Below are 144179 nucleotides of genomic sequence, written 5' to 3' on the forward strand. Positions count from 1 at the left end.
TTGTGTATATGATTGTAGCGGACGGACAGATACAGTGAACTAATGTGATTTTTTTCGCATTTTTTTTTTGAAGAAATGATGAAAGAAATAAGGAGCTAAAATAACAATGTTATTTTTTTACTGATTTTCAATCTAATTGTATTATTAGTAAAGACATAAAGATCTTTGTAATTTATATGGTGAGGATATTGAATGGAATTAAAATAAAAATGAAGTATGTATTATTGGACCATACCTATACCTACAATGTGCATTCAGTATAACAAAAGATGCTCATTTAATTGGAAATTGTATATTATTGTTGTTGATTATTGACATTTTAGTAATGAAAGCTTTCAGTTTTTAAATTAAAAATATCCAGTGAACTATGTATGAGATACCTGTAGAATTAATAATTTTATAACTTTCGAACACATACGTTATACATACATGTGTCCACAATGCTTTGTGAATACTCAAATGAATATAACAATATAATAATATTATTACGTTTTGATAGTATTATAAATGAAAATGTTATGATAGTATAATGATAGTATTATAAATGAAATGCATAACGGTGTATTGTGATAACTGATAAATACGAGCACAAAGAATTTTTATGTCATCATTTATTTTCTAAATGACATCAGTCGATCTTTGTTTTTGCAATTATTCTTTATAATTTTTTTTTTGTTCAAATGTTGCACAAAAGATTAAGAAAAAAATAATTTTTACAAATAAAATCTAAAGAATATTGTGTATTGGAATTATTTTTAATTTTCTATTGACTTTTATCATTTTTATTGACAAGGTGGTTGCTGTAGTTTTGCACATTTACAAAAATTTATTTTAGATTAGCATATGTTTAGTTATTGAAAGCTATATTATATTATATTGATTAGATCTTAATATTTTATTCATAAAATTAATTTTATAGAGACATAATATCGTAAAATTTCATGTGGTTCATTTAAAAATATTAAAATATATTACGAAAACGTTGTTCAAATGAATACAAGTGTCTAAATTTGACAGATAATATTCTCAATCGGTCTCAAACCACCAAGGCATGGACGACCATATACAACCATATAGAAATGCTGTTCAAATGCATATTGTTATCTTAAGAAACGATAGAACAAATTTTTACGACTCTTAATAGTAGTCTCTACCAGTAATATTATTTTCATTTTTAGTTTCACTTTTGAAGACCATCCAATTGAACGATCAATAATGACACAATCGCTCAACTAAGACACAATATGTCGAAAAATCAATTTCTTTCGCAAAATAGGCCAAATTTTTTTTAGCATTCTCAATGTCGTTTAACTAGGTATTGTTTTCTATGTTACAACACGTGCTACTGTAACTTTTCTTACCTTTAAATATTCGTTTTTTAATATAAGTTAATTTTTTAATATAAATTTGGTAAAATTTTTTCAAAAAAAATTTTGAAAAAACAAGTGCTTATTAGTTTCACTCTGTCCGTGTGCCCATCATGTTGACAATACTTCTAAATCCTTGAAGATAAAAAAACCGAAACTTCTGCTCGTTTTAAAAGAGATAGCCCCCCAAACCCCCAAAAGTTCCATTTTGAAATTATTTATTAGTGGCTGCATTCTTCTATTGTGGCATACCATTTTTTTAATTTAAAAAAACAATATGGAAGTTAAAATTTACTGTTATCTAAAATCATTTTTTTTTTTTTCAAATTTTTATGTCGTTTTTATTGTAGACCACAGGTTGTGTGAGCCTGAAATTTTAGGAGCCAACTTTATTTTTTATTTTAATCATTTTTATCTTTAAATCTACATTTTAGAAATTATAAGCAATTCATTTTATTTGAATACTATTAAAAATTAAATCGAAATTCATTAAATTGAAAAATATATAAAAAAAACAAAAAAGCCTTCGTTTGAAAAATTTAAATCGTTGGCGGTTTACGTTTATGTACGCTGCGCTGAAAGTTCTACATTAGAACTAAAATTTCTGAGTCGCAGCGTTAAACAGTATGCAAAAACTTTAGCTAAGTTTTTTTTTGTTCATGCAGTCTACAAATTCTGAAACTTCTAAATAATCAGTCGTTCGAAAATAATAAAATGACATTGTTTATGAAATACTTTTCGCCTTCCAATTCAATGTAAAATTAGGAAATTTTAACAAGAAGACTTAGATAAAAAGTACTTTAATAACCTTTCAATATCTGAGTCTGCCATTTTGAATTTTGCCATTAAATTAAAAAAAAAAATTTCATGAGGCAACCAGTAATTTCCGAACGATGTATATTTCCAGTGTATGTAACATGAATTTTTGAACGTAAAACAAGCTAGGACTATTCTAGAATTGAATAAACGAAAACCCCCTATATATTTGTTTTTTTGCTTTAATTATTATTCGAATCCATTATTTCTTCATCTATCGGCGCAATCAGAGCAAATAGGTGACCGTGCAAATTGCAAATGGCGGAAAATCACAATTCGTTCGTTAATTTTCGAGTATTTTCGCCACTTATCACTATAACGAAAATAATAATTCTGTTGTAGTCTACCAAACTCCAATGTCAGTATTCCAGGTTAATAAATTAAAGAAAAAACCTTTAAATTAATATATACGTGGACATTTCGTGCCCGATAAAAAAAAAAGTTCAATAATAGTCCTACATATGCCTAATTTGATCAGACCTAAACTTAATTAATTTAAGCTATAATAAAAATATATCGATAAAAGTTATTTTAAAAAAAAAAAACCCCCAAAACTACCAGTATTATGAAAGGTTAATATTGTAAATTTATAAATTCAACAAACCTGGGAAATTTCCTATCGGACTTTTATTTTGCCATTCAAAGTAATTTTATCCTGTAATTTGCAAAGTAAGTGAATGAAAAACAAAACATTTTTTTTTTTAAAAAATACATTTTTTAATTTTATTGGATTTTTTTTTTAAATTTTTTTTTAAATTTTTTTTTCTTTTTTTTAATTTCATTTTCAGTTTTATATTTCGTTCATTTTGTGTATGTAGTTTTTTTACTATCCTGTTTTTGTTGCTGATTTTTTATATATATATATATATATATATATAATTTTTTTTTGGTTTTTTTTTTCTAATACAATGGTTTCTCTTTATTATTTTTAAATTGTTTGTTTATTTTTTAATTTGGTTTTTGTTTTTTTGTTTTTACAGAATCTAATTTAAACTTTTGGTTTATTTTAAAATTTAAATTTTTTTTTAATATATAATATATTATATATATAGCTCTATATACTTATAATATATTATTTATATATATATATTTTTTTGTATTTTATTTTTTACTCAGTTTCGTCTTACATTTTTCGCCTGTTTTAAGATATTCGATAGTTTTTTTTTTGGTTTTTAATTAAATAACTTTTATGCAAACTTTTTCTATGTTTTTTATAATCATAAAATACTCTTTAAACATTATTTATTTATTTATTTTTTTTATTAAATTTTGAATTATTTTCAATATAATATATTTTTATGTATTTTTATAAATGTATATGTGTATATATTTATTTTACATTTTTTTTTGTTTACTTGGGTTTTTCATCTTTAAATAAACTATAAGTTAATTAAATTTTTCATTTATTATTTTTATTCCATATTCTATATTTTAATTATAAATTATATAATAGCTCTTAAACAATAATAAATTTTACCACATATTTTCTTTTTTGTTTTAATAAAGGTCTAACTATATTAAATTTATAATTTTAGTTTTTTTTTTTGTGTTTTTTTTTTGTTTTTTAATAAGTTTACATAAATTTTATTATTATAATCCTTTTTTTTTGTTTATTTGTTTTTTCTGTGTTTTTGTTGTGATTTTTATTTTTTCAGGAATTATTATAGAAATTTTCTCTTTTATTTTTAAATATGATTTTTTTTTAATTTCGTTTTTCGGTATTTCATTTTTTTTTATGAATTTTTGAATTTGAAAATTAATTTATATACATAATTATATAAAAATATAATATTGATATTCGAAATACAAAGGAATGTAATGTAATTGAAAATAAAAGTGGTAAATTTGTGGCGAATTTGTAAAAATGATGTTTAGATCTGCTCTATGTGAAAAAAAAAATTAGTTTTAAACTTAAAACATTATTCGTATTGAAGAAAAATAATATTATGCACAGACAGTCATGATATAAAGGATTTTTGAAAAATGAAAAAATAATTCAATATTTAAGCATATAGTGGAATTTATTCCGAGTATCTAATGGCTTGATGATAATCGTATTTATTGTAATCCAAAATTTTATAAATTTCAAATATTTTATAATAGACACAAATCATTTGTATGAACTGGTTCGCGTTCCCAATGGTAATATCGAACTTTTTCCAGTAAATACGAATATCAAATTTTTTTACGATGAAAATATAATTATAATTTTTTAAATGATTCAGTACTCATGGATAAGTCTCAATAATTTTTATTTATATAAACGCGATGAAACGCGATGTTCTCGCGATGAACAACTTATTTTGGGGTTTCTCATTACTAAAAAAGTAATTGTTAATAACTTTGAGTACTATTTTAATAAATCAAAAAAAAAATTTTAAATTTTAAAGTTTTATGCGAAGTTGTATAAGAAGTATTGGATGATAAGAAATTCTTTCTAATTGATATAAAAAAAAATATTTTTATAAAGATTATCGCTTTACACGTCGAATAAATACTTGGGTTTTCAATCTCAATTTTTTTTCCTATTTAAAAAAAAAACGGCAATTCAAATCCAACTTCATAATTGCAGACATTTACTGAATTGTATTCACAATTCAGTAATTGCCACTTATAACTGAATTAAATAATTAGTAATAGTACTAAAGAGCAGGTCTAGATGAACTAACTTTAACGAACTGCCACATTTAAAAATGTTTATGTATTCCCATTTATAATAATATCGAAAATTATTTTAATTTTTAATTTTTTATCGTAATTTTATAAAAAAGCCATGGGAAATATAAAAAACCTTAAAATTATTATAATTAGAAAAATTATTCCAAATTCAAAAAAAATTAGTATTAATTAATTTATTAATAACATTGATTGTTTTGAGAATAAATTAAAAACTCGCAAATATTAGACCAGTTTTTTAATAAAATTTTTAAAAATAATTTTTGGTATCTTGGAAAAAATAAAAAATAAAATTGTAATAAAATTCATTCCACCAAATTTACGAATAATTTAAATATTATCGTTAATATTTTTAAGAAAACAATAAAACCAAAAAAAAAAAATCAAAATGTTAATTAATGAAAAAAACTAAAAATCATTTTTTATTGTGTGCTTATTTATTATTTTTAGTATGAATAATAATTAATTTTTAGTAGAATTTAGCAAATGTTCCAGTATATTAATTATTCTATGATATTTTTTGTTCTTTTTTTGGTATTTCGAAAAAAAAATTTAAGTTTTTTTTCATGTTCTTTTTTTTTAATTGTTTTATCCTTATGTTTGTATTTTTGAAGGATTCTTTTTAATAATAATTCTGACAGACTATGGTTTTGGATGTTAATTAATGCTGAACAGGTGTATGTATGTATTATATGATTAATATTAAATGATGATTTTTTTCAAACCCCTTAAACTTAAATGAATGGCTTATTATTAAATGTATTTATTTAGATCTGGGTCATTTGGCAGTTTTTATTATTTTATAAAATTTAATTTATTTTTTTTTATTATTGTTGGTAATGTGCTTTTCATATGGTGTGTTTTATATGGAAAAAAATATGATAATTTAATTAATTTCTTTTTTTTAATTAATCAACTATTAAAAAATTTTATATATTCTTTGAATAGAATTGAGAATTATTTTTAAAGAATTAATATGAAAACGAAATTTTAAGAATATTGCAATGTTATTCATATCTTAGAATCGATATTTAATTTGGGCTAATTTTTGAATGAATACGCGTAATAAACGTTTACCCATTAACTTTTTTCAGAAGTTATGATTTTAAATGTTCTGGTACAAACTATGTATACAAAAATTATATGAGATTATAAAAAGTTTCAAATAAAATAATATTACAGAAATTCGATTACATTCATACATTTGCTCGCCGGATTTGTATTATTCTTCAAACAACGACGGAATATATATAACCGTCTAGTTAATCCATTGACTATCGAAACTAGCATTAAAAGCAATTACTAATGATTACTTAAATAATGATGTCATATATACAAAAGCTCTATACTCCATAAAAGTTCATTATTATCCATAATTCTGGCATCAACTACTGGTATTACCCGTTATTAAGGACATTAATTGAAAAAAAATTGTGAAAATGATATTGCTGTAGCTTCAACAATTTCGTGTGAATATGTTCAATCGTTCAGACTACTCCTGGAATCATCTACCAAAAGCTTTGACACTAATCGCAATCTACTCTCTATAAATTATAGTAGTACTATATCATAGTACTCAAATACAAATCGTATGTTTTCTGCACGTTTACAAGACATTTTAAAAATTGATAAACAAAATTACTGCGGTAGGACAAAATATGTAGATTAGAATTGGATTGGAAAATTTAATAATCAATTTATCAAAATTTGGGAGTAAAAGGCAGACGTTTAAAAATAAAGTAATCAGAAGTTAAAGTTAAATTTGTTTGCGATTTGTAACAAGATCGCATAGCAAAAAATTTAAACTGTCAGAATTTTCTAAAATTTTTTTGTTTTTGATATTTCTGACTGTTTTTTCAAAATAAACATTTGAACTATTTTAGAATATCTTTAAATATACATTTATACAATATGTATACTAAAGAGGTTCCTATTGTTAATTTTTTGAAAAATATTTTTGGATTGCAAAACATTTTAAGCAGATAGATTTTAATTTAAATATTGGAAAGGAGCAACGTCAGGAAAAGGGAAGCGAATTAAATTACAAAAATTCAGTTAAATGCAATAAATTTGAGATGCATTTGAAATGTTGAAATTTTATATGAAAAAATCGTGTAGCAAAAATAGCGCTACAGATTAAGCCACAAGGTCTACAATAATTTTAATGCAAAATTCATAAAATCCCAAATGAATTGAAAATGCTATATATTTTGTAAAAAGTTAGTAAATGCGGTCTTATTTGAAAATTAATTAAAAAAAATTAATTAATTCGTCCCAGAAATTTACAATTTCAAAATAAATTTGATCCTGTTGATCCTGTTTTTCATTTTTTGTAGTTGAAATTAAAAATATTAAAGTCCTTCTTAAAAATACAAACATTTAAGGTTGAAATGAAATTTTTAATTTTTTTTTTGCATTTTTTTGCTGTTTTTTCTTACAGTTTATAAATAAATTTTTTTTTGTTTTTGTTTTTGTATTCTCTCTTTGTATTATTCAATAATAAATTTTTGTGTTAAATTTTTTGTTCCATTCTTAGAAATAACTATTTGATAGAGCTTCTGTTTTTTTTTATTTTTTTTTTTTTATTTTTTTTTTTTAAATAGAATATAAACAAGGTTTTTTGAAATATTTAACAATTAATAGTTCCATTTTTTTTAATTTATTAATTTTTGTTTTTTTTTTTTTTGTTCTGTAGTATTAAGAATTTTTATAGCTTAGCTATTTTTTATTATTTTTATTCTAGTTAAATATAATTGAATAATAACCTTCTTTTTGTTGTTTTTTTTTTCTCTATAATTTATTTATTTATTTATTTTTTGATAAAAAACGATTTTTTTCTTTATTAATTTTATTTACAATTTTTAATGAATTTTTTTTTAATTTTTGTTTTTTCATTATATTAATATGGTACTAAATTTTTATACTATGGTTAAGTTACAATATGATGGAAAAAAAAATTGAATAATGAATAATTTTATTTTACAAGATGCAACACCTACTCGTATACATTGCAACTCATGTTATCATAAATACAAAATGGAATTGTGATAGTTTTCATCTTGTGTTAGATTTAATAATCAATAACAAAAAATAAGGATCTCATGTAGATTAAAGCATAAAGCAATGTGAAGAACAATTTGTCGGTAATTTCTTCATACGTCTAAAGCTCAGTTGGTAGAGCGTCCGTCTAAAAAATGGTAGGTCACTGGTTCGAGTCCAGTTCGAGGAAAAACATTTGTTAATTTTTTTGTCTTTAACTCGTTCCTTTCTTTATGTCATTCATCCGTTCTGCAGTTGTATGAAGAAATTTCCATTATTTATTCTAATAAGGATCATCTCTTTAGAACTTGTATTCAAAGTTATTAAAATTGTTTGTATTTTTTTTAATTATGTAAAAACTTAATCGTTTTGTATGTGCTAAATTTATTAAAAAATTTTGAAATCAGACAAGTTAATTATTAACGACCTCCTTTTAACTCCAAATACAAGTTAAGGTTAAAAAAAAAACAAAATGAAAATTAAAAAAAAAATTATTTATAAAAAATTTTTCAAAACCCGTTCTCCTATGAAATGTTATTTATATGACTTACAATATATACGAATAGGTGACACGAAGTAAGGTTTCTAATTCGTTCGACAAATTGATTTCTTTTATTGTTTTTAGTATTTTTTTTTATTATTTGTAACATTGTTATCCTTTTTTTTGTTGGGTTTCGTAAAATGCAAATGTATTTGAAATGTTGATAAATTGTACGAATATAATTTTAAATTTTATGTAACTGTAATTTATAATTATTTTTCTTTTATTATATAAATTATTAAATATTACATTATGTTTAAGGTTTTTTCAAACGTATATATAATTTTTTTATGTATATATAAAAATTTCAACATTTACAATTTTGGTTGTTGTTATTTACAAGAAGTGGCAAAAGAAATTTTGTTTCCCATTTAATTTTTTCCCATTTCCCACAGTATTTTAGCGTACTGAATCCACTATGAGTCCAGAAATGAGCTGGCATATTTTGAATTTCGTGGTATGCTGAGTTCTGCAACGCAGCGTGCAGTTTTTAAATCTCAAATTTAATTCCAAGTTTGACGTTAACATGAAGTTTTCTTAAATTGAATTTTGAAACTGTATTACTATGCATTATAGAACTCAAGATATTTCGAGATTTTTCTTTTTTGTTTTTACATTAATTAATTTTTAGATTGCTGGAATGATTTTTTTTAATCGTTTGCATGAATAAACGTCGTTTTATTTTGATAAAAAATTTATCAAAATCTTCATTTTATTTTCATCTTTTGGTGTTTTTTCAAATAAGGTATGAAAAATTAAATGTGAGTTTTTGTCTGATTTTCCTGAAATTACGATTAGAGTATTTGAAATTACGAAATGCAAAATGACATATTATAGACTCAGTTTTCTAAGAAGTATAATAATAAATTTTGGAATTCCACTGGAGAAATGGAGGTTTTCTGAAACAATTCCTACTCAACATTTTAGATGATTTAAAAAACTTTTATAATTAGAAGAAAAAACCTCAATTAACTCACAATTTTTTGTCAAAACTAATAGAGTATGTTCAATAATTTTAGAATTTTGCCGAATATATAAAATATATAAAAATGTTTATTAAAGGCTTCGCCCCATTAGGTGGTATCCTATTTTTAAATGATATTCTTAACTATTTTTCATGGCATACGACAGCAAAGTTTAATACGTCCTTCTTCATAAACGCTTAAAATTCAAAATTTATTCAAATCAAAGAAGATTTTATATATCAACAATTTTTTTTTTTGCTAAATAAATTTCAAATTTTTCATATGGACAAGAAAACAATAAAGTTTATTTTTTGCCAATCTCTTTAAAAACTTCTTTGAATTCTTTCTAACACAAAACTAATTTGAAAATATAAAGTGGTTCCACTTCAAGCAATATTATATTGAATATTGTTAGAATGAAATTAAAATTATTCAATTTATAGAAAATCTTCTGAATACAAAAAAAAAACATATTTGATTTAGTGAGTGCACTGAAAAATGCTTTTAGTTATGGCAAAATTTTAAAATTCTAAATTGGATTCTAAAATATCATTTTGATTATTTGAAAGATATTTTTAGTTTATTTAAGAATTTATTAATTCTTTTGTTTCATTTTTCTTTTGAATAGGCAAAATTCTTTCATTCAATTGGAAAATTAAATCAAGACAAGGCCTTTAGGCGCAAGGCTATCAAGGTATAATTTAGCTTTTTAAATTTATTTTATAAAAACGGAAAAATATTTTAATTCTTGTATTCGAATTGAGGAATAATTCATAATAACTTTCTTTTTTTTTTTAAATAAAAATTTCTTAAAGCATTTCTTGTAGATAGAATTAAAATCCAAAACATCAAAAACATTATCAAAACCTATTGGAATATTTATAATCGTAGCTATAAATACTTAATTAAATTTACAAAAAAATTGCATAATTATGGGGGTGGGAAATTTTTTTGTTGAATTTTTTAATTGGAAAAGATTTTGAATTAGAAAAATAACTTTAAAAATTTACCAAAATAAAGTGAAAAAGTTTTTGTTCTAATTTTTATCTAAATTTTCTAAAATATCTTAGTGCATTACTTCGAAATAAGGATGCTCTGAGAACCTATATGAGTTAGAAATCAGTATAGTATTGCAGCTCAACTCTTTGTATGATAATTAATGCTTAGCCTAAGCAATTGTTCTAATATAAGTATAATAATTTATAACAAACACTGAAAAAAGTAAGAAAAACTCAAATGTTGAGTTTAAAAATTTTAATTATGAACTGAATAACAACAAAACAAACGGTTTAATGAAAATTTAATTACAAATGTGGTAATCTTGGAATAACCTTGATTATTAATTTAGAAGTAGTAGTCATTTATTTGAAAAATTTCCAATCAAAACGCTAGGTATTAAAATTTATTATATAAAATTAGTCAACAATCATATTTAAGCAAAGAAAATCTGCTGCCAATTAAAGATTTCAACAAAACTGTACGGGATTAATTCTAATTAAAAAGTGCATTCTTATTTTTTAAAAAACCACATGAAAATTATGCTTTGTCATAAGTAGTAATCAGAACTAAAAAACCTTAATAGGATTGATAAGATTATGGACAAGCGTTTTCAAACGCTTTCAATGCACCTAAAATTGCTTCAAATGCAAATTAATGTTTAATTTCAGTTAACGTTCCATATTATGGGTACCTGCCCCTGACATTTTTGATATTACTGATTTGCCTACACATATTCTGTTCCAATTCACAAATACCACTTTTATTTAAAGTCTTATTTTAAATTTTCAGATAACGACAGGCTGATCGAAATTTCTTGTCACTATCACTATAATAATTATGAAGACGAAAACTTAATCTCAATTTATGCTGGTCCATAATAAGAGAAATTTTTCAAAAATGTTATTTTCTACAGGATGCTTCTATATCAGCAGGATGTAGAACCATCCTGTTTTACATGGAGGTTCGACTATATTGTAAACAATTTTTTTGTTCAAATTTGCAATATCATTCTAATGGAAATGAAAAAAAATAATTAGAAAAAAAAAGATAAAAAAAATATTTAAATTTAATTTTATTGACAGCATCCTTGAATTTTAAGTATTAAAAAAAAAATTGTGGAGCAGTAAAAAAACACCAATAACGGAAAAATTTTTGTTTTTTTTTGTATATTAATTTAATTTTCATATTTCGCACATTTTTTTGATTTATTTTAAATTTATAATATCCTGTTTTCCGTGAATTTTCATTAAAAAATAAAAATAAAATTAATAAGGCACAAATAAAATCTATGAATATTGCGGTTACAATAAATTTAAAATGAGTAAATCAATTTTTCAACTAACAAAATTTTTCGGAAATCTATCAAAAAATTTATTTTCTGAAATGTGAAATTATTTTTTATGAATTTTTATTTTGTAATATTTTTTGTTCAATCATTTGTTTAATTTATTAGTTTGGTTGGTATGTGTGTCGATTAATCATACTCGTAAAATATTTTTTTTCTCTTTTTTTCCCAATTTTTTATTTCTTTTTAATATTAATTTAGGTTTTTTTTTTATAATATTATTTTGTATATTTTATTTTATTATTTACAGTTTTAAATCAGAGTATCGAAAACTTTTCTAATTTTTCTTAAATTATGTTCTTAGTCCTTTTAGATTTAACATTGAAATTTTTTAGTAGGTATGCATAATATGGTAAGACTTTTCAATTCTGAATTGAATATGAGAAATTCAAAATAATTACATATCATTTAACAGAGTCCTGTTTAAATTCTTAAAAGAGGATAACCAGTTTGAATAAAAAATTTTAACATACATAGCAATAAAGTAACAAAATTTAGTAAAACCCTTCCTTAAAATTTTGCAAATGTTAAAGAGTTCTATTTATTAATATAAGACAAATATTATACTTTAGACGCAGACATAACATTGAAACAAGGGAATTTGAAGTAATTTAGAAATATTATTGAAGTTAAATTTATATAATGGTAGCTCGGGGACCACTAATATGAATTTTTCAGTTTTACTGCATTTGATCAATTCAGGAGTTAAATTTCGAATTAATTTTTAATGTGACTTTTTTCATATAACTTGAAATTATTTTGTACTAATTATAATAAAATAAATTAATTATATTTTAATTTGGAAAATAAGACTAAAGAAATAATTCGAATTTTTAATTATGCAATTACTGTTTTTATGTCCTTGCAACAGCATTTTAAGTTCTGAAACAAAATTGTTTAAATGAATTTTGAGACAAAATTGGCTCCCATTATTACTGTAATTTTCTTACTATAATAATAATCACATTTATGTTCCAAATGAAAATCTTTTCCCAAAAAACCAATATCAGTAGATTTTATTGTATTTCTTTAATAAGAATATCGACAACTAAAAAAGTGAATTCCATTCTAAGTGGATTTACAATAAAAGTTTTCTCTGCTTCTGTGAACGATCTATAACGATGTGCATGTTCCTATAAATTTTTGTAAACCTAGATTTAATAGGAATTCCACAAACATGAAAAAAAAAATTTGTTATAAATTGTTCAAATCAAACAGCAAAACCAAAGTAACTGGAATATTATTTTAAAGTCATTTACATTAATAAAAATAATATTGTAAAACTTGTAGTATTTGCTAATTTGCATTTATAATGCTCGAAAATTTATAAGTTTTAACTAAGGTTGCAGCAATAATCACAAAACAATAAAGTTTTTTTTAAAAAGAGTTACAGTATTTTCATAAAAAAATCTATTTCTTCTAAATCTTCCTGGTTTTGCTGTTTGTAAAGCAATTTCTTCTAAACATTGCTTTTGCAAAATGTTTTTACATTGTTTTTGTATTGTTAGTATAAGTTCACTAAAAATGTTATTTACTATAGGTTATATGAATATTTCCTATATTCTAATATTTTTGGTAATTAAAAGCGGAAATTCTAATTTTAAATAGTTTAATTAATTAAAGTTAAAAAAAACATTTTTAGCGGGACCTATTAAGAAAATTATTTCTAATATTTTAATAAAACAAAATGAGTTTTTCCTCTCTTCAAAACTTATGTTTTTGAGATACAATAGTTGTATCCGTAACCTTCGATATGATAAAAGATTATTTATAAAATTTAACAAAATGAAAAGCCAACATAAATTTCATAACATACAATACAACTGAAAGTTGGTCGATACGAATTAATAACATGTCACAGTTAACACAAAAGAAAATAATACAAAAGATGCCAAATCGGATGATATCAGCGTCCAATAAAAAGAAAGTCTAAAGCGTGAAATGATTTGCTTATCAAATGGCTTCTTACAAGTCACACTTTAAATTATTTATAGACAACAAAAAAATCAAATTTCCCATAGGCAAGCTTCAAGGCAAGTAAATTTATTAGTTATTCTTCAATAAAGTTATTAAAATTGGTTACGCTCGTTTTAAGATTGAGAAATTATTTTGAACAAAAAATTTGTTTTGTAATTATTAATTTTTGTTATTTTCCGAATAAAATTCAAATTTAGATTATAGATTCAGGCTTACCATTACTCAGCATATAATATGAATGTGTGTGAACAAATGTATTATACATACTTATCTAAAAATCTTTTTTAAATTCCATTTTTTACATGTTCTGATACTCTGCTTTAAATTATTATCATTAAATATTTTCATTAATTATTAATTTTTATACTCTATAAAATATGACTACAATTATAATTAAAAATTTATTTATTTTTTTCTTTTTTTTTCAATTTTTTTATTTAAATTCAAATATATTGCTAAATATTAAATCTATAATTTTTATATTTTTTAATTTAAATAAAAATTTAACATTCATAATTATGTTATATTTTTATTTTTATTTTTTTTTTTTGTTTTTTTGTGAAAATTTATTATACATTAACAAAATTTTTAATTATATCTAATAAAATATTTTATAATTTATTATTTATTTTTAATAATTTATATATTTTATGTGTATATTTTTATTTGTTCTTCATATACAATACATACATATATAAATTTGATTTGAATTTATCATAATTATTTTTATTTATTTTTTTTTTAGTTTTGTTTTAATTTAAATCTCTTAATTCTTCACTTGTTTTTTTAATATTTTTTAAATTTTTCTTATTTTTTTTTTATTTTGTACAAAAAATTATTATTTTTTTTTTTTTTTGGTTGCTTATTTTATATTGTTTGTTTATTTTTTCATTTTAATAAGTTTTGTTCTGAAAATATTTGAAATAAATTAATTTTAATTAATTTCATTTTTTAATATTCACTTTACATTGTTTTTGCTCTCATTATTTGGTTTTTTCATTCTCTTCCCTTTTTTAATTTTTTGTATTTAAACGAACACAACTTTTTTACGCTCAATTTAATCAGAAAAATTAAAAAAAAAACATAATTTAAAAAAATATTAATTTTTTTTTTTTAATTCCCTTATATGCACTCGAACATTCGTACATATTTTTATAATGCGTTTGTAAGTTTTACGTTATGCATGTTTGTAAAATATTGCACAGTTTGCTATTACAATTTTTTTTATTTTTTTTTTTTCGAAATATTTTCTCATATTTTTTTTGTAATATTTTATAGTGAATGGTTTTTTTTTCTTTCTTTATTTTTATTTAATTTTTAAATTAATTAATTTTCTAGTTTTATTTTTATAAGATTTTCATTTTATTTTTTTTTGTGTTTTTCTTTTTTTTTTGTTTTAATTTATTTAATTTATACATAAAATTTTATTAATAATAATTTATAATATGTAACTTAAATTTAACTAAATTTAATTCTAGGTTAGAATAAAATATCTGAAATGAGAAATAAAAAGGATAACACTATAAAATTGTTTTTTTTTTTAAATAATTCTGTGGCCCACAAGCAAAACGTTTTATTCCGATTTAAAACTCTTTTATTTTTCTTTCTGTCGATTCTTGTCCAGTTTTAAATTTTATTTCATACAGAAATTATACAGAATAAAAAAATGTTTAAAGTCTAAAATTGGAGACTATTGGAGACTTTTTAACTTGAGATGATTCGCTTTAAGGTCACAGATTTATAAATAAAATTTTAATTCATTGTACTAATACTATTGCTGCACATAATATTCAAAATGAGTTTAGAATAATATTATTTGCAACAACTATAAAGACAATTTGTAATACACAACATAAGGGGCTCAGAAGCGAAGCGGCCTAACCCTCACTCGCAAAATTTTACTTTTTTTTTTGTTAACAATGTAATATATAAAACTATATGTAAATAAAATATTAAATCTCATTTATCTCGGTAAAAAATTTATGTGGATTAGGCCATTTTACATCTGAGCCTCTCACAACAAATTCATAATTAAACACTTACCTTAACATTAAAGTATTTACTAAAACTGATGGAACCAGTAAATTTTTAAATATCGTTGAAATTCGATCGGCTGACGATGTTTTCCGCCTAGATATTGCAGCCATATTATCACCTATAACAGACACAAGAAAAAAAAAAAACAATAAATACGAAAACAATAAAAACAAAAGACAAAAAAGAAAATTTTTATTATCCTTTTAAGTAAAATTCTATTGAAAGAGATTAAAATGGAAAATCTGTCATTTGCACTCAAATACAATACAATTATATTGTTTTATGCACTTAACATATTGTTATACATCAGACCGCTCACACACACATACTGACATTAGAAATGCATATTATGTTTATTTATAGATGGGAATGTCTAATGACAAACCTATGTTTTATTTTAAATAAAAAAGAAAATGGTGTGACAATTTTTTCAAAGTAGTCATTCATATATGGATGCCAAGAATTTTTAGGTTAAGAAGAAAAACAACAGGCTAACGAATTTGAATAAGAAAAAAAAATTTATACATCCTTAATAGCTATTTTTTACCTGTCTTTTATTTACATATCTAAATTAAAATAAAATGAAACCATTAGAATATTTCTGACTCTTCGGCGAATTTTATTTGACAAACGGAAGAATTTTAACTTGTGTTCCAATACACATGTGTATTTTAATAGATGAAAAGATTATGAACGCAACTTACATTTCACGGGAATTAAATACACTTTCAAGAAATTATATGTAATAAATTTTTTGGTTCGTCATGTTAGTTTTGGAATATCTAAAAGTACTTAAAGTCAATTTAAAATCTAAATTTAAGAAACGTTAGGAAAAATAGCAAATTGTTCTTTAAATAAAACAAGAAATCGAAAACATAATGACAAACCTGTTGAAAGAATTAAATAACTGTGAAAAGCAAGTGTTGATTAAAAGAAGTTTCCTAAAAATATCCAATTTTTTTATTATTGCGATATGAACAAAACACAGAAGAAATGAGCTGTTTTTAAATCTTATAATCTTGATAGTTGATAATTTAAGGCTAAATTATTCCAGAATTTTCTCTTTCAATTTACTCTACAATATTAAAATGGTGTATGTATGTATTTGTTTTTTTTTCTTGAACCATAAAACAATGAAAACTTATTTTGAAAATCTGTGAAAGACTTTTTATTGTAAAACCTAAAACATAATGAATAATATTATATATATATATATATATATATGTAACATCAAAATAAAAGGAGAGAGTTCTATATTTAATTTGCTTTCTCTTTTTCACTTTTATATTGTGTTTTTCTTTTGTATAGTTTGTACTACTGAAGAATTTCATATTGTATTTTATATTTTGCTTTTGTTATATTGTAAAATTAAAAATATCCTTCCGGCATTTTAAATACATATTGCACATATAATTATATGTATACCGATTGAAGTAATTTTCGAGTCTAAGAACAGGCAAATTTTAAATTTCTATATAATATTTAAAATAATAATACTATAAAACATAAATATGGCATTAAAATAGAAAACAATGTCTGAACAATCAACATTGTTCTATACATTTTACATTGTAATTGTAAAAGTAGGTACCTACTGTATTATTTAATAAATAGGCGGTAGGTATATAATCAGAAAATAAGAGAAAACAAATGAAATTTAATGGTCCATTTTACTTCATTTTATGGTTATTCCATTTTCTACATAGTTTTTTTCTTTTTTTTTTTTTGTTTTACAATTGTAATTGAAAATTAATTATGGAATAAGCTTAGAAAACCAAAAAGCAGGATAATTATAAATTTCTGTAACATTGTTATTAATAATTTATATTAAGTAGAGTGATTTTAATTTTTTTTGTTCATTCTGAATTTCTATTTCTCTACATTGTATTAGTTTTGAATTTAGCTTTTGGCTTTTCTACTTTACTATTTGTGTATGAATGTATTGTATATGTGTATTTGTAATACAAAATTTTATCAGTTACCGTTCTGAAAGAAAAAAATAATAATTATATAGTCTGGAAAATTGAAATAATATGAGGGAATGGGAAATTTAGTAAATGAATATTATTTACATTCAATAATAATGGATTAATATTCAAATGATTTGAATGAAAGACTCAACTATACGGTTAAGGATATTTAAGAGACTAGTTTAATGTCTAAATAATAAAAATAATTTTACGAAATATTCTTATTTCAAGGAACTTACTTACATTCACTTATTATGAAATTAATAAGTAATGTCAAATTACAGATTACAAAAATAATCTCCCCACTTTGTTACGTAAAAGCTGTATAATACCAGCCAAAAATTAATACTAGCAGAAATTCACAACAATTCTTTGAAAACTTTAAAATCTCACAAAGGACAGCAAGTACGACAAGTGTAGGAAAAGCTTCCAGTCCCATTTTTAATTTATTCAAAGTTCAGACTTTAATTAGAAATCGAAAATTTTTGGACCCAACTACTTTTGAAATTTTACTATTGAAATTTTGTGATTGTTGGGGATTTAATTTATGGAGTAAAATATGTAGCATGTTAGAATATTCGTTAATGCAATTTTTTTTCAATAAATAACTTTTTAAAATTCTAATTAATTACATACAGCGTCTTTATTACATAATTTTCTATTGCGAAATAAATGTTTAATTTTTTAGAATTTTAAGTACTTTTCCTGGTCATAAAGAAATAATTTTTATTAAAACATTTTTAAATTTTTTATTTAGTCAAAAATTTTAATACCCATACATTAGGATTACAAATCACAAAATTTTACACATTGGATGTCAAAAATGAATATGTCAAGTTTCTTGAGACATTTTCTATGTTTTTCTTTTGTTTTATTCAATTTTTAATTTCTACATTACAGAAATTACAAGAAACATAATATTTTTTATTGAGATAAAGCATTTTCATGACTTTTGCATTATGCCTTTTATGTTTTTACTTATTACGAATTTTACTTTAAGTAAAGTGAAATACTTTTGTTTCCTCATTATAGGGTAAATTTATATTGTGTTATAATAAAAGGAAACAATAAACAAAACTTAAAGAAAACAAGAATAAATCCTAAAAGAAGAAAAATAAAAGAAAACAAAAAATAATGAAATAGAAAAGAATAAAAAAAAATAGAACGAATAGAAAAACCAAAAGGACTTGTGTGACAGCATTTCCCATATAGTAGTTCTTTTTACATTAAATTTAATGCAAGCACAGGCCATGAAATTTCCTACACGTATTCTAGTAATTTACTAAATCTATGGATGATATACTCATAGAACCATAATATTTTCATATATATATATATATATTTATGCATTTAAAATACAGAATAAGTAGATATACATAGACATACCTGCTGTATTTATGTACAACTACATTTAACAGAAACATAAAATGTTATTTTTGGAGTATATAGGATTACTTTTTCACTTACAGTGAACCATAATCATTATCAGGTCATCAAGAGTCCATAAAAACTATCGAGACGAGAACATATTATATTTAGATACACTATATATGAGTAGTAAGCTCGGTTTAAAAAGGATTCTATCAACTTACTTACAAATTACATGTTTTTATTGTGTTTTCTCTTTTACGTTTTATTTTTGAAAAAAAGAGTGTGTTTTTTAGTAGTGAATAAAATGACAGTACCTAACACAATCTGTAAAAATGTACTTTTTGATATTATTAAAATATTATAGAAAAAAATAAAAAGGATTTTTAAGTCCTCTCGTCATAATTTAAGAAAAATAACAAGAACTTTAAATTGCATTTACGCATGGTGAATAAATCTTATTGTAATTATTATTACAAAAAGAGAGTAAAAATCATTAAAATGAAGACTATAATAAAAAAAATACTCATAAATTAAAGATAATTGATTAGAATAATTGATTTTCTACAATCCAGTATGAAAAGAGCGGCTATTTTCATCACATTTCCAACTAAAATTCAAGAGCCTTTATCAAGCTACATAGAAACTAATAAATAATTAATTTCGTTAGGAGAAGGTTGTTCAGACCTTTCCCTCTTCTCGATTAAAAAGGTAGTCTAAGAAATAGAAATATTTCTTCAGTTTGCACCACTCATTTCGTTGAAACCATAAGCTTAGCTAACCCTTCGGCAAATTCCATAAAATTGTTATAGTTTCTTCTAGTAACATTCTCACCGCAATAGTATGAAGGAATTATAAAATTTTAATATGACAATTATTAATTATAATAATAAAAAAAAATAATTTGTAGCTATACGTTTTAAAAGAAGGTGCTTTTTTTATAAAACAAAACTTTTGTTCTGCCTTGATTTTAAACAATTGAAAATTGCTCTATTTGATCAATTTTTTTAAAAACCCTTTTTTGGTATAAAAGGAAGGTATTGCGTTTCCACTATATTTCACATTCATACATTGGAATATTTAACAGAAATTAATTTATCATTGTTGAAGAACTGACGAAAAAATTTAGTGGACACAATCTGTCTCATATCTGTCTCCATCCCCCCTCTTAAAATATTATAGCTTTATACTTAAAAATTTTCAATAAAAATATATATCTGAGTGGCTTTTGCAGACAAAAAGGAATTGTTTAAATGCGGGGATATTCGGTTTCAGCGATTTATCTCTTATCCGAACAGATTTTGTTTTATAATAATAGGAAACTCTTTTATCCGATTTATTCAATTAAAATAAAAAAAATTTAAGACATATGTGTGTAAGCAGTAGGTGTCTACACCTAATTATTATTAAATCTTCCGCATTGGGTTAAAATTAGTGGTGTAAATGAAATGTGGAAATTTACCTTTACACCGACCTTATGACAAAAATTTTTTTGATATGTTAAGTAGCTTCTTGCAATATTTTGTCCTTTTCACTCCCTTCAAGCCTAACTTACCTCCCTTTCTTCTTGTCCTTTTTACTTCCCAATTTATAAATGAAATGTGTTGTTGCAATCAGTAAAATGAAATTAATATCATTAGTATGAAAGATGACGTCAAGTTCAAGAGATTGAAAAATGCAACGTTGAACATCGGTTATAACCATATAGTGGGTTCGCATACACATCTATTGAATACGTTTTATGCACTTATATAGTGCATAAAAGTTAAACTGTTCATATAATGTAAGAAAATGTTCAAATAAGAGTAACTTTGGGCATAGAAAACATAACTTATATTTTCATTTATATCAAATTATATTTATATTTGTATGCAATGCAAGAGTCCAACATTCTATGTATACTATTATACCTAACTTAAATTTAAATGTGTAGCTTTACAATGAAGTGTGTGTATTCATTATGTATTTGTACTTGTATAGTACAGAATGCAACATTTAGAACATGTCGATGTCAGAATATAGAACACGCAATATATTTTTTATCATTATAGTGTACTGTGTTATTTATGGACAGTATTTTCGTTTTTGAACCAAAAAATAAAAATAAACTCGCCACAATACCTACATTTCATATGGGCTGATTCTTATGGTTAACATCGAGATTCAAGTAATATATATACATTAAAATATACTATATATAGATACACAATACCAAAGAAAAGAAAAATAGAAAATTTAAAACAATTTAAAGAGATAAAATGTAAGAGTATAAGAGAAAATGGATTTTTTTTCTTCACATCATGTCCTTTTTTTTATAATATAACGTCATGATGTTTTTATGCGCAATATAGTGGTGTTTGTAACATTATTGTTCTATTCGTACGTTAGAGTAATATTGTGTAAGGAAAAAATGAATGTAAAGATTTCACGCTATAATAAAGAACTTAGTAAGATTTCAGTTGTGTCAGAATATTATAAGAATCACTTTGGATGTACAATTTTGTACATTTAAAGTGTGAAAGTGCTAACAAAAACACACATATTTATATTCACATATGTACATGCATGCATTCATTTATATTAAATTTTCAAAAGATGATTGTAAAAGTAAAATTGAAAGATAAAATTTAAAAAAAAAAAGTAAAGCAAAAAGGATTAAGTAAAAAGCTTAAATAAATTATTTTCTTTTCAGTTGAAGTTTATTAAAAAAATGTTGTACATATTTATTTTCTAACAGTTATGTGGGTTAACAATATTACATGTAGAGTAAGAACTCGTTCAAGGCACATATGAATTTGAGAATATCCAATATGAACATTATTCTCGCCCCGTAAAATAAGTTCGTTGGTTGTAATAAGCGAATTTATTAAAAATTTTGATTAAATTTTTGCAATTTTTAAAAAAATTCATTTTTTATTGAACTAATGGCACATAACTGAAATTTTTTATTATTAGCAAATTTACTGTATAATTAGGCAGGTAAAGAAAATAAACTTGTATGAAATTAATGTTAATTTACTTTAAATTATAAATTGTGTATGTTCACATTTTACCATTAAAGAAAGCGAACAGTCTCGCTTTACAAACAATTTTGTAGTGGTAGAATCTTTATTTTTTAAAATTTTAATCTCATGATTTTGTTTTTCTGCGGACTTATTCTATGAAATTAGCTACATACAGCAAAAAACAAAAACACATTTTCTATTGTCATTGAATAAAAATTGTAGATTATCTTCAAATCCTTTCAAACGCTACCTCATACTACCATAAAGTGAATGTGATAACCATTTTTTTTAACAATTTTATTATTTTCCAATTTTGTTATAGAAATAAACTCAACAAAAACTATGGCAGTACGAAAATAACATAAAATTTGAATGGGAGGTAAAAACTAAAACAACATGACTGATTTATGCAAATTTTATGCAAAATAGCAAAAAATCAGTGAATAAGATTAAACTGATACATGAATAAAACACATGTACGTACATACGTGTACCATTAATTAATTCAAATAATTAATTGACAATAATTATTAAAATATCGCCCAATTTTGTGTAATATTTAATTTATTCATGTTCCATAATTTTTTTTACACAAGCAAAATTAAGGCTATTTATAAATAATTAGTAAAATAACATTGCTTATATGAACATATTTTACTACTAAATATTTGAGTTCATGAGGAAAGTTTATGAGGAAAAGAATGTGTGAATTAGATGTTAATAAAATGAAGATTAAAAAATTTAGATTTGGGAATAGTTTTGGGGGAACTGGAAAATTTATAGCTCCGATAAAGTATTCAAAGAGCTATAACTGTACATATGAAGATTAAAATATGAGAATACCATAGTTTTCATTGCAGGTTACTTTTTTAAAATGTTATTCTTTTGAAATGGTTTAGCAGGTTCGAATAACTGTCATTCACCCACGAAAGGTAAGACTAAACAAATTTAATATAAACATCAAATTGATGTTTTTTATAAAACCTAAGAAAGTATTAACAGCTTCCTTCTTTTGACATTAATAAAACTTTCCATGTTTTCGAATAGAATTATAGAAAAACAATATTATTACCAAGCTAGTTAATCCTTATGGAGACAATTTCACATTACCTCCCGGCGTTATTTCTAAAAAACTTTCCTCTGGTACCGGGGCAAATTAAAAATATATCGTTCTTATATAGCAAATAACGTTTTTTTTAAACCAAATTTGAAAAATGTGCTAAGCTATAATATACCACGGGAGACTATAGAATAGACAAAGAAAGATCATACAGGGCAAATGAAACCCCATGTGAGAGAGTGACCTTACGGGACAAATGAGAACTCAAGTGAGAGAGTTCTTGAGAAATTTGAGATCAGACGAAATTATTTAACTTTACAGATGAAAACAATTTGAAATTAACCGTTACCTCGCTCCTTATCTTATAAAGGCGTTTTCTCTTATTTTATAAAGATGTTTGAGTTCAAATTCAACAAAACGCACATATATGTGTACACGGGATTTTCTTGAAGTTCAATGAAAAGCACAAATGTGTGCACACGGGATTTTCTTGAAGTTCAATGAAAAGCACAAATGTGTGCACACGGGACGTAATGTGTTAAAAATTCATAATCAGTTACACTCCAAAAACCACGATATTACCGTGTGTTTACTGCTTATAATTAAATTAAACCTACATGTATTTGACCATACTTTAAATATTCACCGTCGTCACACAATTATTTTCTTTAAATGCTACTCTCAAAGTGAGATCCTTTTACTATTTGCACATGTGTTAACTTTTATTTATATATATATGTATATGTATATATTTTTTTCAATTTTCATATAAAATTTTTTATTTAATTTTAAATGAACCTTATTTTATTTATTTAACTAAAGTTATAATTTAAAATAGCTCTTAATACAAATAAATCTTCAAACAATCAGAAATTTTCGGAAAATTAAAGTTTTTCCTATAAAAGGTACAAATATTTTTCTATAAAAATATCCTTTTAAATTATAAAAATTTTTTGATTACATCATTTTATAATAGTTTATTAAATAATTATGATTTTACAACAAAATTATAAAAAACAAAAATAAAATAGAAAGAGAAAAAAATAATTTATGCTTTATAAAAGTTCAACTCATTAATTTCTGTAGAAAACTGAAAAATTAAAAAAAAAACACTGAAATAAAAAACTCATTAGCCTCAAAAAGGAAAACAAAAAAGGAAGACGAAAAAGAGTTAAAATTTCTAAAAAAAGAAAATTTTAAAATATTAAACACACTTTAGTATGGGAAAATTTTTATTAAAATTTATTTTTCCTCTGAATGTAGTTGGCCTACATTTAGGCTCTGTTTTCATTTTTCCTTCTTATCTCTCCTTCGCTCACAATACAAAAAATTCTACTATATCTCTCTTTGTTTTCTCTTTCTTTCAACTTAATTTTATTAAGTTATTTAATCAAGTAGTTTTTGTGTTTTTTCTTCCCTTCTAAAATAATTTTCTTTTTTTTTTTTTTTTTGCAAAAATTTGTGAACAAAAAATGAAAATATTATTCATTTTTTACATTGTATAATTCATTTTGTATATTACATATAAAGATACTCATACATATTGTATACAATAGTACTTACAAATGTATAAATAAGTACTTTTGGTGTGATATTGTAGTTGTCATAGGTATGCTTGTTTTTTGGTATACTATTAAGAATAATAAAAAAAAAACAGGAATTAAAGTGTAAATGAATATAAACACGTTTTTTAAGAAACGTTTTGTCCAATTTTAAAAATTAAAATTCCGAGGAAAAGAATCAGAAAGAAAGGAAAAGAACTTAGATGGAAAAGTAATCGAGAATTTGAACGGTTTTTGAATGAGTACATTTTCTATTAACACTCGGTACGGAATGAGTACATTTTATTCTGTTTTCTTACTCACTCGGTACGGAGTAAAAACCAATTAAGAGAGCATTCAGTGATTGTATTAGTATCAGTGAGATTTAATTAGTATTGAGTGAGAAGATCAGTGATTAATATTTTCTTACTGTGAAGCGTCAAATGTTTAAGAATAAAAAATTATAGGAAAGAATGGAAAAGACGCAGAAAAATACTTGACAATATAAACGAGAAAACTAGCTTCAAAGATTTTGATTTAAGGGAAAGTTCTGTCCTATTTAAGGGGTGACGAAGAAGAATAATGTTCTTTACTAATATTCTTTACCATTGTTCTCTTACAATTTTCAAAAATGAACTAAATCAACTTATAATATGAAGTAATAAATTGAATCAAATAAGTACATTTTTTCATCTTACTTGAAAATAAAGTTTATAGTGTAAAAAGATAGTAAAATAGAAAGAAAAGGATAAAGAGAAAAGAAGATAAAATTACTATTCAAGAGGAAAAAATATTACCTAAACTTTAAATTGAAATTAAATTATTTAAATTTAGTTTTTCTCTTTCTCTCTCCGTTTTGTTTTTTTTTGAGAATATTAGAAAATGAATAAATAAAAAGAATTTTATTTCGGTCAAAGAAATGTTAATTTATTTTCTCCGTTTTACATTCGTTTTAAAATTTAATGAAAATTGTTGTAATAAATTATTTTATAGTCCGTAGTAATTATAATTGTTTAGTATTAAAGAGGGGGAGTGATAAAAAAATCCTTTTTTTTTGTGAATTTTTTTTATTATAGAAACTTTATAAAATACCCTACGAAAAAGTCACATTACAATTCATACTACGATTTATAGGGATTAACTTGTAAAGAAACTATTATTAAGAAAAAGAGCGTTATTAATTTTTTGAAGAGCATTCACAATTAAAATCTTATTACAATCACTATTTTAAATACGATCAAATGAAAGTGTTACAAGTATATGAGTTTGAATTTTGGCGAATTCTTTACCGAAATGCAAAAAATGTCCCAAAATATTATATTAAAATAATTTTCAACCATAATTAGAAAAGTCTCTTTTATTCCATGGCCAACACGAACTAAGTAGGCTCAGAATTCGATGCGGATCAAAAATTTATTTCTATAATTTCAGATACCTATTTTTAGCGTTTTTTAAAAATGGACTGGTATATTTATAATATCCTTCTAAATGGATTAATAAATTTATGATATTTTGATTAGTATCAAAACCAAGAATCGGAAAAGTTGACAGAACGTTACTTTTTTTACCTCCTACTAAATACGTACAAGTATTAAACTTGTATAACTTTCATTTATATATTAATCTTATATAAATGTTCTAGAAAAAAAATTGGGACCACATTTGAAAGATGAATTATTAAAGAAAATTTACAATGCATCTACCTAAAACTTTCGGTTTTTGAAGCTGTACTACTTTTCCTTTGAGCTCTTCATTTTTTTTTACAGTTTTATGCAATTATTTCGAAATCAAGAATTTTTGGGTTGGACCACCTTCTTTTTATTCACCTCAAATATTCTTCAATAAGATTTGATCTATATTTAAAATGAGTAAAATTTGTATTTGAAATTATAATTAGGTTAATAATAATTGCTTCAAATTTTTCATATATGCACCATCACGAACGTTCTCAAAACACCCATATTTCTCTCCTTTCAATTTTACTTAATTACTTCAAAATATTGTGTAATCTATATGAATTTTGAATAGTTTATCTTCCATAAATAATCACTTTAAATAACTAGGTACGTATGTATATAGAAAATTAACAAATCATCAATATTCTCTTACATGTATGTATGTTTATTATAATGGTTAGTCAGAAGAGCAGCTAATTAAATAATCTATATACAAAGCATTCAATATTTTATTTGCGAAAAAAGAGAAATATTACTTTCTGAACTCGTAAATAAGTTTCATAAGGATTTAAAAGATTAAGAAGCTAATATTAATTATTTAACCTGTTTTTCTAACCTATAAATAAAGAAAAGAGAAGAAAATTAGTTTTTCAATTTTTCTCCTTTATTCAAGGAAAATTTTGTAAGGAATTTCTTTTGTGTTTTCGTTTTTCCATTACAATTTTCTATAATATTACAATATTACATATTATATAAACATTACTAAATGAAATTGTTCAAATGTATGTGTCTATATTTTAAGTTTTATAATATTATTGTAATTCACTTACCTTTGGATACAAATACATATATACTAGCTGGTTCTGTATTACTTGCTGAACAGGTATAATTACCTGAATCAGCTATTTGTGGTTCTCTAATAATCAGTCGACTTTGTGTACGTGGACCAGGTGTTGTTTCAATTGTTATATCTCTTCTTGAATCGTAATAATTAATTAGGCGATCATTTTTCTGCCAATACACATATTGAGGTGGGGTTGGACTCTGTAAATATTAATATGGAAGTAAGTTAGTATAATAAATATTTTTGTTCCCATCTATTCAAATAGTACAATATATAGAGATGAGTATAAAATAATGTGTGTAAGTGAACAATAATTTATTTGAAATGTAAAATGTATGAGAAGAATTGATTGTTATTATAGTTTTCTTTTTCTGTTATATACTTATATAAAATCAAATTGATCACATTAATTAATTCCTGAATCAATTCAATGTAATTATCACTTCTTTATATTATATCGGTTACATTGCAATAATGCTATTTATATACTTAAGTAGGGAGATAGGGTATACTGAGTAGAATTTCTATAATATATGTAGAATTTTTTGTAAAAGAGGGAGTTATTATGTTCCTCGAAGAATAATTTCCTTGCCTTGTTGTCTGGGTCAGATTAGAATTTTTGCACAATTTTCACCTTTAAGTGAATAAGTTTTTGTAAAATAATATATGTACATATAACATATGTATATACAATAACGTGTTTTTCAACAAAATGTAAATTTATGTATAACAGAAGGCTATCTACTAAGCAAAAATTAATTTTGAACGATAAATTTTAAACCCTTAAAATTTTTAAAGGCCATACGTAAAAAAACATCTTGCGCAAATAAAATTAATTACAGCATTATTTGCAAATCTTCAATATTTTTCATAAAAATTCAATTTTTCTATAGCCAGATGAACTATGAATTTTTTGTTACTAGATGGACTATGAGTAGCATATCAGTAGAAAAAATAGCCTTATTTAAAAATATTTTAAAAATATAAATGTTTTTCTCTATCTGAACTGAAAGTAGTAATCTATGAATCTCGTTGTATGCTTCTCGAGTAGCTCATTGTCCACCCTTTGCAGTGAATGTCTGAAATCACCGTTTTATCTAAAATCAAAGCTTTAATAGAATAAGTCAAAAAATGTTCTATTGTACACCTGTTAAAGTGGTTGCAATAACAGTCGAGCCAATTTGAAATAAATTTCTTTCTATACATGCTGTATGTACATCCTGTGTATACGGCTAATAAAGATATTCTTGTTTCTATAGTTTGGCATTTACAAAAATATTTTCATACTTGTGTTCTGAAATTTCAAATCTCATAATCAAATTGCGTGAACTTTCCTTGAATTTCATATTTGCACATACTAAATTGATCATATTTTTTAAATGTTCATCGATCAACAATAAATCAATATTAATAACGCTTTACTATTTCTTATGTCATTTTTTTATGCCCATTAAATATTTTAATTTCATGTTTCATTGCACATTTTTCATCATTCCACCACCTGATTTCGAAAAGTTAATCGCAATAATTTTACTTTAAATAACAATAATTCTTATTTCTAATATTTTGTTTTAAATATTCTCAATTATTTTCAATAGATTACATCTGAGTTTTTCTATGTATAATTTTTACTATAATAAAGAATTGTACTTTTAGAAAATTGTCAAGTGTGATTTTTATTAAAATGAAAAGTAAAATGAATCCTCTGTTTTTTTTTTCTGTTCTTTGAAATATCAAAACAATTGATTTTGACAACATTTAAATAATAACAATAATAATAATATCTGTATGTATATATGTATGTATAATATGTATGCATGGGAATGAAATGGAAAATTTTTCAGTATTATTCATTGTAAGTACAAGTGAACATGTGTGCGAAATAGGAGATGTATTGATATTTCGATACACATAATATATATACATATATACTATACATGTGTATGTATATTTACAAAAATTTTATTTATGTAGATTCCATGAAAAATTATTTATACATGTATTTTATAAATATTATTCTGGCAAGGACGTTTCCACTTTAATACACAACCTATTAATATTCTCACCAAGTTTTCGAATTTTCTTGAACCAAAAACATGAAAAATGAAATTCATAATATTCATGTACGAGACAATATACAAAATGATACCCATATTATTATGTAAGTATAAGTAAAGAAATGAGTATGAATACACTGCACATTATTTACTTAGGTCCATTATAACCAACTTATTAAAAATTCTGGAAAAAAAAATTTTAAGTGATAAAAATATTAACAAATATTTTTATCGGTATTACGTAAATCAGTTAAACCTGTCCACAATTTGACGGAGAATGAAAGAGCTTGACCATTGCCTGTGCTTCTCCTTCATGTATATTGTCAACTTTCATAATTGCACACTAGAATTTTCGGCGTTCCAGCCTTTTCTTCTTCTCCATATCACATTTAATTAAGCATATAATACTTGGAAAAATAAAGCTTACAAAAATGTTGATCTTTTTTTGTCCAGTTTTTGGATCACAATTTCACTCCTTGGAGGTGAAACATCATGGTCCGCCAGATTGCGTTTAATGTTAATATTAACAATTTACACAAATGAGTTTTATATTCATCTTGACGTGATGATCCAACGTCAATTATGAGAAGCTTATTTTTATTGAAGAAATTTTCGCGGAAGTTTTATTAGTTACAGAAAATTACAAAACTCCAATTCAACATGCCGATGGTATCGTTTAAAAAATTATTTATTGAATTATATTAATTCAAATAATAAGTATGACTTTGTTTTAATATATATATATTTCCGTGTAAGCAATACAGATCTAAATATATCTGCATTCGAAAGCGGTAAGTACACAAAGTAATTTAGAAAAAAATATTTACTATGAGTTTAATTTTTACTGACCATTTTCATATAAAAAACGTACGCTATGTAGTTCTTACTTAAAATTTTTTAATGAACTTAATTAAAATTTCTGCACTCATATATTTACTATAAACTATGCTATTATGAAAGAAAACAGAAAGTAATCGCAACAAAAATGGCAGTAACAAAAAATAGCAAAGCTGAACGAAAATAACATCAACAACAAAACAACATGTTGTTAAAAAGCATATGTTGAGTAATATTGTAATATAAAAACTACATAATAATTTTATTCATATATGTATGTACGTAATATGTAATTTCTTCAACATATTATTAACATCACTATGTGTACACGTACAAACAATGCTTTCCAAATCACCCAATATTATGCCAAAAACATTACTGTATAAAAATATTATTATGCAATATTCTTGTTTTTACTGTTTTTATGTTGCAGAACACGATTGACCTTCTTTTTCTCAGCAACTACTTTCACACATATACAAATATACATTATTTCCACTGATGCTCAACAAAAGTTTATTATTTTCTCCCTAAAAAAATATCCTTTTTCTTTTTTCTTGTTTTTTTTCTTGTATTTTATATATTACGATATTATACTAAACAAAAATAATATTGCTGCATGCAATCATGTTATAATATTATGTAAGTACAAAATATATACATATTTATATATAAATATAACATGATGCACAGTATTATTATATACACAATTTAGATTTATATTCGCCGAAAATAAAATAAAAGCACAAAAGAAAAAAAAACAAAAAGAAAGAAACTGTTCTTCTATTTTTCATTTTTTCATATCCGTCTTCATCAATTTTGTAAAGAAATGATGTCATTTCCGAAGAATATATCAGTGAACACCATTTGGTATATTTTTGTATTTAAATCTCCCCATATTATTATTTTCTACTCTCTTTTTATAATATTTAGAGCGAACTGTGAAACCTTGCTGAAAAAAATTACTTTTATTATTTTGTGTAGATGCAGTAATAATTACTAGCTAGTGTCTAGAATACAATATGAAGATTAAGGATAACAAAAAAATTTCCAAATAGAAACAAAAGAGTGTGAATATTTTAAATTTTCACAAAAAGATTTCTTTTTTTTGTTAATATTCTTCCTTGAATTAAATTTTCAATGCATCGATATAAAAATTCATTGTGCATAAAAAATTACTAGAACTTTAATACAAATTAAAATACAACAAGTTGTCCTCTATAGATGGAAATGAATATAATGTGAAGAACGTAGTGTTAAAAGCACCCGAGGACATGAGGAAAAATATAAGTGAAAAAATATATTGATGGTTTCAATAAATTGTAAGAAAAATATTAAGTTTTCTTTATGTAAACCTCTCAATGTTTGAATATAATACGAGTATAATTATAAGGAAACGAATTTGACAACAAACAAGAAAAACTATTCAATTTTAAATTGAAAGTTGTAATAGGTTATAATGAGCGAGTGGTTATGAAAAAAATTCATCATAACGAACAAAGTCAATAATTACAGTGAAAAAGCGATTAATAAAAATGATCAATTATCGTGATACCTAGAATACTGAAAATATTCAAGAGCAAAATTTAATTTATTTTATATTTTTATTGGATGCATAATAGAAGTTATTAATAGATCTAACTTGGCCCGCTCAATTGCCTTAACTCAAGTAGAGTTAAGGCAAGTAAGCGAGTTAAGACAGTAATATTAAAGCAAATGCCCGAGTTTTGGTTCAAATATTAAAGACAAATTATTTTAGCTTTTTAGCACTTTTCCAAAAATTTTTTGAAAAAAAGTGCTTATTAGTTTCACTCTGTCCGTCCGTCCGTCCGTCCGTCCGTCTGTCCGTCCGTCCGTCCGTCCGTCCGTCCGTCCGTCTGTCCGTGTGTCTGTTTACAAAACTTCTACATTCTTAAAGATAGAAAGCTGAAATTTAATACGTACATAGATCTTTACTAGAAACTTATTTTCGTAGAACAAAATTTTTACCTATCTCCCCCCCTCTAGAAGTTATACCCCCCCAAAACCTTAAAAATGGCCTTTTTTAACTTTTTGTTGCAATGAAACCATAAGCATTTTTGAAATTTTGCAAACGCAGAAGGGCAGTGACTTGCTTCCCCTACCGCGGTATACTATAGTTAAACTTTAGAAAAACAAAATGGCCGTTCAAATTTACCGTTATCTAAAGTACTTTTTTTCCAAATTTTTCATGTCGTTTTTCTTCTAGACCCCAGCCTGTAGAAGCTTGAAATTTTAGGAGCTTTTAGACATTAACAAGTAGTTCATTTCGTTAGAAGAAAATTTTTTTCCATCTCCACCCCCTCTCAAGTTATGGCCTCTTGAAATTTGTGAAATATGCATTTTTGACACCTTATATTTCTGAAACCGCAAGTTTTTTCAAATTTCTATAAACGCAAAAAGTTAACAGTAAATTCCATGAAATTAAAAAATATAATTATTTTTCTTAACTCACACAATTAACCCTTAAAATCGAGCATTATGTTAACCCCTGTTTATATTAAATTTTGCTTTATTTCAAAGACTGCATAAATGGTTCATCCTAAATATATGCAATCCTAGAAATAGTTTCGTTTGTAAATGAAAATAATTTTAATAGTGTGGTGGATATACATAGACTGTTTTTAAAAGCAGTATTTTCACTTGTTTAAGGGAAAAGTGCTACAATACAAACCATTGGTTTGACCCAACTTTATTTCTTTGTCGAATTTCAACTTGCATACAAATCAACAATAAAAAGGAAGTTATGAGGATTGAAATATTAAATATTGGTTTGTTACACAAAATACACATTGGCAAAGTGTAATTGAAATAATAAAATAGGCATTGGGAAGAGTTGATAATTTTTTCTAAATATATACTAATAATTGATTACCTACAAAATTTCACAATAACGTAGAAGAAAATAGCTGATGTTTTTCCTAGTCGTTCGGAATTGACTATGTTTGGGTGAATGCTGTAGCACGAATTAATTAGTCAAAATGTTTTTGTTTTTTTACTTGTTTTTAAATAGATTCTTTTAGGGGTTTAACATTTTGAAGGATGAATACGCCAAGTGAACATTAAACTGGATTGTCAAAGTATAGTTTTAAATCAAGTGAAGACATCAGTTCTTTCTTCCAGTTGTGAAATTATAATTTTCGTAAAGAAAGCGGTTCACTCTGTACCTATACTTGACAAAGTTATTGAAAGTAGTTCAACTGATTCGAAAGTAAAATAAAACACAAAATAAAATAAAATAAAACAAAAAACGTTACAAATTTTAATGTGGAGCAAATTTATGGATACATAAACAGTCATAATAATTTTTGTGTCCTTGAGATTTTTCGAATAATATACGAGATTTCTTAGAATTTAAACAACATTCTAAACGATTTAATGAAACGGAAATAAGAATTTTTTGAAATTTATTTTTTTTTTTACTCATAATAATTTGTTTATTTTTGTTTAAATTTTTTTCCTCAAAATTTTGTGTTTTTCTTTTTCAAAAAATAATATTTACTATAGCTAGTACATATTGGAACTGTAATAAAGTTGTGACTTTGAAGTTCATTATTTTTTTTTTAAATATCTTAATAAAATTAAATTACTACAGTTTTTCAAAAGTAAAAATATTTTGTTGAATTCAAAAAGTTGATTTTATGTAAGATGAATTTTTGAGAAAATTTAAAATTTAATATAATCCTTTTAGAATTTTTATGAAAAATCCTGAAAATTGTTATAATTATAAGTTTCTCATATTAGAAATGAAGGTTAGCTTTATTAAATTTTAATAATAAATTTATATTTTACTAAACTTATAATTGATTCATTTTAGAAATTTTTTATAGTTGAGTTAACACATATGTCACGAATATTCCTGACATAAATCAGTATAATGAGGAATGTAGAGTATAAAGGTATGTAGAAAATTGGGTTCAATTTTCTCGATTATGTGACGAATGGTACTAATAACAATCATAATTGTGAATGGTGACTAAAGAACGTGAAAAATTGTGTTCCACTACCTCGATTATCGTCTTTGTTTAACACAACAATCTTTTTATTTCAAAGTCTTTTCATAGCTGTTCATAACAATATTTATGCGAGTTTGTTCAGTAAGTAATATTGCCAGTTCGTTTTCCTGCAGTGTTCGAAGAGAATAAGAATAGAGAGAGAAAACCTTAACGGGAACAAAGTTACAGCACCTAAGTATAATCATTAATTACTTTTCACATTTATTTTTCATTTATTGGTTTAAAAATCCTTACAGTTTCTGATATCCACTTAAAATTCCTAACAACTGATTAGGAAGAGTTATCGACTCTATAAAAAGAAGATCATTATTAATATTTTGAAAAATTGAATAACTGCTCAATATTAAAAGAAAAATCGTTTAAAACAATAACAATTTTGAATTATTTTTGTTTTTTGATTACATTCAATCTCTTGGTAAGATAAAATCTCTTTTATCTTGCCACTGCATCAATTTTATTGATTCCATGATTCATATTTCATTTTCTAGTTATATTTCTGTCTATTAAATCAATTATTTATAAAGCCGTTTAAATTCGTTCAGATAAATCGTAGCATAATTCATACGATTGGTTAAATGGAAAACGCAGAACAGAAATAAGAGTCAAAGCGCGTATGTTATACTGCAATTCACAGCGCTTATACTTTATGTAATATGTACAAATAAAATCAATATTTTTTTGAGTAATGCCTATACATTCATTCATGTTATAATTGTACTGTATATACATTCATGCATTCACTATTCACACAGTTGTTATATAGACGTATAATATGTGACAGGATATTGAAATTTAAATTTAAAGTCAAGTAGAAGTTACATACATATATAATCTGTACTACAAAACTGAATTCAACCACCATAATGTGAAAAACAAAAAAAAAATATAATAAATCAGGAAAAACAAGTTTTCCATACCAATTCTAACGGCAGTACTATTTTCAAACTCGTTTATTGAAAATGTGAACTCTGTAACTCCTATAGTGAGCTTTTTATCAAAACCGTAAGTTATTTATTTCTCGAGACTTAAAAATACTAAATTTTATTGGAATAATAGCTCCATTTCCAAATTAGTTTGGCTAAAATTTAAATAATATATATATGTATATATACTGTTACTTCTGATAATGGTTTCCATAGGGGAAAATTGTGTTTATAGTTCCAAGGCGACTGCAAGAGCCTTGCTTTCGATAGAATCAAGATTGAATAGTTAAATTTTTGAACGAGCCTAGCGTAATGTTTTACAATTATCATTGTGACAGTAGCAATATCATCTCAGAATATGGCACTGATCATGGATTTATATTATCTTTCTTTGTGTTTTCAGTTTTGAAAATCAATGTGCTTGCCTAATTAATTAGGAGAAAAATTAAATCATGAATTATTTTACAATATGAAATAGTAACTCTAGTATAGAGTAATCGCACACATATAGAGTCCCAAAAGTATTACACAACAACTTCTTAGTGGTACAAACGAAAATTTTTTCATAAGTGTTATAGATTCGTGATAAAAGCATATAAGGACATTGATGGTATTCCAAAAGAAATCTTGAATAACATGAAAAAGAAAAATTAATTCTAGTTGAAATTTTTCTTCTATTTTTTCGCTTTTACGTTATTCAGTTAAATTTAGTTGGAAACGCGTTAGATTGTTATAATATACGAGATGGAAATATGATTATGATTTTTTTTTTCTAGTTCTCTACTCGTGTTTATTCAAATTCAAAATTTAATTGAATTTTCTTTTTACTAGGTTTTTTTGTTTGTACGCGATAGTGTTTGCTATTTTATTCTCTGACTGAAATTCAACTTAAATTTTCTTTTCATAACCGTTTTACTATTATATTCTTATAACACTTCTAACCACCCACAATTCGTGATTATTATTATTGGAGAAACGCGTTTTACAATAACGTGTATACTGTTCATTTTTGGAATGTATAATAGGAACTCACAACAAAGTTTTATATGTTTACTGTAATAAAAAAGGAAATTGATATATGGTAAAATTGATTTATATACAACTATAGGAAGCTCAATATAACAGTTTGCATTTATGACTCAATATTATACGAAACACAAACATGATGTGCTGCTGCAGTATGAGTTATGAAATTGTTTTGTAGTTTTAAAAAAATTCAAACTAAAAAATTTTTGGAAAAAATGCTTGCATTTTCATTCTTTTTACTATTTGACTCCGTGTCGGTTAGGTTTCAATTTGCACACTTCAAGGTGGAATGCTGGTTGAATTAAAATTTTTCCAAATTAATCATAGTCAAATTTCCTTGGACAAATTTTTTTCGTTTCATCTTCTACGAGCTGTGCCTTTCAAAACTCATGAAAATTTCAGCGTTACTTTGTCAAACAGCAAGAGGTTGACGGCTTGTAAACTATTACACAGCGATTGAAATTTGTTATAAAATTAAGAATCGATCTAAACATATTTTGCTTCCTTCAACATTAGGTTTTCTACTCTATACCACTATGGCATTAACAATGGTTATCTAAGCTCGCTATACCATTACAATAAAAAGTAAACGAGAATAAGAAAACTATAGTAGCGAAATAATAAAAAAAATTGCAAATACGAATGATTTTAATTGAATTTTTGCGTGTTTTTTAATATTAGATTTTTTTCTATTTTAGTTTATTTCTATGGTTTAACATACGGAAATACACACTTTTAAAGCAATTAAGATATAGTATATAAAAATATTTTGATATAAAATTTTTTAAGGTTTCTAGGTTCATAGTGGCGAAGTATCAAAAAAATAATTATATAATATTATTTTATTATTGGAATTGTAATAAAAATTAATGGAAAATTTTCAATAGTGCTTTTTACAGCAACAGATTCAATACGAACCCAAAAAAGCGTTTACAAAAGACACATAACAAAATGTTATATTGTTGCAAATGATCATATTTTATTTAAAATTTGTGGGAACAATAGCTTAAACAGCAAAAAATGTATAATTTAAAACAAGAAAATATAGAGTTGACGCGTCAAATCTGTGATACCCGTGCAAATTTTTCATATAGTTTCCTATAACTGCAGGAATCTTTAAAATTTTTGATAGATATGTGCTATAGCAAGTACATGTGCACCCGGAAGCTATTATAAGAAACTCGTTTATCAAAAACGTAAACACTGTAACCTTTAAAGTGTTCAATATACGATTAAATGTTGAAATTGTGTTACTGCAATTTACAGATTTTATACAGCGTGTTCCCCAAATTCAAATAATTTCAGGTATGATTTTTGCTCAATTTGCAGCAAAAAATTGTATGTGTGTTAGATGGGTTCTGCATATAAATAAATAATTATAACTTCGGAACCATGCAAAAAGGAATTATCATTAGGAGCTTGTTTTACAGACGACTGTTTGTTCTTTATTTTTAGTCTTACAATTAATTTTATTTGAGCCATAGTTTTCGAGATAAAGCTCATCAAAGTCAGAGGTTTTTGTTTTTTTTTAATTTTTTTTTAAAAGGCTCGAAATTTCTCGAAAATCTGTACTATTGGATGTCATATTCTCGGTGGGAATGCACTTTTTCATAGTAGGGAAGCGTAAATAAACTACTTTTGGAAAGATATCGGTCTGGCTGTGTGTGTACGTGTGTATCACAAGTTCGGTTGAACCGATTTTCATAAAATTTTATATGCTTGTTTTGGTTATGGCACGGTTCGATCAACTTATGGGATATATTAGACCTGGAGAATTTGACGTTTGTGCGGGCCAATTTTAAATTGTTGCGAATATAAAGAGAAATAATTAACCAATTTCCTTTAAATTGGATATTTAAATTCGGGGTGGTGAAGCAATGAATCTATAAATTTTTTGGAAATATCAGTGCTGGGAAATCGACCTGAGGTCCTATTTTACATTTCTTACTATATCTATAGAATGGATTGGCGGAATTTTTTTGAAATTTGGTGTTTGTGTTCTGGTTGTTACCGAAACTAACTGGTGAACTTTTCAGGAAATTCGGATGCCACAAAGAAAATTTCTACTAAGAGCCAAATTTACATTTTTCTAGGTATATTAGCTGAAAGCTTGCAAACTTCCTTAAAGCGAAAGGAAGTATTCAATACTTTTTTATTTTATAGACAAATTTGTAATTATAGCATTTTATGCTCATTAAATTTATCGTAATAAAAAATTAAGGATTAAATAATCAATTTTTAATTAATAATTAGTTTATAATTGAATAAATTCATGATCCTTTTTTCCAACCTTCATCCTCCTACGTCTTTACGTCCTTTTAAAATATTTTTATCCAACAAACCAAATATTTTTCAGTTATCATACCCATAAAAGGAATATACATAATATATGATTTTTGAATTTAAAATACACACAAAACGTATGATATTTTAAAATCAGAGTGTTGCCAAATGCTCTTGAATACTATTACATTAAATCTGATATATTATTGTTCGTCAATTGAACAGTAATGATTCGTTTGGAATAGTTTTTAATTTTATAGTTGTTGGCTTCATAGTTCATGTTATAACCATCGACTATATTGTTGTGGGTTATTTTACATACGTATACTGATTGAAAGCACCTTGATATTAAAATACATACATTAATTGAAGGTGACAAAAAGACAGCAAAAACTGAAGCTAACAGGTAGGACAGCAGAATTTATGAACAAACATGAATATTTAGAATGACATTAAAGTTAACAGTTCAGTTTCAATTATTTTCTATTTAAAATTTATTTAAAAAAAAAGAAAATTAAAATAACATTTTATGTAGGTTTCACTTCTTTCGCAAATATTCCGATAAAGTACATCAAAATATACACTGAGGCATATTTCTACAGGCAGATGTTAGAACCAGAGTATTATCAAACTTACAAATCCAATAAATTTTCTTCAATATATTATTATGGTAACCGCTTATGTCCAAAAAGATGTAAGGCGGACGAAATACGCATAAACGTATTCAACAAAAAACCTTAAATAAATATTAGCCCTTTTGCCTATTTTGTCTAAAATATGATCTATAAATATTGTTAACTCAATTTAATATCAGTTGTTTATATAACAGTTTTCTTAGTTGAAGTAATACAAAAATATTGAAAACAATTGGTAATACTTAAATTTCTCTTGCAATATTTTATTAATTGCTCTTATAGTGTAAAATATTGAATATATCTATATGAGTGTGTGTATCGATATTATGGTTGTGTATTATTATTTAAGTAATTCTACTTACCTTTTCAATGATGCAAACCAAATTAATTGTTGAGCCCATATCAACATGCAATTCACCAGAACCAAGTATAAATGCCTCCGGTACAACAACTTGAAGGTTTACAAAGTGTGATATTACACCAGTTGGAGTCGATACCTATAAGTATAAAGTAAAATGCATTGTATATATTATGTATATAAAATATATATATGTATGTGTATATTTATATAAATTATTATGGATTTCATTTAAAGATATTAATAAAATTGTTGATTTTCTTTTATATATATTGAACACATCAACATTACTATGTACATACATACATGAATGTCGATTTACTTCGAATTTGTTCTGGGTAGCAAAATATTAACAAGGAATCTTAAGAATTCATTTTATTTCAACATTATTATTATTATTGTACGCACGTACACATGAAGCTTATATGTATATTTACAATTTCATAAAGAGAATATTGAATTTTTATCTCAAGGTATTGAAAATTCAAAAATATTTTTAAGATAAACTCTATATTTTATGAAGGAAACCATTTTCACAGTAAGAGTTGAAAAAGGATAAGATTACACTTATTTAGATATTTTTCTATAATAAGTTTCTCTAGTATTTAATGTGCATGTTTTATATGATGTGTGAATAAAATTATGTGCATATATTTTTTATATGTAACTATAAAAACGTACACATATATGTATATGCGGTTAGAATTATATAAGAATTAAATTGTGCATGATATCGACGAAATAGTCACAATCTTGTAATTTCCTCATATGAAAAACTGAAACTTTTAGAAAAATGTAAAACTGAAATATAAGGTATATTTTTTTAAGAAAAATGATAAACCTATGAAATGTCTTGTTCGGCACAATCATTACAATATTAAAATAAGAATTTCACGAGTATTGTATGAACATAAGGCCCAACTTTCTACATTGCGAAGTTTTTTTCTAATGAATTGTAGAATTCTACATTATCAGAATTTCTTCTAATATTTTAGGCAATCATTACTGCAATGTGCATTGTTTTCATTTAATAATTTATTGCTAAATATTAGCGAGTCCGTTTGAAATTAATTAGTTGAACTGAAACTAAGAATTTGGAATATTATTGTTGCCAAATGGCACTCAAGCAAACTTATAATAAAATAAAAGTAGAAAATATTCTGTCACTTTACGTTTCTTGACATTTATTTCTTTACCAATTCAATAATATTTAAAATGTCTTTTAAAATAACCCTCAAAATAATTCATGTCGATAATGAGGTTTTTGTACATGTAGATATAGCTGTAACTGGGGGAGGATTCACTATTTCTGACACAATTAACTCAATATTATCGACTAGGGCTATCTAAATTCAATATTATTTATTTGTATTACAGTAAATTTATTCAAACAAAAAAAAATTATATCATTTTGAAAAATTTCATAAATTAGTAGTGGCAGTGTTAGGGCTTTAGTAATACCGAAACATGTTCACCAATAAAGCCTTAGAATGAAACCAATAAAACCTAGAGAACCCTATCTTATATGAAAGTCTGTCGCTGTGTAACTATAGAAAAGGTTATACGCTTGGATGGTAATTTGTAATTGCATCAAATTCATACAGTATGCATGCACGTTAATACTGAAAATTCGAAATTTGATATACCGTAGTTATTATAAGGATTATATTCAAAGGAATGTAAGAAAAGTTACTAACCTTATTTTCCATGTTATAATCAAGAACATTAGTTCAATACATAAAATTTACTAAAATAAATAAACACTCGAATAAAAGAGTTTGTTTTTTTAATTAAAATTGAGGTAAATTTTCTCGTATCAAATGTAAAATACAGGTATTTTCATATGTAGGGATTACTAACATATTATTTATATAATGTATGTATATATCCAAATTAAAATGCATATCAGAATATATTTTACTTGTGTTTATTGAAAATTACAGAAGGGATTTCCAGAATCATTTTCTTATATAAACAGAAACCCCAGTAGCCAAAATGAATACTCTTTAAGAATATTAAATAATATAAATAATAAATTTGTTTGTTGAGTCCTTTTTTAAGTGGAATAAAAATTTAAGATAAATTCATACATGCATGCTTCCCTCTTTGAACCTCAATGTGTTATTGTGTATATAAACTGTATGTATAACGACGACGTTATAAAAAATTTAATGAGAATCTTGTAATTAACTTGAAGTTGATTTGAATTATTTTTAGAACAATGATCGTACTTGAAAATATTCACATAATACGGAATGGAATAAAACTAAAAATTAAAGCAATTTTATTAAAAAGGTAATATGTGCTTCGGTCTAATTTATATGGTTTGCTAACCACTGATTCAACTAACACAAGTCTTGCTTCATGTCACTTGTTCGATTTATTATTATTACAATCTATCAGAATTCCTGTCAGCACTATACATTATACTTATCCAAATCATTTTCAAATTCCAAGAGTTTAACGAGTCAAGTTGCAAGAGTCAACGAATAACGTACACGTTAATGGCATCTAAGGCACGGGCTACCCTATAAGTGTCATTGTACTTCAAATGTGTTATTATATTTGGATTGCAGAAAGCTGGTCAACAGATTCAATTGATTTGTTATTAACCACTGATTCATAAAACATAAATTTAAATTATTAAATTTTAATGTGGTAGAAAAGCTTCTTGTTTCTACAACAATATTATAGATTTTGGTTATACGTAAAATAAATAATTATTTTAAGGATACTTAATAAGTACTAAATTATTATTGGTGAAACATAATGAAATTTTCAATAAACATTTCAAAAAAATTCTGTTTATGTCATTTTCAAAAGATTAACATTTTGATATAATTGAAATCAGTTTAATTAATATAGAAAATTGATTGAATATTAAATTTAAGATACCCAAAAATTAGATTTTTACAAAAACTAAGACCTTATTGAATTAAAAAATGAAATTTCAATTTTATTTGTTTTGTAGAAACTTAAGTTAAATTTAAAGTAGACCAACTAACATTTTAGCTCTATATATAATTTTTTTTAACAACTACGTATTCAACTACCTTGTGATCCATTCATCCCAGCGATAGCATAAAAACTTCAACTCTTAGCTCGACTCTTATTTCGTTAGCAATGGCTTAACTAAATTTTCACAATTTAAAAAGAGCAAAAGAGTACTACAAGAATCGTCTTTAATTTGGATTGGATCAAATCAGGTGGTCGAATAACTGCCATACAACTCTTAAAATAATAAGGCCATATTTCGGGAACCGTATAGCTAAAGCTAATTTTGCATGAATGAATGCTACCATTATGAATACCATTATTCTATTTAAATTTGGTCGTAGATTTATAAGTTTTTGCATTATCTCTTCTACAATTCCATAAATAATTTTAGCATATTTCGGATACTATAAAGGGTATATTATTCAAATTTTAAAAAGCTTAAATAAGTGGAATTATAGGGCCATATTTAAAAATTTTAAGCCACTTATAGCTTAAATAAAATAATGACACACTACAGTTAAACAGTCTATACCATATTGAATTAACTGAATTTGCGTATACTATCAAGTAAATTAATATAGCGCGGAAACCACAGTACTACTTTTAAAATGTTATATAATTTTAATACCTTAATATATTTTTATTACTGAGCATTAATTTTTTAATAATTTTAATTACGTTTTAATTTTAAAACTTAATGCTCACAATATGTATGTAGTAGATATGTACAATAAATTTATAATTAAAATGTCAAGTGATATATACATATTATCTTGTACAATATGCTGCGGCGAAATAATTTTTGTAATAAATGTTTAATATACTTTACATAAGTTCAGTCATGAGGTTCGCAAAAGCAAAGTTAAGTCGAATGTATTTCTTATATGTCTCCGGACTCCGATATAATCCGATATAACAAGTTCTCTTTAATTATGAAAGCAATACGTTATTATTTTAAGATACATAAAGCCATACGTAATAATAATAAAGTATTTAAAATCTTATTAAGTTTCTATTAAAATTATCCTGAATATTTCAAATAGAGTTTTAAATAATTTTATTCTGAATACAATTATCTTTTAATTGCACAAAATTTAAAGGAAGAAATTTTATTAAAGTATTAATATATAGGATAAAAATAATATTAAAATAATTTTATAATCTCTAATGCAATATTTTCCTTTCTTGTCAATATGGGTGTGTGGGTAAAAATCAATTTAATGTATTTTCAATAATTTCTCAATCTGAAAATAATTTAATAGATTTTTTGATTGTCGTCATTATTATTGTTATGGCAATAAAAATTTATTTCTAAATATCTACATTTTAATTTTATTTTAAATTCTCTTGAAAAAATAATAAACTATGAAAATTTATTTGCCAATATCTCTATCAAAAAAATTTACGAAACAATTTCACATTTTTTTAGAATATAAAATTTTAAATTAAAAAAATAAAATTTTCCGGAATTCAGTAATGTTCAATGCAGAATAAAAAAGATATTATTGAACAAGTTAGTTTAAATAGTGCAATACAGTATACCTAATTTAGCATACGTAAGAAAATTAAATTGAAATTAATAGAAAGCAAAACTGAATCAACAAATAATAATAAAGATCAGATATGAATTAAGGGGCAGTTCATTTCATATACATATAGAAATATTAATTGATATAAAAATTAAGATAAAAATTTATTAGTAAAAATAACTATTGAAAAAGTAATTTCTAAGGTACAAATTAAGTGGGGTCAAACCAATGGTTTGTAAAGAAGCACTTTTCCCTGCAACAAATGAAAACTGCGTTTCTTAAAGCAATCTATACTACATTATTTAAATTAGTTTGATTGATATACAAAATTATATATAAAAGAATTGTATAAGTTCAGGATCAGCAAAGAACAAAATGGAAGGAGCAAATAATTCATTTAATTTTTCAAGAAAAATAATTATATTTTTTGATGACATGGAATTTATCTTGAGCATTCTGCATTTTTAAAAATTTGGAAAAGCTTGAGGCTTCGGAAATATAAGGTGCCGACAATTCAAATTTTACAAATTTCCAAAGACAATAACTTGAGAGAATATTTTTGGTTTCGTTACAATAAGTGATCAAAAAATAGCATTTTTAGAATTTTTAGGAGTTATAGCTTTCAGAGGGGGAAGATAAGTAAAATTTTTTTCCTTACTGAACTAAGTTTCTTGTAAAAGTCGATTTATATTAAAGGAGAAGCTATCAAAATCTTTAAAAAAAGACTGAATCAGATAGTTAATTATTTATGTATTTCAGTATAGCATACTAGACTCAAATCATTTTATGACTTCATGAAATAAAATAAATGACTTCGTAATGATTTGATTTTCTTGCTCGAAAATGGGGAGGCTTAAATGTATAAAAATATAGTACTATAGAATTTACAATGGATTGAATAGCTTCTCCAGGTCAATACGAATAACTCACAAAGATACTACGACGTTATATGCGAAATTAAACTTGAATATAGTGCATTTTAAGCACACAAAATAATAATTCCACTTCATCTCAAACCTCGGTTCTGTTTCACTTAAATATTAGCCATTAATATTTTTTTCCAATTTAAATCTTTAAATTTTATAATCCTTCTACATTATGTAAGTACAAAAATAATGCTTATTTCAATATTTTAAATCAATTTAACATATAAAATAAATATTTTATTTCTGTTTATTATTGAAACTTTATTAATTTGTTATTTAAAGACGTGTATACCTATAGTAAGCCCCAAAAGTGTAATCAATACCTTAAAAAGTTATTTTCAAAATGTGTATGCAAAATATTTTTAAATTTGCATTAATAATAAAAAATATAATATTGGTATACGTGTAAACTCTGTACATATTTAAAGAAATTCTGGATATTAAAATTAGAACGTCTATTCCCTTGAAACTTAAATCATTTATATTTTATTATGTGCACTTACATTATATGTTTATGTAAAATATTACATTTCTCGTTGATTTTTTATTTCTCTTCATTCTGAAATTTTCATTTCATATAACAGTATGGAATTAATTTTATATACTTATATATTTCAAGGATTTATATAAAATATTCATATATTTAATTTTAAACATTTACACTTTGAATACATTTAAAAGAAATCTGACAATTTCTGGTTGTTTTCACTATATAAAATTTTCAATATTTTTGCAGAGAACATGGAATTTATAAAATATTCACATGGTCAAATGAATAAAAATTTTATAAGCATTTCAAGAAATGGAAAAATCGAATAAAGGGATGTAGCTTGAGTGCGATTCATTGGTTATTTTGAAAGTAATATGGAACAATAAATTCTTTATGCTCACGATACATCTAATAGACTTTTATAGTTTTAGCGTATCTTGTAATGTAGTCAAGAACTTCATGTTAAAATTGCTTGACTTTATCAAGCATAAGTATTGTAAAATTGTGACAATATCTACCTTTTACGAACAAACCAGAAAAAATTGTCTATAGGTCAGTTAAAGTTTATTTAAATTTGATTTACTGCAATGACCATGCTAACTACTTTTTTAATTTTTCAAGACATATAATATTAAATATAAAGATCAAATTAAGGAAATTTAAATTAAGAATAAAAATTAAGTGAAGTTCTTCTTTTCACACAACCATGTGTATGCAAATCAAAAAATTCGTCATTTTAAAAAAAGATAAGCATTATTATTAAAAGTACAAGGTGCAGCGAGTCTTTTATAATTAAGCCCAAATAAAGCAAAATTTATCAGCATAAACCACAGTGTTTTAACACATTTTTTATTGAAACCTCCCCGAAGCATATCTTATCAAATAAAGCAATATTTAAATTTTGAATCACTCAAAGATTATTGAGCTTTTTTAAGAATTTTGACCAAATTTCATTCAAACTTATTAAAATGTTACAAACGAATTTAGCAAAAATATTATAGGAAAAGAATTCGAAACTTGTTGATGCATTACATAACATTTCTGTACGTATAGCATAAATTTTTATATTTCCACTTAAGTACGTATAAGCTATCTAAAATATATTTTGCTGTTTCAGGTTTAAATCAAAAAATTAAATAAATTTACCTACATATTTTATTTTTCATTGATATTTCTTTCTAAAGAATTCCGAATGTTTTATACACAAGGAAATGTTTTCCTATTTTTAATTTTGTTGAATATGCAAAAACCTTTGGCAAGGAAGTATACATAACATGCTTCTTGGAAGATGTTATAATTGTATAAAGGTAGTATAATTATGTTCTACTATATATACATAGTTGATGACTCAATCAATATAAGAAAAAAATCTTGGAAAATCTATGGGTCATATATGAACTCCAATTCATCTAGCTATGTGCTCATAGTATTAAATTTATTTATTTGTTTATATACTCGTATTATTTCTTTATATTTATTGTTGACATAATATAAAATTTTCTCATTAAATATCTGAGTGAGAACTAAGTTTAGATTTGTTATATTAAATGTATATATATATCGATTTAATATGCTTAAAATATTTTATAATAAAAATTTTCTTACATGAGTACAAATTGATCCGTTTAAAAAAAAACGCCATTTAATCAGAACTTGCTCTCAATCTTGCAATTAATTAAGAAAATAATTGAATGTATGCATTTAGATTTTTATACTACCTAAATTTTACATTTTTAATAATGATTAAAAAAAAATTGTCCATGTTTGGTCAGTAGAAATGGGCTAAAAATCATAACAAGTTAAACTCGAACTAGGTTACTTTTGCCTGAATAGGAACAAAAATATACAACATTTTTTCATCTCAATAGGAGATTGTAATTTAAAAAAATAGTCAAATATGTTCTAAAAATTGTATAACCCTAAATTTAATTTCCCGTGAGATATATTATTAGTAAAGAGAAAGTTCTTTGCTATATGCTAGCAGTAGCAGTATCGTCTATAAAAATAATAAAATTTTTGATGGCTTCTAATAATTTTCAAACCAGAATGTCGTTTTCTATGAAAAATATCGTTATAAAAAATAAAAACTGTCCTATTAATTTAAACATACGGGGTATAAGAAATATGAAATAAGTCTGCATAATTGCTTCTATCATGTGACGTACAGTGCAGTCGTACGGTCAAAATATTATACAATATCACACAAGGATAGTAAAAATCATATTATCAAATTTATTACCAATACTAATTGTGCAGTTTAAAAATGGCTCACTCTGTATTCAAACAAATTTTTGTTTCGAAAGAAAGTTTCAAAGATTATAAATTTTAAGAATATTTATGAGTATATCCTTGTGTATGTGTATATTACATTCTAACTTTATCAATTCTTATATTTTATATTTTTTAGAATTTATTTTTTTTTTCTGGAAAATGAAAAAAATATTATGCATATGAAGCACATGTATGTACAATAATTGTACAGTACCCACATGCATATAAATAAATATACATTTATACTACTAATACATCACCTGTACAAATAAATCGAAATGATATAAATTGCAGTTTGAGTTAGAACACTATTTGCTTAATAAATTCCTCTTCTTCTTCTTCTGATTTCTTATATTTAATGTACTCTTTTGTTATTATTATTTTTTTTTTATAATTTTTTTTGTTGTTAATCTCTAGTGAAAATATAAAAAAAAATTGTTCATATAGGACAAAAATTTCATTGAAAATAAGAATTGAAGCATAGGTATATAGGAAAAACTTTTTACACCTACATTTTTCCGATAGGATATGTTTAAAAGTGTGTTTGTATTTGTATGCAGGTGTACGTATTACATTACATTATATATGAGTAAACCAATAAAAATAAATTTGAAACTTTACAATTGTTTGTAAAGTAGCACTTTTCTCTTAAATTTTTAATTAAAATGTTTCAGTAATACCTATAGGAAAAAACACACCATAAAATAAAAATATTGCATACTTTTCGGAGAAGAAGCATAAAATAGAAAGAAGATTCAGTTAATAGTCGAATTTAATGGATAAATGCGTGAATTAAGAGGAACAATTATATTAGTTGATTGAAGAACACGACCGTAAGCAATTTGCTTCAATGGAAATTCGAAAAGTTGCAGTTTCACAAACATAAGAGAGCCTCTAAATTTATTAATTTCCTGAGACCATAACTTGAAAGAAGAGCGAAGTGGAAAAAGTTTTCTTCTAACAAAATAAATTATTTATCACTAATTTTGTGGACTATTTCATATTTGTAATATTTGACTTTACTAATTCGCGATAATAGAAACAAGTTATTAAAACAAAATTGCGGTTTTAATTGTATTTTTAGGACTTTGAGGGCCTATAACTTTAAGAGAGGTAGAGGTACGTAAAAAATATCGAAAGGAATAAATTTCTCGCAAAAATTTAGACAGACGAACGGAGTACAGCTAATCACCTGTTCTTTTTTCAATTTTATTTAAAAAGTTCTTAAAAAATATTCTAGTATGGGAAGTAAGCAAAACTGAAAAAGCAAAGAAAACACAAAGAGAAAATAAAAGACAAAAATGAAATAAAAGGAAAAACAAAATAGAAAATTTATTACTAAAATATTGTTAAAATAAGAAATATAGAAAAAAAAGGAAAAGTCAAGAAAATGGAAAAATTATTTTAGAAATTGAATCTTACAAGAAAATTTATTCAAATTAAATTGAATTCTAAAAGTAGAACATGATCAGATGAATTTTATTTTATTCTTAATTTATAATAGAATAGGTACTAGAACAATGTTTTTTTTTGTTTGGTTTCAGTTTATAGTTCAATTTGTTTATTTATAATTTTTTATATGTACTTTCATACCGATGTTATAAGTGTTGTTAATTTTTTACAATTATTTATTACAGACCTTGTTTTATAAGAACTTATAATTGAGGCACTGTTTCTACAGCCCTTTAAAGTTTACGGTTTAAATGAAGTTCATTTAAAGCTCACTTTTTTCCTGGATTAGTTTCTTTTTTTGGTCTGTTTGATTCGGTTCATTTTAACCGGCTTTACTTTATTCTCAAATTAGAGTAATTTAACTAAACTAGAACTAGATATTGTAATTTTATTTGGTTTATACATTGATTTTCGCATTTTAGATCACAATACTGAACTGAAATTCGTCAATTTACACAAATTCAGTTTTTAATTTTTAATTATTAATTTTTTTTATGTAGCAGTATAATTATTTCTAACAGGAATTCAATTTTATTAGAAATATTTTTAATATTTTAATTTCAATCCTTTTATTTATTTTACATTTTATATTGTACTCTTAATAGTTTAAGAAAATTCATATTATGGATAAAATATTTAATATGATGTTCATGACGCAAAGACGCACATGCTTTTGATAGCAAAAATTTCATACATTTTGTGGTTTTGTATATGGATCAAAGATACGTGATTGATTGTAAAAGAGGTGGATATGGACCAAAATTATCTCTCAAATTCTCAAAAACTAAGAGAGCTAAGGGACGTGGATAAGATAGAAAGAAAGGTCGAGTTCGAAAACCCCAGAAAGTTCCTAAGGTTAAAAAATCTCAAAATGGCGTATGGATTCAAATAGCATAATGAGAAAAAACTGCTTAATTACGGGCCTCTGCCACGTGATTCAATTTTTGATTAATGATTTTCATGTTCGGAGAAATTGTACTATGCAAATTAAATATTTAAATTTTTTGTTATAGAAAATCGTGTATTCAATTATTTCTTACTACACATTTATTACATCCATGTAATTTTCAATGTTTTTTATTCGAGTGCTAGTTTCTTATTGAGAGATATAAAATTCATGGGGGAAAATTGAAAAGCATAAGTTTTTCAAAACTATTTACGTTAAAAATATTTAATATTTAAACTTTTACTCAGTATATATTATTAGTTAAAATTATGAATTTAAAGAAAATGAATTTGGTAATTAGAATTGCCAATCATAAAATGCCGATTTTGAAATAAATATAATAAATTAAAATACTTTTATGAAACAACAAAACAATTCAATAAAATTTAAATAAAAATACTATTTTTAAGTCAAGATCTTTAATGAATTATTGAAACTTAATTTAAAGAATTTTCGAGAAAAGCATCCCAAGCTTATTTGAGGCTGTTTAGGTACATTAATTTTCGTATACACATTTTGATTTTTCAAACAATAACAAGAATGAATTGTGACACACTTTTGATAACTAATACCGCCACCCACATATTTCGCATATAAGTACTGCCTTTATCAGTCACGAGAAAAATCTCAAAATTAAAAATTTTACATACTACTTTGTAGTAAATGTAAAAATAAAATGTCACTTTTACACTTATCTTTTTATAATATTATGAGAAAAAAGAAAATCACAATACACTAAAATTAATAACCTTCTTTCTCTGTTAGGTTCAGGACGTTTCAATCCTTTTCTTCTTACTATATACAAACATTTTACAAGAATCCAAAGTAGTTTATTTCAATTACAGATCTACGTCATAATATTTATTCTTCTTCAGAAATGAGAAGATTAAATTTGATAATAAAATCTACAAATGCATATTTTTTATGTATGTATATAACTATGAATGTATGAATATTCTTTTAATATGTACTCGTATATTCATTACTTTTGATTCATATAATGATTATCTTGAAGAATATTTGAAATTCTCATAAATTATACAAGTTTGTCCTTCATTAAAGCAATTATTTACATTTCCTTTTAATGATTATAATAATATTATATATACATTTTCAAGATTATTACAAATGCAATAATATTATTTTACTTCATATACATAATAACGTTCTGTAGGTAAATACCTACACCAGTATAGGTATAATTAACACATTTTTAAGTGGGTATCATACATATAATAATTATGTAAATATATTTTGTGGCCGTGTATGTTACCTACGTTTTTTTTTGTTCCAAGAATGCATTAATAAATTTTTTAAATATAATTTTGTTCGTATAAAAATTTATAATATAGGAATAATAATGTACGATATTGACGTATGTGTTGTAAAAATAATATCGCTGGTAACCTTAACTACAACAGTATTTAAGTGCTTGAATATATAATAAAACTTCGTATATCGCAATCTTGTTCATGATATGGAACTTATAAAATATACTGAAATTATAATATTTTTATTTATATGAAAATATTTGAAGAAATTTATAATGCAATTTCAATTTACAATTATTTTATTGCATACTTTTAGGGAAGTTATTATTAAATTTGGGTACAATTTAAATGAAAATGATTTTGTTACCTTGATTATCATTCATTTTGATCTACAATAAACTTTATTGTAAATCTTCTAATAACATGTGCATATAATTTGTGCACACAGTAATATTTTATGTTTGTTAGTTTGCATTGGGGCAAGTGTGAAAGTATTTTACAGTTTTACAGTGACGTAAAAAATTAGGATATTTATAAAATTATGTTTTCAGTAAGAGACTGTGATTGCAAAAAATTCAAAAATTTCTCTTTAACAAGCCTTGAATAATTATTAATTAATTCATATTACGAGTTTAATAATTTTCAGTTAACTTAAAAGTTTCATGAGAAAAGAATTTTATGAGAAAACCCTCTATTTCACAAATTGAACAAATTTTAATTTATTACAAACTCTTCAAAATGTAAACGAAAAACATCTTGAAAATAATAAAAAATTGTTAAAACTTTTTCCTCGTAATGCAATTACAAAAACTTCCATAACTAAATTAGGGTTTATTAAATGACCGGAATATGTATCTAATAATAATGATGAACCGGAATAATCTAATTGAAAAATTTCAAGAAAGAAATTGAAACTTACACAAACATTTTTTTGAAATGAAAATTATATTTTTAGAAACTGTTGTAAGAAAGCAAAAGCTATTGCGAAAAAAGAAAAGCTGTTATATTCCGAAATATTTAAAAATTTTTTGAAAAAAGTGTGAAATTTATTAAGGCGAAATTATGCTAATTTACAGGTATAATTCTATTGAAAATGAGACCCTTTGTGAAAATGTGGTGAAACCAGTTTTAGAAAACGCACTGCCGTACACTCAATTTCCATGTTGATCCGGTTCTATTTTCGGTATAGTTAGGTTTGAAGCGACATTAATTGTTCACACATTACAATTTTTTTTTTGTTAAATAGAAATACCTAGTATTAAAAGCCTTTAAATTTCACCATTTTCAATTCCAAAATAAAAAAATAATTTTTTTTAATTAATAAAACTATATTTTTTCAACATAACCATAACATGTAAAAATAAAATATATAAATTATAATATTTATAATTCAAATTGAATATTAATTTTATACTTTTATTATTCAATCAATCGCAAATTGTAAATAAATTACACGGAAAAATATAATTTCCCTATGGTATGGCGTCTTTTAATTCAATATGCAATGCGAAAAATCTCACTATGATAAAAGTAACTAAAATATTATCGCGGTATGAAAATCTTGCTTTTATATTAAATATAAATTTAATTTGAATAATTTCATATAGGTATCGATTATTTTGGGAATGTGTAAAAGATACTTGTACATTTAAGGTTTCTATACTATATTCCCATATGAGTTCAGATTTAAAAATTGTTTTTGTTATGAATACCATAAATTATAATCGTATATACAAATTTTAATAAATTTAAATTACAAAGTGCAGATATAAAAGGGATTTAGTTTTTATTGTAACATTGAACGAAAAATATACGCAAATTATTGAAATATTTTAATGTCTTAAAGGAATAAATTAAATACAAGATTGTGTGGTTTTTTCTATTAATTTAATTAAAATGAAATAATGACTATAAATTTAAATTTTGTCTTTATCTCAGTTATGTAACATAAAGCCATTAATCGATTTTTAGCATGCTTATTTTATTCAAAATTCATTTACAGCCTTGGTTTAGCAATTAAACATGGTTTAAATTTATTTTCAAATAACATAGACTTGAAACTTTAATTTACGAAACACACAAGTCACTCTCTTCTAGGAAAATTTACTAAGCAGGAGCTAATGAAACTACTTCGGTTAAAGGACTAAAATTTTGTACGAACAATATAATTAGATCAATAGGGCTAGGACAAAACTTTTTCCATAGGGAAAAATTTAATTTAAAATCTATTGATTTCTCTCAAGAATTCTTTGGATTTTCTTTTATTAACGAGACACAATTTAAACAAAGCAATATTAGAAGTCAATAAGCCCTTTTCCCTCCTATAACATCAATTTTCAAGTTGAACAATTGTAGTAATTTTTGTTTTTGATTGAATTTACAATTTATAATATTTTGTTTTGACTCCTGAATCTTAATGCACAAAATACTTTTGTTCACTCCAAATATTTAAAATTAAGTTATATTTTTCTTTGTTGTTCACAGAATGCAATAAATATTCGATTAGCCCAAATTTTTATATCTTACGTAATATTTATAATAAAAAACACCTTAAAATTTTGAAATTGAAATTAAATTGAAAGACGTGTACGTATTATATACTAACATAATACTTAGAAGGCCTTCGTATACGAATTATATACAAATACTTTCATATTTATTTCGTATCTATTTGAATATCTGCCCCACTGTTCTATATAAAATATATCTTATATCATATTTGTATAACTTTGAAATAAATTTATAATAAATAATTTCACTCATAATAATAAAGTATGTAAATCATTTTCTTTTTCAACTCATTTGATATTCCATTTAATATTGTATAAATGAATCGCAAACTCTAAAATTTGCTCTTAAGTAGAAATCGTATAATATGTATTATATACAAATTTTGTTTTCTAAATATTTGCAAAAATACGTTCCTAAACTCTCATAACACAATAGATTTTCAATTCTTCTTTTCAAAAATTATTTTAATCTTTGTATTAGTAAAAACACAATACGTTTTTATGGTTATATAAGTGAAAGCAATAACATAGGGATGCGAATGTTTTGGTGTGTTTAGATGTTCATATAAAATATATATATATGTGTATTTTATGTATATAGAACTAGCAATATGTTTTGTTAATATTTATTTGATCTTTTATGGGAAACTTTTGCAATATTAAAATATTATACGAGGTACATTATTCAAATAAATTCCCCTTTCATGCTTGAATTATTATGAATATTAACCTCGAAGTTTTACTACGAGATTATACACTTATTTTTGTATAGTTATTTCTATTAAAACCATTCACAACACTTAAAATATTTTTAGTAGAAGCACATTTTTGAAATAATTATGACTAGATCGCATATACTTATATATAAATACATATATATATGTAGACTGTTTTCTTGAAGAAAGCTTAGAAAATATTTTGATATATAATATTAAAATTGTCTGTTTGGCCCTTGTGTAGCAAAATATTTATACTGTTTTAAAGTAAATGTCAAATATTTTTCGGAAAATGCAACATACTCTCAACGAAATGCACAAAAATTAGGTTTGTGTGAGAATACTAACATTATTCTAATTTATTGTAATTCGAAAGTCTAGAAGATTGTCAAAAAGAAAGCCAAATATGGTCAGATTGTCAAAAAGAAAGCCATTCTTATGTTTTATCTCCAAGTAATTCGAAAATTCAAAATATTGTTTTACAGTTCTCTAATCTTTAAAATACCTGAATGTATTGTTATGTGAATGATGTAAAAGAATTAATCATTTAAGTTCAAATTATTTAAAAAATGTGAAGGAATAATATTACTTAATAAAATAATATTATTATTTAAAATAAGCTGTTAAACTGAAGCTCTTAATCGAATCTTGTGTTTATTTAATAGACTAGATTGCCTTTAGTTAAATAAGGTTTTGTAATGCAATCAATAAAATTCTATAAATTGTTTAATTATCAAATATCTATTTATAATTTTCAATTAAACTAATATTTTCCAGAAAAGTAGAAAATTTCGTTTCTTAAATATTAATCAATAGAAAAATAAAGAAAAAAAACTTTAAAATTATAGGAAAATCATTGCCGAGCACAAAAAATCTTCTAAACTTTGAAATGGAATCATTTTTGTATTTAATAGTAAGGTTTTGCAATAGAGTATATTCCGTAGGTTTTGCATAACCAAATTCGAATTAACTCCCATAATTTGTTTTTTATAAATCATTTTTACATTTTGAGTTCTTTTTGAATTTCTTAAATTCTTAATGTATCTAAGAGCTTCAGAAGATCGGTACTCGTATTATCTAGAAATAAACAACACTGTCCCAAGTTGCAGTATTTAGTTTTGTGCTTATTTTTTTAATAACTTCATAATGAAATGCATTTAGGACTTTAGAAAGGTGAGAATAAGTCAGTATAAAAAAAATTCAAAGACGATTTCAAATAAAAAGAAAAAGTGCATACATGCAGGCAACAAATTAACGTTTTTATAGCTACTTTCAAATTATGAAAAGATGAGCACTTTTCAAAAATTCTAAATTCAAATATTCAATTTAAACTGCCTGCTATTACAAAAAAATTACTTGTTTTCTAGTACATAAAAAATCCATGTTATATGCTAGTATTATAAAAGTTTTTAGAGAAAGTTATTGGAAAAAGCGAAATGAAATTATAAAAATTGGTTTTAATAATTTTTTTCTTTTCATTGTGTTTTCGAAATACAAAAACTCGTAGTTAAAAAATAGTAGTTAAGGAAAAAACGATTAGATCAGTAATTGAATTGTTTTAATGTTGTTCTAAAGTGAAATGAAAAAATATCCTTCCGAAGTGTTTTTCTCTCTATGCAATAAACTTGCAAAGCTATATTAGAGCTGTACATAATGTTAACCTTCATATGCAAGTGCATACATAAAATGAATGTAAACAATAAACTTTGAAATATTAAGGATGTTTTTTAGGATTAAACTGTATACATAAATAGAAAATATAATAAAGAAGTAGTTCATAACCTTTATTTGCTTAATGAGAACTCGTTTAATTTCTTCAACATAATTTTTGAATGAATTTCTTTATGCTTTTAATTGCAAAATTCGTATGCTTTGCATTAATAATAAATCATTGCAATATAGTGTAATTATTGTGGTCTGCAATCAATTGTTTTAGTGTATTTATAAGTCACTGCGGCCATTAAAATTAAGTATAGCAATCCTTTATAAAACAAATAACTTTTAGATTCGTGGTTAACTTCCATTTGCTTAAAAAGCTAATCAATAAAATTCATTTTGAATATCCTTTTTAGATCTTAAGGATATTTGTAATTTTAATTTTCAAATAAGCTTAGGCTTTATTGTGAACATGTTGTTTTATGACAAAAAAAAGTACTAAAATATTTCAATAATAAAGTTCTTATCCATCGAGAACTTCATGCATGATCTAAACGTTCTTCAAACGTTATATCTTCCTTACGGCACGTAAATTTTACATAAGACCACTAGAAATAGTGTTTATAAAAGGCTACAATTTGTCATATTGTGTTTTGCTGCATTATTTCATGTTCTTAAAGTCTTATAGGAAGTTCAAATTTAAGCACTATTAAAAATATTGTTTGCTTTATGTTCCTTGTATGTGAAGGTCTGCAAAATTGCGGGCCTAGAATTGAAATTTAAAAAATTGCGTTAATGCCAACGTTGTTTGCCTGTGTTCCATTTCATTCTCTGTGCTTTTACATCTAATAATAAAATCATTAGGTTGACATTCAACGCGACTAAAATTTTCCCAACTTTTATCATGTTTTCTTGCAATTCGTCAGCGTTTTTTTGTAAACTTTCGCTAACGTTTTCGGATACTTAAAGATCTATAAAATTTTAGATAATTATAAAGAAAAAATAAAAGGAAACAATAAAAATAATAATAAACTAAATTTGCGAGGTTCATTTGAAAATATTATCGCTTTTCAATCTACTTCCTTTGATATAGACAGCTTCCCAAAATTAAATGATTTTTATGGTAAATCATGTTAACGATTGCATTTTTTAAATTGTTGTATAATATTAAGTGGAAATTTCCATTTTTTGCCTTCTCGGTTTCTTTTTTATAAAAACATAATGTCTTCCTTTTGCATTATAACAAATCTCGATTAAGTTATCATTCAATTGACGGCTTTTAAGATTAAAGCCTCGAATACATTTTATTTTTTTCCCAACTTACAAGCAATAAAAGCAGTAAAAAAAGGCACAATATCGCTAACATTTTTACGATTTAGTACTTTATTACGAGATTCGTTTGGAATAATTTTCTTTTATGATTTCTGATTCAATGAAACTGATAAGAATGATCGTCTCTTCTGTACCTTCTTATATCAGAAATAGATTTATTGATTATCCTGACATTTTTTTTTTCTTAAATTTCAACAAATAAAATGTAAAAGAAAAAACGGATGTGGATTATAAGAATTTGTAAGAAAATTCTTTAAATTTTCATATTGTAATTGACAAATAACATTGAGGTTAAAAGTATATAAAAAGCTAATGGTAAATAATAAAAGAAGCGACAGGTATGATAAAAAGGATATTTAATAATATACATTTGATTTCCTTAAAAAAAAAGTTGCTATTTATCTAGAATTTTGCAGACACTGTCACCTAATCCTGACAGAAAGCAAAAAAGACAACACAAAAAATGAAAATAACAAATAAGCAAAGAAGAAAACTGAAGTGATAAAGGAATTTAGTAGAATTATTTTGAATTTGTTTTTGCCTCTCCTTTTTTCACCTTTTCTTCATTTGTATTTTGATAAAGCTTTAAAAAGCTACTAAAAAAATCAAAAACCTTGTAAAAAATACTTATAGAAAGAGAAAAAAGGATATTATCTAGCATTTTTAAAAGAATACAATGCTTAAATGAGGAAAGTAGGTTTACACATACGCAAAAAATTTAAATTTTGCTAACATATATTTTAAGAGCCCCTGAAAAATAGTATGTTGATTCCTTTTCACTAGCTCATAAAAGCGAGTAATAATTTGCAATATACAATAATATTATAATTTATTACACTAAGAGAAATAATGGTCCTGAATGTAAAAAAATATATCGGCATTGAAAATTTTTAGGGTATAACTAAACCTTGTATGCAATTGATACAAAACTATGACGCATTCAAAACTGAATTACAAACGAATTCATAATATATCGGAAATTTGATTTAATACTACGCAACCGAATCAAAATAATTCGGAACATACCTGAAATGGAACAAAAACTTTGCATTGCGCACCTAAGAGAAAACAGAATATGAATGTTTGGTTGCAATGAATGTTTGAATGCAATGAATGTTTTTTGGTGTTTAAGGGAGGGCCTGCACAGGTTTATTGCGAATAAAATACATTAGAAAATTTGTTAACTTGGAGAGAGCACTATATTTTAACCATACTTTTTGTATGCTTTCAATCTAAAAAAAAACAATTTTATGGGCATAGCATAATTAATGCATTTTACTTCTATTCCAAAAATAATTTTTAAATTTGTACTTCAGAAAATTCGTAGAATAAATAAGTACAGCCCTGCAACTCTAAAAATTTTCCCATTTGTTCTTTTAAAATAAACATAAAAAAAATCCGCTTTATTTACGTTTCATTTCTAAATAAATTTTCTTTATCAGAAGAAACACAAAAAAAAAAATTAAAAAGTTAAATTATCAAAATTTATTGTAAAGGAAATTTGTTTTAAAAATTATCCTTCTTAAAAAAAAATACTGGTAGTATCGCCATTGTTATTAAAATGTAAAAACAAAAAAAAATTTTGAACATGGGGCAAGGGAATTGTTATTTATTGTTTTATTTTGTTCTTAATTCTAATTAAAGAGAAAGTGTTTCCGATAATAATTTAATTTAAAAAAAAAACCATAACAAAACTCAAATTTTTTCCAAAATGTATTCAAGTTAACGGTGTTGAACACTTTTATTTCCTGCTTAAAGTTTCTTTTGTTATGTTTTAAAAAATATTTTTTTTTTGTACTTTTAATGTCTTCTTGTTTGGTGTGGTAGGGTGGGTACCTCCCAAATAAGAAAAATATAACAAATATTTTAATGAATATTTATGCGAAATAATTGCCGTTATGGTGGAATGAGTGATAACAAAGACAACAAACACTTCTATTAGCATAAAATATAAAATTTTATAATTTCAAAACTGGCTGTTAAATTTAAAACATTTTTTCTTTATTTTAATACCTAAATATTACAAAAGTACTTTCACCTCGGAAGCTACTTTTATACTTTTTGGGACCAGAGTTATTATGTTTGCAATAACAAGCAATCAGGTTCGAAAAATCATCAGGAAACGCTAATTATCAATAATATCCTTGAAATGTTACTTCGCCAATTTTGTTATACTCGTAAACTAATAATTAATTAGTTAGAAAAATTCTGCATAATTTTAGTTATATTAAGCAAGTGTTAGAATAATCTGATTCGAAAATGATTTATTCTTATTTCATTATTCTTAATATTAAATGCAAGCATTTCATTTTATAAAAATAAAATTTTTTATTCTACTGTAAAAAAAAACTATAGAAAATAAAATCTAATTTTCCTGTGAATTTCATTTTAATTTTTAAAAATTCAATGAATCGCAATAAAGCAAGGATTTGGAAAGAAACCAAAATATGTTTTTAAATATTTATAATATTAATTAAGAAAAAATTAAGTAATCTTTTAAATTATTAATATCTAATACATAACATTACAAATGGATTACAAGGATCAAACGATTCTTTAAAAATAAAATAAGAAATTAAATGTAGAAAAATGTAGAGCAAAAATTTTTCGATTACAAAAAATTTCTAGAAATTAAAAGAATTTAAATTGACACCCATACAAACAATAATATTTTCTTCTATTTAATTTTAAATCATGTATAAATTTTCTTTGAAATGGACAAGTCATTTACATACCACGCTATAAGTATATAAAGGGAAATTTAATAAAATCAAAGCATAAAACCAACCATAATATTGGGTGCTTACATCATCATTTTGAATAGGCCATATAATATTCATTATTGTATACACCATTTTATATGTATTACAGAATTGGAAAAAAGGGTATTATACAAAAGGATACTTCATTATCCTTTTATTTTTCTTCTGTATAACTTTGCATCGAAATACTCTTTTGAAAACTTTTCCATATATAATTCTCTTATAGTGTACACAACAAAAATAACTCTTTTTTTTCTCTTGTTCTTTGCTGTCCTCTAAAATAAAGGAAAAAAAATTTAAGACAAATAATGATTTTTAAGAAAATTACGAAAAAACAAAAAAATAAAAGAAAATTAAAATACTTATAAGCTTTTTAGATCTTAAAGAAAATATTCGCTGGGGAATAACACCATTTTATATACGGAATAAAACTGTTAAAAAAATAACAATAAGAGAATGAAAAAAATATATACAAAATGAGGTTCTCTGTAAGAATTACTTCGCACATTTTAATTAAAATACACACAGCGGTGGTAATTAAATACGCAGGATTATTATTATAAAAACAGAAATAAAAAAAATCCTTTTGAACTTATATTATATAATATGTACTGATTTTCTTTGTTACTGTTGTTGTTGTCTTTTTCAAAATGAAAGAAAAAAATGAACTGGACTTTAAAAAAAAAATTAAAGTTTCAATGATTAATTGCTTTTGTAAAGATTCTTTCATTTTTCTAACCATAATATTATAAGAGTCATTCTTTATACGAAGAGTTGAATTGCTCTGAAAAAAATATTCTTACATTAAGGTTTCAGTACTATCACATAAGTATTCGCCATCATTAAAAACAGAAAAAACAAAATTAGAAAATTAAAAGTTTTACTTAATTTTATTCCATTATTTTATTTAGTTTTTGTTTTCCTCAAATCCCTTGTTCTATCTAAACTCATTCAAACACACTCATACGCAAATAATGTATTCAACGACTCTTTTAGGTACAACAAAGTTAAAAGTATGAAATCTTAAAACTTTTCTTTTACTTTTTCTTTTACTCTTCTTAGTTTTTGTTGCTTTTGCAAGAGAAACTTATACTGTGGATTGTGGATTGTGGATAAAAGTAGAAAATTTTTGTAATTATGATATGCGGTTATGTAACAAAAGAAAGCAGGAAAAAAGAAAGATTTATTTAGACTTTTAATTTTGGTTTTCATTCTCCCATATAGTTTTTTTAGCGGGTTTTTTTTGCTTCTGTTTTTCTTTGTTTCTTTTTAAATATAAAAGGGTAAATGAAAAGGATAAGTGAAAATTTAAGAAATTATAAGGGTGAAAAACTATTTTTTTTTCTTGGAAATAAATTTCAAATAGGTGAAAGGGAGAAGGAAAAATTTAAATTATGAAAGAAAAAATTAAAAAATAGAAAAAGTTTTCAGTTTATTGTGTATGTGTGTGTATGTGTTTTTGAAGTTAATATAATAATTAAAAGTTTTCCAATTAAAATCCGAAAAGGAATGAAAATGTTATTAATTTAAAAGCTTAACATTCAATTAGCATGAGACAAATTAATAAAATTTTTTATGCAGAAATAAAAAAAAAGTAAAATATATGAGTCAAAAATTATTGAAATTTACATAATATTATGTACATTGTGTATATATAAATGTGGTGTTAGTATATGTTAGGTACATAATATATAATATCATTAACGATAATATGCTGATGATATAATATTAAGTCGTTAAATTATAAACTTGTGAAAATTCTTAGTGCAAGAAAACTCTTATGCATTTGACATCGCATAAAAAATTTTTTTAAAAAATGACTTATTTGTTGCTATATTATTTCAATCAAATGCAATTTCTAAATTTTCTCAAACATAAGACAGATTACTAAGTATACTTTTCTTCTCTATACTTAAAAAAATAGAAATTTTCACAGTAAACAAAATGTTACAATGCAGAATTTTTCTCTATATATATTATATATAACGATATACTGTGTTCATAAAAATGCCATACATATTAATGTTAGGCTAAAGAATATTAATCCTTTAAAATACACCATCTTTTTGCTTATTTTTGAAGCAATTTTTCTCTTAGATCGCAAATTTGAATGAATTTCTAACTTGAGCCGCCTAAAAATTTTGATAACTTTTTTAACATCCTAAAAATGAACACAAAAAAAAACTGCTAATGAATAAATCTGAAATCAAATAGTCTACACTAAAATAATAAACCTGAAAATAAGATATTGTAAAAATTTATAAACGACAAACGATATTAGAGCTCAAAAAAATATATCTAATTTCGTGTATCATCACGTGTTTCACAATATCAATTGCTCCGCTTTTTTGAATAAATTTATAACAAATTCGAACACTCATATTTTTAAATGAGTTTATATTCGAACACTTTTATTGTATTATCACTCAAGTCGAAGCGTCATCCGTTAACCGAATGTTGGGATTAAAAAATTTACTATTTAAAATTGTATTCAACTTTAGAAAGCTACCCAATATTGCCGCTACATCAAATTAATGACATCCTCTAATTGAATGTCAATATCATGACCTAAAACCATCAAGAAAATTAAAACATTCCAAAGAACATTGTTTGTTTTTAATTAAATTTTTAACTTGTGACTTGGTCGCAACTTGTTCGACAATTTTGCTACCCAAAATTTTACAAGTTTTTCAATTATTACTTTCAGTTTTTCAAAATTTTTTTCATATAATATTTTTGTTCGATAAAAATTTTAAGGATCATCTAAGAAATAAATTATTGCCAAAAATATTAAAAGTGTGTATATGAAATGACAAAAAATTCTGGCAAAACATTGAAGAAATACCTATAAAAATGAAACCGTTATACTACAATATTATAATAGCAATGATGAGATTCTAAATTATTTATAAGATTCTCATAACATTTCAATATCCTTTCAAAATATTATTTATATAATAAATACATGAAATATTATTTTCTCGATAGGTTTTGATATCTCCAATCAAATATCCTTTTATTTAGTAATTTTCTAAACTAATTTTACATTCGAATAACAATATTTTATACATACATATAATACGGAATATGTACACAGGACAAATTATATTATAACCAATAGTATGTTAATACACAAATAGGCAGAAATTTACCAATATAACTAAATATTTAAGGAAGTATATAAGGTGTCTCAAACTTCACAGCAAGTACGTGGTATAACTTGAAAATAAGGATAAATTATATTTATTAGGGCACCTTATTTAATTAAGTAATTATTAAGATTAAAATGGATGCTTCAAATAAATTTATGAAATATTTTAAAAACATTTTCTTTTTATGTAAACCGGAAATAATCTTAATTTACATTTCAATAGGTCAGGAATTGTGACATTTTGTAAAATATATTAATCGAAATTATTTGTTTACATGTGTGTATGTAGTTTTAAACACGTGTTCATGAAAAAAATATTCGTCAGTGATGATTTATCTTTTTATGAAATTTCCAAATGAAAAAATTTCTAGATGAAAAACACAAAAAAAATACAAGTAAATTTTTTGTTTTTCCTCAAAAAAAAAAATTTATCTTACCCAATCTTTTTTCTTCGTTTTGTTTTTTAAGGACGAAAAAAGGACATATTTTCTTAATACTGTGAAATTCATTTATAATAAAAAATGATAAAAATTTCATTGTTCTATAATATGCATAATAATAAAATATGATATGAAACATGGCACAATAAAAGGGATTTATTCCTTGACATGTGGAATAATATACAAGAAAATTTTTTACAAAAAAAAAACACCAAAATAATAACACTGTAAAAATGATTTTTATTGCGAAAATATTATGTATGTATCCCGTACTTTATCTATATAAATAACATAACAACATATATGTATGCATATAAAAGTAAGTATAGCAAAAAAGGTCTTACCTGACATTCATACATTCCATGATCTCGTCTTTGTACAAATTTAATTTGTAATGTCCATGTATTTGATCCTGGCGTATGTAATATCGCAAACCGTTCATCATTTGTATACATTTGAGCTCCTGATGATAATATATGCCAATCTCGTCTTCTTATCCAGGATATCTGATTCTGATGTGATTGAAAAGGATTTTTAATAAGAAATAAAATAAAATTAGAAAATAAAAAAAAAAGAAGAAGAAAAAGCAGAAAAAAAATTATGAAAAAAAATTGAATATTTCCTTAACAAAATATTTTTATATAACAAGTATATTATTTTATGTCTTCATTGTTATACTTGTGTATATAAGTTTGTTAATATAATAATATAGTCCTATACTACAGAAATATATGTAGATAGCTATTTTATTCTTAAATAATATACTGAAATGTTTATTGATGGTCCCAAACAGAACAATGATAACTAAGATCTCTTTAATTATTACTTATAGTTGTTCAATTTGAATTAAAATCTATGTCTATAAAATTAGATTTTTTGGAACTTATGAACTTTTTTACTACATTATTTTTAATATTATGCACCTTGCATATACTCTCGTTTCAACGACTTTAAAGACATTATGCCGAAATTTTTAAAATTTTATAGTTTTCTGAAGATTTTTTCTATTTTCTGAAATTTTTTTCAATTAAAATTATTAGAAAATTTTTGAAATTATAAATATTTCTGAAATTTGAACGCACTTGCTATAGTTGAAGAAAATTCAAGGAAAAATTTTTTCTTTAGTTACTGGAAGTTTTTCATTCATTTATGAATTTTTGCCAAGATTGGTTTCGTTAATAATTTATGAAATTTTTTCATTTAAGTTTAAAATTTTCCAAAAATTCGTCAAAAAAATTCATACAGCAATATTATTATATTTTTAAATTTTTTGAACATTTTCCAGTTAAATGAGACTATTATAGTGATAGTTAACATTCCGTCAATTTTATTTTAATTACAATTTGAATTACAACTAATTACCCAGAGCTTTTCTTGCCGAAAAGAAGCTACTATTATTACAAAAATTTTAGTTGTTAATCTATTTACAATATTGTTCAATTTTGAATTAATATACTGGACCAAATTTTAAAATATTTTCTTATACGTATTAGTTACCATGTCATTCAATGGGGTCATCATAAACATTTTCATAATATATGCAATATATGAGTATGTATAATGAAAAAAAATAAAAGAGAAGAAGTAATAATCGTTATCAAGCTACTCATATTCTTTTTAAAGAATGTTATTATTATTATGTATTATTGTGTGAAAAACTTTTATCTATTTAATCATCTAAGAAGAACAATATTAGGACAAGGTAGGTATATTACTACAACAGAAAAAGAAATAATATGTAAGTGGAATTTATGAAGGAAAAAAGAAAATTAGGAATTTGTTGTATAACTACATTAACATTCTTATGTAAACTTAAGAATAACACTCATAGTAATAAAATATAATATATAATATAATATGTATACATAGGTATACGTACGTTTTACTACTAATTATAGGAACTACGAGTACATAAGGATTCTAATAGAATTTTTCTATGGAACTTAGTAATATTTAATTATAGTTTTTTCACAACAATATTGTTTAATATATCAAAAGTTTTGATTAAAATTAATTCGTATTGAAATAACATGCTGATAAAGAAGAATACGGAGAAAAAGCTAATTTTGATTTAACTTATAATCTAATACTGAAAATTATTATTGATTATAAAAAAGATATTTAATTATAAAAGTTATTAAAGGAAATTATGAAGTTCGTATGGTAGATTCCGTCAGTTTTATTATTGTTATTTTGTTTAATATGTTAATGAAATTTAGAAAGTATAAAGATTTTAATAAAAATATTCAGAGAATTTCGAACATAATAGAGATTTTCGTAGCCGTAATGTTTGCAAAACCTCAACATAAATTTCCGAAAAGACCGGATGTTTCGTTAACACCTCCTTTTACGAATATTTTTGAGAAAATATAAGGACATCAAAATAATAGTTAATCAATTGTTTAATTTAACTGCGTTAGTAAAAATATCTTTAATTTTTTTTCATTTTCATCCCAAAAGTGTTCAATAAGATTTAGGTATAAGTACCTATAAGGTTTTTTTTTACATTTTTCCCATTAATGTTCCAAAAATGTCAAATTTTCACTTAAACTTCCGAAAATTAATATTAACATTTTCAAATTGACAAAAAGTTCTTGCTTGGGTTTGTTCAACTGTTTATTTTAATCTTTTCTTGTTGTCTGCAAGTCAACAAGAATAAATTTAAATTATTTTACTCTGTTAAAATGACTTGAAATTATTTTACTCTGTTAACATACCCTGTGAACATGACTTGAAAGCATTAATAATCAGTCTTCAATACTTTAATAATTACAAATTAATAGAACAGGGACATTATTTTTTTATAAGCTTCTTCAGAAATCGTAAGATATCTTTTAATTTCCGTATTTAAATGCAAAAATTAAAAGAATTCCTTTCTGATGATGTAAGTGCATCAAATTTTTAAAAATTTTAATTAGTTTTTAGGCTAATACGTAAGAGATTATATAAATTGTGACAATATTTTAATATTTAATAAAATATCAATACAAATTTAAAATTAATTTCGTTTTTCCTTTAAAATTTTTCTCATATTTCGCGAATGACAACTTCTTCATTTCTAAATATGCAACATAAATACTTAAATCAAAAATATTCTACGAGAATACCAGTTGTGTAGACATAATACTATTACATAACTATTATGTTTTTTAAATGAAGACATTACTGTAGATTATGATGTTTTTATAAAATTCAATATAATTATTAATAATTATTTATTAAATAATTATTATTATTTTTCTTACTCTATGTTGACCATAGTAATATCGTTTATATTTGTTCCGAATTTATAGCACAAATATAAATAAAATTTCTTCTGCTCAATAATATACACAAAATACATACACACGATAAAAAAATTAATAAAATTTTTTGATATTAATAGAAAATATTTTATTAATAAATTTATTTATGTATAATTTTTATTATTTTTATTAATAATTTTATATTTAAACATATTCAAAAAAGTTAAGTTTCATATTTGCAGTAGAGGACTAATCTATTTCGTATAAAATAAAGGAAATATAAGTACGGCACAACAATTAGCTTTAACTTTTATTTAACAAGGGCAACGAAAATCGTTTTTACCTTTAAAAGTAAATAAATAGAGTACTCCAAAGTTTCTTTCGGAGTATTCCAGGAATTATTTTGTAGCTCTAAAACTAATACCTAAATGACTTTAAAAAATATTTAATAGAATTAAAGAATTCGAGTTAATGTTTTTTAGTAATTTGAATTAGATTATTTTTCCACAGAATCACTGCCAGTTACTCTTAATTCAATTTGAATTTCGCTTTGTTAAATGTTCATTTTGAACTTAAAATACTTAATATTTGCCATATAATAATATTTTGAAAGATATAGAATACCGGTTTTAGTATTGTGCTGGAAAATTAACAATCAGATTTTTTGATTCAAGTAATTGAAAATGAAATTTCAAAATATTATGAATAGTAAAATTCAAAAATAAAACCTTATGGATTCAATAATATTATGTCGTAGTTCGTTTGAAAAGTTCATAAAGGATCAGAGTCGTTTAGTAAAATTTATCACTGATGACAATTTTTATACCCGTACGAACGTATGTTCGAAGGGTATACTAAATTTGCCTTACCGTTTGTAACGCTAAGAAATAAGGGTGTTAGATATAGACTCAAGTGTATGTTTTTGATCAGCGTCAAATTCTGAGTTGATTTAGCTTTGTCTGTCCGTCCGTCCGTCCGTCCGTCCGTCCGTCCGAACGATAACTCAAAAACTAATTGAGCTAAGTTCACCAAATTTTCACAAATGATTTATTGTAGTAAGTGCCAGAACCCTATTTAAATTGGACATGATCGGGGTACCGGTTCGGGTAGCTGCCATACAACTTCAAAATTTATTTGGCTATATCTCAGAAACTATAAAAGTTGTGGTATTGAAATTTCACACAAACGAATATATTAGTAGGGCCAATGTGTCTCATAAAAGTCGTTGAAATTACTTGGCTCCTTCTGGTACCTGCCATACAACTTCAAAAGTTATTTGGCTATATCTCAGAAACTATAAAAGCTGTGATATTGAGATTTCACACAAGTGAATATATTAGTAGGGCCGATGTACTTGATAAAATTCGCTAAAATTTCTTGGCTCTTTCTGGTAGCTGCCATACAACTTCAATAGTTGTTTGACACAACCAGTATTTTGAAAAACACATAGTACTGAAATTTTGCATAAATTAATATGGTAATACGGCGACTTAAAGTCATAGTCTGCCCCATAGTTAGTTATGGCACATTAGTTATTCGCACATAGGATAACAAATTCGTACGGGTATCACAGAGTTGACAAGGTCAACTCTATTATTTTTCTCGTTTTTCGTAAAATCAGCTTATAAAAGAGATATTATACGAAATATTTTCATGCATAACATATTACATGTATATAGAGTGCTTATTACTAATGGAAGGTCAAGATATGAAATGAAGGACTATTTTCATTTTAAATTTCATTGCATTTTTTTTTTATAATATGAAGTAATAATTAGTACAATAATGCGGTAATATTAAAATGACAATATATAGCTAAACATTCTCCATTATCTTTATAACCTCAATTTGAATAACATACTTATCTGCGTATATGGAACCAATCAGATCCATATTTTTATAAATTAAATGGAAAACCATAATAGTGGAACATAATGTAAGTAATATAGGTATATAGGTTAGTATTGTCAAACTGAAATCCTATTGTATATTGAGTTTATTTTACAGAATTTTGTTCAATATCATTGTGTTATGATGTACAAACAATAATACTGTTAAAATAACAATTTTTACTGTTTTATTATTTATTTTCATAATAATATATTATTATATTGTATGCAGAAGTAAAATAAAATATTAAAAAAGAAAAAACAACAAATACATCAAAGTGGAAATGATTAATTATAAAATATGAAAATAATAATAACAATAAAAATATATAGAAAATAATTTTTGTTTTTACTATTGTTTATTAAAAATATTTTCAATATTCAAGGATATTATACGAGTTTATGGAAACAATAAGTAAACGTATAATTTATTATAATATTCTAGATTTACATACATACATTTTATAATCATAATTATAAGAGTATAACAATATGATTGATCGGCTTCTGTTAAAGATATGTTTAAGATTATAATGTATTGGTTTTATGATTTTAATCGTAATGTGTAAATTTTTTTTCCTATATAGTTACCTACTCTTTTTAATACAATATTGACTTTATCCTATATTATAATATTCCTATTATAATAGAATTTTACTATTATGTTATTATTAATATTATTGTATATGATATTAGAACAACATAATAATAAACATCGATAACAATAATATTAAAATAAATATATAAAATATTATAATATTGTTTATTAATTATAAAAGTAAATGTATTTGATTTATATTTAATTCTAATCCATTATAATTACTGTTAAAATGAAATTTTTATTGAAAGAAACTAAAACATCATGTTAATTTTATGTATGTTTATTTAGCTCATTATTAGATCTACATAATGAAAATGCATATACATATGTATGTATAATATAGTATTGCCGATTCAAATCAGAAATATCGAAAGTACAAATATCAAAATATGGGAATATTAGAGTATAGGAATAATAAAATAATGTGACACCGAAAAGATGGTAAAATTTACGTAGAAGGCTATATCAACAGTTAATTTCAAAATTAGCAGTTAAGTAAAATAAAATTTAATAAATAATAGAATGGAGACCAGTCTTCCTTAACACGTTCCATGTCCGCTGAGCCACATATGATTCAGGAAACGTGCGCTTGATAAGCACTGATACGTTCCTATGCCATATGTGCGTCAGGGGGTATATGAAACTTCTAAAGCAAATTATTCGACTGGACGTAACGGAACTGTACAGTTTCTGTACTGGACGTGCTATCCTATGACTACAAAAAAACAAATAATTCAAAAAATCCTGTTGGACTTGTCGGTCAATTTTGCATTTTTGTATAGGGACAGGGAACGTGTTAAGCAATGATAAAACAAAATCGACGCACAATGCACAGTATTGCATCTTCGTGAATGGTATAATAACTTTGATATAGAGTTTGTAACCACTTAAAGGAATCGTCTACAATATCGACATGTATATTATATTTTTTCTCAGCGTAAAATTCTGCGTTGGTTTAGACATGTCCGTCCGTCCGACTGATCACACGATAACTCAAAAACGACTAATTCAAATACGACTAACCTTTCACAAGTTGCTTCTTTTGTGCCAAAGACAGACTCCATTGGTATTGGACAAATTCGGCTAACGAGTTTCGACCAACGTTATTCGGCTAATGGGTAGTTGCCCCATAACTTGAAGAGTTTATTTTAATTATTTGAAGAACTAATTTGTATACGTGTGTTCAATTACATTTTACATGTTCTCTAAAAATTTAATTCATGAATGGCTGCACTGGTTCGGATAACTGCCATACAACTTCAAAAACTTATTTTAAATATTGGGGAAAATAATGGAACAAACTTCATGAAAATTGAAAAACGCACGTCCAATTATAGCCCAGATATATTCTCAAAGTTTTAACGAAATAGCTTGACAGGTTTAGGTAACCTCCGCAAAAATCTAAATGCCAATTTCAAAAATTGGGAGAAATAAGTCATGTTCATGAGATTTGGCAGTTATGTGTCCAATTATAGTGTCGGGTAACTGCTATACAACCGGAAAAGCTAGTTCTAAATATTTCAAAAACAAGTCTTCATACTCAAATTTTCAAGGAGCAGGGTATAATACAGATAGTGTTATAGCAAAAGTTCTAGTGTAAAATTCGTAAAATGTAAATTGAAACATAATTGATCTAAGATATTGGAACTTGATTAAATTGGGAAAGAGCACAAAATACTAACATAATATTGTTTATACATTAACATAGTTTATAAAAATGTTAAGATTGAGATCTCAATACATAATTATTATAATAATAAATGAATGTGTTATGTGTGGGAGAGAAGGAGATGCAAAGAAGAAATTTAAAATAACAATGAACAATAAAACAAAAAACCTCATTTCTTTGGTTCTTTATCAAAAAACCCTGATGTGTGTTTTTGATATCACAGAATTCTTAATATGTTATTGAACATGAAAATGTTAAAGCGTATTTTTATTTTTATTTAACACAAAATTTATTGTCAAAACATTCAATGTGAATTCTATTATTATTGATAGTTTTATTTGTAGATTATCAATATTATTATTTATCTTATTTTATTTCAACACATTATTAATTATTATTCCTATAGATACATTTTTATCTAAAATTATGAGCACCTAAAAAAAATAATAAAATATGTTTTTAATGCTTGTCATTTTGTCAAAATAGAAAATATTTGGAAAATCATTTATAATTTGCTTAGACAGTTTTATTTTTTTAGTTGAAAGAGAAATTTTATATTATTTATTTTACCCATAGACCAAAGTTCATAACAATAAAAGTGATATTTACACATAATCTACAAAATGCATTGAATTCTCATTTAGTTAAGATTTTCTAATAAATATTGCGAATTGATTTTAATTGATTTTGAATAATTTCTTTAAAAAATTTAGAAGACGCGATTAAATTTATATTGCGTTTTACACCATTTGAAATACGATTTAAAACATTTAACACAATATTTGATTTCAAAATGCCTATAAATAACTAAAAACATGCCGATATTCAAAGTCCGTTTTTATTCCATTCTTAAAATTCCTTTTTTGGATTGAACGAAAACACTTGTTAATAGTTATATCTAAGTTTAAATTTAACACACAACATATCACTTAACTGAACCCGAGCGTTCACATAATGAAGTTATTGATAAGTGCTGCCTAGGAAAGAAATTTAAAAAAAAAAATTTCCCAATGACAAATTGACAATTTATTAATATTGTGCCCACTATGACCATAGTTAAACAGATGCCGGGTTATAAATATCTCGCATTTGAAAATATTAAGAATCTTCCAGCAAAAAGAATCTTCGGGAAGCTTCAATAAAAACACATCTTGCTAATGAACCATCGTATAAATAACATTCTTGCAAGAAGTGCACCTGGACAAAGCTTTACTGGAGATGATCACTGAAGATTTAATTCTCAATTATTGTAAATGGCAGTGGCTTTCAAGAATTCGCACATATATATGCTTAATCTAAGATATAAAATTCCTAGCAAAACAACTGTACGAGAAACGCTTTTCTAAAGGAAAAGATGTTTTTCCTTTAGATTTTATTTTAATTTTTATTTAGAAAAACTTCAAAATATTTTAAATGCAACAGAAGCTTTAAACATAACAACAGATTAAGGTCAAAACCAAACTTCAATACCAAGACAGGTGTTAGGCATGGTAACGCACTATCTTCGTTTTTATTCAATTTGTTTTTAGAAAAAGCGATTGGAAAACCAGACCTTGGAGGAAATGTCTTTATTCAAAGATATCAAATAATGGCGTATGCAGACGATATTGCAATTGTTGCAAAGAACTATGAAGAAATGGTAGAAGCGTTCGTTCATTTAAAAGAGGAAGCACAGAAAGTAAACCTGCACGTAAACAAAGAGAAAACGAAATATCCCCAACTATCTCGATATGAAGGAAGAAGAGCCCCGCAGAACATCACTATAGGAAATTATAATTTCGAGCCTCTTGAAAGCTTTCCCTACCTCGGTGTAATAATTATTAAATTGACAATAGCATGTAACACTGTATTCAAGAGCAAATTCAAGCTGGTAAATATTCCAGTTCAGGCTTCTTTCGAAACGAAAAAACGAAGCTAGTTATATACAAAAACATTGTTAGACGAGTAGTTTCATATGGTTGTAAAGCTTGGACCTTAACAATAGTGGAAGAACATACACTAAGAGTCTTTGAAAGAAAAGTTATTCGTAAAATTCTTGATGTTACAAGCTTGAAAATGGCGAAAACACTATTAGTCTAATGCAAAGATAAAATGATTTTTGAAAAGGAGAAGATATTGTGCGTTTCTCCAAAGCTCATCGGCTCCAATGAGCTGGCCACGTAAGAACAATTAATGTAAAGAAGACGCAATATAAGGTTTTCAACACCGTGCCTTATATCAGCAGAGCACGAGGTAGACCTAGAACGAAATGGGCCGACAACATCGAGAGGATCTCTTAAAAAACTTAATATCATATGCTGGAAATCGACTGCCCAGGATAGAGATATTTAAAATAATATATTTAAGAAGGGCAAAGCTCACCCCGAGCTGTAGTGCCACAACATGTTGATGATAATGATTTCAATTAATTTTATTAGCCGTAGCAACAGTTCGAATAGTAGCAACAATTTTAATAAAATGTTTTAATACGAATTTACTTTCGTATTTTAACCTATGTATTTGAAATATTAGAAGCAAAGTCTATTTTTGTATAATTAACAAACGTTGAAAACATTGCATTTTTCTGCTGCATAGGAAAAAAACTCAATAACTAGCACATTATTGCTGCTAATATGTGTTAGTTTATTAAATTGGTTATTTCTTAAAAGTGTGCTCTGCGGTTTTTTCGCTTCCCGATTTACTCTTATTTTATGTACCCACTACGTATAGATCTCATTTAGGAAAAGTGCACAATGTCAAGAGCTTTTATTAAACTTTTTGAAATAAGATACTTTATAAAGTTTACGTCCTTATTGCATTATTGAAGTCACGGTACCTGTAACTAAAAATTACTACACCTTCCGCTTTGAATTATTGAATACTTTTAGTACTATGACAACAAAATATGTAAAATTGCTTGATCTCTTGAACTTGGTCAAACTAATCAGGATTAAAGAAGAAATTTCATGTCAACTATTTATTACTATTAATTTCTAATTAACTTAATTCCTACAATTAACTTAATTCCTAAATTAATAAATACTTTTCCCAAATTTTGACATTATTCATCTTATTCTATGCAAAAGTAATTTCAAATTTATAAAAAAGAATAAAAAATTAATCAAACAAGAAAAAAAAGAGAAAAACTTGAAAGCCAAAATATTAATTAAAATGGTCCGTTCAATGAACTTAATGAACAATAACATGAAAAGAAAAATCCTTTTAATATTAAATATCTGAAAAAACATCTTAAATTCGGGGCTTTTATTGCACAAAAACTTATATAAAGTTAACCCTTTATAACAACATACAAAAAAAAATCATGTATTATAAGATCCTATCAAAAGTTTAGTCGTTTATATGAACATAAAAGTACAATTTAAGTCGCTTATAAACAAAAACGGAAACGGGATAGAGAGAGTATTCTCGTTATTAAAAAAACATACCTACTCTACAATTCAAAATGGCGTTACTTTTATTCTTATTTTCTTATCTTTATTTCATTGCAATAAAATTTCTTTTTTGTTTTGTATTATTAAACATCCTTTTCATTAAATTTTACTTTGAATAATAATAATAATAAAATAAACAAAGTAAAGGAAGAAGGTACTTTCCGAAAATTTCTTATTATACCTATATGAAACAAAAAAAAAAATTGGAAAATAAAAATCTGTTGATTACTTTATTCAAGTCTTTATAACTAGCGCTATATTATTTTTTTTTTTGAAAATTTTATTTAACCAGCTAACAAAATAATAAAAATATAACTTTAAAGGAAAAAGGTAAAAGGGGCAGTATAACAGGAGTAGAAGCCATACAACAAAATTAAAGGGGGAAGTTTCCTTATCTTAGAGATTTGGAAGCTTTAGTGCTTAAAAAATACTTTTTAACTTTCATAGAATTTTATTGTTTTTTTTTTTTCATTTTTTTTAAATTTTGTATTTATTGCATTTTATAGAAATACATTTGTATACCTTTAGGCTAACGAAAATGTTAAAAAATAAAAGAGAATTTTTGATAATTTAGCCTAAGTCACTTAAAATATTTGAATAAACAATATTTGAAATTGTCGAATTTAGAACAAGAATTTAAAATATTATAAAATTTCTAAGAGAGACCATAGTTAATGATAAGATTTTGCCAAAAATTTGTCTACAACCACAATATTTCATATTGTCCAATTAAGTGAAAGAATAATTATGACATTTGTAAAATTATGAAAAAAGTTAACTAGCCTAAGCACAGTGTAAATTTGTCAAACTATGCAAAAAATTAATTCGCTTTGGCGGAATGCAATGAAACCTAACAAAAACTACAGCACAGATGAAAATCGAAAAATTGTTAATTAGAAAGTTAATATTGAACGAATATGTAGATTGAGCAAAAACAGTATATCAATAAATTATATGAGATCAATAAATTATAATAAGACTAAATTATAAATAAACTACGAAATAGCTCAAGTAATACAGTGTCAACCTAAGCAGTGGAAGATCATTTATTTAATTTCACTGTGGAAGAGAATATTTTTTTTTATTTTTTTTTTCGACGGCTTTCGTTTGTCTCATTACCCATAAATTCGATTAAACTAGTACCTATAACAAAGAGCTTGGTGTATTCAAAAACTATACATAAGTAAGTATTTAAAATAATTTAGTGTGGTTCGTTCAATGGAACTCGGAGGAATAACTGAAGTAAGGTGAGATGTTGAAATCTTCACATATAATAATTGGGCATAATAATGATACACAATACCATCCATTTAATCAAAAATTCCATTAATAAATGGATAGTGCTTTAAAATTGTATGATAGTAGTAGTAGCAAGAGAGGGGAATCCCTCCTGGGTACCAATGCTCAGCCCATGCAATTTGCCAACAAGAAGGCCCATCGTTTACCTTCAACCTAACATCTCACAACCCCCAAGTAATCCAATCCCAAAAATCATCTACCGGAATCAACCAACCTCCTTGGTGAATGTCAAAAGCCGCGCGAAAGACTTCCTCGACAGGTCCCCCAGGCCATTATAAAATAAAGCCCCCAGGCCATTATAAAAGAAAGCGAACAGGCAGAAAGAACATGTTGGCATCGCGACCGCAAGCCTCTTGGTCATTTCCCCTAAGAAGCAACGTACCGTCAGCACCCCCACCAGTATGCTGAAAGTCCTGTTATATCCCACCAACACCTTCGTCTCCTTTTCGTCCCTGCCAGGTCGCATTATCCTGTGCAGCCATCTTCTCATTTACCTGTACCCCGCTTATCATAGTCATAAATTTATTACGGATGTGTAATATTCTTAATAAAAATATATAAAAGGTTTAGGATCTATTTGATTTTCATCAATTTTATTTATTATATCTGAATTCTGCTTTTTTCTACAATATATAAGAATTTTACATAAGACAAAAAAGAAATTCACATTCAACTGAAATTCCACATAAAAATATAAGGCCGGCCCGGCCATCCAATAACAATCTAATTTTCTATTAAACACAAAATATTATTTCGATATTTTCCCCCTGATGAGTAAAACACCCTATACATGTATAAAATACCTTATGTTTACATACGTAACAATTCGTAAAATATTTGTGAAATTTTATTCTTCAATATTATAAAATAAAATTCCAAAGCAAACCAATGAAATTTTTAATAATACTTCCTTATCATAATGTTATCAAAGTTTATTTATTTCTTATTTTTAGACCTGGTACGTACGTATATATGTTTGTTTGCTTATGGTACCTAAATACCTTATCTACATATTATTTTATAATGGGGATCTTTAATGTGTAATACATGTAATTTTTGTAAAATTATGTATATTTTGCCTCTCTTTACCTAAATAATTATTTAGAATGTAACTTTTCATATAAAATTTATTATGTTGAACATAATAATATTTTTAAGTATATATACTATTGCAGGGGTATACGTTATAACATGACTGGAAACGTATACCTATAATGGAATCTCATTGTAAGAAATTTCTTGTTTTAACTTTGTTTTTTTTTTGCAAATTTGAAATAATCCAAAAAAGACTTATTTTTACCTATATCCAAAAAAAAAGACTTATATTTTTTGTTTTGCAAGAGTTTATTAAACAACATCCCTATACCAACACATTGTGTACATAATAATGTGAAATGAAAATCTTATGTATGCTTAGAAGGATCGATTTTTATTCTTTTTTTAATGTTCGCTTTTTATGCTCAAGTCTCAACTCTTGATATCAAATGAATGATGAAAATTGAAGGATTGAGTTCTTATTTATTTTTGCTGTTTCTTTTTATATTTTAAAATATTTATTAAAGTATTTTAGGTACAAGAAGTGTACAAGAAGTGAATATTTGCAAAATGCTTGAAATTTCCTTTCGTCTATATACATATACTCGTTTTGCTATTATTCTTTCTGCTCCTTACATATAACAGTAAACAATATAAATAATACATCTTTAACATTGTACCAACCAATTGCAAAATAATTGGAGAAGGAAAATAAAAAAATTCAAAAATAAACGTGGAATTGTACTAGTATTGGAATAACAGCTAGGTTTCTGAAAGTGCTCAAATTTTTTTGAAATTCAACTATGACTAGAGAACAGGCTAACCACAAAAAATTGATTTATCCCAAAATTTCTTGATCGGAATTATATGATGTAGTTATGAAATTAGTTTTAGAAATATAAAAATATACGTCATAATAACAGTTATTTAAATAAATATTTTTAAAAATGATACGATCCCAGTCTACAGTAAAATATAGAACTAATAATTAAACTTGAGGGCCTGGTTTCAAATAAAGGTACTGCAGCCACAAAGATTAATTGTAACATCCCAGCGTTTTTAAAGCCCAAGGTAGGCCAACAATCCTCACATTGTTAGTGATTCTTCCAAATAACATCTCTCACTATCGCACTTAATATACTTTAAAAAAATTCTATGTCTCATTTCTTTTATACATACATAAAATTTCTGGAATTTCCAATTTCATAAAAGGATTATCATAAAATCATATGCATTTGTTACAGTCTTAATTGTACTCCAAAATAAATTTTTACAAAACATTTATAGGCGAATACTTGTCTCTTTTAAAATCAAGTTATCATATACGTTATATTTATTTCATTGCGAATTCCGCTAGCTTTAATAAAAATATTTAATATTTAAAAGAAAAACGTTATTAATTTTAGTATAAGAACTGTATTTTTAACAATTCGACCAATTATTTTGGAAAACCAAAATAATATCATAACTAATGTTTAGAAATTGAAGAATCTAAAGTTCAATTTAAAAAAAAGTATATCCATAGGAGTTTTTTATAAAGTTTTTAAAAATTTCTTGCTTTTACTCTGCATTAACATGAAAATTATTGATGTAGGTAATATTATGTACATATGTATGTATATACAAAAATTTATAAATATTTACGACTGTTCGTCTTATAATAACAACATTGTAGTATAGAGGGCTTTTCTATGTTTAAATTTTTTTGATTTTTTACTTACACAAAAATCATTTTATTTATTTTTTTTTTTTTTTCCAAATTTTCTATAAAAGTTTTCCGATGTTTTTGTTTGTTTTTCAGAAAAAGAAAAATCTTTCCAGGTGTCAATTTTCTTTCAACAAATATGACTTTCACTGACAAGAGAGGTTTAATCACAAAATTCTTTTATAATTTTGTGTAACAAGAAAGAGAAGATTATGACTATTGTTTGCTACAATAACATAATGATTATTGGTTGTATTGTAGTTTCAGAAAGTTCCAATGCATGTAAGCACGTTTGTATGCAAATATTCGAATTGAAGGTTTCAAACACACGACAAAAATACAACTGCGTAATATAAAAATTAAGCTTGCCATTTGATGATTTTCAATTATAAAATCAGGAAAATTCTTAACATTTTGTTTCTGCGTCTTGTAATCCGCTATAGGTTATTCACAACTTTGTTGCAATTAAAGAGAAAAAAAATAACTTTAAGAACATCGCAATTGTATTTGCTTTCAATTATTTTTTTTATTATAGTAGTAAGTCTTTTATGATATTGTGACATATACCTAGATATAAAATTTTTAACATCGCCCTCTACAAGCATAATGAACATAATTTATTAAACATAACAAATGTCATGTCAATTTGAATGATAATATTCAAATGTATAGTTAAATTTAATTACTTTGAAAACTTCACGGTACAATACACCAGCAGGATTTTGTGTTGAAGTAGAAAGAATGTGGCAAACTGGAATTGAATATTCAATTGCTTTTAATATTTTATTATATTTAGCTAAATAAATGGACGTATGTATGTATATATTATATTATTCATTATACTCTAAATTATAAATTCAAATTTGTAAATTAGTTTTAATTACAAGCAGTTCACCTGCTTAATTCGAAAATACCCTTAATCCTCCACTAATATCAATTATGGTCAAGTAACTTGTAAGATTTCAATATAACATTAAAATAAAATTTATATGGGATTGCAAATTTTCTGAAATTCTGGCAACTCTAAAGAAAATTATTAATATTATAAAATATGTGCGGTTATAATTTAATTTTTATGTAATTTATTTTTCTATATAAATACATATACTATGTATATAGAATAATATTAATATAAATTTATAAATTTCCACATAAAAATGTGTATCTATAGGTATGTAAAAGCTTTATTCTTATTTTCTTTTTTATTTTTTTGGTGCATTGACGTAACACATATTTTACTATTATCCTATATGTCAAAAATTTACTTTAAGAACTAATAAAAATGAAATATATTTGCGTTATAAATTTCAACTTGTTACATACACACATATTATGTTCGTGTGTAGAAAATATATAGTAACAAAGGTATAATTGAATAGATTCTTGTTATATAATATTCAACATATGGATACGGTATACGTTCTTATAGATATAATATTACAAAGAATATAGTAATTTACTAACATATTATGTATCGCACCCCTAGAATAACAATACAATAAAGTAAATATAAATTTATGTAATTAGGTGTTTGTACTTAAAGGAAAATTGCCTGATTTCATGTTACGTTCTTTAACTTTTAGAATATCACAGAATTATTCAAAAATTTGTTGAACGATTCCTAATTCATTTTTGAAATGTTCGTTTATTAAGTAATGTAACCATATGCAAGTGATTATAAGTGAATCAACAGGTTCAATTATTCAATGTTTTGAGATGGTAAAACCCCCAAAATAATCCAAAAGTCTATTGTGTTGTTCTTCGTGTAAACTATTGTAGGTAATTTTTAGCACTTTTCCAAAAAATTTTTGAAAAAAAGTGCTTATTAGTTGCACCCTGTCCGTCCGTCCGTCCGTCCGTCTGTCCGTGTGTCTGTTTACAAAACTTCTACACCCTTCAAGATAGAAAGCTGAAATTTTGTATGTACATAGATCTTTACTACAAACTTATTTCCGTTGAACAAAATTTTTACCTATCTCCCCCCCCCCCCCCCCCTCTAGAAGTTATAACCCCCAAAACCCTAAAAATGGCCTTTTTTAACTATTTGTTGTAATGAAACCATAAGCATTTTTGAAATTTTGCAAACACATAAAGGCAGCGGCTTGCTTCCCCTAGCGCGGTATACTATAGTTAAACTTTAGAAAAACAAAATGGCCGTTCAAAATTACCGTTATCTAAAGTCTTTTTTTTCCAAATTTTTGATTTTGTTTTTCTTCTAGACCCCAGCCTGTAGGAGCTTGAAATTTTAGGGGCTTTTAGACATCAGCAAATAGTTCATTTCGTTAGAAGAAAATTTTTTTCCATCTCCACCCCCTCTCAAGTTACCGCCTCTTGAAATTTGTAAAATTTGAATTTTTGACGCCTTATATTTCCGAAACCGCAAGCTTTTTCAAATTTCTACAAACATAAAAAGCTAGCGGTAAATTCCATGACATTAAAAAATATAATTATTTTTCTTAACTCACACAATTAACCATTAAAATCGACCATTATGTTAACCTCTCTTTATATTAATTTTTGCTTTATTTCAAAGACTGCATGAATGCATCATCCTAAATATATGCAATCCTAGAAATAGTTAAATATGAATGCCAATAATTTTAATAATGTGATAGGTATACATAGACTGTATTTAAAAGCAGAATTTTCACTTATTGAAGAGAAAAGTGCTACAATACAAACCATTGGTTTGACCCAACTTTATTTTAAACCCTTTTGTTTATAGATAGACAGTCGCACTGTAATAAACAAAAATCTTAGATTCCTAAATCAGAAATTTCGAAACCAATACTTTAAATGAGGCATAATTATTCTTATAACGTTATTCTAAGGGTGACAATCTTGTATTATTTCAAATATAGCTATGCGCCATTAAATTTTTATTTTAAAATTGAAAAATATCTAATAATATAAATATACATACATACTTGTAAGTACATGTATTTATTTAAATTATTCATGTATACAAATGTGAAATACAATATTTGAGTAAAAAGGATATTCATATAATATGTATGTATGATTATACATGTATATTTTTATGTAATATGTATTCATACAGATAGAATATAATATGTGCAAATAATATGAATTATTTAAAATAATTCAATATTGTATTTTGTTAAATTTTATAGAAATTAAATATGAACTGCAACTGCATATATCAAATATAACCAATTTATACATGATCTATTGAAATTATTAATCAAAAACTTTTGAAATATCTACGAAATATAATTTTTTTACAAAGAATGTTTTTTTTGTGAATATGCAGTAAATGACGTTTATAGAATAATTTTTTGCTAAAAATTTTAAAATAGTTAGTTGCTGGAACGTAACTAAAAAAATTTCCAGTTCTCCGAAAGGGACAGACCAAGACAAATATATCACACTTATGTACCTCTGACTTCGTTCGATAACGTAATTTTATAATACGATATTGCCTTGCATTTCGTATTTGTTAGCCGAATACAATTTTTAAATATAAATTTATAGCTTGGAAATTGTAAATTCAAGTTAATCCTAAATTTCTGAATAAAATTTTAAAACCGTTTTATTACAGCATTTTGGAATTTAAGTTTGTTATTCTATTTAAAACCCTTTACTTTTTAAGCTTATTTATTTTATATTGGAATGGCTATTGACTTCATTTGATTTTGAGTATAAAATTAAATTTAATTAAAGTACTCAAAAATTTAAAATGAGAAAAATAGAGTTGACCGTGTCAACTCTGTGATACCCCTACGAATTTATTATGCTATGTGCCAATAAATATGCCATAGCTGACTATTAAACAGACTATGAATTTAAGTTGTTATTTTAAGTTGTTGACCATGTTCGAATATATTTTCGTACGGGTATAAAAATGTTAGCTTGTACACAGCAGTCATAATAATTTATAATAGACTCCTATAATAAGGAACTTTTAAAAACGTAAGCAGTCTGTTATTTTGAGTATATTATATTTTACACATAACATTAAAGTAGAGGAAAAATAATATTATTTAGAGTTCGATGTTGCGGCCAAAAATACACACAAAAATGTACCAACATATAATATGGGATCACATAGTGAATATATAGTGTATAAGAAAATATTTTAATTGAGTTCTTAACATTAAAAATTTCAGGGTGAATTAAAGCTTTGACTAAATGCTTAAATATATATTTGTAGGTAATATCATAAATTTTTGAGAAATGTTATTTATTAGAAGTTCAATACAATTTTTATATTATTTTTTCATTTAATTATTGAATTAATTTTGTATTCTAAATAGCGAGCCATAATCCTATATGGTATGATTATAATTCATTATACTATATAGAACGAAGAATTAAAATTAAAAATAATTAATTTAAAACTTTGTCTTCTTTTTTACCGGAAATATTGAACTGAATAATAAAGATTTCCTAAAATAGTAAATTAAGTTTTTGGGATAAAAATTAAAAATTTGGGTAATATCAATTAGATTTTAAGTAATATGAAATTGTTTGACGTATGTACCAAATTTATTCTGGCTGTATTTCAATCATGTCAAATTAAACTTTCTCATTTCTAAAATTTAAGATTATATAATTTTACAATACACCTAATTTTTCATACCACAACATTAAAATTACTAAATTATAACATTTATTTCATATTTTCAACTTTTTATTTATTTATTCAATTAGAGAGTATTGCACAAATAAATTACACGGAAAAATATAATTTCCCAATGGTATGCGTTTTATATTATGTAATGCGAAAAATCTCATGAATAACACTATGTAAATTTATCGGAATGAAAATCCTTTTTTATTTTCATTTTAATAATGAATTAAATTTAAATTATTTTATATCGAATATTTTGATAATGTGTTAATAATATGAAAGTATTTATAGTTATACAATTTTTATTTAGTCCCACGTGAATTCTGGATCAATATGTTCTTATTTTAACTTTATACGAATTATGCATATAGATTAATTAATTTAAAAATATATACTTCTATTTACGGAATTGGAATTACAGTAAAACGGCAATAATGTGTTATAACTAGTATGAATATTATATAAGTTGTTTTACAATTGAAGCTCCAGAATATTGGTTTAGGTGGATCCAAATATTAAACATCATTGTATTCCAATATATTTTACATAATATCAGGTGATTTAAGAATTAAGTAAAATGAATTCATATTCCCAAAGTAAAATTTAGCTCACCCAAACGAAAAGTAATTAAAATCTAATTGACCTAAAAGAGTTGATTTCATTTTCATTTTTGGTGAAATTTTTGGGTAACTTTATAGTTCAAATGTACTGAGTCCTAATAGTACGCTACTTCTACCTTTAATACGAAGTTTAATTTAATATTTATTAAAATATCAATCTTTAACCTTTACATAAAAAAATGCAGTATATATTTCAAATAGAAACTTAATTAGTCTTAAATGTTACACACTATTTAGAATAAGAATTTATTATTAAAATATTTTCATTGCATTAAAATAATAGTACGAGGGTCACTATTTATATTTCGGGTCTAGCAATAAAAAACAAACATTTATCATTGGAAATGGTTTATTGTTTTTCAAAATATTCCCCATGAAGATCAATACACTTTTGCATGCGCTGAAACCAATTTTCGTAGCACTTTTTCCACTCCGATTGAGACACCTCCAAAACATGGTTTTTGAACGCATCGACTGCTTCTTCAGTTGTTGAAAATCGTTGTCCACGCATTTTTTTTTTGATGTGAGGGAATAAGAAGAATTCATTGGGTGCTAAATCAGGACTGTACGGCGGATGACCCATCAATTCGACATTTTGAGTGCTCAAATAGTCCATTGTTTCAGCTGATTTGTGAGAGCTTGCATTGTCATGATGAAGAATGATTCGCCGGCGCTTGTTTGTTTTCCTTATTTCTTCGAAAACTTTCGGCAAACAGATGGTGGTGTACCATTCAGAATTGACCGTCCTACGTTCCACTAAAGGTACTGTGGCCACATGACCGGTTATACCAAAAAAAAACGCGATCATTTGCTTCGATGTGCTTCTTCCACGAACAACTTTTGTTGGATTTGGATTTTGTTGGAACACCCATACGGTCGATTGCTGTTTCGTTTCGGGCTCATATGCATAGATCCATGATTCATCACCTGTGACTATCTTATAAACGTCTTTTGACGCACCGCGATTGAATTTTTTCAACATTTCTTTGCTCCAATCGACACGAGCCTTCTTTTGTGCAATCGTCAAATTTTTTGGGATCCATCGACAACACACCTTTTTCACGGCAAGATGTTCATGCAATATCTTATGTACGCTGGTGGAACTAATGCCTAAGGATGCCTCAATCTCACAGTATGTCACATGCCGGTCCATCATTATCATTTCGCGCACAGCATCTATGGTTTCCGGCAAAACGACCGAAATTGGCCGACCTTCACGAAATTCATCCTGGAGCGAACGGCGTCCGAAACCAAACTCTTGGTACCAGCGATTTACAGTGGTTTTTGATGGTGCTTCATCACCAAAAGTCGAAACAAGTTGATCGAGACACTCTTGTTTCGATAATCCGCGCCGAAAATCGTAAAAAATCATCGCACGAAAATTTTCACGGGACAATTCCATTTTTTGACCGAGATGAATTTTTCAAGTCACTGTAAACAAAACAATTCGCGCTCGAATGACAAAACGTTCTGAGTGAAGTTGTCATAAAAAATGTCAAACTTTCCAATGGAAGTGTCAGATTGCACCTGGCAGCACTAGTATTGCCAGGACCCGAAATATAAATAGTGACCCTCGTATAACAATTTAAAATAGAAAAAATTTCAATGAAAAATTTATAACATAGAAAACTTTAATTATAATAATGAAATTTTTATGCAAAATATTCTCTAACGGACAAAATATTCTTTAACACTTAAAATTAACGTAACTACACGTGCAGTGCTAGTATGCAATTGAGAACCTACGTGTAGATACATAAATATAGTGTATACCCCATCCATCGATGAAAAAATTCCAATAATATTTTCATAATACACTCGTTTGAAAATATTTGAATGCATATTGTGTGGAAAATATGCGAAAATATGATTTTATCAGTGAAAAATTTCTGCATAGAAAATAAACTATTATCTATAGAAAAATTTTTGAAATAAAATTTTTTTTACGAAAAGAAAATATTTTTGTTGCCGAGTATTTTTTGTTATAGTAAACTAAATCCTTAATAATTGTTATACATACTTAGTTGCGAATGACATTATTTACACACTAAATTTTATTGCATATTATAAAGAATGTTATTTTAAGTATTAAATATAAAATTTTTGTCATTAAGTTAAGTATAATAATTTGAAAAGGCAAAAATTAGAAAATATTTTGCTAATGAGTTTTTTAATATTTAAATATCGAGTATCTACATAATGTATGTGTAGATATACGAAAAATTCTCGCTTTTATCTGATAAAATTGTTCGTATAATAAAATCTTAATTAACTAGATTGCAACATTCTATAAAAAGGTGCAAAATTTAATATTATTTTTGTTGAATAATTTTCAGTACAGTATAAAGTCAGATGAACGTGGAATGTGTATCAATATTTTCATTTAATTTTGTATGTGAACGCTTTCAAGTACGGGAATGCCAAATATTATTTAGGTGTTCTTTAATTTTTTTTGTTAGTTTGCTTATTTTAATTTTTTTTTCTAATAACAACAATAATTTAAAAGTTTTAAGTAAGCAATAATTTTAGGTGAAATTTTTGGAAGCTAATTAATCAAATATTTGGAATAATTATGTCATTAGAAAATTTTAAAAATGAAAGTTTTTGATATTTTTATGTACGAATCGTTATTGATGGCATTTGGGTAATCACATTTTATACGAGTTATTTACAGACAAAATCATGATAAAATTTTTGGTTTCCAATTCATGGAAAATTTAAGATTTTTTATTTGCAAAGCGAATATTTTATACTCATCGTTGCATTTTGTTTAAAAGCGCTCTTCAAATCAATTTCATTTGAATTCAACCCATACCTAATTACTATCATCGAGCTAGTTAATTTTCACTCCATTCTTTAGGGCACAATATTACACCGTCACAGGACCAAAATTGCTGTTTAAGGCCCAATCTGTTAAAATTTATGAATTTTCATCTGGGTGTTTGATTTTTATTTTATGTGATATATTGGAGTTAGGTTTGCTTCAAACTCAGCTCAAAATTTGATTACGCGCTACAGTTTTATTTACCCCATAGGGAGGAGATAGTTCCTTGAAATTGATCACTGAGCTGGACTTGAAGATGTAGATCTGAGATCTGTACCGATTTAAAACTTGTTAAATTAAAATTTTTCACTAACATTTTTACTCAGAATTTTGTCTAACCTCAAATCACTATCATTACAACATCAATACCTTAATAGAACATTACTCATTATCAAACAGGCCAGCTTTTATAAAAATCAAAACTAAATAGATACTACGTTCCTATAATATTCGTTCCTATGATGGCAAGCAAACATAAGTCGATAAACGTGTCAACTACAATTTTTAAAATTTTGAGGAAATTGGCTCGTTTTATTCACTCGTTTCTCCCTTTTATATTTATGCACATATAGCATGTAAATTTGTATTCCTCGATAATCTATTATTATTTTATTTCTAAAACATTATATTGAATTTCTAGCAAAAATTCCTAAAGAATTTAGAAATACAACTGCAATACAATTAAAGTAACATTAATAACTGTTTTTTATTGAAGAAATATTTTACAATTGCGATATTTAAATTCCTTTACTTTTAAATACATGCAAGCAATCATGAAAATTTTTTAAATTTATTTTAAACTTTACTTTTAAGAATAATTCCAATGAATATGAAAAATCTATAATAATTTTTAATTAAACTTTGGCCAACACTATTATTTCCCCTTTCAATTTTTATTACTCAATGACGTCATATAAGAAAAATTTCTGCAATAAATTATTTATTTTTATTTTTTTTTTCCTTAAAAAAAAAAAATTCTTCATTTTCAAGGAAAATTAAAAGTGTTTCACGAGAAAATAATCTCCTGTAATAATCAAAATTGTTTCTAAACAAAAACAATAAAATGTACAATAAAAAAAACAACAAAAACAAGAAAAAAAATAATATCCTTTATCTATAATTACGGTTTTTTATAACCTTTTATGGTTGTGTTTTATTAAGGATTGCATATTTTTGTATTATCAAGAAAATTTGCATTTTCTTCTAATTGGTATTTAAGTATCCTTTTTTTCGCTATGAAATAATCGAGCAACAGCTCCATTAAAAAAAAACTTTCACACTAGATTTATTTGTTTAATTACACCCTTATAGTTTTTTGTTTTTGCGTTTCTTTTCCATATTTTACTCTTAACGATTGTTTCTTTCTTATTCCTTAACGTTAAAACATTGAAAATTTAAAGATAACAAAAATTTTCTTGTTTTTCTTTCAATATGCAGATTACATGCTATAAAGAAATGTTAGTACTGTTAGTTTAATATTTCTAATATTATTTTTTTTCCTATTTTATCTTATTTGAAATTTATAATTTAAAAATGAAAAATTGCAAAAAGTGGAAGAGGAGAAATAAAACAAAAAAAAAAATGAAATGCATTGTTAATAATTAGCAAATCCTTGTACATTCACAGTCTACGATTTTAGTAAGAGTTGCCAATCACATGTGAAATAAAATAAAATAAAGTGTGTACCTTTAAAGGTTTATATTTCAGCATAAAATTGCTCTCAACTAATTCAAGTTGAAATAAATAATTCATAAACTTAGAAGTGCATAAAAGACCTAACCTTATCAGATCGCAGAAATTTTTCTTATTGTTAAAAGCATTTGGCTGCTAAATGCGTGCCACACAAATTATTTCACAGTAAATGACATGTATAAGCCAACATTAGTATTAGAATTTTTAGTATCAAAATATATTCCCGTTAATTCTATGAATGTCCATTAGACACTAATAGATCTCTTTTGGTTTGAACTTTTTTCTATATTAATATTTCAATATTGAAATCGTTTTAAGGCAGTCAAAGAACAACATAATTAAAATCGATGGCCAAGTAATTTTTCTTATGCACTTGATAGAAGAGTGCTTCAAAATAATATACTTATATTAAATTAGGTATTTCTTCTTAATGTCCAACAAAATTTTATATTATTTGGTAATCCCATTTTAATTCTCATGTATAGAAATGTTAAAAATAAATAATAAATAACCAAATCTATGCTCTCTTGTAATTAATTTTCTAGATTTTTTGTATGTATGTATGTAAATACAAAGAAAATATATTATATGTATAGTATAGTATATAGATATAAAAAATTTATAAAAGTTTGTAAACAGGAAGATCTGAACATACAGGACATGCAAAATCTAACAAAAAAAATATAACAAACGCGAAGTAAAAAAATAAAATAGAAAAATAATATTTCCGCTCTAGATACAGGAAAATTTATAACCCTACAAAAACAAAATAAAAAAAATAAAATTGAAGGTATTTTCCTACTTCCCACCGTCTGTCTCACCAATTATAAAAATATAAAAGAACGGAAAAACAAGAAAAAAAAACTAAAAATGAAAAGAACAACAAAACGTTCCTTGACCTTGGAGCTGTTCATTTAATTGTAATGCGCTACGCTATGCTTTCTAAACGGAAAATACGAGAAGGGATTTTTGAAGGATGTTTGTTTTTCTTTAATATTTTTCTATTTTCTAATTTTCTTTTTCGTTTTCCCTCGTTCGCTTATGAATAAAAATTGCGTACGCACTGACGTGAATTTAATTTGGTATAAGTTTAAATTTATTTTTTTTTAAATAACTTTTTATAAACTAAAATGTAAAAGTATATTGTAAGTATAATAGGGACCGCTTTACATGTTAAAATTCATAATATTATATGCGGGAAAAGTAAGTGGAACAAATAAGAAAAAGCAATAATATAAAAAAAATGCACCCCTCTAAATTGCCATGTTCGCAGACATTTTCATAAAATTTATTTTGTATGTATGCAAAACCATAATAATTGTAGCATTATACAAATTATTATTAAAATAACAAATGTTTCATAGTCACGGACGGCGTCGCTACAAAATTAAAAGAAAAATTATTTTTCTCATTATGCAGAATAAAAGAACAAAACAATTTCGTTACAACCCTAATACCGTTGAATAGTTGTAAAATACCTATACTCGTATATTTTATTTTTTCCACATTTTGATAGTATATTTAGTAAAGATGTGACTTAACGTATGCATTTTAGTAGTAAATCAATTTCAGAATCAACATTTTGAAAATTTATTAATGGTTTTGCAAAAATTATTTACAAGTAGTAATGCTAGAGTTTTTGTAAATTTTTAAGAAAAGAGTAAAGAAATTTATTTTGTAAATAAAATTCCGTGAACAAAAATTAAATCAGTTTCTTCATTTCTAACGGTGATATATTAAGATCAACTATATCCGATTTTAAATAGATTCACCTACAACGAACGAGGTCATACGAGTAGCTTTACTATAAATACATAACATTTATACGAACGGTCATATCTGTTAAATAATATATATAACATGTGTGTAAGAATCTACATATAAATGATATTATTAAGGTGATGTAGAAGCTTAACAAAAATTTCGAAATTCTTTGATATTTCCTTAATGTAGTGTTATTGCTTATATACTGTCGATATTAATAGATAATATAGAAATAATGTCGGATAGTCTCGATTGCAATTATATATATTTGGGTTGCCTCAACAAAATTGTAGTCGAAAATAAATTATTTACAAATTTAACATTTATTTTCGGAATTTGAAATAACATCAGCGACAAAATTTTGGTCCATTGGCCGAAATATAAAATAAATTGTTAAATTCTAGCATTTACTTCAAATGTGGTTTATTTTAACGTTTTAATTTCGGTTTCCATTCAATAGAGGCAGAAATTAGTTAAAAGTTCATTGTATTTGTTAATAATAGTAATAGAAATTTGTAATACGTATATTCAAAATATAAACGAGCCGAATGTCCATAATGATAAAAACTTCATCATGTAGGTACAACAAGGCTTTTGAAAACAAACTTGCCAAAGTAATAAAATTTGAATTGTTTAAATGCGGTGTATGTAAAAGTAATATTATTTGAAAGCTATGCATAATATAATTAAGTAGAGCAACATAAGGCAAGCCTCATTTAACCCAATTTGTGATGCACTTTGTTTGAATATTGGTTATCATAAATTTGATAATAAGTTCTCTGATTGATGAACCCTACCTTTCCATAGCAGTAAATCGAACAGCCCTTGTATGAACAGACAAAAAATATTCACCCGTAAGTAAACATATCAAAACCAATTATGTAATTTATTTGTAAACAAAAAAAGGGTTTAATAAATCCTTTTGATTGCAAACAAAATTTTGAATGGAACCTGTTAAAAGCATTAAAAAGCATTTGTGTTAATTATCACAATAACAGTTTAAGTTTCTTTTTAAAACCTTTTAGTTTTCTTTAATTATTCCTTATTGTTCCAAACATTTTATAGAATGCAAATTATTAAATAAAGAAAAAACTTTTCCTTTTAAATTTTCATTGTTTTCTATATGCCCTGCTTAAGTCCAATCCCTAATTATTTAAATGATATCCTTATTGATACTTATTTTGGCATTAAAACCATTTTGTGTCCAAATTTCCCAAATAAAAGTAGAAAAGTAGAAAAACTAAAACGCAAAAGAACAAGGAAGAAGGTTCTCATGGTCTTGAAGTGGATTAAATGAAAATTGCTATAATTATCAAAATCAGTAAAAATAGAAACATAGAAAAGAAAATAAAACAAACTATTAAAATAAAAATAAACGAAAAGAACAGAAAATTTTTTTGTTTCAAATAAAAAAAAAATTTTTTTTGTTATAAAATCTAGAAGGTACCATAGAAAGAGCAAAAATATTGTATTCATTACTCCACCATATATATAAACTATACAAACATAATGTAGGTACTATGAAAGTAGGGTTCAAGAAAAATGGAACTATTTCAAGAATAATATTCTTTTTTATAGGAAACAAAAACACTATTTCACATATTTTTAGGCTGTTTTCTTCCTTTTTTTTGTATACTTAGCCCTTTCTACACTTATTTTGTAATTTTTGGCATGGACATGGATAAAACAGTTTTTTTTTTTTCTTTTTTATGTTTTTCCTTTAAAGGTATTTTGCATAATAATAAAATAAAAGTAAAAATATTATAAACAAAAATCGTGGCTATCGGACTTGTCGGGGTTTTGTAGAATTTTGTAGAAAATATACTAGAATAGTTATGTAAATAAACCTTTAGGAGTAGAAGTATAGAAACGGCAAAAATAAATACGAAAATTATGCTCGAATTAAGAACATAATTAAAGACAATGTAACTGTTACATGTTGATGTATAACAGCTGAAACAGGTGTGCTGATGTGGAACTGAATATAATTCAAAACTATAACCTTTGTTTTGAAATTTTTTGTTTGGCAAATATTAATTTTCGCTGCGTAAGGGTAACTAAATTAGATTATATAAAACCCATGACGTGTTTGATAAAAAGAATGCAAACATATTGTAAACCTGATTGACTTTTTTAAGAAAGAATTTCAATATTATAGCCTGAACCAGAATTTATTATCATGAACCAATTCAAAAGACATAGACTAATTCCAATACAATAAAGTCGAATTTAAAGAACAGCAAAATAATTAGATTAATAAAAATATTAGGATTTAGGAAAACATGCAATTTTAGTTTTGCAATTACTGCTTAATGCGCGCACATCTAACCAACTAAACTTATTGCCTCAATATTCAAATTGAATGTGTTATTTAAAAATTGCAATTAGTTTGTAAAAAATTACAAATAGTTTAATTGCTTAATTCCCAATAGTTTAATTGTTTAAATCTGCGTGCTTCAATATAAACCTATGGAATACAAGTAAGCAATCAAACAGTTGCTAAACTAAAAATTACATGTCTATCTAAGCCCTTAAAATTTAAAACAATTTTGGAATTACAAACTACTACCGCTACAATATTTCTATAATAACGGCAAATCCATATTTATTTCATTCAAAAATTAAAAAAAGCCTAAATTGAATTCTCTACAATTTTCTTTCCTGGTTTCGACATTTTAATTTTTTTTTTATTTTTATTATAGGTATTATTACAGTTTGATTATTGTTTAACTATTATAATAAAGTTGCGGGTGAAATAAAGTTTAGGGTAAAAAACGTTTAAGTTTTTGGCATCTAAATGTGTTATGGTGTTATATAGCAGAATACAAGGTGTATAAGAGTTGAAACTTAATGATATGCTTTCTTAAAATAAGATCATTGTATTGACTAAAACAAATAAAAAGTAATGATTGGGTTTTGGATAATTTTCACTCCATTGACAATTAGCAAGGTCACTTATATTTTAAATGGAAATTGTAATAATTCGGTCAATATAAGGTAAGATCTCTTTCATACAAAATGTATAATTTTGCCATTTATTATGCGTTACGAAAACAGGAGATTTGGATAAAACCCAATTGGAATCTTTAATCTGCATGATAGATAATACTTTGGCACCAAGATCAATAATTTGTTGAAAAGGAATTTATCATACCACTGCTCATTTTCAAAATTTTCCATCGAATGCTTTGATAGATCTTGGACAAGATCTGAATTCTGAACCTCGGACACTGTTTAATACATAATATACTACAAGTAAGAATGTGGCTAATTTTTATATTTTCATTTTATTTTACCTACTGTATAACTTTACATATTACTAATATATTTATGTATATATTTTACCATTTATTATTTTACATTGTTTTTAATTGGTAACAGTGTTTTGAATAGGAGCCAACAACAACAAAATATAAAAAATAAATAAAAACGTGTTATTAAAAGAATTTTATTGAGTAATTCTCAGTAACTTTTTATTTTTATTTTATGGAAATTTTCACTTAAAATTGCTCCTTTTCTGCCTCTTTAGTGCTCATTTTCTTTCTATTTTGTTTTTTTTTAATACTATTTTCGGCAACAAAAACGAAACTAAATGATAAGAAAATACAAAACAAAAAAAAATTAAAAATAAAAAAGAAGCAAGACGAGGAAACATTGAAAATTTGGAACAAAAGAATTTGAAAGGCACCTGCAAATAAGGAAAGGGGTGAATTTAAAAGGACGCAAGGGTTTATGCATTAAGGCAAAAGCAAAAGCAATAGGAAGAACGAAAAAGAGTTCTTCTGTATTACAGAATTTTAAAGGTTATTACTAATTTTCCGTTATTTCTAACAGTTTTGTAATTTTTTATTTTGCCATTTTAGTGTATTTTTTTCCTTTTTTTCAAAATGGTGAAAGAAAAATTTGTTATTCCTTGTTTAATATTGTACATTATGATTATTTTAGGTTAATTTTTTTCATTCATCTTGTATAAATAAGAAAAAAATGAGAACAAGAATAAAAAATTTTTTTAAGAAAATAAAAAATTACTAACAATTATAATAATAATAAAAATGGTAAAATTACTGTTATGAAGCCATGTCCCGGAATATAAGCTAAAATTAAATATTTCCATTATTCTTACTTTTTTCGTAACTGTTTTGCTGTTCTTATTGTAAGAATGGTTTTTATAATAACGAAAATATAACAAAGATCAAATTTTGTGAAAGGTGAAGTGTAGGCAACAAAAAAAAAACAATGAATCCACACATACAAACGTACGTCTATTCTTATTTAGTTCATAAAAAAACAAATGAAAACAGAGAGAAAAACTATACAGCAGTAAATGAAAATTCTTTTCATTTCTTTCTCTTTCTAATTTATTTTCGAATAAATTTTCGTACCTGTTCGCTGTACTCATTCGCAAAATGAAAAAAGAAATTTTTACTAGAATTTTATTAATATTAATTTTTTTTGTTTTTAGTGTTTTGCTTTCCTGTCGTCCTTGAATTTCCTTTAGTTAATTAAATCGCGTAATAATGATTTGGTCTAGTTTTCAATTCATTTTATTATTTTAAGTGTATGCATGGTGTAGTAAATTTTTTGTTAGCCATTTAATTTTTCCCTACTACTACACTATAATATTAGTATTTAAAGTGGAAATTAATATCTGAAAATGGAAAACGTGACAAAAAATTTTTTTTGCCTTTTTTAATTCCAAATTTTTTTATAGAATGAAAGGGAGAAAATGAAAACTATAAAAGCTAAAAAAAAACTATAAAATATCGACAGAAAGAAAAACGTAAATTTTTTTTTTGTACTTCACATTTCGTTAACTTTCTAAATAAGATTTTTTTCCCCCAATTTTCATAAGACAAGTTTCTTGTTAATAAAAAAAAATTTTCAAGGATATCGTGACTTACGGTTTGATAAAGTGAATGTGAAGGAAAAAAAAAGCATTTTGTTTTTGCGTTTTTTTTTAAATTTTTTTTTACTTTCGCACTTAAAATTAAAGATTAGATTTATGGCTAAAGATTTAAATATATTGAAAGAAAATTTGTGATTTCTCTTGATTGCAGCAAAATTGACTTCAGGAAATTTAAAAATTATAAAACATACTTGATTTTGGTGAGTCTATATTAAAACGACTTCTATTTAACATTGTTATTACACATAATAACAGATAATAAGTATTATCTTTTTGTCAGCGAACTACGGGTTTAGTGAGTGTAAATTCTAGAGACCTCGACCAGTTTGTTAGAAAATCGAGCTAGTTCTAATGGAGGGAAAAGGAAGATGTCCGGCGGCGGCCTAAAGCCGCGCAAACTAATTTAATCAAACCTATTTACTTTTAAAATATTTACACGAAGAAATTTGCAATTATAAACATTTCAATTTCAGTGTGAAGTGGTTCGACAAGCAACTACTAATAGTTTACATAAAAATGTTGGTACTTTTACATGAAACAAAAAGAAAAATCATGTGGCCAGCTTATAATACTGCATGTATGTAACGAACCAAACTTATACTTTAGAAAATATGTTGTGTTTAATCAAAAGAAATGCGGTAGTAATTGGTATTTTTCGTTTTGGAAAATCGATTTTTTTTTTGTTCCTTAATTCATTATTTTAGAAGAATGGAATAGCTCCTTGTAATATTGATGTGACAAGTACTTGGCAAAAGATTTTATTTAAAAATGAATCATTCACACATGATTTTATAGATCGTAAAAGCTTAAATATTATGTTTGATCCCCAATGATATTTCAGGTTGACATCCTTTAAAGTCGACACCACATTTATTTATTAAACACCTAAAAATTTTTGTTGTTTCATGTAATCAAATTATCACTACTTCAAATTTTGTTTTCCAAAAAATTTAAAAATGAAAATTATATGTACAAGAGAAAAAAACAAGGAAAAATACCTAAAATCTATTTTCATAAATTCCACTATTTTTTTCTTTTGTTTAATGGTTTTAAAATATTTTTATGATATAGAGAATTAACTTTCAAATGCAAAACTATATACATATAAATATAAACTAAAAAAAAAAAACAAGATTCAGACAAACACCAATAAATACAAAACAAACCCAATTTACACCCACTCTGTCCACTCCAGAAACTTTGCAAACTAAAAATGCTGTTCCTCCTAGCTGGACGGTCGTATTATGTGCCATCATCTGAAATTAAATAGAAAATAGAAGAATTATTAATAAAATAAGAAAGCAAAAATGAATTTATTAACAAATGAATGGGAAAATCAATTGAGACCGTAGAATTAAAATTGATTTTAGTCTACATTATTCAGAAACAAAATTACAAAATTATCCAGAAAGTTAAGCCCCATAATGCAATTGTGTACACCTTTCTTTTCTTGTCTAGGTCAAAATTGTTATTAATAATGAATTAGAAAAGTTTTTTTTTGTAATTAATCAATTTGAAAAAAAGCAAGCGAATTAAACTAATTAACATTGAAATGTCATGCACGTACTATAGTAATAAAAATATTAATTTTCTTGTCAAATGAATATTAGGTTTAAAAGGAAAAGAAAAATCGAATATAAATTGAAATTAATTGACTTGCGAAATAATTGCCGCGGCTTGTAATGTACTAACATATTGTTGAAGTAAAGTAATACTTCCGCATGGCTATAAAATAATATGTAGCTACATAATTATATGAAAACTTAGCACCGGCTTCTTTATTAATTGAGTTTAATGAACACTAGCTTTGTACTCTCAAAATTTACAATTATGCCGCCCATTTTAAATTTAGATAATTGAACTTCGCATGTTTTTTCTAATATTGTTTACATGCATTAATCTTATATAAAGTGCATCTATTCGCTGATGTGTTAGCGTGGTGTTCTTCTGTATTACCAGTAAAACGAAGATGAATCAGACGAGCGAGGCACAATCGGATTGCATCATATATAAACACACAAAAACTGTTTTGCAATTACATCTACTTAAAATTCCCAATATTTATTCATGAGCTCAATCTTAAATCTATGCAATTATTACATCAAATTTTATTTTTGATAATTTAGAAACATAACGAATGTTCCCTAAAACCCATTTTATTTTCTATAAAACAAAAACATTTCAACCATAATTTCTTTTTTTTTATTTTATAAATATTCAAATTTTGAATGAATATTATAAATATTTGCAAATTATAAATACAGAGCTAAAAAATTTCAATAATTACTGTGTTTCCTTTGGTCCTTTCGGCTAATGTACACAGAAATCAAAATTCATTTGTAATTTTTCTTTTTAGCTTGTGTACACAAAACAAAAAGGCCTTAAATTTGAAGTTTACTTAGAGATGATGTTAAAGTTATAAGATTTATTTGCGCTCCTGATTGTATACAGGATATAAAATTTTAGGATATTGCAATACTGCTACTGCGTATATGTATATATATATGAAAATTGTATATATACATACGTAATTACGTTATTATGAATTTTGAATAATTTTTTCCTCTTTAAAATGTTTACTTGACCTTATCAAGATTGCTTGTCTTTATCATCTATTTTCTTGTACCCTTCCATTATATTATCGAAATTAAATATTTGGTACCTATATACATATATAATATGCATGTTTTAAATTAGTCAGGGTAATTTTCAATTTCGTGAGAATCAAATACAAACACACTTTCCCAAAATTTTCAAGTAGGCGAGTACATAATTTTTATTTGAAAATTCAAATTCTCGTATATAATCAAAAACTCTCGAAAATTCAAATAGTTTTGCCTTAATTCTCTTTAATAATATAAAAGAATTTATATTGAAATTTGTTTGAAAATACGCTAAATTTGTAAACTTATTTTCGTCACAGCAAAATTTAGCCAATAAGGTTAATATGTTTATGCTTCAAACTTTAGAATCATCGAAAATATTTTTGCAAGCTTCAAACAAGTATTTTACTTGCATAATATAAGACTTTGATTTTTTACCATAATAAAGTAATACCGTATTAGATTAGTTACCAATAGACTTATCGGATATGTGAATACTTAATACAAACCAAAGTAAGTATTTCGAAAATTTTGCATTTAACAAGTCGTTCGAAAGTGAATGTGCCTGATATCAACTATCAAGGAAAATACTGTGTGGCTATACTGTTTTGTATCACCGAGGTAGAAAAAGTTCGCGCACTACTATTTGTGAAGTATATGAATATTAATAGGTCGACAAAATGTTCTGCATTGCTATTTATGAAGGATTGAGGATATTTTTTAAAATAAGAATCGCTACATAAAATTTTAAACTTCTAGCAACTAAATTACGAAGGTCTCGTAAAATTTTTTTCCCCTTGGAAATATTGGATAAAATTTCAGAAATTTAGATTTTTTATTGCTTTTGTGTACTAAAGCAAGTTCAAGTTTTTCAACTGGACTTCAGTAAATACTCTAAAGATTTGTGAGTGTATAACAAAATATTGCAGTTCAAAAATAAACAAACGAAAACTCTATGGTGGAATGTGTTATACAAAGTGAATAGTATGGCTGTTTTTACCAGAATAGCAGATTCAAAGATACACATAAATGCGCAGATTTCAATTTTCTCCAAAATGAAACGACATTTATTTTCTATGTTTCTATATTCAAATTCATAAGACAAAATTTGTTCCGCCTATGCTTAAAAAATTGGTCCCAACACTGCAAAACAAACAAAAACGGAAATAATTTTTAAAAATATTTTTCATTTCGTTTCGTTTCCTTTTCGTTCTGCGTTTTTGTTTTTTTTTTTTTACTGCAAATAATTATTCTTGGATTTATTTTTATTCTTTTTAATTTTATTTTATAATTAAAATTCTTGTATTATTCGTATAATAAATTAAAATGTTCATATACCAAAAAAAAAAGGAAAAACCAAATGGAAAATAGAAAAATTTATTTTTCGCGTAAGGTCCTTTTTTTTTAATAATTCTTTACTGTACTCTATTTTGCATAATTAAGTTTGTTGAGGACAATTTGTTAATGAGAGGCATTAACTTTAACTCTATATATGTACATATACATATATGTATATAAGAAAAACAAATAACGAAAAAAATTAGAAATTAATATACAAAATATAAAAACACACACAATTTCATACATGAATAGTAAATAAAAAGAGAAAATCCAAATGTCCACTCGTAAAAAAAGTGTCCTTAAATTGAAAGAAAAAGGAAATTATTTAAAAATATAATTTAAAAGAAATTATGCTACGCGTGTTTTTGCAACTCAAACTATTTTTAAGAATAAGAAATTTCTACACATATATATGTATACAAGTATTTAACGAAGAGTCCTTTTTTTCACTAGAAATATCCTTACTTTTTTTTTTATTCTTATCTATTTAATATTAGAGTCAGATATGTACCCATAATTGTATCATAACACCCACGATTGTATCATTAGAGACACCTACACATTTTTTTCATTATTTTATTAGACTAAGCACCGCAAATTTTACGTCATGAAACCAACATTGTTTGGATTCAATTGATTAAAGATAAACCTGTTGTAACATGACCTTTAAGCTTATCTAGTGGAATTTGTGAACTGGTGTTTACATATTTAGCAATAGAAAAAAATGTTTGTTTAAAAATTTCTTGTTTCAATAACGAAAATCAATTATATTTCAAGGTTCATTAAGTGGCAAGTATATCACATAAAGAGTAGGTTTATTTTGGTATCATTTTATTTGCAACTGACTTCAATTTATTCTGCCTACTTTCTTTTATGATATAGCAATAGCATAAAAATTCGCTGTTTATTGTTTTGTCACTGGGACTAGTTCAAGTTAGATTTTTTTTGATAATATGATTTTAAAATTTAAAAATTTTAAGGTAAGTTCACAGAAGAGTAATGAAAAAAAAATTGGTCATAGTTAGTTATACATGATACAAGGGGTTTTTATTTTCAGGTTTTAAGGTTTAGTGAACCCCATTTAAACTTTGAGAGGTCTTATAAAATATAGACACTTGATTTTTCCATTTAAAAATTTCCGCACAATTAAACTTCGATTGAGTACAAGAGGTATACTAATCAGTCAGAAAGGTATTGCATGCTTTTATTAAAGATATCTGAAGTGTCTTTAGTTACGGAACAAGTAGTGTATTATCATTCCTTGACCTTCTTTTTCTCATTCCAAACTAACGATTTTCTGTTCCTCTTTTTCTTAGATTTAGAATGGCTCTTTTTTAAAGATAATTCTTGTGACAGAACCTTTTCAGTTTGTTGTTTTTATTTTTTTTTTCCATTTCAAGGACAAAGGATACTTTTTTGTTTTATTTTAATATTATGTTTTATTATTTTTGTTTCTTCTTCTACTTATTATTTGCATTTGGATCATTTATTTAATGGAAAATATAGCCAAAAGCTTTATATTTTATTATTCCGTTTCTATCTACATCTACAAATACAAACTAGTGCCTATCTTACATAATATTTTCATATCATAGTCAAAAAAGCCTATCTATCCTTTGTCATTATGAGTTGTCAAAAAAAAAAAAAAACAAAAAAATTTTGATTTTATTTTTTATATACCAAAAATAAGTCACAAAATCGTAAAATAAACAAAAAAAAAAAATCATAAAATATTATAAGAAGAATTTGGCGCTATTTACTGTTCTAAAACAGTAAATATGAATGTGTTTTGGTTGTATGTAAATTGTACGTAGAAAATTTGTAAAAATTTTGATGATTTGCGCATTTTTACGATTTTCAACGCATTCTATTTTGAAGCATTGAGAATGGTTGTAAATAATGATTGGAACAGCACATAAACAGAAGTATTAAATAGGATTCGTTTCATATTTTGTGATACTTTGTTCCTAAGTTGATTTTGACTTGAATATTTTTGCCATTTTTTTGTTTTGTCTACAAAGCTTTGGTATCAATTCCATGTTAACACTTTATTTGGAAAATACATATATCGAAATTAAATTTGAGGTTTATGTTCTGTTATTTAAAAACTTTATTTAAAAATTCTTTAATAGCAACAAAAAATTTTAAATTGAGCTAATTTAGTATAGCCGAAACTTTCGTTGAGCGAATTTAATTGAAAGAAATTTATATTTCTCATATTGATGGTTAACATCCTTCTTAATTTCGGATTTCTCCCTCGGCATTTGATTACGAATTTTTTAGTACAACTTTCTCATATTTTGAAAATTTATTAACTAATGAAATTTTGATTGTATTCTGACATTAAACGCTTTAAAATAATTTTTTTATTACTTTGAAATTTTTTTTATCATAAAATTTTTTGAAGTAAACAATAAACAGGGTAATTTTTTTAATGAAAATTGTAAATTGTCTTAGATTTGAAAATTATGTTTTCCTTAAAGTAAGTAACAAACAAATATTTACTTAGAAACTCAAATATTTAAATTATTATTGTAATGTAGTTGTGGATAAAAAGTGAAATTCAGGAAGAAATTATAACCAGGAAGAGAATAGATGTAGTCAACTATGTTAACTCTATGACACCCGCACGAATAAATGAGTTTAAATAATTAACATATACAGTTTCATACAACCTCTTGGTTTTATATGCATATAATGCTATTTTATACATATTTTATACATTTATGGCAGTAACCATATGAATCCATACAATCTAAAAGAGTTTTAGGACTAACTGAAAATAATGACCACATGACCACATTCGTTTGTTCAAAATTTCCCTTTTGTAGCTTTAGCATCTAGTTTTTGAGCTATAATCAAAAAACTTATGAACAGCTACCATGAAGAGCCAAGCAATTTCAATGTGTTTTATCGAACAAAATGGTCTAATAAGAAATTCGCTTGTGTGAAATTTCAATACCATCAATTCTGAGATACATTCAAATAAATTTTGTAGTTATATGGCACATACTCGAATGAGCACCTCGATCATATCCAATTTAAATGGGGCTAATTTTTTTTTGAGCTATCGTTGGGACGGACGGACGGACAAACGAACAGAGAAAATTAAATCAACGCTCTTCAAAAACATATACTTGAGCCTATATCTCAGCTCATTATTTCTTAGCGTTACAAATCATAAGGTAAATTTGTAGTACTATCAAAAGTTATTTTGCATTTTGTTAAAATAAGGGAAAGTGATACATGTTCTACGTTTGTGAGTTGAAAATTTAAAATTTGTTGTTCTATTTCTATAAGTAAAATTTGTTAAAAACAGTGGAAATTATATATTTTAGTGAATTTTAATAAAGCGTAAACTAAAGGGTTCCAATTTCTCGCCTTTTCAATAAGAATCAAATTTAATAGTTATGTTTTACTGCTATACGTGCTAACACAATTTCGACAGAGAAAAAACATTTCATTTAATAATATACTGTTAATTTTAATTTCCTTACAATTTTAATATATGTACATACGAAATACCAATAATTTTTATTCTGAACAAGCAAAGCATAAAATATTAAAACTTAAAACTGCGGTGGTCATTATTATTATATCAGGCGATTCCAAAGAACGCGCATTTCAAAACTGTAGCAGTTGTGACGACTTTTCTTACAATTTGAAGAATGTAACCTTATAGTTTTTTAATAAAAAATAGTTCAGTAATATTACAGGATTAAAATAAAGCTATAAATGCAATTTTTATGTTCAGAAATTAGTTCAATTCGGAAAATAAAATTAAAATTTATGTTTAACCATGAATGAGTACATGAGAACAAAAATTAGAGTTTATAACAATAATTAACGAGAACAGTAGTTTGTCTTAACTAAACCAAAATTAAAAGAACTTTCAAAGTATCTAAATTTTGAAATTACCTTAGGATCCCTATAAAATGCAATTTATAATTCCAATAATGTCAAACAAACTTTATTTAAGAAATAATAAAATAAAATACAAAAAAAAAGAAAATATAAACAAAGAACAAAATTATTCAACACCAATTTCCACTTTTACCATTTCCCTTCATTTTTAATTTCGCCTTGAGGTCCTTAATTTCATTTCATTTTAAATTCTCTTTCTTTTTTTGTTTTTTTTTACTTTGTCCTTGTTCTTGCATTTTTTTTTTTTGTAATAAGATAAAATAATAATAAAAAATGTGCACAATTCAACCCAGTTTCATTTCTTTTAATTTAAAATTTAACCAGAAAAATAAATTTTCGCCATTTTATCTACGAGCAGATCCTTTTAAAATGAGCTAAGATTATAAGTAGCACATAGAGTTTTTGCTTTTCTTTTATTATAATAAAAACTTGATAAGCAAGCGAAAATAAAAAACGAAAACAAAAAACAGAAATGAAAGTACAAGAAGAGTTGAAGAAATTTCTAATACTTGTGTAAGGTTCGCGACTGGTTTCTTTATAGTTTATGACAATTTTTTTTAACATATACCATATTCACACGGGCAACAGAAAAAGCCTATGTTTCAATTAGATTTTTTGTTTCTGGAATGTTTCTCTGAATAAAATTATTAAACATAGTACGGGTTATTCTAGCATGAATTTTATTGAAATGGTGATATTAATAAGTACGGGTTTTGTAATATGTGTGATAAATTTTCTGTAACCCTTTATTCTCTTCCATTTCATTTACTTTAGGTTTAGAACATTTTGAACAAAGTTTGATAAATCAATTTCCACAACTTCCTTCTTTTTACGTACATTTTTGATATTTTGTGGGAGATCAATTATTCTAGATAAAAAAAAACTATTTCCATTATAGCTCTAGTCAAAAAATTATAGTTTCGAAACTATAAACAATCTAAAAAAAATATCAATATTATTCCTTTTGATTTATGATCACATCCAAGATGAATGCGACAAGAGAACGTACCAAGTAATGCGGTAGTAAAAAAATAGTTTAAAAATTAAAACCCAATATTTAAACTTGTTCAAGAGAAATGTGTCACACTGTCACAAACAATTTTGTTAGCCCCATTGATTTCGTAAAATATTGTTGTCAGTCTGAAACATATATCGCACTGGAATTACTTATTTGGTAAAACGTGGCCACTTTCGTTACTTTTAAAGTGAAGCCTTCGAGACTAGTGAAAATGAAATTTGCAGTTAACCCCAACTGTCCATTATGTTTTAATGAAAAACGAGCTCAGTTAAAGTTAGTATTGTCTAAGAGATATTTGCCATTTTGTTACAGACTTACGTAAGCAACTTGAAATGTTCCAAACAGTCTCATAATTTCAATTCTATGTTTTGGCCTTTTTGTTACTTACCAAAAAAGCCTTTGTTTTTTAGTGTAAAAAATTACAGTTATCCGAACGTTAAACAAATAAATTTCGCAATTTTCTCGTAAAATTTGTATTTCTACATAATTTTTCCAAATTGTTTTTTTTTCGCAGGATGTACATTTTTCCGTAAATAAAGCAGAGAATTTAAAAAAATAAACTAAAATTCATTTTCACTTTTTTTATTGTTATTGTTCGTTCCTCTGCATTAGGGAATTCGGAATTGGAATATCATAGTCGATTTTGTTTGCCGTACCTATAAGATTTGCAGCAGGTGTGGTGTAATTTCAAAAAAAAAAAACAAAACAAAATTTAGAAAAAACAAGAAAAACAAAGTAAAATCCCAATGTTGTAGTAATATTACAGGTGAAAATCTTTATAAAAGAAAAAAAAATCATAAAATTGAAAGAAAAACAAAAAAAAAAACACTGACGTATTCACGAAAGTAAATAAAGAGACAAATTTAACACGCGAGAAAATATAAAATTGCGACATATGAGAAGTGAAATACGACGACAGGAAGTTACCGTTTCTTAGCGTTTTTAGTTTTTGTTTTTTGAAATTTATCTTTAGTATGTGTTTGTATATAATGTGCTTCTTTTCTTTCTTTTTATTTAAGATAGAAATTTTGAGCAAAATTACAAAGCATGCAGTTATATACAGCATACCTTACTGTAATGTAAAAAAATTAAAAGGAATCAAATTTATTTTTTTTTCGTATACAGGAAAAATAGAATTGTTTCTTTCCCTTTGACTAACGGTGCATGAATATTTACAATAAAAATGTATAGTTATAAACTATAACTGTAAAAATATCACATACCTACAAATAAAGTTCTAAAATGACTTTTTGTACACATACAAAAGTTTTTAGCTTTTCCTCATGTTTTTCGTATTTGTTTTCCCTTTATACTCGGAATACAAAACAGCATTTTGTTTTCATTTCAATACTCTCTTATTCCTTTCTATAAGGATCAAATTTTAAGGATTGGATAATATGAGAATGTTGTGTCACTTATTTTACACTAAAAGCGCAAAAGGGTTGTCAAATTCCAACAAAAAAAAAAATCTTATTTTATGAGCATACTTTGTTTTTGTTTAAAAAATTAACAAAATTAAGAATTTGGGATTGTACCATCAAAAATAAAAGAGCCTTTAAGAATCAAATTTTATTGTTAAAAATATTTTATTTAAAGGTAGAGAGCATAATGATAAAGACAAAAAATACAAAGGATTTCCTGTGAGTTTCCCAAAAAAAAAAAAATTTTAAACCGTACATTGAAATATTAATGAAAATTTGTGTTTTAAATTTTTGTGTAAATTATCGAACTTTTTAAAATACAAAACTTTTAGTTAAAAATTTTAATTTGTTTCTATTTTTTTACCACAGAACGGTATTAGTTCCAGAATAAAATTAATTTGTTTCCACTCTGGTCAGAGACAAACTTTTTTCTCTTTTAAACCTAAATGCACTTTCAAATGTTCAACACAAGTGGCATAAATTAGGCACATACGATTATTACAGACCTTTTTTTGAATTCGTATCTATTTATTAAATACCTCAAGAGGCTTTGTAAATGAGACACGAATTTTGGTACACTCCGGAAACGTACATTAAAAATAATTATATCCATAAATCTTAGAGACTCTACCGCTTTAAAATCGCATAAAAAGCTAAATTTTTTATGAAAATAAAAGTTAAAATTTTTTGTTGTTCGTAATTTTTAAGTTAGTTAGAGCGCTCCGAATTCCTTCCAATTTATAATTTCAATTTTCAGCGATTTAATAATAATAATAATAAACTGATCTAATTAAAAAGCCTCATTGAAATTTTGATACGAAATTATAAAATTTCTGAGCATATTATTTTGATTTGACAACTCTAACAAAAAATAAAAATACGAAAAAAAAATTTTTATCCTAAAAAACCTGGTATTTGAATTTCGTAAGAAAAAAAAAAATCGTGATTATAGATCCAATTCGAAACTACCGAAAGAACAATAAAAATTTTTTTAGGTTTTTTCTCTTTTCATAATGCATTGAAATTGATATGAGGAAAAAACGGAAAATTTTTTACAATTTAATATAATTATTTTCATATAAATATAAAAACGATAACAAGGATGAATAGGCACCACCAAAATACAATATGTACACAAAATGGTATATTTTGTAGGATCAAGGGGAAATTTATTATCAAATTGAAAAAAGAAGTAAAAGAAAATTTAAATTTTAAAATTTGCCTACGTGTCGTAAAACATAAATTCGATTCCGTACAGACTGAATAAGCACATATTTTTATAATAGATTTTTGCACAACTTTCCACAAATCAGTATAAATCGAAAATCATTTCAAATTAAACAAAACTGTAAAATAATGTTGGATAGATAAACAATGAGTTCGATGATGGGGCTTACAAAATTGAATAGAACAAAATGAAAGAGCAAGTTTTTTTCTAATAACATTTTTCTTTAAATTTAAATACAAATTTTAAATACAACTTTTCAAAAACTGCATAAATTGAACTTTTTTTTAATCAAACCAAATATTTCAACGCTTACGCTTGCATAAAACCTTCTAGAACAAGTTATTGAATAAGTAAGAATAATTTTCATGTATTTATTAACTGCAATCCTATATATATAGCAATATATGCTTCCGAATTGTTTGAAAATGTTTGAATCAGTAACAGCAAAAACAATAAGTTTATGCCCACTTAATCGAATTTTGCACCATAGAGAAAGGAATCTTAATAATTTCCTACCAATAAGCACGCACATTCGAAGGACTAAAGATAAGTTCTTTAAGATTACAATCGTTATAGGAAAATATCAAAAGACCATAATTTTTTTATAAAATATATTTTTCTTTTTTTAAACCTTAACATAAAAATTTAAGAAATTTTTGGAAATTTTCACCTACACCAAATAATTCCTGAGACAACAATTTATTTGTCACACCTACTATCGTTCTTTTTTTCCTTATATGTACATACATATTTCTTTTGAAACACATGTTTTACAAATTTACATATTTAAAATAAATTTAATATAATCACGATTGTTTCATATTTCATTATAAATTATGTATGTGTAGGTAAGTATATTTTGTATACCATAAAAAATAAAACATTTTGTATTATTTTATTTTTTTGTTTTAAATTTAAATTAAAAAGTTTTAAATTCTCTTAGGTACAAAGTAAACATAAAATAAATTGATAAATTTAGCGTAAAAATAAAATTAAATTTCTATAAATAATGTCAGAGAAGATTAACATTGCTATTATTTTAAAATACAACAGAAACAAAATTAATTTTCCATGATTTTCCAAAAAAAAAAAATTTTTATTTGAAATTCATGAAATATAATAAGAAAAGCATTTATTATAATGACATTTTTTAAAATAATTAATGTCACAAGCTCAATTTCAGATATTATAATGATGTGCACACAATGAGAGTGTATGGGAGAGATAACATAGGTGAATTGAAATTTTCTTTTTTGAAAGAATTTTAAATACAAAACCTTAAGATTAATAACTTTGTAGATGATTCACCAGAATAGACTCGAAATAGGGTTTTGTTAAATTTTCAAACTTAATGTATGGTACAATTCGATTCTCAACTCAACACTAATATTCGTGTCTTAATCCAAAATACGTCTTTTTGATAATTACCAATTTATTTCATAATAATGTTAAATAATTAAAAAATAAAAAGTGATTAAATTTACTGATAGGTTTCACTAAAAAAATGCAATGTTTAAAGTAGGTAAACTTTTAAACTGGAATAATTAAACTAAGTATACTTTTTTAGTTGTTCAAAACATGCTTCTATGACGCTAAAGTCCAAATCCCACCCTATTATTGACGCAAAATATTAAAATTTAGAATATTAATTTTCCAGCAATTTGATATAATCATGAACAAGAGAAAATCACAGTTTTTAATGTTATCCAATAAAATTAAATACCGCATCCTGTGATTTAAAAATTCTTATCAAAATCTAGAAAAATTAGAAACGAAAACAAAAGAAAGCACTGAACTTTAAAAGTAAATTTTCGCTTCTTACCGCATCGAAAATTTATTTGCATTTGTATGTACCGGTCGATAACTATATGTATGTATTACACGTGTAAATACTTAATTTTTTTGCATTTCAAAGGTGTACACACATTATATAATATAAAATAAATTTTTAACCATGGGGTCATTAAAAAAATTCTAATGTTAAACATAAAAATTAACTGTAAATCGAGATTTTTATGTATGTAAAAAAAAGAGTGAAGAAGCAAGGGTATAGAAAACAATATGAAAAAAAATCACTTCTCCCATTTCCTTTCACTTCTATTAAACTTTCTCTCTTACACCATTATACACGATTATTTCCACTTCGTACGATTTTATTTTATTTTAATCCCCTCTACTATTACTAAATTATTTATACTTGCCAAAATTCTCTTACGATCAAATTTATAATAACATAAGTATGGCATATTAAACTTACTTCACTATCTTCGAAGGCAGGTGAATCACTTGAATCTAAATTGTTATCCGTTTTTTGATTAGCTCCACCAGCGCTCATCCATAATTTTTTCCAATCGCTATCTGTCAGTATTGATTTTTGATCTGAAAATAAAAACAAACAAAATAAAATAATTGAAATTGAGTAAAATGAAAATGAATTTAGAATATAAAATTTTATTATTATATCGAGATGAAGCAAAAACAGATTGGTTTATGGAAATATTTAGAGAAAAAATCGTATATTTTATTTTATGTACCTATGTATATAACACAGTCTTATGGAGAAGTAAAAATCTCAGTTAAAATGAAAATCAGAAATAAAGTGGAAACAAATAAACCAAATAAAACATTTAAAAAAAAAATTAATCAGAAAAACTCTTTTAACACTGATTTTAGGAATTGAATCTTTAAATGACTGCATATGCTATGATTACAGCTTATATTCTAAATTTATTATTGGCCCGACTTTATTAATTTATTCTAAATATTGAAAACTTTTTTGAGTGATTAATGGGGACCGTAATGGGTATAAAGGAAATCTCACATGTAGAATACAACATAAAATCTGATTGGTCACACAAAATAATTCTTCGAAATAAGCTATTTATTGACATCATCGGATTCATCTCAACGTTTTATTAATTTGAACAATATTGGCTAAAGAGTCTGACACTTCTGAATGGCTTGGCCTTAAACATTTAGAAAATTTAAATTTTTTTTTTAAATAACTTATAATAAAAAATTAATATTTTCACAATTTTTAGAAATTCTTCAACAAATACCAACGTCAAATACAAATTTAACTGCATCTTTCTTAAATCTAATATTTACCAAATTGAGTAAAATAATATTATTTATCAGCTCGAAATAGATATATGTTGCCAAATATCGTATTTAAAAATTATAATAAATTTTACTAAATTCAAATATTTAATCAACAGAAAATTAAAAATTTTTAATTTTCAACTGCAATTGAAATGATTTTTTATAAAATAGTACGTCTGTTTTATTTGATTTCATTTTATCATTCACTTAAAAAGGATTCATCCCTATACTATATCTATACTCGTACTACGTACTCCCAATGTGTCACGATAAATTTTTACATTAAAATTGTACTTACACTTGTTCTCACCATAAATACATTGTAACATTATGTACATATAAATATTTTTATTTAAATTTATGTAGGTGCTTTAGTCTGTGTATAATTTTACTCACACCCAATGAGCTTATACAAGAATATATACATTCAATAAATGTTACTTTACTGAAAATAAAATCCACAAATTTTTAAGAGTGACCTCCAATTTAGCAGACATTCTTATGTAACATTCTATATATATTATTAGGTACAAATGTATGTATATAATAATATTGACTGTATACATACATTCACTCACTTGATACATAATATTGTGTGGAAATGATAGTATGAAAATGTATGTAAGAAAATTAGATATTTGTGTTTAGTTTTTGTTTTATTTTGTCAGTTTGAGAGAAAAGCAGTTAAGATAATGATAATCCTTGATATTATTACAAAGAACAGAACATATAATTTAATATCCTTCAGATTACAATTCTGTACAATTCGAAACTTTTTATATAATAAACCGATGGTTTTTACTTATAAGTGGCCTTATGAATAAAATTTGAACTTGTTTTTTATGTAAATTTCTCCTTTTTTTATTTTTTTTTTGATCTTGATATCTTAACAATTGCTTTTTAGAAAATTTAGTAAGACTATTTAACAACTTTAATATAGATTTAGAAGATAAAAATTAAAAAAGAAAGAAAAACAGGAATATTTATACGAGTAACATAATATTGTGGTTTCATTTTATAATGGAAAATTAAAATTAATTTAATTAAATTTTAACAAAATATTTTGAATCATTTGTTAAAAAATAATAAAATATTAATATTGTGTAATTTAAGAAGTCACATTAACTGCGGGATATTTAAGAATCTCAGATAATTATCTTTGATATAAATTTTTATATTGTAATTTGTATAATTATGTATATGAGCTTCAATGAGTTGAAAGTGGAGAACCGCAAGGCTGTAATGGGAGACATTTATATAGTTAAAAGCACAATGATCACGAGGAATTGCAAAAGAGTGTTAGTAAAATAGCTCACTGCATTAATTCTAATTGTTTGAGATTTTCAAACTTTAAGTTCATACATAAAAAATTTGCAGTTGGTTTTTGATTTTTTCAACCATTAAAATTCGTCTTTCAAGTTTAATTCGGCAATTACGGATCCGAGGTATGGATGAATTAATACCTCCATTTAAGTATAAATCAAAAAGTTGTAATTTTATTAATAAAAGTTAAGAAGATTAATTGTATTAAAAATCACATTACAGCTTACCGTACAGCTTACCGTCAAGACTAATTGCCATAGAAAACCATTGTTATTAGCCTACAGAATTAAAATTAAATTTCTTTGCAATTTCAATCAAAAATCATCTCTTTTTTTAATATTGGAAAAATTTCTAGAAATATTCAACAGTAATTAGCTAAAAAAATTTTGCTGGAAAAATTATTTCATTAGTGTTCTTTGTGTTATTTTTAAAATAAATGTCGATGCCGCTACGTAAGACATTATGTTAACGTCTCTGTAATTTTTTGTTTTATCCTAAATGTATGCAATTTTATGAAATATTTTTGTTTTTAGCACTTTTCCAAAAAAATTTTTGAAAAAAGTGCTTATTAGTTTCACTCTGTCCGTCCGTCCGTCCGTCCGTCCGTCCGTCCGTCCGTCCGTCCGTCCGTCCGTCCGTCCGTCCGTCCGTCCGTCCGTCCGTCCGTCCGTGGACACTTTTTTTGTTTACAAAACTTCTACACCCTTGAAGATAGAAAGCTGAAATTTCATACGTACATAGACCTTCACTAGAAACTTATTTCCGTGGAACAAAATTTTTACCTATCTCCCCCCGTTTAGAAGTTATACCCCCCCAAAACCCTAAAAATGGCCTTTTTTAAATATTTGTTGCAATGAAACCATAAGCATTTTTGAAATTTTTCAAACGCAGAAAGGCAGCGGCTTGTTTCCCCTAGAGCGGTATACTATAGTTAAACTTTAGAAAAACAAAATGGCCGTTCAAATTTACCGTTATCTACAGTTATTTTTTTCCAAATTTTTGATGTCGTTTTTCTTCTAGACCTCAGTCTGCAGAAGCTTGAAATTTTAGGGGCTTTTAGACATTAACAAACAGTTCATTTCGTTGGAAGAAAATTTTTTTCCATCTCCACCCCCTCTCAAGTTATCGCCTCTTGAAATTCGTAAAATTTGAATTTTTGAAACCTCATATTTCCGAAACCGCAAGTTTTTTCAAATTTTTATAAACGCAAAAAGCTAACGGTAAATTCCATGAAATTAAAAAATATAATTATTTTTCTTAACTCACACAACTAACCCTTAAAATCGAGCATTATGTTAACCCCTTTTTATATTAATTTTTGATTTATTTCAAAGACTGCATATACTCGTATGCGTCATCCTAAATATAGGCAATCCTAGAAATAGTTAAATATGAATGAAAATAGTTTTAATAGTGTGGTAGGTACACATAGACTGTATTTAAAAGCAGAATTTTTACTTGTTGAAGGGAAAAGTGCTACAATACAAACCATTGGTTTGACCCAACTTTATTTTTTTTTAATTTAATTTCAATAATGTATAAGATTGTTTTTAAAAGCAGTATCTTCAATTACTGACCGGAAAAATGTTACTTTGGAAATCATTGGTTTGATCTAATTTTACTTAGTCATAGACTGATTTTGTTTTTTTTTGACAGTCCTTATTAGAGAGTATAAATCTCGTAAAATTTTATTCAATCTCATTGACTTTTTTTTATTTTCATGGTTTGAATATTTGGTTCCATAATTTTTTCTTCCAATACTAACGTATTATTATTTTAGCCGTAAGCATCCTTTATATCAAATATTGTTATAGCCACTCAGTGGTGATTCACTGAGTTTCTCATTTTTCTTTTGTTTTTTTATCTAATATAACGGAAATGGTTACGATATATCTCCATACTTAAATATTTAGCTGTAGAATGCCTTTAAGAGTATTTTTAATAATACAAAAAAAAAAAAATTAGGTATAAAATTTTTTTACAGATCAATTGCTATTGGCGGCACAATCAGAGATATGAAGAACAATAAAAGTTGTTTGTATTCATAAAGTAAACAATAAAAATTGGAATGATAATGTGAACTCTACGAATATTAAATACAATATAAAAATCGAAAAAATTAAGATTTTCGAAGTGTTGTGCTGAACAATCTTGCCGTCATATTTTTTATTTCCAATTTATTGTTTAAGGTTTGAAAACGAACCTGTGTAAGACCTTTACTATAAAGATGATAAATTTTTGGTTCATGTTCAAACTTTTCTTTAATTCCAACTAAATGATTATTTGAACAGAAATAAAGTGGCATGTATATAGAAATGACGAATATTACTCAAAAGAACGTAGACAAGTTGTGGAATGCAAGGATATTAAAGTTACTTTCCAAAAGGTGTAGAAACGGTTGATTACGGAAGAAATGGTAAAATAATAAATATTAATACTTAGTACTAATATCGAGAAGATTAACGAGTTTTCGAACGGGACATTAATAATAATCTGAGAAAGTTGAATTTAGGTCGCGCTAACATTGCTTGTATACTCAGAGATGGAAAAAACATATGGGAAATACATCTTCTCTGCTAATGTACATCGCTGATTTGCTGGACAAAGGACCTTGTAAGGGCTACATTTTGACAGCGAAAGAGCTACAAATAATCGATAATTAATTTATTAGGATAAATGTCATTGTCAATGGTTGTAGGACACAATAGCTCCACTTCTTAGATCGCGATATATAATAAGTTTGAAAATTGTATAATTGCGTTTTTTAAAGATAAAAAACAACTCTCCTAGGTCCAAAAAAATTTTATTATATTAAAATTTTTAAACTTCTTGCAAAAATATGCTTCTTCTAATTGTGTTTAAAAACCTATTAAAAACTATTAAATATCGAAAAAATTTGAACTCCATGAACTTTTACTTTAAAACTATGCGAAAAAAATTTAAACAATTTCAAATTCAAAAAGATAAAGCAAATTTATCAGAACATGAAAAAAATATTTATTTTTATAACAACTTACTAATGATTTTTGCATTACATCACCTACGCATGAAAAAACCCAATTTAAATAAAATTACTCAAGAGAAATTTTTTCCTTTTTTGCCATTATTTTCTTAGTATTTTATTTATTAGAAGTTAGTTTAGCACGCAATACTACAATTTTTTAAACTTCTTTGTATGAGAAGTGTCTCGTTTCTTAGTGTACCGTGCTTTGTTTTCTTCAATAAATTCCAAACAAGAAGGAAAATTGTTGGCATATCAATTTAATGGCCTATTTATAGGTATGCAAAATGTTCGTAAATTGAAATTTTTCAAACTTTGAACTCATGCTTCATTCATAAGAATGTTCGCATTCTGAGCTTCTCAAAACATATTTAGTTAGTCGTCTATATGGCACCAAAATGGATACATACTTAAAATTCCAGAACGTGTTTTAAAAAAAGTGTGTAATTAAACCCCTATATCTCATAACCTTTTGAACTATGAACATTGTCTCCACACAAAAGTTTTGCCTACTCCTGGTGACCTCTGCAATAATCGCAGTTTACTTGGAAATGATATACTCAGTATAGGGATTACTTATTCATGTTCATGTGAGTACATATTTATATAATAATATTTTATATATTATTTATGTAAAATTTGGTAGAAACACGTTTCTCTATATGTGTTTGCTCGAAAAAATATGCTTCAAACCTGTATGAATTCTACACAAATTTGAATTAGAACAACTGAGGTTTCCAACAGTGAGTGTAACTAAATAACAATTTTCATTATGTGTGGTTATTAGAATTCAGTGAATTGTGTGAGAAAAGTGCCAAATCTTTTAGAACATTCCTATGAATCTGATCAGTTTTGTTTGCTGAGAAAAGTAACTTTAATGTAAATTGAATCAACTGATCATCGAAAATCTTTTGACAATTAATTTCCTCTACTGTTTTACAGTTAAATTTTTTCCGCCAGTAACTTTAAAAAAAATGTGTAATGGTATGTGACTTAAGCAAGTATCTGCGTACATAGTATGTACTTTTCTTGACCCAGGGCAAATTTTTTCAAATACCTCAACTCAATCTTTGCATTTCTTTCACATTCATAACTTTATTTTTCGTTTTGTAGAAAATCTGGTAATTTTCACGTACACAATTATTATATGTATGTACTTTGTTGTGATCATCATCATAACTCTGATAATTTTCTGTTTTTCATTCACCGCCAGTGTAGTCATGTATATACCATATTTTCTAATATATGTACATACTCATACGGACACATTAAAATTACTTATATTTTATCTATTTACTTTTATTATCAACAGCAGAAACAAAATTATTAAATAAAGGACTACGGATTTCTATTGTTTTCTTACAGAAACCAAAAATGTACGTAATAAATATAAATGTGTTTACACTGTACATTTTGTATATAGGTATATTGTAATAATATGCTTACACACACACACACACACATACATAAAAGTATATTTACTTTTCCGCTGGGACTAACTTGTAAATTTGATTTCATCTTTTTTTTTAATAATCTTTTATTTCTTGAATGTGTGAAAATGATTTTATCGGCATGAATGTGTTATAAGGCAACATTATCAATTTTTAATAATATGGATTGTAGGGGGCAAAATGAAGAAACTTCCAATGTTAAAAGTACGAAATAAAAGAGAAATTTTGGGTAGAATGAATTGGGTAGGAACAAGGCTTGAAAAAATCTTATAACAATAAGACGACGAGTAAACGAGCATCTATAACAAAAGCTTTATTGTTTTTTTTTTTTGCTTTTTTTATTTTTGTGTAAAATAATAACGGTATGTACGCACCCTCTTTAACAAAAGGTCGTTTTTTTTTTCTTTTCCTTGTGAGTGAATGAATGAAAAATTACAAAATTTAAAATGGCAGTCCCAATGTTATTCTAAATTTAGAAATTAGCTTCTAGGGAATTTCAGTTTTATTTTTCCTTTTCTTTTTTTTATTGAAGGATATTTTCATGTTTTTTTCATTGCTTTCATTAAAAATAACATGATTCTACAAATTTCTTCGTAATGTTATTGTACGCAGTTATTTTCGATAATATTTTTAGTAGTTTATTTAGAAAATAATAATTTTTTTTGGAAAATTATTAAAAAATATTTTTTGAATATTTTAATGTTATTAAAAGATTAATTTGAAAAATTTCTTAACATCGTTTTTTTTATAATATTATGGTTATAGGTCTATTATGTAGTAGGTATACGTAAGTAACAATAAAGAAAAGATGATTGTATACACGCAGCAATGAAGTGGTAAAGGAAATTATTTTGGGTACCTATTTGAAACTTTTAAGGATTTTTTTGCAAAAATACTTTTAGGCTGAAATATTATGTGTTTGCTTTCAAACAAAATATAGGATCCAAATACCTAAGATATTTATGGTATACAACTTTAATTTATAAAACATGACCTTTGCCGCTATGAATCGAAGGCTTTATGTATAAATTTGCTATTACAAGGTATTATTTATATTTTTATATTCTATAAAAGGATTTTTTATCTAATCGACTATTCAATTGGAATATTTGGAAAATAATAAAATATTTCCTTTCTATAATAAAATGATCTTTTATTATGTGACGCAATCTTTTCTTCTCTAATATTACTCCTCATCAAATTCTGAAACATAAGTACTCTAGTTTTACTCTCGTTCATTTCTGCGATCTCCGAAGAATGGTCATTGAATTTCTTTACATACCCTACAATTTAGTGAAAGGTGTATTAAGTTTCGAAGTGAGCTTATGATCAGTTGAAAGAGTTGTCTGCAGTATGAAAATGTATATATGTATATGTTTGCTAAGCGTTAAATTTTGCGTAGAACTAGACATGCACAGCAATTTTATGCAACAGTGTTTTGTTAAAAATTTGACAATAAATGTTACAAAATGTTTCTATTTCCATTACCCAAGGACAGGTTTTCAAATTTCCCCAGTACTAATACAAAAAAACAAAGTGATAATTGATTGCTAATTGTTTTCACTTTGTTGTACATTAGATTAATATTAATTATTGATTGCAAGGCTTTTCCACATTTAAAAAAATTCCCCAAGAAGTATGCAAAATTTTATTAAAATTATTTTGGATAAAAAAAATAATTTTTTGTTTCTTCTCTAAAACGAAATCTATATTATGTATTATGTTGCAAATATATAAGAGCTTAAATGCTTGTTGCAACATATTTGACAAAATAATTAATTTTGGCGTGATTTACGATATGCTCTTATTACTCTTATTCTGAATATACCCAACTCCTGAATTTATTACCGTAAATTTTTATTACTTAACTAATTGTTATATAATTTTTTGTAAAAAATTATGTTTTCCATACATTAATCTTCTCAATTCCATAACTAAAATAAGCATTTAAATTGTACTTAGGTTTAAGTTTAGGTTGACGCGGTATAGTCGGAGGATACACTAAAGGAAATTAGATCAGTTGTGATAGCGCTGAATTTCAATATCCCGACCCTCATAGCAGCTCCCGTAGAGATCTTCAGAGGGGCATCCCATTCTCCTAGCGTGTTCTTCAATCAGACGGTGCCCAGTTATAACTCTTATTATAGGAATGTAACGTAAATTGTATCTAAAAATACAAAATGCAAATATTTCCTTTATTTGAAATTGAAACTTTTTCACACAACTTCAATAAGATATGATGCAAAAAATTGCAGTATTAATTAACATTCAGTTTTAATTTCCCTAGAACAAAAATTTATACAAAAAAGGTGGAAAAGCAAAATATAAAATTTTTCTATTATTCTATCATCAGGCTTCATCACTGTTCCAGGCATTTTTTATCATCATATTAGTTTTTATTCATGTGTGTTTGTTAATATTTTGTTATGCAGAATGTTTATGCTGTCACATAAACTGTCCGATTTCTTTCGATTTTATCCGGCAACCACAACAATACAATTTATTCTGAATATGTTTTGTACATACACGTATTATAAGTATGGTATAAGTACCAATGTAGGAACATGTATGAAATGAAAATAAAGAAAAGTTACAGAAGCATTTGAAAAATAAATTCGTTTTACATTTCTGTGATCTTCTATTTTAAAATTGAATTCTTTATTCAGAAATACTTTACACTTTTATTTCCTGTTGACAAAGCAATTATTGAATTTTTTGAATGCCGATAAAATATTCTTCGTATCCCCACCATAATTTCCTTATCAAATATTTTTTATTACGTAAAACTTTAAAATACTTTTTCAACAACCAAAAAACTATAATCACGTACTTTTATTTAATTTAATTAATTTTCAATTGGCACTAGTTTATGAAAGAAAAAAAAACTGATGTGATCAGCACATAACCGACCGCATTGTGTATTGTCTAGTTAAATGAAAGTGTTACAGAATATTATAAAAATGTCTGTTAAATACTTCTTTCCAATTGTTACGACATTAGTAAGCTTATAGTTAACGTACCTAGAAAAATGTAAATTTGGCTCTTAGTAGAGTTTCGCTTTGTGCTACCCGAATTCCCTGAAATGCTCGTCAGTTAGTTTCGGTAACAAAGGGAACTCTTATATCAAGAAATTCCATCAATTCGTTCCGTAGATATGGTGAAAAATGTAAAATCGGCCCGCAGATCAGTTTTCGAGCCCTGATCTTTCCAAAAAATTTACATTTTCATTGTTTTAATACGAGGAATTCAAATATTAAATTTCAATGAAATCGGTTGATTATTTCTCTTTATATACACAAAAATGTATATTTGGCCCGTAGTAAACGTCTAGTTGCCGACGCCTGATTTTCAAGTAAAAATTTTTAAGTAAATCGGTTGAATATTTTCTTCAAAATGTTCAAAAATGTAAAACAGGCCCGCTAAAAAGTGTAGTTCCCAAGGCCTGATATATACCAAAATTTCATCAATCCGTGCCGAACTTGAGATACAAGCGTGCACACACAGACCGACAGACCGACAGGTTGCTAAAAATAGTTTATTTACGTTCCCCTACTATGGAGAAGTACGTTCCCACCGAAAACTCGATATGCAAAATTTGTTGCCATCACATAACCTAGCTATTGTTTGCACAATACGGTCGGTAATTATTGATTTCTTAAAAGTTTAATTAAATGTTCAAAAAACAATTGGAAATCCGTCTGTGCCTTAATCTGTTTATAAAAATTTTACACTATTTAAAATAGAAAACCGAAGTTTTATACACAAATAGGCTTTTACTAGAAACTTGCTAGAAAATGCCATTTCACCAAAAATATCATTATTTTTTTTAGCTCACTAACTTATCGGATAAATTCGACTATTATGTTAACGCTTTTTTCAATTTTTGTTCTTGCTCATCCTGAATGTGATCCTTGTAATAGTTTCGTATTAATAAACAGTATTTTCGCTTCTTGAAGGTCCTACTTTCCAATGATTTCAAAGTAGAGGTGTATCAAATCATTGCAATGTAGGAAAAGTCCTACTTTGCAATGATTTGATATACTTTTATTAGTTAAAATTAATTATATTATACACAAAATTCAAATCCACATAGCATTAAATAAGGAATTTTTTATCTAGTTCAATACATTCAATACAATTCAGTGATCCTATAAGACAGCAAGCTATGCTGACATTTAGTACGCTCATATCGTAAGAGTTTATTATAATATTTTGTTGCAAAATTTTAATAATTTTAAAACATAGGTTGCGTGAAATTTTGTTTTAAGTCGTCGATTTTATATCGAATGAAGTAGTAGTAATTACCACACACATATTTTTTTCGAATAACTCGTTTGGTTTATAAAATAACCAACCCAATTCAAAAAAGAGAACGAAGTCCCATTCAGACGTTGCTTTCTACATAAATACATTTTCCCCATTTGTTTTGTGTTTTTTAATATTTTGTGGTTGCACAAATTTACCAGGAAGTCCAGATTGTGTTTAAAAATAAATTTATTTCTAATGTTCCAGTGGTTTGCAAATTTTGTTTTATTTTTTTTTGGAAAACAAACATTTTTCTCAAATATTTCCTTCTTCCTGCAAATTCTGCTTGTAATTTTTGTTTTTTTTTTTGGACAATTGTTCCTGTTTTGTTTTTTTTTCTATTTCTATGTATTCAGTCTCCTTTTTTGGTCGGTATTATTATTTCAAATATAACATAAATAACTGTATATATGAAAACTATAAGAACTGAAATATTACAAAGCTGACGTTTGTATTAAGAGAGCATTTTCTTGTGTCCGACAAAAAAAATTACAACTACACTTTTGTAATATTTTGTTTACTATGAACACAAATTTTCTAAAACTTGTGTTTATCTTGCTTTATTTCTCATTTTTGTATTCAAAATAAAATTTTTGAATTTCACAAATTTTGATAACTATAGATATTTTTAGAATAGTCTGTCCCAAAAATTATTTTATATTTTTATCCTATAGCTAGTTTTCCATGTTGTTAAAAAAATATTTTTTTATACATATTTAATTTTTTGAATATTTGTAAAAATAAAATTGAGTATTTGAAAAAGCAAAGCAATTTATTTAATAAATTTTTTTGCTATGTATGTGTCCTTGTGTGTAAATGTATGTATTTGTCAATTTAAAGAATAATGTAGACCATATCTATAAAAATATGCATATTTGGCATTATTAAAGAATATAAGGTTTTTTCTTTATTTCTAGAAAATTTAAAATAAATTATAAAATAATTTGTTTGAAAAATTCTTCAGAATGAAAACTATATTTTTAGAAAAATATTTTATATTATAAAAAATAAATCTTATTAAAAAAAATTTCAATGTAAACTTTGTACAAATAAATAAAAATGATTTCATTTTAATGATATTGACAGAAAATTTTTGAACTGAAAATAAATTTCAACAATAATTTGTGTTTTTTATGTGTATACGCACTGTAAACACTTGTGTTATTTTTCCTTTTAATTTATGCACTTTGGTTATATTCTTAAGAACAAATCCTTTTAAGAAAATTTTAATGAAATTTTAAATCTTCAAGTTTATTAAAATACTTAGACATGATCCTCTTTTTCTGAAATTTATTATTTTGTCAGTGTTCTGTATGCATTTTAGTGTAAGTTATGTCTTATTTCATGCATTTCATGCAAACATAACATAAATTAAATAATTTTTTAGTCTGTATGTTTAGTAAGGAATTTGTATGAATTTGTATGTAGTTTCACATGTATTTTAAAGATATTTAACACGCTCCACTGCTAAAATCATGAGACATAGAGGAAAATGTTATATTGGTTAACTTTTAGTTTTCATCAAATGTCGAGTGTTTTAAAAAAAAATTTAAAAAACAAAAATTCTGACTTTGACGAGCTTTATCTCGAAAACTATGGCTCATCAAATTAATTGCGAAAGCAATTAATCACCTGTAAAACAAAGCTCCCAGTGGTTATTCTATGTTCTTCTACTTTCATCCGAAATCATAAGCATTTATTTATGTACAGAAAAAATCTGGTACTTTTTTTTTCAACAGTCTGTAGCTCGAAAATATCTGATCACTGACATTATTGGTAACCTTATGCGTAACACCCTGTATAATGATTAAAATATACTATCACATTGATTTTATGAAGATGTAAAACTTTTGTATGGAGCCATTGTTTACAACTCTGCAAGTTTAATGCTTGATACAATTTTTTTTAATTATAAAATAAAAAAAATAAATTATATAAACATAATTTGTATTTTATCTTCGAAGCCATACATGATAGAGAGATACCAAAGAAAGTTTACAGAGCCTTTAGGTTTGTCAACATCAAAATCTTCAATATAATCGTCATTGGCAAAATACTCGTATATAAACGTTGTTTAAAAATTAAAATTAAAAATAGAATTTTTTTGATCTTCAAGACATTTGAAATCTCATCTTTTAAAATTATAAAAAAAGGTCGTAATTGAAATTTACGAATTGAATAAAAACTTACTCAGTACATTTTGTAAACTTGCGCCAAGTTTAATTTGCAGCCGTAAGTGTCTCAAATTTTCACTCAAAAAATATCACAAATTTTATAATATTCGTCTATATTCTCATCATTCAATTTAAATTTTCTATGATTTTTCTAAATATGAGGATAATTAATATTAATTCAAGAATAAGCGACCATAATCAGATGAGGTTCTTATAATATTAAATTAAACAATTTAATAGTTACTTAAAGTCTTGTGTCATCCATTTACTGCATTACAATTTCTTACGATAATAAATTTCTACAACATTTTAAATGCAAGGATTGTATAGATTGAGCACTAAAATAAAGAAAAAATCCAATGAAATATTTAAAAGTATTTTACAACTTCTTTTTCAATTTTGTGCAAAAAATTTTTTACAAAACTTTTTGTATTCAACAACGTGAAAACTTGCTTATTTTGTAATATTGGTTATAATATAAATTTTTAATATGAATTTCTTTTTTTGAAAATCTAATATTACTGTAAGACTCTTACCAATGTCTTAAAAATTTTATATGATTTTACAAGATTCATACTTAATATCCTTACCAAAATTCTTATTTTACAACAATGCTATAAAAGATCATATCGATATTGTATATTTTTATATCGTAATATAAAGAAACATAAAAAATGAAAAAAAAAAATAATAATTACAGTTTGAAAACTTTTACAACAGCCGCAAGATCCTTAGAAAAATAGAAAATCTTTTTAAAATATTAAAAATTTTGTGTAATATTATTTAAAAATACTTTACTCCAGAGACACTGCTAAGAGACATTTTTAAACTTTATATAAAGTACTTTTTACCTAATAAATAAATTAATAAATTCTATTTGAAAATTTGCTTTTATATACAAATTAACATTGTTATATAATATATAGAAATCTATTGCAAAAATCATGTAGTTGGGCCATAGTTGTGAATTTTTTAAACATAACTGTACAAAATATTTCTTGGTTTTTTTCTTTTGAATGTTCTAATTTGATTGTCAATTATAATAGTGGTAGTTTTAAAAGTTTAAAATATCAAAACTTTGGCAATATTAGATCTAAAATAATATATGTAATATAAGACAGCTGGGGCTATTTAGAACATTTTTGTATTAACTTAAACTTCATTCGCAAATAAGCACATTCCTGGTTAACGGCTTACGCGTTTAATTTTTCTCATCCATTTGGTTGCGATATATGTATGTACTACGATTACCGTCTCAAATAAAGTAGCATTACTGTTTCCAATCAAATAGCATAATAGAAATGATAATACAAGAATGGAATAGTAAGAACTTGTCAACCCTTTGGTTATGTTTCGAATCAAAAATATTAAATTCAGATTATCATTGTTGCCACCTTATGACAACTAAAAGACTATTATGCGCTATTTATGCACTCTTGAAATTCTGCGCCATTTCTGCAAACTTTTTTCAATTCAATTTGTAAAAAAACGCCAAAATTTATATTTAGCCTTGCCCTTTTTATTTATAATAAGAATAATTTTTAAATACTTAAAGATAATCTTGCTTATTTAATATAATTTTAACGTTGACTGAAATTATTTATTTTATGTTTTTTGAAAACAAAAATTATAATTAAAATTTTGCAATAAATTTGTAAAAAAAGAAATTTATATTTTCACATCGGACTTTGAAAAAAACAAAATAAAAAAAAGTGAACCATAATTACAAATATTTTTTTACTCATTTCCTTTTCTACAAAACTTGAAAAAAAATGCTGAATTACTGTCTTTTCAAATGTTGCTTGCAAATTAAAACGGATGATGAGAAAATTAAAAGTTGTGTACGCCAACTGTAAGATAAATCTTAAATTTGTCGTTCTCGTATTAATTAACAACGCCATTTACGACTTATTCTCGAACAAACTGTTTACGTTATTGGCATCAACAGATATGCAGCATGATAGTGCAGGAAATAGAAAAAACATTGAATTTCCTTCGTATTATGATGGCGAAGGTTCAACTTCGTTATGCATTGGACCATGGAAGTAATATTTAGTGATTGGTTAATCATTAAATCCAAAAAGTGAACTTTCAAATTTATTTGGCTTGCTTGTTAGGAGTATTAAGCTTTTGCTCTCATTTGGTATAAGAGTATAAAAAAATTTTCTTTCATAATTTAAAAGCTTTTATAATTTAATTTTGTTTGTTAATATTAAAATGAAACTCTCGCAATTCATAATGGGATTAACACTTTGAATATTTTTCTTTCAGCATCTTCATTTTTGGCATAATAAAAATAGGGTTACAAATTTATTATACGTTCTACAACTCACACAATACAGAATATAAATATAAATTTAGTTTGTGTATGAATTTCGAAAATGATAAGAAAAAGAGAGTAGAATAAAAAAGAAAATTTATAAATTAGAAAAGCGATATATTTAATTGTATAGAAAAGATGGACGGGATTCTTATATGATTACTGAATCAGAAAATTAAAAGTTCTAAAACAAAAATTTGAAGTCATTAATTTCAAAATTCATTTTGCTTTTTCATTCCAATTTTGTTTTTTTTTTTTGTTATTTGGAAGAAAAATATTGTTATTATTATTATTTCTATATATAAGATTTTTTTCAAGTTTGTATATAGAAGGCCTCTAGAGAAATATTATACATTTTTGTATAAATGTTTACCCATTTATTGGAGTATACACAAACACGTAATAATGTTCATAGAAATACAAAAAGTTTATAGATAAAAATTTTGGAAAATGAAGTTTTAATTCAGTAAATTCATTTTTTAGTTTCTGACAGCAACTAATTCTTAATCAAGTAGAGTAAAAACTAAGTGCTCTAGCCGATTCTATTTAATAATACAAGCTTCTTAGGTATTTTTTATTTCATTTCAATTCACTTGTGAGACAATTTTCACATACAAAATTCAAAATAATGACTTTTTCAGAATAGACTCAAATAAATATTGTGTACTTAATTTTGATCCGAAGAATATACGAAATAAATATTTTGTTTAAAGAGCGGTAATAAAAATTGAGCTTATTAATATGATCACCACTGTATATGAAACAATGCTTGTAGAGTATTTATGTGTTTTTTATGTGAAAAAATATTGCGTATTTGAAATTTTTCTAAACCTTTTTTTTATCTTATTCTATTTAGCTATTTTCTTTTTTTTTTGTATACTTTTTGCGGATCATAAAACAAAAAATAATATAGCGTAAAATAATTAATAAATGGCCACTAAAATCGTTACTTTTACTGTTATTTTTCTCCATTTCTTATGCAATATTAGTACACACAGAGAGTTGTATAAGTATTGCTTTAATATAAATTTAGTAGGCCTAGGTACAGCAACAACGTTAAATGCAAAATTATCCGCAAAGTACCCTTTGTTTTTGTTTTCCTTACTTTGTATTTTCAGTGTTACTTTTATATTATTGTTGTTACACGTGAATGTAATATTAGGTATACAAGGGATGTATTTAAATTAAGTAATTTAAAAAATCAAAATTCCTTTGAATTTTGCAGTTAAATGGAATATTATTTAATTGAACAGCAGGTGACCGTAATAAATTTTGGGTGAATGAAAACATTTAGTTTAATATAAAATAATAATTTTTTAGAATCATGTGATTTAAATCAAAAATAATTGTATTAGCTGATTGAAGTTAATAAATATAAGAGTTATAGAAACAAGATAAGATTTATGAATTTAGATGATTACGAGAGTTATAAATCTTTCTGATATAGGTTTTAAATTTTTTTGTCCCTATAAAAATTTCAATTGTCCTAATGGTCATTCTGTTAGGAGTCATAGATTTACGTATGTTTACATACATTAACTAAAATCATAATTTTCGGTACATAAGGTAACTTAAATTAACTGTTTCTATCTTTATCCTTTGGTTAAACCGTCCAACGCATTTGACATGCATTTTAAAATCACGACAGTTTTATAAAATGCATATTGTTCAAAATGTAAAGGTTGTGTATATGTTCGTAGATCATCTATATTAAAAAATTTCGATTCATTTATAGTCATGTACGAAACGGGATAATATTTTTGTCAAACATGAGATTTTAAGAAAAAAAAAATTTAATCGTTACATGGCAACAACAAATTGTCGAAACTTAACTCAATTCTAGTCGTTTCTCATTTTCGAATTTTTTTTTTTGAAATTTTCTGTAGATTTCCATCTTTCTGCGTTTACGAGAAAGGCAGGTATTCTTAAACTAAAATTTAAAATATTTTTAAATTTCTAACCTCTACATTTTTCATACTTTCTCCGTAAGTAAAGAAATCAAATGAACAAACACAATTTTTATTAATTTCAAAATATTTTTCAACACAGTATTTTTAGAAAATTTCTTTTAATTGGTAAAACTAAACTTTAAAATTTTAACAGAAAAAACATAAAAATCAGCTCCGACATTTCTTAGTTCAAATTGTTCAGAAATTTCTAAATTTTCAGTCTCTTTAGTACAAAATACCTTGGCATTAACTTTAAGCTAGCGTTTTGCCGGTAAAGCTTTAGGTCTTTTCGGCACTTGTCGCTTCGCCAGGTCTTTTTCTCCAGGTTTTGTATAATATAGTCAACCAGAAGAAGAAAAATAATTCCAATTAATATTGAAACAATGTTTCAATGCCCTTGCAACTCACTGAAAACTTTGCAAATTTTTACAACAAAAGATATTTATCTTAATATTTTTTGGAACAACTCTTATTTTTTTCATTTCCGTTAATTTCAAATATAACAGTATTTCCGTTGATTTTTGTTTTCATTTCTCCTTTAATTTTTTTTTATTTTCCCCATTTTTTTTTATTTTCAGTGCATTAATGAATAAACGGAAGAATCCTTAATCTATTTTTCTTTCCTTATTTGTTTTTGCATTTTTTTTTTACAGCTTCTTCATTTTTCTATTGTATACCATTATTTTTATTTTATTTTATTTTCGGTACAAATTAAAACAATAACTCGCTTTGTCTGTCTACCGTAAACAAAAAATAATAGTCAAGCACTCACTATTCTTTAAGGGATGGTCACTTGAGAATACTTTTCATTGTTATATAGGATGGCATCAGAGAGAAATCATTTAAATTGTATTGGTATTAAAGTATAAAAACATACAAAATTATAACTATAAATACATTCGTATATAAAAAACATAATATTTTCATACAACTCTGTATGAATCTGTAATTTAAGAGTAGTTGACGTGCATACATACATACATATTATATAAAAATAAATAGACAATAAAAATTAAGTATAATAGCATGAAGACGTAAAAATAAAGAGGTAACAAGAACAACAACAACAACACAAACAATATGGATGGTTTAATTTTTTTTTTCGCTTTGTTATTGTTATTTTATTGCTTCGCAGAAGGTGTGTAAAGTGATACAAAATAAGTTCAACGATGTTCTTTTTCTCTCTGTAGTCCTTCCTTTATATTTTTACATTTAGGTTTGTCTATATCACACTTCATTCGATTTTTTGTAAAGGAATCGTTTTGAGACCTTAACAAAATTTGTTTTCATTTTTATTTGAATTTTTATTTCTTGTTTTTTTTTTTATCCTATTCATTAAAGTTGAATTGAGCCCTTGTTGCTATTATTAATGAATATTCTTGTTAATAATATAAAAGAAAATAATTTAACGCTTTTCTAAAAAATCCTTCAAATTTTTATAGTTTATTATCCCTTTGTTCTCAAAGGATTTTTTAATGGAATTTTTTGAAGAAAGAAAAGGTACAAAAAGAAAATAACGTTTCTCTTAGTCTTTATAGGTACAGCCTTTTTTCTTATTTATTTTGTTTTATTTTCTTTTAACTCGTTTTATTGGTTTTGCTCTTCTAATTAAATAAATAATAATAAGTTTAAAATTATATAAATTAAATAGAGATTACAGAATTTTTAATTTATGAATTAAATTGGGATCTAATAAATAATTGAAAAGAAAAACTGAATGAAAAGGTGTTTTGGAATTACAATGATAGAAAAATTAAAATTTCCCTTTTCAGTTCGAATATTGTCAACTTTGTCTACTAAACATGGAACATCATTCGCGTCATATTCAGTGTTTCTTGCATTTTGTTCTTAATAACTGTGTCAATTTTGTTGCGACACAGTAGAATACACCAATTCAAGTAAAGCGACCACTATACTGAGATGATGTGGGCCATACTTAAACGTTTTTAAATTTGTATTCAAATTTATATTTAAATTCACTCGTTTTTAAATTTATAGTGAAGTTCTTTAAAAATATTAATCATTCAGCGTAACAATCACTAAATTTGAAAAACTTCTTTGAAACTGATTCCTCCATCCCATACAATAATAACCAATTTAGCTATACAGGATGCGATACAGCCACTAATTTTTTATTTTTTCCATTAAACAATGCTGTGTAAATTCGATGTCATGTAAATTTTCACGAAAAATTTCGAATCCGAATTACTTACGCCTACAATGTTCAATTATTTACACCCACATGGGAGAATTAGAAATTCGTAAGCTTTTTTGAATTAACAGACTTTTAAAGGTATTTGTAATAAATTTTTGAAATTTTTTTATGAAATTGCTAGAAAATAAGCCAAACTAGGCAGGTTTGCGCAATGTTTTCCTTTTTAATTTGAATACTTGAATTAGCTGGTTTGAAGAAACGGGTCTTTTTTATTTCAATTAGTAAAAATAATATATACCACTTCACAAACTAAATTTGACCCATACGTTCTTGAAATGTGTAAGAATTGTGCCACTATAAAAAATCATCCTATGTATCAAAGGTTAAATTTGAAAGGGAAGATTTTCTACAATTAATATAGAATTTTTCTTTCAATATAAAAAAAATATACAAAATAAGAAAGATACTAAAGAAATAAATTTATAACCTCAATTTTAATTTTCAATTCCTGTGAGTAAAAAAAAAAAAAAATTTTTTTGAAAAGAAAAGGGATGATTTAAAATCGAGAGAGTGGAAAAACTTTAAAAAATAAAATTAATAATTTTTAATGATTTTTAATTAATTTATTTCAACACCTACAGTAGGGAGACTTTATTTTTTTTTTCTTATTTTTTTAACTGACTGATAATAATAATTATAATAGACAGTTATAAGAGTTAAAATTTAATTATGAAAAATAATTCCCCTTAGGAATTGAAAAAAAAATTTATTCTCAGTTCTAAGAAAAATTCAGAATTTGATAGAATTACTTTCAAGTAGCTATAGAAAGTACCAAGGAGGCATTATAATGTTAAGGGTTAAAATTTTTTATACATTTTTTTATTTTGCTTATTTCATTTTAATTAATTGGAATTCGTTATTCAATGTTAAAAAAATGAAGGAAAAAAGAGCACGTGTAATGAAATTAAGTAACATATTAAACCGAATTTTAAAGGCTTTCGTCTATGTGGTTATATAAGAATTTTCACTACTAAAATTACTTTGACCATGATGGCAATATTAAAGCAATATTTTTCACAATCCGATTTGTGGTTTTATTTATTATTATGATTGTGTTCCACATACAAGTAAATTTTCAATTTCGTTATCATTTAGTCAAAAATTTTGAAATTACAATACTTCGGGAATAAGAAACATTTGGGAAGAAAGCTTTATTTTACCGAAAAATTTGAATTATGAAAAATAATTCATCATGAACAGAAAACTCCATCAAAATCCACTCTTATTTTATTTTTATTAACTGGATTTAAAAAAAAAATAATTAAAATAAGAAATCGGAAACCTACCAGTTTAAACAAATAAGGTAAAAGAATTTCTACCTGGGCAAATTTCTACTTTAAGCTATAAATATTTCTCATTAATATTTTATTTGCAAAGTTTCACCTTTAAAGTGGAATATTTCATGTATAAGACGAACATGTATAAGAATCTAATTGTAAACATAAGAGAACTTGTAATTAAACATAAAAAGTCGAACTCTATTACTTATTACAATATGACATTCATTTAGTTATATAAAAGTAACTCTGTACCAGTCAAGATCTGTTCTGGTATTTTCAATAATTCTGATTTGCCAATTTGATTACATTGTATGTTCGTTTCATGTGCAAGCATTTTTGAAAAATATTACTTTTAAAGTTTCTTCTTCAATTTAAAAACCTTGAAAATATTTTAGAAATATTATTTTATCATAAAATAAGAAATTGGGTATTAATCAATTTTTTTGTTTCAAATTTAATGTTCTTTTTTCAAGTCCTTTACAAATAAAATTATTAGGATTAGAGGTTATTGAACTTACAGACATGATTGCGAATAACATGCAATGTGTAACTACTTGTCTAGTACACATTATGTATATGTACACATGTATGTAATATATACAAGCTATTATAAACTTCCCTTTTTTTTTAGAATTTTTAAAAATACCAAATTTAAAAAGCATATGTTACAAGTGAAGTACTTTTGGCGATTATTTAAACCATTTCGAAAAAAAATTTTTAAAGTGACAGACACCTTTTTTTTATTTTTATGCTTTAATCTACATTATGAAAAAAAATATTATTATAGTCGATCTATATTTAATTTTTTTATACGATTGATATTATACCCAGCGGATAGGGTTCAACGGACATATCACTTGGGAATAGGAAAAACGAATACAATTGATAGTCAATAAAAATAACTTTACAACCCTTTAACTTTTTGTGTTAGTATGTACATACACATACATAAATAATATTATGTACATATTTCATTTGGATATGGCAAGAGTATATTCTAAAACAAGACATTTTTTATTTTGGAAAATTTTTCGAAAAGATAAAAATTCAACAGCTTTATTGCACGCAATTGTTAAACACAATTTGAGATTTTGTTTTCGTTTGGTTGTTTTGTTTTTTTGCCAATATGAAAATAATGTCAGTCAAAAAAATTTTTTAAATATTTTTTTAATAGAGTACATTGACCTAAATAGATTAAAAAGTCAAACTCCCTATAATACGTTTTGGTGTTTTATACACAATAAAAATAAGTTATTTACTTGGCACTAGGACCCATTCATTAATCAACACAATCGCAAATTTGCAAAAATCGATTGGATTTATTTATTTATTTTTTTTTTGTTATAGTAACTATAAAATTATCTGTAAATATTTTGTATACGTATACCTGTTTTGGGGTTATATTCCCTTTAACGATTCATGGGAATAATTTGCAACAAATTAAAGTAATATTAAAAATTGCAATTGCAATCAAAATGAATTCGTATCAAACCAATGGACTGTAAAGAAGCACTTTTTACTGAAACCACTGAAAATATTTTTTTTTTAAATAATCTGCTAACTAGCCATTTAACTACTTACATAAATATACCATTGCACTCATGAACTGCATACATTCAGGATAAACAAAAATTAAAAGAACCGTGATCATAATGATTGAAAGGGTTTCCATCTCAAAGGCTTTGAAAGCTTTGTAAACAGGGACACATACGATCCATTCGCTGATGGAAAGTGTGACTACTTTTCCAATACTTTTTGGAAAAGTGCTAAAAACAATAATCAAAATTGTATAGGGTTTCAAGGCTGACATAGATCCTGTTTTTACTAAAATCGATAACTGCTACTTTTTTGACCCTATTCGAACGAATGTTACTAAGTTTACATAGTCAAATCTAATTTTGTCACTTTAATGCGACTATATTTCCGAAAAAAAATATTTTACATAGTTTTTGTTAAAGGATTTTTTTGTTTTCAATATTGCTGTAGAAGTTTATTTTCACGCAAACTTTAATTTACAAACTTCACTCGATTTATTATTTTTATCGTAAAGTCTCTGCAATCGTCCACAAAATATCTACTCTGTGTAAAATATTAATTTAAGTAAAACGTATTGTGTAAAATCTATCGTATTAGTCCAGAGAGGCTCATTTCTTATTATTTTTCATAACACCATGATTTCAAGGATTTCTCAGTTTATCTTATAAGCTTAACATAATATTATTATTATACATTGACTTATAGTGTTTTCTGTGCGGCGTGAACTCAAATTATTAATGAATATGTTATAATATATTGTCTTAGTAACAAGTATGTAAAACTGAGAATATATTTGGGTAACATGGAGGTAGAAAGTTTGCTTAGATTTTAAATTCATTTTTATGCGTCATCTAATTAAATTTTCAATTAGCGAAGAAACATAAGTAAAAATAAAATTCCGACATTTCAAATATATTATTACAGGTTTAAACATTCTTTATAAATTACTTATCGTTTATTACAAAATACCAGTATATTTCTTTTGTAGCTATTTTTCTTTTACTATGTGTTAATCCTTTATAAGAAAATGAAAAAAAAAAATATTTTTACGTATGTTATTTTTTTTTCTTTTTTCATTATCATACTTTTCAATATTTCATTTCATTTCACATATTAGAGATAACAATCAGTTTTAAGTGTGAAAAATTCTTTAATTCTCTTGGTGCTTTTTGTTCGCCATTTCTTTCTTTTATACGTCACATTGCATATATATGTATGCACATATATGCGTTGTATATTCTCTTCTAATATATTTTTGTCGTCTGCAAATCTACTATCTATAAGTTCTTTATATAGATACACCTTTTTCATTAAATTTTGCATAAAAATACACACACGCGTGTACATAAACGATTGTATGAATTCATTGTAATATTTTTGTTTGAAATGCTATATAATGTCCTTTTATGCTAGCACATTTCAACAGTGTTCTATTTTCTAGAACATGTATTCTGCATTCTGACATTTCCAATTAGAAAAAATTTGCACCTCAAATAATATTGTTATTTAAAATTATAAGACATGGTAAACTAACGTTATTTAATACTTTAAAAAAATGTAGAAAATGTTGAGGATAAGAGAACGTGAAATAATACCTTTATATGTACTTGTAACAATGAGAAACATAGAAATTTAGAAAAGATTTTGTGTTAAATAAAGATGCCTGTTTTACAAAGCATATATATATAAGAAAACACATATTGTCTTTGCATTCATATTAGCAACTTGTTATAATTCACATACCAATTTTCACACATATAAATATTAGGAACAAATAAAAAATTTGTAGATTTGAATCCTGGAAAAAGAAAAAGCTGCAGCCAGTAAGCCGTGTATTATGTAAAATACAATATCTATATGTAGGTAAGGCGCATATTTAGTTAACAACTCATATCTAGCCAAAGGCTTATAGCATATTTGAATTCAGCAGTACGAATTATTTTCATTTATATCCTGCTTTGTAGTAGAGGGCGTCAATCGCTATTTTTCTGTTTTAAAATAATAATTATCAAATTCTTGCGATTCCTTTGCAATAAATTAGCAAGAATTTGCTGTTTTATGATGTCAGTGATCATTAATTTAGGTGGAAGATGTAGGTGAAAATTTTCTTCTATTCAAAAAGCGGCGTCTTGCAAAAATCGATTTATGTATAAAATTTTAGGTCTTCATCTTTAAGGTTGTAAAAGTTGCATGGACATAAGGCTCGTCTTTTTAGGGTTCGTTAGTAATGATGAAAGTATGTAGCACTATGTGCTTAGGTTAGGGTACTTCAAAATTAAAAAGATTTTAAAGCAATTTTCGAAAAATTCATGCTAGTATAAAGATTAATTTAGATTACTAATTAATTCAATTAAGGTATAAGTGTAAGAAATTAAATAGACACTTAGTGCAAAGTTAAAGATGACATTTTCGATCAAAAAGTTGGTTGTATTATGTAAAACTGCGTGCAGTTTATTATATTATAATAAACCATTAAAACACGTGCCATAATGATGTTGTTATGTGCCATAGAAAATGTCCAAAATATTGAAAGATATAAAAAAAAAACTTCCCATTCTTTGGCAATTTAAAAATTTCTCCGTAATTGTACATAATTGTATAATATCAATTACATTATACAAGAAATTCAAACGAATTTCGAACGACTATTGTTTTGTTAGATAATTAAAATTTGCACGCGTATCATTAACAAGATTTTTTTCTTGGAACTACATAAAAATTATTAACACTTGAATATTTAAAGCATTGAAAAGCAATATAAATATGTACATATTTTTAAAAATTCCTCGTTAATGTAATTTAACAGGTAACAGGAGGTGCAGAATAGTATATGGAAAATAAAATTTTTTGTATCTATGGAAAAGCTTACACGATTGAGAAATTGCGTTTGGAGCAAATTTGGTAGTCTATTTGGCCATTATTCAAAGCTGTTATAATTGAGAAGACTAGTAATATAATGAAAGGCAATTATAGGTGAGTAATTGCAAGTTTTTCAAAAAACCTTAAAAATTAATAAAAAAAAATAAAATAAACAATCTTAGCTCTGATAATTTATTTTTCAAACTATCAAAATAATTACAATAAAACAGTACTTGATTTGAAATTCTGAACAAGTTCCGAGATTTATTCTCAGTGAATTCTTCTTATTACAATTATTTGTAAAGTGTGATATTTTCATAATTATGTCTTTTAAATATATTTTAATTAATTACGCATCATAATTTTTTTTTTTGAATACGATGCTATTTAATCAAAACCATATGGGACTGACAAAATTAAATGAAAAAATTATTCAATGTAATGAATAATTTTTTGCAAAGAAGATATACCCTCATACACTTGCAAATTTAACAAAAAAAAATTTCTTCGAGAATATTATTCAGTTGCAACACATTTATACAAACCTTATATTAATATAATAATTATAACATCAGAAGTACTAATAATAATTGAAAAAGATGAGACAACATTAAACATGGGAATATTATACAATGTATGGAAAGTATATGGATGGAATAACTCCATTCCTTTTACTTATTTCGAATTTTTTCTTATTTTTAAAATAAACGACTTTCATCAGTGTGTTTTATATATAATAAATTTTAACATTATTTATTCATGACATTGTATGTATAAACGTAAGTCTATATTGACGTTTTACACATACAATTTGCAACACATTAACCGTGTTAAAAACTGTTATATTCCTGTGAATTGTGTGTATATAAAACGAAGTCATCCACATATTGTATATTGAAGTGTATAGGCAATGAGACCGATAAAGTATTTATAAATTTTTATAAAACAAAAATATACTGAAAATAACGTAGGTGCACAAGCATGAGTAAAAGTAAAATTATAAATAAATAAATAAAAACAAAAAAAAATATATAAAATGATAAAATGAGAAAAAAACAGTAGATATAGGGAGAAGATACGTTTACGATGCCTCTGGGAAACATTTTTCATTTTAAATTAATAGCAATAATAAGACATTGTAAAAATGAGGCACACAAGTGAAAAATAAACAAAAAATATAACAAAATAACTTTAATAGAGAAAAATAATTCTAATAACACCGAACCGACAGAAAAGCAGGAAAAGAGAAATAATAATGCTACAAATTTCTATGTATATGAAAATTAACAGAGTAGTGGACGAATAATATTGGCGAATGAATGAAAAGTGTAAGAGAAAAAATACATAATAAGGCGAAGAGGACAATGGTGGTTATGAATAATACTTAATAAATGACCTTTTCTCTTTTATTTTTGTTTTATTTTTAGTAGCACGCAAAAAGGACATGACCTGTGTTTTGCGCCAAAAAGTATGCTTTTTTATGTTATTTAAATTTTTTCTTTTGCTTTTTGTTTTTGATCATGTTTTTTAATTTTTATTTCTTTTTCATCTTGATTATCTGAAATTTTACAAGTTTTCAACGATACAAAATAATAGGAAAAAGAAAAATGTAAAAAGAAAAAAACTCAGAATTTTCCACCCCATGGTGGGTTACGAACATGCTAACCATTTTTTTTTTCTTTTTTTTTTTTGTAAAATTGTGAAAAACAAAATAATTAAAAAAAAATATAAAAAACTTTTTTGTTTTTGTAATAAATGAGACGGGCAGTTGAATAATATTGTTGATGATGGCATGTGCGAAGAAGAGTGCAGTAAATACGAAATGGATAACGAGAGAAAAATGTTTAAAAATTCATGATGAAAAATTAAGAAAACAGAAAAATTGTGTACTTAATTTGCGTTTTATAGTTATTTTTTTTTTAATTTATCTATGGTAAATTTATCTTTTGGGTAATAATGATTGGTGTTGTTTGACCATCTTTCTCCTCTTGTTCTACTTTTTAAAAAATATTTTTCCTGTGTTATTATAGTATTTTTGTTTTTTGTTAAAAGTGAGCAAATTTGTTATGCTAGGTAAATGTTTTCAATCTTAGCATGCTGATAAGTAAAATTTGTAAGGATTTGTATCATATTAGTACAAATCCTGAAATATATACATATGTAAAAGACCATTAAACAATTGAATATAGACGAATGAATCTTCAAATTTAATAATAAGAAAATTTTTTTTAAATTTTTTGCAATTTTTTAAATGAAATTTCAATGTCAGTAAGGTAAAACTATCCAGAGGAGTTTAAAATGATTCTCATTATACCGGAGCAGTGCATGTCACATAAAAATATGGTACAACATGTACATACATGTGCTGCTAAAAAGTTCAAAAGACACTTTTAGTCACAGTCTAGTTTTTTTCTATTATAAACTCAGTAAAAGACGAAAACTGCTTTTAGAAATAATATTAAATGAACTGAAGACACCTCAATACTTTCAATAGTATGAAAGTACCAGTACCAAGTCAATGAGGCAAAGTATTTATAACACCCGAGCTAAATGGGAGAATTGAATTTGTTTTTCAATAATGAATGATAAATTAAGGGGCTGGGGTGTATCAGCCTGTCCACTTTTGAAGAATTAGTACAATTTTTATAAAAACACTGTGCTTGTTCTGAAGCTATTTGATTCAAAAGCTACAATTGACATAAAAACAATTAAGCCGCATGTCACTATCAGAAGGGCCGATAATTATTTTAACCAGGTCCTTATTTAATGATAATTTTTTTTTCTGTTTTTAATTCTTAAAATGAAAAATTATTTGTTTTATTGCGTTTAATATTTTTTTCTTTGTTTTCGAACTTTTTAATGTGTTTAACTGATATTTTTTTTTATACTCTTTTTGTCATGTATTCGAGGACAATTTTTTTTGATGTAAGTAAATATTTTACGTGATATAGTAAGGGTCATTTCTGATAAAGACATTTTTCCATTTTTCAAGAGGGTTCCCAAATTTAAAACGTGATTTTATTCTCTTTTTGTTTTTTGTCTTTTTAATATTGTTGTAATTTTTATTTTTACAACATCTGATATAATTAACTTTTTTAATTATCCTTTTTATATATTTTAAGGAATCATTTTTTTTCTTCTTTCATTCTGCTTTCACCATTTTCATTGAATAATGGTTTAAATTTTTTTCATATGAATGGCTTGTATGTGAACATTGACAGGAAGTAGATGAAATATTTGGGAAGTACATGTTTACTTTCAGATGTAAATTATAGATAATAATTATGTAATATTGTTGAAATGTATGCATAAATAAATTATGTAAGAAAATAAATTGTAATATAATATTTGACATTATTGTTATTGGCATGCTGAACATGTGAGTGTATAAATTTTTAAAATGCGTGCAGATGCCGAAAAGAACGTTGGACATAAATTATTAATTGTTTTTTTTCATTTTATTGAACAATACCGTGCCATATTAGAGGAAATACATTTTTTTACTTTGTAGGTTAAAAAATTATTGGCCGATGTACGGCAATGCCAACATTGTGGTTTTAAATTGAATTGAAATGATTATTCTATCAGTTTACGTTAAAAACTTAAATATTAATTTTGGGTTGTTTTACACTTCATAACACCGCGCAACACATGATGTGTGACACAATAATAACCGCAAATATATGCGGTCAAAAAATTTCGATAAAGCTACTAACTTTTCAACAAAAGAGGTTTGTTCTTTACAGAAATATCTCGGATAGCTCCTTGTTTTGAAATGAATATTTTAAAAAACTTTAACCTTACGGGCTGTATCATACGTGGAATGAAATTTAACTAAATGAATAAGTAAACATAACATATAGTAGATTTTAAAGCGATTTTGTGATACTTTAGTAACGAAGCCTTTAGCAACGAAGGCCACAATTATTTCAGTTTTTAAAATAATTGTGGCCTTCGTTGTGAAAATAGTTAATTAATAATTAATACAAATAGTACTTTTGTACAATTTGTATTATTCCAATAAATTATTGCCAATACTTTAGTATTTATTAACAAAAGGTAGACAATAATTTTTTATAATTTCCAAGGTGCCGGGAATTATATAACATGTCAAAAACATTATAATATTATAGGAGTTCTTATGGTTATTAACTTGTGTTTACTAATTTTAATTGGTTCATACGGTTATCATTTTAATTGCTTAAATAAGAGTTACCTTTCTAAATATACGAGAGCAGTTCAATGGATTTAAAAACAAATTATTTATACCAAATCTAACATTCCACATGAATTTTCAAGTAAATTCCTAAAGCGGTAAGTACGACAGTAAGTAATTGTAAAGTTTTATTATATTGTATATGAAAACAATTAATATTTATAATGTCTATACCGGGTACTGTTATGATGAAATACCTAATATTTATGCGTCAAAATTACTTTGATCATATTATGCATACTTCGATAATCACAACCATTTTTATTAACAAATATTTGGAAGCTAATTATAATTTTAAATCATTAAAGTAAAGAAATATTCTAAAAATTTTCTCTAGAATTTATTTATATACATATGTACTTACATGCTATCGATATTTTATTTTGGTTTTACCTAGAAAGCACAAATTCTAAGAGTTTTTTTCATGAAAAAATGAGCCACGTTTTTGTATAAGTTATTAAAACATGTTTCATGTTTCCCACCAATATCATATTGTGAAAAATAACTGTACATGTCATGGGTAATAAAAATGTTAACCTTGTGTAATATAAAAGGAAATTTATTGTCATAATTTTTAAAAGCCTTATAGCTATCTTTTTAGGGCTGCAAAGGAAAAGTATACAAAGAAAAAACAAACATTTCAGAAGCAACACATTTTCTTCAGATCTTAAAAATTCATTCCCAAAAACCAACTTTAAAAAATATAACAATAATATAAAAATGTTCAGATTCATTAAGATATTCGATATATCTGCCTATAGATGTACATTTATATTATTAAAAATGTGTTGGTGAAATAGAAAATCCCTAAACTCTGCAGAATATACAAATATGTGTACCTTCTGTGCCATGAAACTTTTCCAAAAAATTTTATGCTTCCATCCTTTACACCTTTTGTTTAAGAAATTGTTTTATATAGTATTTTGCTGTTTTGCATAAGTCGATTCTTTTAAGTTTTTTGTCTTTTTGCTCTCATTAAATGTTTGGAATATTTTTAAATTTTTTAACGCGACTATAGAACTGAAAATACATAACATGCACTTGCATTGTCGAATATGTTTTGATAATTCTAGTCGCATTCTAGTATTTTAGTAGCCAAACTTCAGTTTTGGGTTGGGTTGGCTTAAATCGAAAAAAAAAGACAATATTTTTCTCGTTATTCTAGTTATTCAGAAATTCTAAAAAATAATGAAAACAACTTTGAGAAAAATATCATATAATTCTCCCATTGTTCAGAATTTTCTATATAAAGCAGAAAAGTAACCTTAGTTATAACTAAAAAGCGTATGCTAGCAGAACAAACAATGATTCTTATAATTCTACAATTTTCATTTAGTTATACTTTCTATTGAAAAATATAAAGTGGATTTTTAGATTATGACGCATTCTCCATACGTTGAACCGCTCATAGATATGTAACTTGCTCCTGATATTCTTACATTCACAGATAATACAAAAATATTTTTGTATACAAAATTCAAATATAACAGGAAAAATTAAAAAAAGAAAACAAAATGTTTTTATATAGATTAATCAAATCAAAGGTATAATAAATAAATTGATTTGAAATAAAAAGTGTTACGTATACATCATATTGATTGAAGTTTTCTAAATTTTTTGAGGCAAGAAAATGTTTTTAAGAAAAATAAAATGTCATTTACATTTCAAATTCAAATTGATTTCTGGTTTTCATTGTTTGTTTTTCTTCAATGATTTTTAATGTAATGTGTAAGAAAAGTACATTTTACCCAATTGAATTGTTTTAATGTACTCACGTATAAGAGAAAAAATATTGTAAAATACAAAATTAAATGAAAAGCTCAGAGTGTATGTGTGTGTTTCTTTAAGAATTACACGCATAAATATTTTATTAAGTCTTTTTTTATTTTATTTTCTTAAATATATGACTTTAACTCACGTATCCATAAATTTATATAGTGCTATTTTTATACATATACAAATATACCATATTAAATTTACTGTTATGCATGTGTAAACAACAAGATCCACCTCTTTATGTCTTCAGTATACCTTTATATTTTCTAAATGTATCTTAATCTTTCCATTTTTATTTCATATATCCATTAATTCTCTGTACATTACTTTGTTAAAGGTTACTAAACTTGATTCATTTTAATCCCTTCATCTTGTATATTACATCACCTACACATTCTCATAAATCTTCCTTTTGTTGTTTTTATTCATTTTCTCTCTCTAATACATTTGATATAGTAAGTAATTTGCTACAATATTTTTTTTTAGTCTTGTTTTTGCTGTTGTTTCAATAATATTGCCATGTAACATTGTTATATGTATTGGCATCTAATTTATGTCCGTAAAAATCCCATTTAAAGTCAATCACGAGACAAATCCTTAAAAAATTACCTAAAAATATTTTTTTTTATTCCCCTTTCTCTTTTTTTTTCCTTTTTTTTTATTTCTTGTTGTTGCATTTAGTTTATTTCCCGTTCTTGTACTTGTTTGTTTTAACTTTTATTTTGTTCTGAACTTTTAAGGTCACAATCAAGAAAATTAAAGAGTTTATGGTCTTTTCAAATTAGGTTGAATTCAAGGTGAGTACTAAAATTAGTAAAGAATTTTATATTACAGAACTATTTAGAAATCCTGTGGACATTTATTACAAATACAATAATTGGTGACGGTATGAACATGTTAGAACCTTGATTTCCTGAATTCCTTCATTTCTTAAATTCTACAAAAATTTATTTGTGAAAGGACTCAAATAAAATGGAACTTACATTGACTAAAATTAATATTAATTAAGAGAAAAGTGGATGAACAAGAATTTCTACAAGTTTTGAGTAAATTATTAAGTTTTTCAAAATAAACAGTGTGTAGCAAAACACAACTTGTTGGAATTGAACAAAAGGTTTCATGAGAACTTGAAGGAGATATTCCTTGACTTTCTCATTCATAATATGAAAAACTGCAACAAAATTTTTAGAAATATGTTATCATTTCACTTTACAATAACTCTTTCTTTTTATTAAATTTACTAGGTTGTCCTTCTTTGAAAATTAATATTTACTCTCGTTTAATGGCAATATTCAAATTGGAGTCAGTAGATAAATTCTCTGTGACATACTAACAATACTAAATTTTCAAAATTAAATAAAATTTTATTTGATTCCAGTTGCAAAATGTTTCATTAAATTAAAAAAATCTTTTGTAAATAAACTTTGGGAATCTTTTTACCCATGGAGGCCAAATTTAAAATAACAATAACTAAGGACGCCGCATAAGTTTTAATACCAATAAATGTAGCTTTTGTACAGTTATTGCTGTACAAATTCCAATTTGTTTATTTTAGAATCAATATTTTTTTATGGATAAATACTCGTACATAAATACATATAAAAATTAATAAAAAATTATACTAATAAAACAAAAAATCAATTCAATAAAAAATAAATAATTAAAACAAACAATTTGAAATTAATTTTTTAATAAATTCAAGTTAGGCTATATTTAGTGAGATATTTGCATTCGTTTTTTACTTGAAAACAATTGAATATTTAAGGGGCATACAAAAACAACAGTTGGCGGGGCGGAGCCGCACTAAATGCCTTAGAAGCCACATGCGGCCTCGATACATATTGCCTAATATTTCATCCTGGTTTAAAAGCTATTAAATGTAAATATATACAAATTTATTATAAATTTTATATTATGTACATATAACCAGCCCCGGATTTATCATACATGCAAAGTATGCATTTGCAATGGGCGACAAAAAATAGGGGCGCCATTGAAAACTTAAAAAACCCCTAAATTTAAAAAAAAAAAATTTTCACCCAAAAAAAAGGATTCCAAGTTTTTTTTTATACATCAATTTATAGCGAAATTAACTTAATAAAATCTACCTACATGCAAACATAATATTTTGTTCCTACACATATTTTCTATTTGCACCATATAACAAAAAATGTTCATAGAATTAAAATTACTCATACATTTCTTTACTCTACACTACTCTTTCATTCTTATTTTTTATGTACTGTATATGCCTATAAACACAGAATATTATTTCACACAGCTGTATACATTCAAACGTTCATATATATAAGTGAAATCGTCTCATATAATATACATACATATATAGAAGCAATGTACGCAACAAATAAAAATATTCAAAAATACACATGTACACATAATTTATATTGTCTAATATGAATAAGATCAACACTCATGCGTACACATATAATTATCTCATAAAGCAAAATTTTTATTTTGCTGAGATTGCTCCCTATCAACACTCGCTCGTACACATATAACTATATCACAAAGCAATGTTTTTATTATGCTTAGTGGCTACACTCGTTCGTACACATTATATTTAAATTGTTTCATACATGCAAAATTTTATTTTTGCTTAGTTGTCGCCCACTCACCAAACAAACAAACACATTATTATAATGTATTACTTTTCTGTATACTATTGCATTAGTAAACAACAAGAACAAAATAAAAAAAACACAAATTAAGAATGAGAATAGAAAGAAATTAGAAAAAGAGAATGAGAGCAATATTCTTAAATGATGGAAAGCATAGCTTGATATTGAGATTGTGTATACCAATATTTTGTTTTTGTTTAACAACAAAAAATTTTGAATGAATTTTAAAATTACATGATCGTTATGATTCATAACTTATGAATTTCTACTACTATGTTCTGCTTTCGTTTTTGAAAAAACTGTTATCAATCACAGAATTAAATTTTAATTGATAAATTCTACTACTTATATTGAATTGAAAAAATGTTGTTTAATAATCAAGTGAATGTTAAGAATTTTTATGCTGAATTGATGTAGTGTAAGTCATCCAAAAAATAAGAGTAAAATGAAATGGCGCATAATTTGCTTCACACATTTATCTCCAAAATTAAAACAGTTAAGCAAAACGACATGCTGAAATTTCAAAACCACGAGCCTATAGTAAATGCATTTATTTTAATAAAATCTAAAAAATATAATGAACAGTATAAAAGCTTATAGCTATGTACATGAAAAGCTTAGTTTTTAAGTCACAAATTTTAGAACGAAACTTTGATTTTCCTTAAATTTTTGAATGCAAGTCGAAACTTTTTTTATACGCTGCTTAATTCTCAGGCAATTTGTGAAATAAAAAGCCAAATTTTACGAATAAAAATAAAAATAATTATAAAAATAAAAATAAAATTACGAATAAAAATAAAAATAATTTTTTACTTTTTTTCATATTCAAATAAGCTGTGAAAAAGTTCATTTGATATAATTTTCATAGAACCTTTTACAATAAGTTTCACTTACGTCAAAAAGTAAATTTTTTGGTTGTTAAAATCAAAAAATCAAGTTTAAGTGATTGATATAAATCTGATCATAACTTCATAAAAAAACGTACAGTTAAATAAATTACCTTGTTTTTGAATTTATAAAACAAAAAATTGAAAGTTTAGTTCCAGACTTTAATTCTATAATTCAGCACAATAAGGTTACAAGAAACTGCTTTATGATGCACAATGTGCAATGCCTATTAAATTTTGTTCACAGTAATAAAATAGGTGAAAAGGTTGAAGGGGGGGGGGGGGGTGGCGCACTTTTTAGGAACCGCTTAGGGCGACGAATACATCAGAACCGCGCCTGCATATAACGCTTATGATTATTGATACACTTGAGTGGGCAAATGTAGGTTTGCGTATTTTGAAGAGCCCCTGCATAGACTCTTGCAACACTCTTGTACATATCCTACCTGTTCGACTATGATATGAGTATATAATTTGCTGGAATAGAAGTTTAAAAATTTCCTAAAACT

At 25.1% G+C, this 144179-nt stretch overlaps 1 protein-coding gene across 3 annotated transcripts; it reads right to left on the reverse strand.

Moving 5' to 3' along the window:
- Positions 1 to 14475: 14475 nt before the first annotated feature.
- On the reverse strand, positions 14476 to 109013 carry LOC129610922 (zwei Ig domain protein zig-8). Of its 3 annotated transcripts, none has more exons than XM_055523741.1 (7): positions 108895 to 109013; positions 96278 to 96358; positions 64173 to 64340; positions 39384 to 39518; positions 27213 to 27426; positions 15769 to 15880; positions 14476 to 15218 (listed from the first exon to the last, which is right to left on the reverse strand). In XM_055523741.1, exons 1-7 carry the CDS (start codon positions 108970 to 108972, stop codon positions 15200 to 15202), a joined length of 807 nt encoding a protein of 268 aa, XP_055379716.1. In that variant the 5' UTR covers positions 108973 to 109013; the 3' UTR covers positions 14476 to 15199. The 3 variants fall into 3 exon arrangements, with proteins under 3 accessions (XP_055379716.1, XP_055379717.1, XP_055379715.1); XM_055523742.1 differs by having other exon boundaries at positions 14477 to 15218; positions 96284 to 96358; XM_055523740.1 differs by having other exon boundaries at positions 14481 to 15218; positions 96269 to 96358.
- Positions 109014 to 144179: the final 35166 nt, after the last annotated feature.

The sequence above is a fragment of the Condylostylus longicornis genome, unplaced genomic scaffold (genome assembly GCF_029603195.1).
Source record: "Condylostylus longicornis isolate FDR11 unplaced genomic scaffold, ASM2960319v2 ptg000048l, whole genome shotgun sequence".
Lineage (NCBI taxonomy): Eukaryota > Metazoa > Arthropoda > Insecta > Diptera > Dolichopodidae > Condylostylus > Condylostylus longicornis.

Bases quoted from the DNA above. Each gene is read 5' to 3' on its own strand.
- LOC129610922 (XM_055523740.1), bottom strand. From the start codon at position 108,972: ATGAGCGCTGGTGGAGCTAATCAAAAAACGGATAACAATTTAGATTCA. The intron at 64,341-96,268 runs GTTTGTTTTGTA...CAATCACATCAG, and splicing joins ACAGAGTGGGTGTAAATTGG to AATCAGATATCCTGGATAAG. The intron at 27,427-39,383 runs GTAAGTAGAATT...TAATATTTACAG, and splicing joins TGGTTTGCATCATTGAAAAG to AGTCCAACCCCACCTCAATA.